This window comes from Bombus fervidus, chromosome 9 (assembly GCF_041682495.2).
Source record: "Bombus fervidus isolate BK054 chromosome 9, iyBomFerv1, whole genome shotgun sequence".
Classification (NCBI taxonomy): Eukaryota; Metazoa; Arthropoda; class Insecta; order Hymenoptera; family Apidae; genus Bombus; species Bombus fervidus.
This window is the reverse complement of record NC_091525.1, coordinates 5,817,239-5,961,417: the sequence shown is the minus strand read 5'-3', so window position 1 is coordinate 5,961,417 and position 144,179 is coordinate 5,817,239.

The window sequence follows — 144,179 nt, the reverse complement described above, 5'->3', positions numbered from 1 at the left end:
TACTATTACCTTATAACGTATAACGCTATGTAGCATTACGTTATAACGTATTTCGTTGTTTACTATTACGTTGTAACGTATAACGTTATGTAGCACTACGTTATAACGTATAACGTTATATATTATTACCTTATAACGTATAACGTTACGTAGCATTACGTTATAACGTATATCATTATATATTGTTACCTTATAACGTTATACGTTATATACTATTACGTTATAACGTATAACGTTATGTAGCACTACGTTATAACGTATAACGTTACGTAGCACTACGTTATAACGTATAACGTTATATACTACTACCTTATAACGTATAACGTTATGTAGCTTTACGTTATAACGTATAACGTTATATACTATTACGTTATAACGTATAACGTTATGTAGCACTACATTATAACGTATAACGTTATGTAGCAATACGGTATAACGTATAACGTTATATACTATTACCTTACAACGTATAACGTTATGTAGCACTACGTTATAACGTATAACGTTATGTAGCACTACGTTATAACGTATAACGTTATATACTATTACCTTATAATGTATAACGTTATGTAGCAGTACATTATAACGTATATCGTTATATATTGTTACCTTATAACGTTATACGATATATACTATTACCTTATAACGTATAACGTTATGTAGCAGTACGTTATAACGTATATCGTTATATATTGTTACCTTATAACGTCATACGTTATATACTATTACCTTATAACGTATAACGTTATGTAGCAATACGTTATAACGTATAACGTTGTATATTATTACCTTATAACGTATATCGCTATGTAGCATTTCGCTATAACGAATATCGTTGTATTCTGTTACGTTATAACGTATAACGTTATGTACCACTACGTTAAAACATATAACGTTATATGCTATTACCTTATAACGTATAACGTTATGTAGCACTACGTTATAATGTATAACGTTATGTAGCACTACGTTATAATGTATAACGTTATGTAGCACTACGTTATAACGTATAACGTTATGTAGCACTACGTTATAACGTATAACGTTATATACTACTACCTTATAACGTATAACGTTATGTGGCATTACGCTATATCGTATACCGTTATAAACTATTACCTTATAACGTATAACGTTAAGTAGCACTACGTTATAACGTATAACGTTATAAACTATTACCTTATAACGTATAACGTTATGTAGCACTACGTTATAACGTATATCGCTATATATTGTACCTTATAACGTTATACGTTATATACTATTACGATATAACGTATAACATTATGTAGCACAACGTTATAACGTATAACGTTATGTAGCACTACGTTATAACGTATAACGTTATATACTACTACCTTATAACGTATAACGTTATATGGCATTACGCTATATCGTATACCGTTATAAACTATTACCTTATAACGTATAACGTTAAGTAGCACTACGTTATAACGTATAACGTTATATACTATTACCTTATAACGTATAACGTTATGTAGCATTACGTTATATCGTATACCGTTATAAACTATTACCTTATAACGTATAACGTTATGTAGCACTACGTTATAACGTATATCGCTATATATTGTACCTTATAACGTTATACGTTATATAGTATTACCTTATAACGTATAACGTTATGTAGCATTACGTTATAACGTATATCGCTATATATTGTACCTTATAACGTTATACGTTATATAGTATTACCTTATAACGTATAACGTTATGTAGCATTACGTTGTAACGTATAACGTTATAAACTATTACCTTATAACGTATAACGTTACGTAGCATTACGTTATAACGTATATCATTATATATTGTTACCTTATAACGTTATTCGTTATATACTATTACGTTATAACGTATAACGTTATGTAGCACAACGTTATAACGTATAACGTTATGTAGCACTACGTTATAACGTATAACGTTATATACTACTACCGTATAACGTATAACGTTATGTAGCTTTACGTTATAAGGTATAACGTTATATACTATTACCTTATAACGTATAACGTTATGTAGCATTACGTTATAACGTATAACGTTATATACTATTACGTTATAACGTATAACGTTATGTAGCACTACGTTATAACGTATAACGTTATGTAGCAATACGGTATAACGTGTAACGTTATATACTATTACCTTACAACGTATAACGTTATGTAGCACTACGTTATAACGTATAACGTTATGTAGCACTACGTTATAACGTATAACGTTATATACTATTACCTTATAATGTATAACGTTATGTAGCAGTACATTATAACGTATATCGTTATATATTGTTACCTTATAACGTTATACGATATATACGATTACCTTATAACGTATAACGTTATGTAGCAGTACGTTATAACGTATATCGTTATATATTGTTACCTTATAACGTTATACGTTACATACTATTACCTTATAACGTATAACGTTATGTAGCATTACGTTATGACGTATAACGTTATAAACTATTACCTTATAACGTATAACGTTACGTAGCATTATGTTGTAAGGTATAACGATATATACTATTACCTTATAACGTATAATGTTGTGTACCATTACGTTATAACGTATAACGTTATATACTATTACGTTATAACGTATAACGTTATGTAGCACTACGTTATAACGTATAACGTTATGTAGAACTACGTTACAACGTATAACGTTATGTAGCACTACGTTATAACGTATAACGTTGTATAATGTTACCTTATAACGTACAACGTTATGTAGCTTTACTTTATAACGTATACCGTTATATACTATTACCTTATAACGTATAACGCTATGTAGCATTACGTTATAACGTATTTCGTTGTTTACTATTACGTTGTAACGTATAACGTTATGTAGCACTACGTTATAACGTATAACGTTATATATTATTACCTTATAACGTATAACGTTACGTAGCATTACGTTATAACGTATATCATTATATATTGTTACCTTATAACGTTATACGTTATATACTATTACGTTATAACGTATAACGTTATGTAGCACTACGTTATAACGTATAACGTTACGTAGCACTACGTTATAACGTATAACGTTATATACTACTACCTTATAACGTATAACGTTATGTAGCTTTACGTTATAACGTATAACGTTATATACTATTACGTTATAACGTATAACGTTATGTAGCACTACATTATAACGTATAACGTTATGTAGCAATACGGTATAACGTATAACGTTATATACTATTACCTTACAACGTATAACGTTATGTAGCACTACGTTATAACGTATAACGTTATGTAGCACTACGTTATAACGTATAACGTTATATACTATTACCTTATAATGTATAACGTTATGTAGCAGTACATTATAACGTATATCGTTATATATTGTTACCTTATAACGTTATACGATATATACTATTACCTTATAACGTATAACGTTATGTAGCAGTACGTTATAACGTATATCGTTATATATTGTTACCTTATAACGTCATACGTTATATACTATTACCTTATAACGTATAACGTTATGTAGCATTACGTTATAACGTATAACGTTGTATATTATTACCTTATAACGTATATCGCTATGTAGCATTTCGCTATAACGAATATCGTTGTATTCTGTTACGTTATAACGTATAACGTTATGTACCACTACGTTAAAACATATAACGTTATATGCTATTACCTTATAACGTATAACGTTATGTAGCACTACGTTATAATGTATAACGTTATGTAGCACTACGTTATAATGTATAACGTTATGTAGCACTACGTTATAACGTATAACGTTATATACAATTACCTTATAACGTATAACATTATTTAGCATTACGTTATAACGTATATCGTTGTATACTATTACGTTGTAACGTATAACGTTATGTAGCACTACGTTATAAGGTATAACGTTATATACTAACTCCTTATAACGTATAACGTTATGTAGCTCTACGTTACAATGTATAACGTTATGTAGCACTACGTTATAACGTGTAACGTTGTATAATGTTACCTTATAACGTACAACGTTATGTAGCATTACTTTATAACGTATACCGTTAGATACTATTACCTTATAACGTATAACGCTATGTAGCATTACGTTATAACGTATATCGTTGTATACTATTACGTTGTAACGTATAACGTTATGTAGCACTACGTTATAACGTATAACGTTATATACTATTACCTCATAACGTATAACGTTATGTAGCATTACGTTATAACGTATATCGTTATATATTGTTACCTTATAACGGTATACGTTATATACTATTACCTTATAACGTATAACATTATGTAGCACTACGTTATAACGTATAACGTTATATACTATTACCTTATAACGTATAACGTTACGTAGCATTACGTTCTATCGTATATCATTATATATTGTTACCTCATAACGATATACGTTATATACTATTACGTTATAACGTATAACGTTATGTAGCACTACGTTATAACGTATAACGTTATATACTACTACCGTATAACGTATAACGTTATGTAGCTTTACGTTATAAGGTATAACGTTATATACTATTACCTTACAACGTATAACGTTATGTAGCACTACGTTATAACGTATAACGTTATGTAGCACTACGTTATAACGTATAACGTTACGTAGCATTACGTTATAACGTATATCATTATATATTGTTACCTTATAACGTTATACGTTATATACTATTACGTTATAACGTATAACGTTATGTAGCACTACGTTATAACGTATAACGTTATATACTACTACCGTATAACGTATAACGTTATGTAGCTTTACGTTATAAGGTATAACGTTATATACTATTACCTTATAACGTATAACGTTATGTAGCATTACATTATAACGTACGACGTTGTATACTATTACCTTATAACGTATATCGCTATGTAGCATTTCGCTATAACGAATATCGTTGTATTCTGTTACGTTATAACGTATAACGTTATGTACCACTACGTTATAACGTATAACGTTATGTAGCATTACATTATAACGTATAACGTTGTATACTATCACCTTATAACGTATATAGCTATGTAGCATTTCGCTATAACGAATATCGTTGTATTCTGTTACGTTATAACGTATAACGTTATGTACCACTACGTTATAACGTATAACGTTATATAGTATTACCTTATAACGTATAACGTTATGTAGCATTACGTTATAACGTATAACGTTATATACCATTACCTTATAACGTATAATGTTACGTAGCATTATGTTATAACGTATATCGTTATATATTGTTACCTTATAACGTTATACGTTATATACTATTACGATATAACGTATAACATTATGTAGCACAACGTTATAACGTATAACGTTATGTAGCACTACGTTATAACGTATAACGTTATATACTACTACCTTATAACGTATAACGTTATGTGGCATTACGCTATATCGTATACCGTTATAAACTATTACCTTATAACGTATAACGTTAAGTAGCACTACGTTATAACGTATAACGTTATATACTATTACCTTATAACGTATAACGTTATGTAGCATTACGTTATATCGTATACCGTTATAAACTATTACCTTATAACGTATAACGTTATGTAGCACTACGTTATAACGTATATCGCTATATATTGTACCTTATAACGTTATACGTTATATAGTATTACCTTATAACGTATAACGTTATGTAGCATTACGTTATAACGTATATCGCTATATATTGTACCTTATAACGTTATACGTTATATAGTATTACCTTATAACGTATAACGTTATGTAGCATTACGTTGTAACGTATAACGTTATAAACTATTACCTTATAACGTATAACGTTACGTAGCATTACGTTATAACGTATATCATTATATATTGTTACCTTATAACGTTATTCGTTATATACTATTACGTTATAACGTATAACGTTATGTAGCACAACGTTATAACGTATAACGTTATGTAGCACTACGTTATAACGTATAACGTTATATACTACTACCGTATAACGTATAACGTTATGTAGCTTTACGTTATAAGGTATAACGTTATATACTATTACCTTATAACGTATAACGTTATGTAGCATTACGTTATAACGTATAACGTTATATACTATTACGTTATAACGTATAACGTTATGTAGCACTACGTTATAACGTATAACGTTATGTAGCAATACGGTATAACGTGTAACGTTATATACTATTACCTTACAACGTATAACGTTATGTAGCACTACGTTATAACGTATAACGTTATGTAGCACTACGTTATAACGTATAACGTTATATACTATTACCTTATAATGTATAACGTTATGTAGCAGTACATTATAACGTATATCGTTATATATTGTTACCTTATAACGTTATACGATATATACGATTACCTTATAACGTATAACGTTATGTAGCAGTACGTTATAACGTATATCGTTATATATTGTTACCTTATAACGTTATACGTTACATACTATTACCTTATAACGTATAACGTTATGTAGCATTACGTTATAACGTATAACGTTGTATATTATTACCTTATAACGTATATCGCTATGTAGCATTTCGCTATAACGAATATCGTTGTATTCTGTTACGTTATAACGTATAACGTTATGTACCACTACGTTATAACGTATAACGTTATATAATATTACCTTATAACGTATAACGTTATGTAGCATTACGTTATAACGCATAACGTTATGTAGCACTACGTTATAAAGTATAACGTTATGTAGCACTACGTTATAACGTATAACGTTATGTCGCATTACGTTATATCGTATAACGTTATATACTATTACCTTATAACGTATAACGTGATGTAGCACTACGCTATAACGTACAACGTTGTATACTATTACGTTATAGCTTATAACGTTGTGCAGAACTACGTTATAACGTGTAACATTGTATACTGTTACGTTATAGCGTACAACGTTATGTAGCACTACGTTATAACATATAACGTTATATGCTATTACCTTATAACGTATAACGTTATGTAGCACTACGTTATAACGTATAACGTTATATACTATTACCTTATAACGTATAACGTTATGTAGCATTACGTTATATCGTATACCGTTATAAACTATTACCTTATAACGTATAACGTTATGTAGCATTACGTTATAACGTATATCGCTATATATTGTACCTTATAACGTTATACGTTATATAGTATTACCTTATAACGTATAACGTTATGTAGCATTACGTTATAACGTATAACGTTATAAACTATTACCTTATAACGTATAACGTTACGTAGCATTACGTTATAACGTATATCGTTATATATTGTTACCTTATAACGTTATACGTTATATACTATTACGTTATAACGTATAACGTTATGTAGCACTACGTGATAACATATAACGTTATGTAGCACTACGTTATAACGTATAACGTTATATACTACTACCTTATATCGTATAACGTTATGTAGCACTACGTTATAACGTATAACGTTATATACTACTACCTTATAACGTATAACGTTATGTAGCTTTACGTTGTAAGGTATAACGATATATACTATTACCTTATAACGTATAATGTTGTGTACGATTACGTTATTACGTATAACGTTATATACTATTACGTTATAACGTATAACGTTATGTAACACTACGTTATAACGTATAGCGTTATGTAGAACTACGTTACAACGTATAACGTTATGTAGCACTACGTTATAACGTATAACGTTGTATAATGTTACCTTATAACGTACAACGTTATGTAGCTTTACTTTATAACGTATACCGTTATATACTATTACTTTATAACGTATAACGCTATGTAGCATTACGTTATAACGTATTTCGTTGTATACTATTACGTTGTAACGTATAACGTTATGTAGCACTACGTTATAACGTATAACGTTATATACTATTACCTTATAACGTATAACGTTACGTAGCATTACGTTATAACGTATATCATTATATATTGTTACCTTATAACGTTATACGTTATATACTATTACGTTATAACGTATAACGTTATGTAGCACTACGTTATAACGTATAACGTTACGTAGCACTACGTTATAACGTATAACGTTATATACTACTACCTTATAACGTATAACGTTATGTAGCTTTACGTTATAACGTATAACGTTATATACTATTACGTTATAACGTATAACGTTATGTAGCACTACATTATAACGTATAACGTTATGTAGCAATACGGTATAACGTATAACGTTATATACTATTACCTTACAACGTATAACGTTATGTACCACTACGTTATAACGTATAACGTTATATAATATTACCTTATAACGTATAACGTTATGTAGCATTACGTTATAACGTATAACGTTATGTAGCACTACGTTATAAAGTATAACGTTATGTAGCACTACGTTATAACGTATAACGTTATGTCGCATTACGTTATATCGTATAACGTTATATACTATTACCTTATAACGTATAACGTGATGTAGCACTACGCTATAACGTACAACGTTGTATACTATTACGTTATAGCTTATAACGTTGTGCAGAACTACGTTATAACATGTAACATTGTATACTGTTACGTTATAGCGTACAACGTTATGTAGCACTACGTTATAACATATAACGTTATATGCTATTACCTTATAACGTATAACGTTACGTAGCATTACGTTATAACGTATATCATTATATATTGTTACCTTATAACGTTATACGTTATATACTTTTACGTTATAACGTATAACGTTATGTAGCACTACGTTATAACGTATAACGTTATGTAGCACTACGTTATAACGTATAACGTTATATACTACTACCGTATAACGTATAACGTTATGTAGCACTACGTTATAACGTATAACGTTATGTATCACTACGTTATAACGTATAACGTTATATACTATTACCATATAATGTATAACGTTATGTAGCAGTACATTATAACGTATATCGTTATATATTGTTACCTTATAACGTTATACGATATATACTATTACCTTATAACGTATAACGTGATGTAGCAGTACGTTATAACGTATATCGTTATATATTGTTACCTTATAACGTTATACGTTATATACTATTACCTTATAACGTATAACGTTATGTAGCATTACGTTATAACGTCTAACGTTGTATATTATTACCTTATAACGTATATCGCTATGTAGCATTTCGCTATAACGAATATCGTTGTATTCTGTTACGTTATAACGTATAACGTTATGTACCACTACGTTATAATGTATAACGTTATATAATATTACCTTATAACGTATAACGTTATGTAGCATTACGTTATAACGTATAACGTTATGTAGCACTACGTTATAAAGTATAACGTTATGTAGCACTACGTTATAACGTATAACGTTATGTCGCATTACGTTATATCGTATAACGTTATATGCCATTACCTTATAACGTATAACGTGATGTAGCACTACGCTATAACGTACAACGTTGTATACTATTACGTTATAGCTTATAATGTTGTGCAGAACTACGTTATAACGTGTAACATTGTATACTGTTACGTTATAGCGTACAACGTTATGTAGCACTACGTTATAACATATAACGTTATATGCTATTACCTTATAACGTATAACGTTATGTAGCACTACGTTATAACGTATAACGTTATATACTATTACCTTATAACGTATAACGTTATGTAGCATTACGTTATATCGTATACCGTTATAAACTATTACCTTATAACGTATAACGTTATGTAGCATTACGTTATAACGTATATCGCTATATATTGTACCTTATAACGTTATACGTTATATAGTATTACCTTATAACGTATAACGTTATGTAGCATTACGTTATAACGTATAACGTTATAAACTATTACCTTATAACGTATAACGTTACGTAGCATTACGTTATAACGTATATCGTTATATATTGTTACCTTATAACGTTATACGTTATATACTATTACGTTATAACGTATAACGTTATGTAGCACTACGTGATAACATATAACGTTATGTAGCACTACGTTATAACGTATAACGTTATATACTACTACCTTATATCGTATAACGTTATGTAGCACTACGTTATAACGTATAACGTTATATACTACTACCTTATAACGTATAACGTTATGTAGCTTTACGTTGTAAGGTATAACGATATATACTATTACCTTATAACGTATAATGTTGTGTACCATTACGTTATAACGTATAACGTTATATACTATTACGTTATAACGTATAACGTTATGTAGCACTACGTTATAACGTATAACGTTATGTAGAACTACGTTACAACGTATAACGTTATGTAGCACTACGTTATAACGTATAACGTTGTATAATGTTACCTTATAACGTACAACGTTATGTAGCTTTACTTTATAACGTATACCGTTATATACTATTACCTTATAACGTATAACGCTATGTAGCATTACGTTATAACGTATTTCGTTGTATACTATTACGTTGTAACGTATAACGTTATGTAGCACTACGTTATAACGTATAACGTTATATACTATTACCTTATAACGTATAACGTTACGTAGCATTACGTTATAACGTATATCATTATATATTGTTACCTTATAACGTTATACGTTATATACTATTACGTTATAACGTATAACGTTATGTAGCACTACGTTATAACGTATAACGTTACGTAGCACTACGTTATAACGTATAACGTTATATACTACTACCTTATAACGTATAACGTTATGTAGCTTTACGTTATAACGTATAACGTTATATACTATTACGTTATAACGTATAACGTTATGTAGCACTACATAATAACGTATAACGTTATGTAGCAATACGGTATAACGTATAACGTTAGATACTATTACCTTACAACGTATAACGTTATGTAGCACTACGTTATAACGTATAACGTTATGTAGCACTACGTTATAACGTATAACGTTATATACTATTACCTTATAATGTATAACGTTATGTAGCAGTACATTATAACGTATATCGTTATATATTGTTATCTTATAACGTTATACGATATATACTATTACCTTATAACGTATAACGTTATGTAGCATTACGTTATAACGTATAACGTTGTATATTATTACCTTATAACGTATATCGCTATGTAGCATTTCGCTATAACGAATATCGTTGTATTCTGTTACGTTATAACGTATAACGTTATGTACCACTACGTTATAACGTATAACGTTATATAATATTCCCTTATAACGTATAACGTTATGTAGCATTACGTTATAAAGTATAACGTTATGTAGCACTACGTTATAAAGTATAACGTTATGTAGCACTACGTTATAACGTATAACGTTATGTCGCATTACGTTATATCGTATAACGTTATATACTATTACCTTATAACGTATAACGTGATGTAGCACTACGCTATAACGTACAGCGTTGTATACTATTACGTTATAACGTACAACGTTATGTAGCACTACGTTATAACATATAACGTTATATGCTATTACCTTATAACGTATAACGTTATGTAGCACTACGTTATAATGTATAACGTTATGTAGCACTACGTTATAATGTATAACGTTATGTAGCACTACGTTATGACGTATAACGTTATATACAATTACCTTATAAAGTATAACATTATTTAGCATTACGTTATAACGTATATCGTTGTATACTATTACGTTGTAACGTATAACGTTATGTAGCACTACGTTATAAGGTATAACGTTATATACTAACTCCTTATAACGTATAACGTTATGTAGCTCTACGTTACAATGTATAACGTTATGTAGCACTACGTTATAACGTATAACGTTGTATAATGTTACCTTATAACGTACAACGTTATGTAGCATTACTTTATAACGTATACCGTTAGATACTATTACCTTATAACGTATAACGCTATGTAGCATTACGTTATAACGTATATCGTTGTATACTATTACGTTGTAACGTATAACGTTATGTAGCACTACGTTATAACGTATAACGTTATATACTATTACCTCATAACGTATAACGTTATGTAGCATTACGTTATAACGTATATCGTTATATATTGTTACCTTATAACGTTATACGTTATATACTATTACCTTATAACGTATAACATTATGTAGCACTACGTTATAACGTATAACGTTATATACTATTACCTTATAACGTATAACGTTACGTAGCATTACGTTCTATCGTATATCATTATATATTGTTACCTCATAACGTTATACGTTATATACTATTACGTTATAACGTATAACGTTATGTAGCACTACGTTATAACGTATAACGTTATATACTACTACCGTATAACGTATAACGTTATGTAGCTTTACGTTATAAGGTATAACGTTATATACTATTACCTTACAACGTATAACGTTATGTAGCACTACGTTATAACGTATAACGTTATGTAGAACTACGTTATAACGTATAACGTTACGTAGCATTAAGTTATAACGTATATCATTATATATTGTTACCTTATAACGTTATACGTTATATACTATTACGTTATAACGTATAACGTTATGTAGCACTACGTTATAACGTATAACGTTATATACTATTACCTTATAACGTATAACGTTATGTAGCATTACGTTATAACGTATAACGTTGTATACTATTACCTTATAACGTATATCGCTATGTAGCATTTCGCTATAACGAATATCGTTGTATTCTGTTACGTTATAACGTATAACGTTATGTACCACTACGTTATAACGTATAACGTTATATAATATTACCTTATAACGTATAACGTTATGTAGCATTACGTTATAACGTATAACGTTATATACTATTACCTTATAACGTATAACGTTATGTGGCATTACGCTATAACGTATATCGTTATATATTGTTACCTTATAACGTTATACGTTATATAGTATTATCTTATAACGTATAACGTTATGTAGCATTACGTTATAACGTATAACGTTATATACCATTACCTTATAACGTATAACGTTACGTAGCATTACGTTATAACGTATATCGTTATATATTGTTACCTTATAACGTTATACGTTATATACTATTACGATATAACGTATAACATTATGTAGCACAACGTTATAACGTATAACGTTATGTAGCACTACGCTATAACGTATAACGTTATATACTACTACCTTATAACGTATAACGTTATGTGGCATTACGCTATAACGTATATCGTTATATATTGTTACCTTATAACGTTATACGTTATATAGTATTACCTTATAACGTATAACGTTATGTAGCACTACGTTATAACCTATAACGTTATATACTACTACCTTCTAACATATAACGTTATGTAGCACTACGTTATAACATATAACGTTATATGCTATTACCTTATAACGTATAACGTTATGTAGCACTATGTTATAACGTATAACGTTATGTAGCACTACGTTATAACGTATAACGTTATGTCGCATTACGTTATATCGTATAACGTTATATACTATTACCTTATAACGTATAACGTGATGTAGCACTACGCTATAACGCACAACGTTGTATACTATTACGTTATAACTTATAACGTTGTGCAGAACTACGTTATAACGTGTAACATTGTATACCGTTACGTTATAGCGTACAACGTTATGTAGCACTACGTTATAACATATAACGTTATATGCTATTACCTTAAAAACGTATAACGTTATGTAGCACTACGTTATAACGTATAACGTTATATACTATTACCTTATAACGTATAACGTTATGTCGCATTACGTTATATCGTATACCGTTATATACTATTACCTTATAACGTATAACGTTATGTAGCATTACGTTATAACGTATATCGCTATATATTGTACCTTATAACGTTATACGTTATATAGTATTACCTTATAACGTATAACGTTATGTAGCATTACGTTATAACGTATAACGTTATAAACTATTACCTTATAACGTATAACGTTACGTAGCATTACGTTATAACGTATATCGTTATATATTGTTACCTTATAACGTTATACGTTATATACTATTACGTTATAACGTATAACGTTATGTAGCACTACGTTATAACATATAACGTTATGTAGCACTACGTTATAACGTATAACGTTATATACTACTACCTTATAACGTATAACGTTATGTAGCACTACGTTATAACGTATAACGTTATATACTACTACCTTATAACGTATAACGTTATGTAGCAGTACGTTATAACGTATAACGTTTTGTAGCAATACGTTATATCGTATAACGTTATATACTATTACCTGACAACGTATAACGTTATGTAGCACTACGTTATAACGTATAACGTTATGTAGCACTACGTTATAACGTATAACGTTATGTAGCACTACGTTATAACGTATAACCTTATGTAGCACTACGTTATAACGTATAACGTTATATACTATTACCTCATAACGTATAACGTTATGTAGCAGTACGTTATAACGTATATCGTTATTTATTGTTACCTTATAACGTTATACGTTATATACTATTACCTTATAACATATAACGTTATGTAGCATTTCGTTATAACGTATAACGTTGTGTAATGTTACCTTATAACGTACAACGTTATGTAGCATTACTTTATAACGTATACCGTTATATACTATTACCTTATAACGTTATACGTTATATACTATTACCTTATAACGTATAACGTTATGTAGCACTACGTTATAACGTATAACGTTATGTAGCACTACGTAATAACGTATAACGTTGTGTAATGTTACCTTATAACGTACAACGTTATGTAGCATTACTTTATAACGTATACCGTTATATACTATTACCTTATAACGTTATACGTTATATACTATTACCTTATAACGTATAACGTTATGTAGCACTACGGTATAACGTATATCGTTATGTAGCACTACGTAATAACGTCTAACGTTATATACTATAACCTTACAACGTATAACGTTATGTAGCACTACGTTATAAAGTACAATGTTATGTAGCACTACGTTATAACGTATAACGTTATGTAGCACTACGTTATAAAGTATAACGTTATGTAGCACTACGTTATAACGTATAACGTTATGTCGCATTACGTTATATCGTATAACGTTATATACTATTACCTTATAACGTATAACGTGATGTAGCACTACGCTATAACGTACAGCGTTGTATACTATTACGTTATAACGTACAACGTTATGTAGCACTACGTTATAACATATAACGTTATATGCTATTACCTTATAACGTATAACGTTATGTAGCACTACGTTATAATGTATAACGTTATGTAGCACTACGTTATAATGTATAACGTTATGTAGCACTACGTTATGACGTATAACGTTATATACAATTACCTTATAAAGTATAACATTATTTAGCATTACGTTATAACGTATATCGTTGTATACTATTACGTTGTAACGTATAACGTTATGTAGCACTACGTTATAAGGTATAACGTTATATACTAACTCCTTATAACGTATAACGTTATGTAGCTCTACGTTACAATGTATAACGTTATGTAGCACTACGTTATAACGTATAACGTTGTATAATGTTACCTTATAACGTACAACGTTATGTAGCATTACTTTATAACGTATACCGTTAGATACTATTACCTTATAACGTATAACGCTATGTAGCATTACGTTATAACGTATATCGTTGTATACTATTACGTTGTAACGTATAACGTTATGTAGCACTACGTTATAACGTATAACGTTATATACTATTACCTCATAACGTATAACGTTATGTAGCACTACGTTATAACATATAACGTTATATGCTATTACCTTATAACGTATAACGTTATGTAGCACTATGTTATAACGTATAACGTTATGTAGCACTACGTTATAACGTATAACGTTATGTCGCATTACGTTATATCGTATAACGTTATATACTATTACCTTATAACGTATAACGTGATGTAGCACTACGCTATAACGCACAACGTTGTATACTATTACGTTATAACTTATAACGTTGTGCAGAACTACGTTATAACGTGTAACATTGTATACCGTTACGTTATAGCGTACAACGTTATGTAGCACTACGTTATAACATATAACGTTATATGCTATTACCTTAAAAACGTATAACGTTATGTAGCACTACGTTATAACGTATAACGTTATATACTATTACCTTATAACGTATAACGTTATGTCGCATTACGTTATATCGTATACCGTTATATACTATTACCTTATAACGTATAACGTTATGTAGCAATACGGTATAACGTATAACGTTAGATACTATTACCTTACAACGTATAACGTTATGTAGCACTACGTTATAACGTATAACGTTATGTAGCACTACGTTATAACGTATAACGTTATATACTATTACCTTATAATGTATAACGTTATGTAGCAGTACATTATAACGTATATCGTTATATATTGTTATCTTATAACGTTATACGATATATACTATTACCTTATAACGTATAACGTTATGTAGCATTACGTTATAACGTATAACGTTGTATATTATTACCTTATAACGTATATCGCTATGTAGCATTTCGCTATAACGAATATCGTTGTATTCTGTTACGTTATAACGTATAACGTTATGTACCACTACGTTATAACGTATAACGTTATATAATATTCCCTTATAACGTATAACGTTATGTAGCATTACGTTATAACGTATAACGTTATGTAGCACTACGTTATAAAGTATAACGTTATGTAGCACTACGTTATAACGTATAACGTTATGTCGCATTACGTTATATCGTATAACGTTATATACTATTACCTTATAACGTATAACGTGATGTAGCACTACGCTATAACGTACAGCGTTGTATACTATTACGTTATAACGTACAACGTTATGTAGCACTACGTTATAACATATAACGTTATATGCTATTACCTTATAACGTATAACGTTATGTAGCACTACGTTATAATGTATAACGTTATGTAGCACTACGTTATAATGTATAACGTTATGTAGCACTACGTTATGACGTATAACGTTATATACAATTACCTTATAAAGTATAACATTATTTAGCATTACGTTATAACGTATATCGTTGTATACTATTACGTTGTAACGTATAACGTTATGTAGCACTACGTTATAAGGTATAACGTTATATACTAACTCCTTATAACGTATAACGTTATGTAGCTCTACGTTACAATGTATAACGTTATGTAGCACTACGTTATAACGTATAACGTTGTATAATGTTACCTTATAACGTACAACGTTATGTAGCATTACTTTATAACGTATACCGTTAGATACGATTACCTTATAACGTATAACGCTATGTAGCATTACGTTATAACGTATATCGTTGTATACTATTACGTTGTAACGTATAACGTTATGTAGCACTACGTTATAACGTATAACGTTATATACTATTACCTCATAACGTATAACGTTATGTAGCATTACGTTATAACGTATATCGTTATATATTGTTACCTTATAACGTTATACGTTATATACTATTACCTTATAACGTATAACATTATGTAGCACTACGTTATAACGTATAACGTTATATACTATTACCTTATAACGTATAACGTTACGTAGCATTACGTTCTATCGTATATCATTATATATTGTTACCTCATAACGTTATACGTTATATACTATTACGTTATAACGTATAACGTTATGTAGCACTACGTTATAACGTATAACGTTATATACTACTACCGTATAACGTATAACGTTATGTAGCTTTACGTTATAAGGTATAACGTTATATACTATTACCTTACAACGTATAACGTTATGTAGCACTACGTTATAACGTATAACGTTATGTAGAACTACGTTATAACGTATAACGTTACGTAGCATTAAGTTATAACGTATATCATTATATATTGTTACCTTATAACGTTATACGTTATATACTATTACGTTATAACGTATAACGTTATGTAGCACTACGTTATAACGTATAACGTTATATACTATTACCTTATAACGTATAACGTTATGTAGCATTACGTTATAACGTATAACGTTGTATACTATTACCTTATAACGTATATCGCTATGTAGCATTTCGCTATAACGAATATCGTTGTATTCTGTTACGTTATAACGTATAACGTTATGTACCACTACGTTATAACGTATAACGTTATATAATATTACCTTATAACGTATAACGTTATGTAGCATTACGTTATAACGTATAACGTTATATACTATTACCTTATAACGTATAACGTTATGTGGCATTACGCTATAACGTATATCGTTATATATTGTTACCTTATAACGTTATACGTTATATAGTATTATCTTATAACGTATAACGTTATGTAGCATTACGTTATAACGTATAACGTTATATACCATTACCTTATAACGTATAACGTTACGTAGCATTACGTTATAACGTATATCGTTATATATTGTTACCTTATAACGTTATACGTTATATACTATTACGATATAACGTATAACATTATGTAGCACAACGTTATAACGTATAACGTTATGTAGCACTACGCTATAACGTATAACGTTATATACTACTACCTTATAACGTATAACGTTATGTGGCATTACGCTATAACGTATATCGTTATATATTGTTACCTTATAACGTTATACGTTATATAGTATTACCTTATAACGTATAACGTTATGTAGCACTACGTTATAACCTATAACGTTATATACTACTACCTTCTAACATATAACGTTATGTAGCACTACGTTATAACATATAACGTTATATGCTATTACCTTATAACGTATAACGTTATGTAGCACTATGTTATAACGTATAACGTTATGTAGCACTACGTTATAACGTATAACGTTATGTCGCATTACGTTATATCGTATAACGTTATATACTATTACCTTATAACGTATAACGTGATGTAGCACTACGCTATAACGCACAACGTTGTATACTATTACGTTATAACTTATAACGTTGTGCAGAACTACGTTATAACGTGTAACATTGTATACCGTTACGTTATAGCGTACAACGTTATGTAGCACTACGTTATAACATATAACGTTATATGCTATTACCTTAAAAACGTATAACGTTATGTAGCACTACGTTATAACGTATAACGTTATATACTATTACCTTATAACGTATAACGTTATGTCGCATTACGTTATATCGTATACCGTTATATACTATTACCTTATAACGTATAACGTTATGTAGCATTACGTTATAACGTATATCGCTATATATTGTACCTTATAACGTTATACGTTATATAGTATTACCTTATAACGTATAACGTTATGTAGCATTACGTTATAACGTATAACGTTATAAACTATTACCTTATAACGTATAACGTTACGTAGCATTACGTTATAACGTATATCGTTATATATTGTTACCTTATAACGTTATACGTTATATACTATTACGTTATAACGTATAACGTTATGTAGCACTACGTTATAACATATAACGTTATGCAGCACTACGTTATAACGTATAACGTTATATACTACTACCTTATAACGTATAACGTTATGTAGCACTACGTTATAACGTATAACGTTATATACTACTACCTTATAACGTATAACGTTATGTAGCAGTACGTTATAACGTATAACGTTTTGTAGCAATACGTTATATCGTATAACGTTATATACTATTACCTTACAACGTATAACGTTATGTAGCACTACGTTATAACGTATAACGTTATGTAGCACTACGTTATAACGTATAACGTTATGTAGCACTACGTTATAACGTATAACCTTATGTAGCACTACGTTATAACGTATAACGTTATATACTATTACCTCATAACGTATAACGTTATGTAGCAGTACGTTATAACGTATATCGTTATTTATTGTTACCTTATAACGTTATACGTTATATACTATTACCTTATAACATATAACGTTATGTAGCATTTCGTTATAACGTATAACGTTGTGTAATGTTACCTTATAACGTACAACGTTATGTAGCATTACTTTATAACGTATACCGTTATATACTATTACCTTATAACGTTATACGTTATATACTATTACCTTATAACGTATAACGTTATGTAGCACTACGTTATAACGTATAACGTTATGTAGCACTACGTAATAACGTATAACGTTGTGTAATGTTACCTTATAACGTACAACGTTATGTAGCATTACTTTATAACGTATACCGTTATATACTATTACCTTATAACGTTATACGTTATATACTATTACCTTATAACGTATAACGTTATGTAGCACTACGTTATAACGTATATCGTTATGTAGCACTACGTAATAACGTCTAACGTTATATACTATAACCTTACAACGTATAACGTTATGTAGCACTACGTTATAAAGTACAATGTTATGTAGCACTACGTTATAACGTATAACGTTATGTAGCACTACGTTATAAAGTATAACGTTATGTAGCACTACGTTATAACGTATAACGTTATGTCGCATTACGTTATATCGTATAACGTTATATACTATTACCTTATAACGTATAACGTGATGTAGCACTACGCTATAACGTACAGCGTTGTATACTATTACGTTATAACGTACAACGTTATGTAGCACTACGTTATAACATATAACGTTATATGCTATTACCTTATAACGTATAACGTTATGTAGCACTACGTTATAATGTATAACGTTATGTAGCACTACGTTATAATGTATAACGTTATGTAGCACTACGTTATGACGTATAACGTTATATACAATTACCTTATAAAGTATAACATTATTTAGCATTACGTTATAACGTATATCGTTGTATACTATTACGTTGTAACGTATAACGTTATGTAGCACTACGTTATAAGGTATAACGTTATATACTAACTCCTTATAACGTATAACGTTATGTAGCTCTACGTTACAATGTATAACGTTATGTAGCACTACGTTATAACGTATAACGTTGTATAATGTTACCTTATAACGTACAACGTTATGTAGCATTACTTTATAACGTATACCGTTAGATACTATTACCTTATAACGTATAACGCTATGTAGCATTACGTTATAACGTATATCGTTGTATACTATTACGTTGTAACGTATAACGTTATGTAGCACTACGTTATAACGTATAACGTTATATACTATTACCTCATAACGTATAACGTTATGTAGCACTACGTTATAACATATAACGTTATATGCTATTACCTTATAACGTATAACGTTATGTAGCACTATGTTATAACGTATAACGTTATGTAGCACTACGTTATAACGTATAACGTTATGTCGCATTACGTTATATCGTATAACGTTATATACTATTACCTTATAACGTATAACGTGATGTAGCACTACGCTATAACGCACAACGTTGTATACTATTACGTTATAACTTATAACGTTGTGCAGAACTACGTTATAACGTGTAACATTGTATACCGTTACGTTATAGCGTACAACGTTATGTAGCACTACGTTATAACATATAACGTTATATGCTATTACCTTAAAAACGTATAACGTTATGTAGCACTACGTTATAACGTATAACGATATATACTATTACCTTATAACGTATAACGTTATGTCGCATTACGTTATATCGTATACCGTTATATACTATTACCTTATAACGTATAACGTTATGTAGCATTACGTTATAACGTATATCGCTATATATTGTACCTTATAACGTTATACGTTATATAGTATTACCTTATAACGTATAACGTTATGTAGCATTACGTTATAACGTATAACGTTATAAACTATTACCTTATAACGTATAACGTTACGTAGCATTACGTTATAACGTATATCGTTATATATTGTTACCTTATAACGTTATACGTTATATACTATTACGTTATAACGTATAACGTTATGTAGCACTACGTTATAACATATAACGTTATGTAGCACTACGTTATAACGTATAACGTTATATACTACTACCTTATAACGTATAACGTTATGTAGCACTACGTTATAACGTATAACGTTATATACTACTACCTTATAACGTATAACGTTATGTAGCAGTACGTTATAACGTATAACGTTTTGTAGCAATACGTTATATCGTATAACGTTATATACTATTACCTTACAACGTATAACGTTATGTAGCACTACGTTATAACGTATAACGTTATGTAGCACTACGTTATAACGTATAACGTTATGTAGCACTACGTTATAACGTATAACCTTATGTAGCACTACGTTATAACGTATAACGTTATATACTATTACCTCATAACGTATAACGTTATGTAGCAGTACGTTATAACGTATATCGTTATTTATTGTTACCTTATAACGTTATACGTTATATACTATTACCTTATAACATATAACGTTATGTAGCATTTCGTTATAACGTATAACGTTGTGTAATGTTACCTTATAACGTACAACGTTATGTAGCATTACTTTATAACGTATACCGTTATATACTATTACCTTATAACGTTATACGTTATATACTATTACCTTATAACGTATAACGTTATGTAGCACTACGTTATAACGTATAACGTTATGTAGCACTACGTAATAACGTATAACGTTGTGTAATGTTACCTTATAACGTACAACGTTATGTAGCATTACTTTATAACGTATACCGTTATATACTATTACCTTATAACGTTATACGTTATATACTATTACCTTATAACGTATAACGTTATGTAGCACTACGTTATAACGTATATCGTTATGTAGCACTACGTAATAACGTCTAACGTTATATACTATAACCTTACAACGTATAACGTTATGTAGCACTACGTTATAAAGTACAATGTTATGTAGCACTACGTTATAACGTATAACGTTATGTAGCACTACGTTATAAAGTATAACGTTATGTAGCACTACGTTATAACGTATAACGTTATGTCGCATTACGTTATATCGTATAACGTTATATACTATTACCTTATAACGTATAACGTGATGTAGCACTACGCTATAACGTACAGCGTTGTATACTATTACGTTATAACGTACAACGTTATGTAGCACTACGTTATAACATATAACGTTATATGCTATTACCTTATAACGTATAACGTTATGTAGCACTACGTTATAATGTATAACGTTATGTAGCACTACGTTATAATGTATAACGTTATGTAGCACTACGTTATGACGTATAACGTTATATACAATTACCTTATAAAGTATAACATTATTTAGCATTACGTTATAACGTATATCGTTGTATACTATTACGTTGTAACGTATAACGTTATGTAGCACTACGTTATAAGGTATAACGTTATATACTAACTCCTTATAACGTATAACGTTATGTAGCTCTACGTTACAATGTATAACGTTATGTAGCACTACGTTATAACGTATAACGTTGTATAATGTTACCTTATAACGTACAACGTTATGTAGCATTACTTTATAACGTATACCGTTAGATACTATTACCTTATAACGTATAACGCTATGTAGCATTACGTTATAACGTATATCGTTGTATACTATTACGTTGTAACGTATAACGTTATGTAGCACTACGTTATAACGTATAACGTTATATACTATTACCTCATAACGTATAACGTTATGTAGCATTACGTTATAACGTATATCGTTATATATTGTTACCTTATAACGTTATACGTTATATACTATTACCTTATAACGTATAACATTATGTAGCACTACGTTATAACGTATAACGTTATATACTATTACCTTATAACGTATAACGTTACGTAGCATTACGTTCTATCGTATATCATTATATATTGTTACCTCATAACGTTATACGTTATATACTATTACGTTATAACGTATAACGTTATGTAGCACTACGTTATAACGTATAACGTTATATACTACTACCGTATAACGTATAACGTTATGTAGCTTTACGTTATAAGGTATAACGTTATATACTATTACCTTACAACGTATAACGTTATGTAGCACTACGTTATAACGTATAACGTTATGTAGAACTACGTTATAACGTATAACGTTACGTAGCATTAAGTTATAACGTATATCATTATATATTGTTACCTTATAACGTTATACGTTATATACTATTACGTTATAACGTATAACGTTATGTAGCACTACGTTATAACGTATAACGTTATATACTATTACCTTATAACGTATAACGTTATGTAGCATTACGTTATAACGTATAACGTTGTATACTATTACCTTATAACGTATATCGCTATGTAGCATTTCGCTATAACGAATATCGTTGTATTCTGTTACGTTATAACGTATAACGTTATGTACCACTACGTTATAACGTATAACGTTATATAATATTACCTTATAACGTATAACGTTATGTAGCATTACGTTATAACGTATAACGTTATATACTATTACCTTATAACGTATAACGTTATGTGGCATTACGCTATAACGTATATCGTTATATATTGTTACCTTATGACGTTATACGTTATATAGTATTATCTTATAACGTATAACGTTATGTAGCATTACGTTATAACGTATAACGTTATATACCATTACCTTATAACGTATAACGTTACGTAGCATTACGTTATAACGTATATCGTTATATATTGTTACCTTATAACGTTATACGTTATATACTATTACGATATAACGTATAACATTATGTAGCACAACGTTATAACGTATAACGTTATGTAGCACTACGCTATAACGTATAACGTTATATACTACTACCTTATAACGTATAACGTTATGTGGCATTACGCTATAACGTATATCGTTATATATTGTTACCTTATAACGTTATACGTTATATAGTATTACCTTATAACGTATAACGTTATGTAGCACTACGTTATAACCTATAACGTTATATACTACTACCTTCTAACATATAACGTTATGTAGCACTACGTTATAACATATAACGTTATATGCTATTACCTTATAACGTATAACGTTATGTAGCACTATGTTATAACGTATAACGTTATGTAGCACTACGTTATAACGTATAACGTTATGTCGCATTACGTTATATCGTATAACGTTATATACTATTACCTTATAACGTATAACGTGATGTAGCACTACGCTATAACGCACAACGTTGTATACTATTACGTTATAACTTATAACGTTGTGCAGAACTACGTTATAACGTGTAACATTGTATACCGTTACGTTATAGCGTACAACGTTATGTAGCACTACGTTATAACATATAACGTTATATGCTATTACCTTAAAAACGTATAACGTTATGTAGCACTACGTTATAACGTATAACGTTATATACTATTACCTTATAACGTATAACGTTATGTCGCATTACGTTATATCGTATACCGTTATATACTATTACCTTATAACGTATAACGTTATGTAGCATTACGTTATAACGTATATCGCTATATATTGTACCTTATAACGTTATACGTTATATAGTATTACCTTATAACGTATAACGTTATGTAGCATTACGTTATAACGTATAACGTTATAAACTATTACCTTATAACATATAACGTTACGTAGCATTACGTTATAACGTATATCGTTATATATTGTTACCTTATAACGTTATACGTTATATACTATTACGTTATAACGTATAACGTTATGTAGCACTACGTTATAACATATAACGTTATGTAGCACTACGTTATAACGTATAACGTTATATACTACTACCTTATAACGTATAACGTTATGTAGCACTACGTTATAACGTATAACGTTTTGTAGCAATACGTTATATCGTATAACGTTATATACTATTACCTTACAACGTATAACGTTATGTAGCACTACGTTATAACGTATAACGTTATGTAGCACTACGTTATAACGTATAACGTTATGTAGCACTACGTTATAACGTATAACCTTATGTAGCACTACGTTATAACGTATAACGTTATATACTATTACCTCATAACGTATAACGTTATGTAGCAGTACGTTATAACGTATATCGTTATTTATTGTTACCTTATAACGTTATACGTTATATACTATTACCTTATAACATATAACGTTATGTAGCATTTCGTTATAACGTATAACGTTGTGTAATGTTACCTTATAACGTACAACGTTATGTAGCATTACTTTATAACGTATACCGTTATATACTATTACCTTATAACGTTATACGTTATATACTATTACCTTATAACGTATAACGTTATGTAGCACTACGTTATAACGTATAACGTTATGTAGCACTACGTAATAACGTATAACGTTGTGTAATGTTACCTTATAACGTACAACGTTATGTAGCATTACTTTATTACGTATACCGTTATATACTATTACCTTATAACGTTATACGTTATATACTATTACCTTATAACGTATAACGTTATGTAGCACTACGTTATAACGTATATCGTTATGTAGCACTACGTAATAACGTCTAACGTTATATACTATAACCTTACAACGTATAACGTTATGTAGCACTACGTTATAAAGTACAATGTTATGTAGCACTACGTTATAACGTATAACGTTATGTAGCATATCGTTATAACGTATATCGTTATATATTGTTACCATATAATGTTATACGTTATATACTATTACCTTATAACGTATTACGTTATGCAGCACTACGTTATAACGGATAACGTTATATATTACTACCTTATAACGTATAACGTTATGTACCACTACCTTATAACGTATGACGTTATATACTATTACCTTATAACCTATAACGTTATGTCGCATTACGTTATAACGTATAACGTTATATACTACTACCTTATAACGTATAACGTTATGTAGCACTACGTTATGACATATAACGTTATATGCTATTACCTTATAACGTATAACGTTATGCAGCACTACGTTATAACGTATAACGTTATGTAGCACTACGTTATAACGTATAACGTTATGTCGCATTACGTTATATCGTATAACGTTATATACTATTACCTTATAACGTATAACGTGATGTAGCACTACGCTATAACGTACAACGTTGTATACTATTACGTTATAACGTACAACGTTATGTAGCACTACGTTATAACATATAACGTTATATGCTATTACCTTATAACGTATAACGTTATGTAGCACTACGTTATAACGTATAACATTATGTAGCACTACGTTATAACGTATAACGTTATATACAATTACCTTATAACGTATAACATTATGTCGCATTACGTTATATCGTATACCGTTATGTACTATTTCCTTATAACGTATAACGTTATGTAGCATTACGTTATAACGTATATCGCTATATATTGTTACCTTATTACGTTATACGTTATATACTATTACCTTATAACGTATAACATTATGTAGCACTACGTTATAACGTATAACGTATTATACTATTACCTTATAACGTATAACGTAACGTAGCACTACGTTATAACGTATATCATTATATATTGTTACCTTATAACGTTATACGTTGTATACTATTACGTTATAACGTGTAACGTTATGTAGCACTACGTTATAATGTTTAACGATATGTAGCACTACGTTATAACGTATAACGTTATATACTACTACCTTATAACGTATAACGTTATGTAGCTTTACGTTATAAGGTATAACGTTATATACTATTACCTTATAACGTATAACATTATGTAGCACTACGTTATAACGTATAACGTTATATACAATTACCTTATAACGTATAACATTATGTCGCACTACGTTATAACATATAACGTTATATGCTATTACCTTATGACGTGTTACGTTATGTAGCATTACGTTATAACGTATATCGCTATATATTGTTACCTTATAACGTTATACGTTATATACTATTACCTTATAACGTATAACGTGATGTAGCACTACGCTATAACGTACAACGTTGTATACTATTACGTTATAACGTACAACGTTATGTAGCACTACGTTACAACATATAACGTTATATGCTATTACCTTATACCGTATAACGTTATGTAGCACTACCTTATAACGTATAACGTTACGTATCATTACGTTATAACGTACATCGTTATATATTGTTACCTTATAACGTTATACGTTATATACTATTACGTTATAACGTATAACGTTATGTAGCACTACGTTATAACGTATAACGTTATGTAGCACTACATTATAACGTATAACTTTATATACTACTACCTTATAACGTATAACGTTATGTAGCATTACGTTATAACGTATATCGTTATATATTGTTACCTTATAACGTTATACGTTGTATACAATTACCTTATAACGTATAACGTTATGTAGCACTACGTTATAACGGATAACATTATATACTACTACCTTATAACGTATAACGTTATGTAGCATTACGTTATAAGGTATAACGTTATATACTATTACCTTATAACGTATAACGTTATGTAGCATTACGTTATAACGTATATCGTTATGTAGCACTACGTAATAGCGTTATACGTTATAGACTATTACCTTACAACGTATAACGTTATGTAGCACTACCTTATAACGTATGACGTTATATACTATTACCTTATAACCTATAACGTTATGTAGCATTACGTTATAACGTATATCGTTATATATTTTTACCTTATAACGTTATACGCTATATACTATTACCTTATAACGTATAACGTTATGTAGCACTACGTTATAACGTATAACGTTATATACTACTACCTTATAACGTATAACGTTATGTAGCATTACGTTATAAGGTATAACGTTATATACTATTACCTTATAACGTATAACGTTATGTAGCACTACGTTATAACGTATAACGTTATATACTATTACCTTATAATGTATAACGTTATGTAGCAGTACATTATAACGTATATCGTTATATATTGTTAGCTTATAACGTTATACTATATATACTATTACCTTATAATGTATAACGTTATGTAGCAGTACATTATAACGTATATCGTTATATATTGTTACCTTATAACGTTATACGTTATATACTATTACGTTATAACGTATAACGTTATGTAGCATTACGTTATAACGTATATCGTTATATATTGTTACCATATAACGTTATACGTTATATACTATTACCTTATAACGTATTACGTTATGTAGCACTACGTTATAACGGATAACGTTATATACTACTACCTTATAACGTATAACGTTATGTAGCATTACGTTATAACGTATATCGTTATATATTGTTACATTATAACGTTATACGATATATACTATTACCTTATAACGTATATCGCTATGTAGCATTTCGCTATAACGAATATCGTTGTATTCTGTTACGTTACAACGTATAACGTTATGTAGCATTACGTTATAACGTATAACGTTATATACTATTACCTTATAACGTATAACGTTACGTAGCATTACGTTATAACGTATATCGTTATATATTGTTACCTTATAACGTTATACGTTATATACTACTACGAATTAACGTATAACGTTATGTAGCACTACGTTATAACGTATAACGTTATGTAGCACTACATTATAACGTATAACGTTATATACTACTACCTTATAACGTATAAAGTTATGTGGCATTACGCTATAACGTATATCGTTATATATTGTTACCTTATAACGTTATACGTTATATAGTATTTCCATATAACGTATAACGTTATGTAGCACTACGTTATAACGTATAACGTTATATACTACTACCTTATATCGTATAACGTTATGTAGCACTACGTTTTAACATATAACGTTATATGCTATTACCTTATAACGTATAACGTTATGTAGCACTACGTTATAACGTATAACGTTATGTAGCACTACGATATAACGTATAACGTTGTGTAGCACTACGTTTTAACATATAACGTTATATACTATTACCTTATAACGTATAACGTGATGTAGCACTACGCTATAACGTACAACGTTGTATACTATTACGTTATAACGTATAACGTTGTGCAGAACTACGTTATAACGTGTAACATTGTATACTGTTACGTTATAGCGTACAACGTAATGTCGCATTACGTTATATCGTATACCGTTATACACTATTACCTTATAAAGTATAACGTTATGTAGCATTACGTTATAACGTATATCGCTATATATTGTACCTTATAACGTTATACGTTATATAGTATTACCTTATAACGTATAACGTTATGTAGCATTACGTTATAACGTATAACGTTTTAAACTATTACCTTATAACGTATAACGTTACGTAGCAATACGTTATAACGTATATCGTTATATATTGTTACCTTATAACGTTATACGTTATTTACTATTACGTTATAACGTATAACGTTATGTAGCACTACGTTATAACATATAACGTTATGTAGCACTACGTTATAACGTATAACGTTATATACTATTACCTTATAACGTATATCGTTATGTCGCATTACGTTATATCGTATACCGTTATATACTATTACCTTATAACGTATAACGTTATGTAGCATTACGTTATAACGTATATCGCTATATATTGTACCTTATAACGTTATACGTTATATAGTATTACCTTATAACGTATAACGTTATGTAGCATTACGTTATAACGTATAACGTTATAAACTATTACACTATAACGTATAACGTTACGTAGCAATACGTTATAACGTATATCGTTATATATTGTTACCTTATAACGTTATACGTTATATACTATTACCTTATAACGTATAACGTTACGTAGCATTACGTTATAACGTATAACGTTATGTAGCACTACGTTATAACGTATAACGTTATGTCGCATTACGTTACATCGTATAACGTTATATACTATTACCTTATAACGTATAACGTTATGTAGCATTACGTTATAACGTATATCGCTATATATTGTACCTTATAACGTTATACGTTATATAGTATTACCTTATAACGTATAACGTTATGTAGCATTACGTTATAACGTATAACGTTATAAACTATTACACTATAACGTATAACGTTACGTAGCAATACGTTATAACGTATGTCGTTATATATTGTTACCATATAACGTTATACGTTATATACTATTACCATATAACATATAACGTTATGTAGCATTACGTTATAACGTATAACGTTGTATAATGTTACCTTATAACGTACAACGTTATGTAGCATTACGTTATAACGTATATCGTTATATATTGTTACCTTATAACGTTATACGTTATATACTATTACCTTATAACGTATAACGTTATGTAGCACTACGTTATAACGTATAACGTTATGTAGCACTACGTAATAACGTATAACGTTATATACTATTACCTTACAACGTATAACGTTATGTAGCACTACGTTATAACGTATAACGTTATGTAGCACTACGTAATAACGTATAACGTTATATACTATTACCTTACAACGTATAACGTTATGTAGCACTACGTTATAACGTATAACGTTATGTAGCACTACGTTATAACGTATAACGTTATGTAGCACTACGTTATAACGTATAACGTTATGTAGCACTACGTTATAACGTATAACGTTATGTAGCACTTCGTTATAACGTATAACGTTATGTAGCACTACGTTATAACGTATAACGTTATATACTACTACCTTATAACGTATAACGTTATGTAGCACTACGTTATGACATATAACGTTATATACTATTACCTTATAACGTATAACGTTATGTAGCAATACGTTATAACGTATAACGTTATGTAGCACTACGTTATAACGTATAACGTTATGTCGCATTACGTTATATCGTATAACGATATATACTATTACCTTATAACGTATAACGTGATGTAGCACTACGCTATAACGTACAACGTTGTATACTATTACGTTATAACGTACAACGTTATGTAGCACTACGTTATAACATATAACGTTATATGCTATTACCTTATAACGTATAACGTTATGTAGCACTACGTTATAACGTATAACGTTATGTAGCACTACGTTATAACGTATAACGTTATGTAGCACTACGTTATAACGTATAACGTTATATACAATTACCTTATAACGTATAACATTATGACGCATTACGTTATATCGTTTACCGTTATATACTATTTCCTTATAACGTATAACGTTATGTAGCATTACGTTATAACGTATATCGCTATATATTGTTACCTTATAACGTTATACGTTATATAGTATTACCTTATAACGTATAACGTTATGTAGCATTACGTTATAACGTATAACGTTATATACTATTACCTTATAACGTATAACGTTACGTAGCATTACGTTATAACGTATATCGTTATATATTGTTACCTTATAACGTTATACGTTATATACTATTACGTTATAACGTATATCGTTATGTAGCACTAGGTTATAACGTATAACGTTATGTAGCACTACATTATAACGTATAACGTTATATACTACTACCTTATAACGTATAACGTTACGTAGCATTACGTTATAACGTATATCGTTATATATTGTTACCTTATAACGTTATACGTTATATACTATTACGTTATAACGTATAACGTTATGTAGCACTACGTTATAACGTATAACGTCATGTAGCACTACGTTATAACAAATAACGTTATATACTATTACCTTATAGCGTATAACGTTATGTAGGATTACGTTATAACGTATATCGTTATATATTGTTACCTTATAACGTTATACGTTATATACTATTACCTTATAACGTATAACGTTATGTAGCACTACGTTATAACGTATAACGTTATGTAGCACTACGTAATAACGTATAACGTTATATACTATTACCTTACAACGTATAACGTTATGTAGCACTACGTTAACGGATAACATTATATACTACTACCTTATAACGTATAACGTTATGTAGCATTACGTTATAAGGTATAACGTTATATACTATTACCTTCTAACGTATAACGTTATGTAGCATTACGTTATAACGTATATCGTTATATATTGTTACCTTATAACGTTATACGTTATATACTATTCCCTTATAACGTATAACGTTATGTAGCACTACGTTATAACGTATAACGTTATGTAGCACTACGTAATAACGTATAACGTTATATACTATTACCTTACAACGTATAACGTTATGTAGCACTACGTTATAACGTATAACGTTATGTAGCACTACGTTATAACGTATAACGTTATGTAGCACTACGTTATAACGTATAACGTTATATACTATTACCTTATAACGTATAACTTTATGTAGCAGTACGTTATAACGTATATCGTTATATATTGTTACCTTATAACGTTATACGCTATATACTATTACCTTATAACGTATATCGCTATGTAGCATTTCGCTATAACGAATATCGTTGTATTCTGTTACGTTACAACGTATGACGTTATGTAGCACTACGTTATAACGTATGACGTTATATACTATTACCTTATAACGTATAACGTTACGTAGCATTACGTTATAACGTATATCGTTATATATTGTTACCTTATAACGTTATACGTTATATACTACTACGAATTAACGTGTAACGTTATGTAGCACTACGTTATAACGTATAACGTTATGTAGCACTACATTATAACGTATAACGTTATTTACTACTACCTTATAACGTATAAAGTTATGTGGCATTACGCTATAACGTATATCGTTATATATTGTTACCTTATAACGTTATACGTTATATAGTATTTCCATATAACGTATAACGTTATGTAGCACTACGTTATAACGTATAACGTTATATACTACTACCTTATATCGTATTACGTTATGTAGCACTACGTTTTAACATATAACGTTATATGCTATTACCTTATAACGTATAACGTTATGTAGCACTACGTTATAACGTATAACGTTATGTAGCACTACGTTATAACGTATAACGTTGTGTAGCACTACGTTTTAACATATAACGTTATATACTATTACCTTATAACGTATAACGTGATGTAGCACTACGCTATAACGTACAACGTTGTATACTATTACGTTATAACGTATAACGTTGTGCAGAACTACGTTATAACGTGTAACATTGTATACTGTTACGTTATAGCGTACAACGTAATGAAGCACTACGTTATAACATATAACGTTATATGCTATTACCTTATAACGTATAACGTTATGTAGCACTACGTTATAACGTATAACGTTATATACTACTACCTTATAACGTGTAACGTTATGTAGCAGTACGTTATAACGTATAACGTTATGTAGCACTACGTTATAACGTATAACGTTATATACTATTACCTTATAACGTATAACGTTACGTAGCATTACGTTATAACGTATATCGTTATATATTGTTACCTTATAACGTTATACGTTATATACTATTACGTTATAACGTATATCGTTATGTAGCACTAGGTTATAACGTATAACGTTATGTAGCACTACATTATAACGTATAACGTTATATACTACTACCTTATAACGTATAACGTTATGTAGCATTACGTTATAACGTATATCGCTATATATTGTTACCTTATAACGTTATACGTTATATAGTATTACCTTATAACGTATAACGTTATGTAGCACTACGTTATAACGTATATCGTTATGTATTGTTACCTTATAACGTTATACGTTATATACTATTACGTTATAACGTATAACGTTATGTAGCATTACGTTATAACGTATATCGTTATATATTGTTACCATATAACGTTATACGTTATATACTATTACCTTATAACGTATTACGTTATGTAGCACTACGTTATAACGGATAACGTTATATGCTATTACCTTATAACGTATAACGTTATGTAGCACTACGTTATAACGTATAACGTTATGTAGCACTACGTTATAACGTATAACGTTGTGTAGCACTACGTTTTAACATATAACGTTATATACTATTACCTTATAACGTATAACGTGATGTAGCACTACGCTATAACGTACAACGTTGTATACTATTACGTTATAACGTATAACGTTGTGCAGAACTACGTTATAACGTGTAACATTGTATACTGTTACGTTATAGCGTACAACGTAATGAAGCACTACGTTATAACATATAACGTTATATGCTATTACCTCATAACGTATAACGTTACGTAGCATTACGTTATAACGTATATCGTTATATATTGTTACCTTATAACGTTATACGTTATATACTATTACGTTATAACGTATATCGTTATGTAGCACTAGGTTATAACGTATAACGTTATGTAGCACTACATTATAACGTATAACGTTATATACTACTACCTTATAACGTATAACGTTATGTAGCACTACGTTATAACGTATATCGCTATATATTGTTACCTTATAACGTTATACGTTATATAGTATTACCTTATAACGTATAACGTTATGTAGCACTACGTTATAACGTATATCGTTATGTATTGTTACCTTATAACGTTATACGTTATATACTATTACGTTATAACGTATAACGTTATGTAGCATTACGTTATAACGTATATCGTTATATATTGTTACCATATAACGTTATACGTTATATACTATTACCTTATAACGTATTACGTTATGTAGCACTACGTTATAACGGATAACGTTATATACTACTACCTTATAACGTATAACGTTATGTAGCATTTCGTTATAACGTATATCGTTATATATTGTTACATTATAACTTTATACGATATATACTATTACCTTATAACGTATATCGCTGTGTAGCATTTCGCTATAACGAATATCGTTGTATTCTGTTACGTTACAACGTATAACGTTATGTAGCACTACGTTATAACGTATAACGTTATATACTATTACCTTATAACGTATAACGTTATGTAGCACTACGTTATAACGTATATCGTTATGTATTGTTACCCTATAACGTTATACGTTATATACTATTACGTTATAACGTATAACGTTATGTAGCATTACGTTATAACGTATATCGTTATATATTGTTACCATATAACGTTATACGTTATATACTATTACCTTATAACGTATTACGTTATGTAGCACTACGTTATAACGGATAACGTTATATACTACTACCTTATAACGTATAACGTTATGTAGCATTACGTTATAAGGTATAACGTTATATACTATTACCTTATAACGTATAACGTTATGTAGCATTACGTTATAACGTATATCGTTATGTAGCACTACGTAATAGCGTTATACGTTATATACTATTACCTTACAACGTATAACGTTATGTAGCACTACGTTATAACGTATAACGTTATGTAGCACTACGTTATAACGTATAACGTTATATACTATTACCTTATAATGTATAACGTTATGTAGCAGTACATTATAACGTATATCGTTATATATTGTTAGCTTATAACGTTATACTATATATACTATTACCTTATAATGTATAACGTTATGTAGCAGTACATTATAACGTATATCGTTATATATTGTTACCTTATAACGTTATACGATATATACTATTACCTTATAACGTATATCGCTATGTAGCATTTCGCTATAACGAATATCGTTGTATTCTGTTACGTTACAACGTATAACGTTATGTAGCACTACGTTATAACGTATAACGTTATATACTATTACCTTATAACGTATAACGTTATGTAGCAGTACGTTATAACGTATATCGTTATATATTGTTACCTTATAACGTTATACGTTATATACTACTACGAATTAACGTATAACGTTATGTAGCACTACGTTATAAAGTATAACGTTATGTAGCACTACATTATAACGTATAACGTTATATACTACTACCTTATAACGTATAACGTTATGTAGCATTACGTTATAACGTATATCGTTATATATTGTTACATTATAACGTTATACGATATATACTATTACCTTATAACGTATATCGCTATGTAGCATTTCGCTATAACGAATATCGTTGTATTCTGTTACGTTACAACGTATAACGTTATGTAGCATTACGTTATAACGTATAACGTTATATACTATTACCTTATAACGTATAACGTTATGTAGCAGTACGTTATAACGTATATCGTTATATATTGTTACCTTATAACGTTATACGTTATATACTACTACGAATTAACGTATAACGTTATGTAGCACTACGTTATAAAGTATAACGTTATGTAGCACTACATTATAACGTATAACGTTATATACTACTACCTTATAACGTATAACGTTATGTAGCATTACGTTATAACGTATATCGTTATATATTGTTACATTATAACGTTATACGATATATACTATTACCTTATAACGTATATCGCTATGTAGCATTTCGCTATAACGAATATCGTTGTATTCTGTTACGTTACAACGTATAACGTTATGTAGCATTACGTTATAACGTATAACGTTATATACTATTACCTTATAACGTATAACGTTACGTAGCATTACGTTATAACGTATATCGTTATATATTGTTACCTTATAACGTTATACGTTATATACTACTACGAATTAACGTATAACGTTATGTAGCACTACGTTATAACGTATAACGTTGTGTAGCACTACGTTTTAACATATAACGTTATATACTATTACCTTATAACGTATAACGTGATGTAGCACTACGTTATAACGTACAACGTTGTATACTATTACGTTATAACGTATAACGTTGTGCAGAACTACGTTATAACGTGTAACATTGTATACTGTTACGTTATAGCGTACAACGTAATGAAGCACTACGTTATAACATATAACGTTATATGCTATTACCTTATAACGTATAACGTTATGTAGCACTACGTTATAACGTATAACGTTATATACTACTACCTTATAACGTGTAACGTTATGTAGCAGTACGTTATAACGTATAACGTTATGTAGCACTACGTTATAACGTATAACGTTATATACTATTACCTTATAACGTATAACGTTACGTAGCATTACGTTATAACGTATATCGTTATATATTGTTACCTTATAACGTTATACGTTATATACTATTACGTTATAACGTATATCGTTATGTAGCACTAGGTTATAACGTATAACGTTATGTAGCACTACATTATAACGTATAACGTTATATACTACTACCTTATAACGTATAACGTTATGTAGCATTACGTTATAACGTATATCGCTATATATTGTTACCTTATAACGTTATACGTTATATAGTATTACCTTATAACGTATAACGTTATGTAGCACTACGTTATAACGTATATCGTTATGTATTGTTACCTTATAACGTTATACGTTATATACTATTACGTTATAACGTATAACGTTATGTAGCATTACGTTATAACGTATATCGTTATATATTGTTACCATATAACGTTATACGTTATATACTATTACCTTATAACGTATTACATTATGTAGCACTACGTTATAACGGATAACGTTATATGCTATTACCTTATAACGTATAACGTTATGTAGCACTACGTTATAACGTATAACGTTATGTAGCACTACGTTATAACGTATAACGTTGTGTAGCACTACGTTTTAACATATAACGTTATATACTATTACCTTATAACGTATAACGTGATGTAGCACTACGCTATAACGTACAACGTTGTATACTATTACGTTATAACGTATAACGTTGTGCAGAACTACGTTATAACGTGTAACATTGTATACTGTTACGTTATAGCGTACAACGTAATGAAGCACTACGTTATAACATATAACGTTATATGCTATTACCTTATAACGTATAACGTTATGTAGCACTACGTTATAACGTATAACGTTATATACTACTACCTTATAACGTGTAACGTTATGTAGCAGTACGTTATAACGTATAACGTTATGTAGCACTACGTTATAACGTATAACGTTATATACTATTACCTTATAACGTATAACGTTACGTAGCATTACGTTATAACGTATATCGTTATATATTGTTACCTTATAACGTTATACGTTATATACTATTACGTTATAACGTATATCGTTATGTAGCACTAGGTTATAACGTATAACGTTATGTAGCACTACATTATAACGTATAACGTTATATACTACTACCTTATAACGTATAACGTTATGTAGCACTACGTTATAACGTATATCGCTATATATTGTTACCTTATAACGTTATACGTTATATAGTATTACCTTATAACGTATAACGTTATGTAGCACTACGTTATAACGTATATCGTTATGTATTGTTACCTTATAACGTTATACGTTATATACTATTACGTTATAACGTATAACGTTATGTAGCATTACGTTATAACGTATATCGTTATATATTGTTACCATATAACGTTATACGTTATATACTATTACCTTATAACGTATTACGTTATGTAGCACTACGTTATAACGGATAACGTTATATACTACTACCTTATAACGTATAACGTTATGTAGCATTTCGTTATAACGTATATCGTTATATATTGTTACATTATAACTTTATACGATATATACTATTACCTTATAACGTATATCGCTGTGTAGCATTTCGCTATAACGAATATCGTTGTATTCTGTTACGTTACAACGTATAACGTTATGTAGCACTACGTTATAACGTATAACGTTATATACTATTACCTTATAACGTATAACGTTATGTAGCACTACCTTATAACGTATATCGTTATGTATTGTTACCCTATAACGTTATACGTTATATACTATTACGTTATAACGTATAACGTTATGTAGCATTACGTTATAACGTATATCGTTATATATTGTTACCATATAACGTTATACGTTATATACTATTACCTTATAACGTATTACGTTATGTAGCACTACGTTATAACGGATAACGTTATATACTACTACCTTATAACGTATAACGTTATGTAGCATTACGTTATAAGGTATAACGTTATATACTATTACCTTATAACGTATAACGTTATGTAGCATTACGTTATAACTTATATCGTTATGTAGCACTACGTAATAGCGTTATACGTTATATACTATTACCTTACAACGTATAACGTTATGTAGCACTACGTTATAACGTATAACGTTATGTAGCACTACGTTATAACGTATAACGTTATATACTATTACCTTATAATGTATAACGTTATGTAGCAGTACATTATAACGTATATCGTTATATATTGTTAGCTTATAACGTTATACTATATATACTATTACCTTATAATGTATAACGTTATGTAGCAGTACATTATAACGTATATCGTTATATATTGTTACCTTATAACGTTATACGATATATACTATTACCTTATAACGTATATCGCTATGTAGCATTTCGCTATAACGAATATCGTTGTATTCTGTTACGTTACAACGTATAACGTTATGTAGCACTACGTTATAACGTATAACGTTATATACTATTACCTTATAACGTATAACGTTATGTAGCAGTACGTTATAACGTATAACGTTGTGTAGCACTACGTTTTAACATATAACGTTATATACTATTACCTTATAACGTATAACGTGATGTAGCACTACGCTATAACGTACAACGTTGTATACTATTACGTTATAACGTATAACGTTGTGCAGAACTACGTTATAACGTGTAACATTGTATACTGTTACGTTATAGCGTACAACGTAATGAAGCACTACGTTATAACATATAACGTTATATGCTATTACCTCATAACGTATAACGTTACGTAGCATTACGTTATAACGTATATCGTTATATATTGTTACCTTATAACGTTATACGTTATATACTATTACGTTATAACGTATATCGTTATGTAGCACTAGGTTATAACGTATAACGTTATGTAGCACTACATTATAACGTATAACGTTATATACTACTACCTTATAACGTATAACGTTATGTAGCACTACGTTATAACGTATATCGCTATATATTGTTACCTTATAACGTTATACGTTATATAGTATTACCTTATAACGTATAACGTTATGTAGCACTACGTTATAACGTATATCGTTATGTATTGTTACCTTATAACGTTATACGTTATATACTATTACGTTATAACGTATAACGTTATGTAGCATTACGTTATAACGTATATCGTTATATATTGTTACCATATAACGTTATACGTTATATACTATTACCTTATAACGTATTACGTTATGTAGCACTACGTTATAACGGATAACGTTATATACTACTACCTTATAACGTATAACGTTATGTAGCATTTCGTTATAACGTATATCGTTATATATTGTTACATTATAACTTTATACGATATATACTATTACCTTATAACGTATATCGCTGTGTAGCATTTCGCTATAACGAATATCGTTGTATTCTGTTACGTTACAACGTATAACGTTATGTAGCACTACGTTATAACGTATAACGTTATATACTATTACCTTATAACGTATAACGTTATGTAGCACTACGTTATAACGTATATCGTTATGTATTGTTACCCTATAACGTTATACGTTATATACTATTACGTTATAACGTATAACGTTATGTAGCATTACGTTATAACGTATATCGTTATATATTGTTACCATATAACGTTATACGTTATATACTATTACCTTATAACGTATTACGTTATGTAGCACTACGTTATAACGGATAACGTTATATACTACTACCTTATAACGTATAACGTTATGTAGCATTACGTTATAAGGTATAACGTTATATACTATTACCTTATAACGTATAACGTTATGTAGCATTACGTTATAACGTATATCGTTATGTAGCACTACGTAATAGCGTTATACGTTATATACTATTACCTTACAACGTATAACGTTATGTAGCACTACGTTATAACGTATAACGTTATGTAGCACTACGTTATAACGTATAACGTTATATACTATTACCTTATAATGTATAACGTTATGTAGCAGTACATTATAACGTATATCGTTATATATTGTTAGCTTATAACGTTATACTATATATACTATTACCTTATAATGTATAACGTTATGTAGCAGTACATTATAACGTATATCGTTATATATTGTTACCTTATAACGTTATACGATATATACTATTACCTTATAACGTATATCGCTATGTAGCATTTCGCTATAACGAATATCGTTGTATTCTGTTACGTTACAACGTATAACGTTATGTAGCACTACGTTATAACGTATAACGTTATATACTATTACCTTATAACGTATAACGTTATGTAGCAGTACGTTATAACGTATATCGTTATATATTGTTACCTTATAACGTTATACGTTATATACTACTACGAATTAACGTATAACGTTATGTAGCACTACGTTATAAAGTATAACGTTATGTAGCACTACATTATAACGTATAACGTTATATACTACTACCTTATAACGTATAACGTTATGTAGCATTACGTTATAACGTATATCGTTATATATTGTTACATTATAACGTTATACGATATATACTATTACCTTATAACGTATATCGCTATGTAGCATTTCGCTATAACGAATATCGTTGTATTCTGTTACGTTACAACGTATAACGTTATGTAGCATTACGTTATAACGTATAACGTTATATACTATTACCTTATAACGTATAACGTTATGTAGCAGTACGTTATAACGTATATCGTTATATATTGTTACCTTATAACGTTATACGTTATATACTACTACGAATTAACGTATAACGTTATGTAGCACTACGTTATAAAGTATAACGTTATGTAGCACTACATTATAACGTATAACGTTATATACTACTACCTTATAACGTATAACGTTATGTAGCATTACGTTATAACGTATATCGTTATATATTGTTACATTATAACGTTATACGATATATACTATTACCTTATAACGTATATCGCTATGTAGCATTTCGCTATAACGAATATCGTTGTATTCTGTTACGTTACAACGTATAACGTTATGTAGCATTACGTTATAACGTATAACGTTATATACTATTACCTTATAACGTATAACGTTACGTAGCATTACGTTATAACGTATATCGTTATATATTGTTACCTTATAACGTTATACGTTATATACTACTACGAATTAACGTATAACGTTATGTAGCACTACGTTATAACGTATAACGTTGTGTAGCACTACGTTTTAACATATAACGTTATATACTATTACCTTATAACGTATAACGTGATGTAGCACTACGTTATAACGTACAACGTTGTATACTATTACGTTATAACGTATAACGTTGTGCAGAACTACGTTATAACGTGTAACATTGTATACTGTTACGTTATAGCGTACAACGTAATGAAGCACTACGTTATAACATATAACGTTATATGCTATTACCTTATAACGTATAACGTTATGTAGCACTACGTTATAACGTATAACGTTATATACTACTACCTTATAACGTGTAACGTTATGTAGCAGTACGTTATAACGTATAACGTTATGTAGCACTACGTTATAACGTATAACGTTATATACTATTACCTTATAACGTATAACGTTACGTAGCATTACGTTATAACGTATATCGTTATATATTGTTACCTTATAACGTTATACGTTATATACTATTACGTTATAACGTATATCGTTATGTAGCACTAGGTTATAACGTATAACGTTATGTAGCACTACATTATAACGTATAACGTTATATACTACTACCTTATAACGTATAACGTTATGTAGCATTACGTTATAACGTATATCGCTATATATTGTTACCTTATAACGTTATACGTTATATAGTATTACCTTATAACGTATAACGTTATGTAGCACTACGTTATAACGTATATCGTTATGTATTGTTACCTTATAACGTTATACGTTATATACTATTACGTTATAACGTATAACGTTATGTAGCATTACGTTATAACGTATATCGTTATATATTGTTACCATATAACGTTATACGTTATATACTATTACCTTATAACGTATTACATTATGTAGCACTACGTTATAACGGATAACGTTATATGCTATTACCTTATAACGTATAACGTTATGTAGCACTACGTTATAACGTATAACGTTATGTAGCACTACGTTATAACGTATAACGTTGTGTAGCACTACGTTTTAACATATAACGTTATATACTATTACCTTATAACGTATAACGTGATGTAGCACTACGCTATAACGTACAACGTTGTATACTATTACGTTATAACGTATAACGTTGTGCAGAACTACGTTATAACGTGTAACATTGTATACTGTTACGTTATAGCGTACAACGTAATGAAGCACTACGTTATAACATATAACGTTATATGCTATTACCTTATAACGTATAACGTTATGTAGCACTACGTTATAACGTATAACGTTATATACTACTACCTTATAACGTGTAACGTTATGTAGCAGTACGTTATAACGTATAACGTTATGTAGCACTACGTTATAACGTATAACGTTATATACTATTACCTTATAACGTATAACGTTACGTAGCATTACGTTATAACGTATATCGTTATATATTGTTACCTTATAACGTTATACGTTATATACTATTACGTTATAACGTATATCGTTATGTAGCACTAGGTTATAACGTATAACGTTATGTAGCACTACATTATAACGTATAACGTTATATACTACTACCTTATAACGTATAACGTTATGTAGCACTACGTTATAACGTATATCGCTATATATTGTTACCTTATAACGTTATACGTTATATAGTATTACCTTATAACGTATAACGTTATGTAGCACTACGTTATAACGTATATCGTTATGTATTGTTACCTTATAACGTTATACGTTATATACTATTACGTTATAACGTATAACGTTATGTAGCATTACGTTATAACGTATATCGTTATATATTGTTACCATATAACGTTATACGTTATATACTATTACCTTATAACGTATTACGTTATGTAGCACTACGTTATAACGGATAACGTTATATACTACTACCTTATAACGTATAACGTTATGTAGCATTTCGTTATAACGTATATCGTTATATATTGTTACATTATAACTTTATACGATATATACTATTACCTTATAACGTATATCGCTGTGTAGCATTTCGCTATAACGAATATCGTTGTATTCTGTTACGTTACAACGTATAACGTTATGTAGCACTACGTTATAACGTATAACGTTATATACTATTACCTTATAACGTATAACGTTATGTAGCACTACCTTATAACGTATATCGTTATGTATTGTTACCCTATAACGTTATACGTTATATACTATTACGTTATAACGTATAACGTTATGTAGCATTACGTTATAACGTATATCGTTATATATTGTTACCATATAACGTTATACGTTATATACTATTACCTTATAACGTATTACGTTATGTAGCACTACGTTATAACGGATAACGTTATATACTACTACCTTATAACGTATAACGTTATGTAGCATTACGTTATAAGGTATAACGTTATATACTATTACCTTATAACGTATAACGTTATGTAGCATTACGTTATAACGTATATCGTTATGTAGCACTACGTAATAGCGTTATACGTTATATACTATTACCTTACAACGTATAACGTTATGTAGCACTACGTTATAACGTATAACGTTATGTAGCACTACGTTATAACGTATAACGTTATATACTATTACCTTATAATGTATAACGTTATGTAGCAGTACATTATAACGTATATCGTTATATATTGTTAGCTTATAACGTTATACTATATATACTATTACCTTATAATGTATAACGTTATGTAGCAGTACATTATAACGTATATCGTTATATATTGTTACCTTATAACGTTATACGATATATACTATTACCTTATAACGTATATCGCTATGTAGCATTTCGCTATAACGAATATCGTTGTATTCTGTTACGTTACAACGTATAACGTTATGTAGCACTACGTTATAACGTATAACGTTATATACTATTACCTTATAACGTATAACGTTATGTAGCAGTACGTTATAACGTATATCGTTATATATTGTTACCTTATAACGTTATACGTTATATACTACTACGAATTAACGTATAACGTTATGTAGCACTACGTTATAAAGTATAACGTTATGTAGCACTACATTATAACGTATAACGTTATATACTACTACCTTATAACGTATAACGTTATGTAGCATTACGTTATAACGTATATCGTTATATATTGTTACATTATAACGTTATACGATATATACTATTACCTTATAACGTATATCGCTATGTAGCATTTCGCTATAACGAATATCGTTGTATTCTGTTACGTTACAACGTATAACGTTATGTAGCATTACGTTATAACGTATAACGTTATATACTATTACCTTATAACGTATAACGTTATGTAGCAGTACGTTATAACGTATATCGTTATATATTGTTACCTTATAACGTTATACGTTATATACTACTACGAATTAACGTATAACGTTATGTAGCACTACGTTATAAAGTATAACGTTATGTAGCACTACATTATAACGTATAACGTTATATACTACTACCTTATAACGTATAACGTTATGTAGCATTACGTTATAACGTATATCGTTATATATTGTTACATTATAACGTTATACGATATATACTATTACCTTATAACGTATATCGCTATGTAGCATTTCGCTATAACGAATATCGTTGTATTCTGTTACGTTACAACGTATAACGTTATGTAGCATTACGTTATAACGTATAACGTTATATACTATTACCTTATAACGTATAACGTTACGTAGCATTACGTTATAACGTATATCGTTATATATTGTTACCTTATAACGTTATACGTTATATACTACTACGAATTAAAGTATAACGTTATGTAGCACTACGTTATAACGTATAACGTTATATACTATTACCTTATAATGTATAACGTTATGTAGCAGTACATTATAACGTATATCGTTATATATTGTTAGCTTATAACGTTATACTATATATACTATTACCTTATAATGTATAACGTTATGTAGCAGTACATTATAACGTATATCGTTATATATTGTTACCTTATAACGTTATACGATATATACTATTACCTTATAACGTATATCGCTATGTAGCATTTCGCTATAACGAATATCGTTGTATTCTGTTACGTTACAACGTATAACGTTATGTAGCACTACGTTATAACGTATAACGTTATATACTATTACCTTATAACGTATAACGTTATGTAGCAGTACGTTATAACGTATATCGTTATATATTGTTACCTTATAACGTTATACGTTATATACTACTACGAATTAACGTATAACGTTATGTAGCACTACGTTATAAAGTATAACGTTATGTAGCACTACATTATAACGTATAACGTTATATACTACTACCTTATAACGTATAACGTTATGTAGCATTACGTTATAACGTATATCGTTATATATTGTTACATTATAACGTTATACGATATATACTATTACCTTATAACGTATATCGCTATGTAGCATTTCGCTATAACGAATATCGTTGTATTCTGTTACGTTACAACGTATAACGTTATGTAGCATTACGTTATAACGTATAACGTTATATACTATTACCTTATAACGTATAACGTTACGTAGCATTACGTTATAACGTATATCGTTATATATTGTTACCTTATAACGTTATACGTTATATACTACTACGAATTAACGTATAACGTTATGTAGCACTACGTTATAACGTATAACGTTATGTAGCACTACATTATAACGTATAACGTTATATACTACTACCTTATAACGTATAAATTTATGTGGCATTACGCTATAACGTATATCGTTATATATTGTTACCTTATAACGTTATACGTTATATAGTATTTCCATATAACGTATAACGTTATGTAGCACTACGTTATAACGTATAACGTTATATACTACTACCTTATATCGTATAACGTTATGTAGCACTACGTTTTAACATATAACGTTATATGCTATTACCTTATAACGTATAACGTTATGTAGCACTACGTTATAACGTATAACGTTATGTAGCACTACGTTACATCGTATAACGTGATATACTATTACCTTATAACGTATAACGTGATGTAGCACTACGCTATAACGTACAACGTTGTATAGTATTACGTTATAACGTATAACGTTGTGCAGAACTACGTTATAACGTGTAACATTGTATACTGTTACGTTATAACGTACAACGTCATGTAGCACTACGTTATAACATATAACGTTATATGCTATTACCTTATAACGTATTACGTTATGTAGAATTACGTTATAACGTATATCGCTATATATTGTTACCTTATAACGTTATACGTTATATAGTATTACCTTATAACGTATAACGTTATGTAGCATTACGTTATAACGTATAACGTTATGTAGCATTACGTTATAACGTATAACGTTGTAAACTATTACCTTATAACGTACACCGTTATATGCTATTACCTTATAACGTATAACGTTATGTAGCACTACGTTATAACGTATAACGTTATGTAGCACTACGTTATAACGTATAACGTTATGTAGCACTACGTTATAACGTATAACGTTATATACTATTACCTTATAACGTATAACGTTATGTCGCATTACGTTATATCGTATACCGTTATATACTATTACCTTATAACGTATTACGTTATGTAGCATTACGTTATAACGTATATCGCTATATATTGTTACCTTATAACGTTATACGTTATATAGTATTACCTTATAACGTATAACGTTATGTAGCATTACGTTATAACGTATAACGTTATGTAGCACTACGTTATAACGTATAACGTTATGTAGCACTACGTTATAACGTATAACGTTATATACTATTACCTTATAACGTATAACGTTATGTCGCATTACGTTATATCGTATACCGTTATATACTATTACCTTATAACGTATAACGTTATGTAGCATTACGTTATAACGTATATCGCTATATATTGTACCTTATAACGTTATACGTTATATAGTTTTACCTTATAACGTATAACGTTATGTAGCATTACGTTATAACGTATAACGTTATGTAGCATTACGTTATAACGTATAACGTTATAAACTATTACCTTATAATGTATAACGTTACGTAGCCTTACGTTATAACGTATATCGCTATATATTGTACCTTATAACGTTATACGTTATATAGTATTACCTTATAACGTATAACGTTATGTAGCATTACGTTATAACGTATAACGTTATATACTATTACCTTACAACGTATAACGTTATGTAGCAATACGTTATAACGTATAACGTTATGTAGAACTACGTTATAACGTATAACGTTATATACTATTACCTTATAACATATAACGTTATGTAGCAATACGTTATAACGTATAACGTTATGTAGCACTACGTTATAACGTATAACGTTATATACTATTACCTTATAACGTATAACGTTATGTAGCATTACGTTATAACGTATATCGCTATATATTGTACCTTATAACGTTATACGTTATATAGTTTTACCTTATAACGTATAACGTTATGTAGCATTACGTTATAACGTATAACGTTATGTAGCATTACGTTATAACGTATAACGTTATAAACTATTACCTTATAACGTATAACGTTACGTAGCATTACGTTATAACGTATATCGTTATATATTGTTACCTTATAACGTTATACGTTATATACTATTACGTTATAACGTATAACGTTATGTAGCACTACGTTATAACGTATAACGTCATGTAGCACTACGTTATAACGAATAACGTTATATACTATTACCTTATAGCGTATAACGTTATGTAGGATTACGTTATAACGTATATCGTTATATATTGTTACCTTATAACGTTATACGTTATATACTATTACCTTATAACGTATAACGTTATGTAGCACTACGTTATAACGTATAACGTTATGTAGCACTACGTAATAACGTATAACGTTATATACTATTACCTTACAACGTATAACGTTATGTAGCACTACGTTATAACGGATAACGTTATATACTACCACCTTATAACGTATAACGTTATGTAGCATTACGTTATAAGGTATAACGTTATATACTATTACCTTATAACGTATAACGTTATGTAGCATTACGTTATAACGTATATCGTTATATATTGTTACCTTATAACGTTATACGTTATATACTATTACCTTATAACGTATAACGTTATGTAGCACTACGTTATAACGTATAACGTTATGTAGCACTACGTAATAACGTATAACGTTATATACTATTACCTTACAACGTATAACGTTATGTAGCACTACGTTATAACGGTTAACGTTATATACTACTACCTTATAACGTATAACGTTATGTAGCATTACGTTATAAGGTATAACGTTATATACTATTACCTTATAACGTATAACGATATGTAGCATTACGTTATAACGTATATCGTTATATATTGTTACCTTATAACGTTATACGTTATATACTATTACCTTATAACGTATAACGTTATGTAGCACTACGTTATAACGTATAACGTTATGTAGCACTACGTAATAACGTATAACGTTATATACTATTACCTTACAACGTATAACGTTATGTAGCACTACGTTATAACGTATAACGTTATGTAGCACTACGTTATAACGTATAACGTTATGTAGCACTACGTTATAACGTATAACGTTATATACTATTACCTTATAACGTATAACGTTATGTAGCAGTACGTTATAACGTATATCGTTATATATTGTTACCTTATAACGTTATACGCTATATACTATTACCTTATAACGTATAACGTTATGTAGCACTACGTTATAACGAATATCGTTATGTATTGTTACCTTATAACGTTATACGTTATATACTATTACGTTATAACGTATAACGTTATGTAGCACTACGTTATAACGTATAACGTTATATACTACTACCTTATAACGTATAACGATATGTAGCACTACGTTATGACATATAACGTTATATGCTATTACCTTATAACGTATAACGTTATGTAGCAATACGTTATAACGTATAACGTTATGTAGCACTACGCTATAACGTATAACGTTATGTCGCATTACGTTATATCGTATAACGTTATATACTATTACCTTATAACGTATAACGTGATGTAGCACTACGCTATAACGTACAACGTTGTATACTATTACGTTATAACGTACAACGTTATGTAGCACTACGTTATAACATATAACGTTATATGCTATTACCTTATAACGTATTACGTTATGTAGCATTACGTTATAACGTATATCGCTATATATTGTTACCTTATAACGTTATATACTATTACCTTATAACCTATAACGTTACGTAGCATTGCGTTATAACGTACATCGTTATATGCTATTACCTTATAACGTATAACGTTATGTAGCACTACGTTATAACGTATAACGTTATGTAGCACTACGTTATAACGTATAACGTTATGTCGCACTACGTTACATCGTATAACGTGATATACTATTACCTTATAACGTATAACGTGATGTAGCACTACGCTATAACGTACAACGTTGTATAGTATTACGTTATAACGTATAACGTTGTGCAGAACTACGTTATAACGTGTAACATTGTATACTGTTACGTTATAACGTACAACGTTATGTAGCACTACGTTATAACATTTAACGTTATATGCTATTACCTTATAACGTATTACGTTATGTAGCATTACGTTATAACGTATATCGCTATATATTGTTACCTTATAACGTTATACGTTATATAGTATTACCTTATAACGTATAACGTTATGTAGCATTACGTTATAACGTATAACGTTATGTAGCATTACGTTATAACGTATAACGTTATAAACTATTACCTTATAACGTACACCGTTATATGCTATTACCTTATAACGTATAACGTTATGTAGCACTACGTTATAACGTATAACGTTATGTAGCACTTCGTTATAACGTATAACGTTATGTCGCATTACGTTATATCGTATAACGTTATATACTATTACCTTATAAGGTATAACGTGATGTAGCACTACGCTATAACGTACAACGTTGTATACTATTACGTTATAACGTATAACGTTGTGCAGAACTACGTTATAACGTGTAACATTGTATACTGTTATGTTATAACGTACAACGTTATGTAGCACTACGTTATAACGTATAACGTTATGTAGCACTACGTTATCACGTATAACGTTATGTCGCATTACGTTACATCGTATAACGTTATATACTATTACCTTATAACGTATAACGTGATGTAGCACTACGCTATAACGTACAACGTTGTATAGTATTACGTTATAACGTATAACGTTGTGCAGAACTACGTTATAACGTGTAACATTGTATCCTGTTACGTTATAACGTACAACGTTATGTAGCACTACGTTATAACATATAACGTTATATGCTATTACCTTATAACGTATAACGTTATGTAGCACTACGTTATAACGTATAACGTTATGTAGCACTACGTTATAACGTATAACGTTATATACTATTACCTTATAACGTATAACGTTATGTCGCATTACGTTATATCGTATACCGTTATATACTAATACCTTATAACGTATAACGTTATGTAGCATTACGTTATAACGTATATCGCTATATATTGTACCTTATAACGTTATACGTTATATAGTTTTACCTTATAACGTATAACGTTATGTAGCATTACGTTATAACGTATAACGTTATGTAGCATTACGTTATAACGTATAACGTTATAAACTATTACCTTATAACGTATAACGTTACGTAGCATTACGTTATAACGTATATCGCTATATATTGTACCTTATAACGTTATACGTTATATAGTATTACCTTATAACGTATAACGTTATGTAGCATTACGTTATAACGTATAACGTTATATACTATTACCTTACAACGTATAACGTTATGTAGCAATACGTTATAACGTATAACGTTATGTAGCACTACGTTATAACGTATAACGTTATATACTATTACCTTATAACATATAACGTTATGTAGCATTACGTTATAACGTATAACGTTATATACAATTACCTTATAACGTATAACATTATGTCACATTACGTTATATCGTATACCGTTATATACTATTTCCTTATTACGTATAACGTTATGTAGCATTCCGTTATAACGTATAACGTTATATACTATTACCTTATAACCTATAACGTTACGTAGCATTACGTTATAACGTACAACGTTATATGCTATTACCTCATAACGTATAACGTTATGTAGCACTACGTTATAACGTATAACGTTATGTAGCACTACGTTATAACGTACAACGTTATATACTACTACCTTATAACGTATAACGTTACGTAGCATTACGTTATAACGTATATCGTTATATATTGTTACCTTATAACGTTATACGTTATATACTATTACATTATAACGTATAACGTTATGTAGCACTACGTTATAACGTATAACGTTATGTAGCACTACATTATAACGTATAACGTTATATACTACTACCATACAACGTATAACGTTATGTAGCACTACGTTATAACGTATAACGTTATGTAGCACTACGTTATAACGTATAACGTTATATACTATTACCTTATAACGTATAACGTTATGTAGCATTATGTTATAACGTATAACGTTATATACTACTACCTTATAACGTATAACGTTACGTAGCATTACGTTATAACGTATATCGTTATATATTGTTACCTTATAACGTTATACGTTATATACTATTACGTTATAACGTATAACGTTATGTAGCACTACGTTATAACGTATAACGTTATATAGCACTACATTATAACGTATAACGTTATATACTACTACCTTATAACGTATAACGTTATGTAGCACTACGTTATAACGTATAACGTTATATACTATTACCTTACAACGTATAACGTTATGTAGCACTACGTTATAACGTATAACGTTATGTAGCACTACGTTATAACGTATAACGTTATATACTATTACCTTATAACGTATAACGTTATGTAGCAGTACGTTATAACGCATATCGTTATATATTGTTACCTTATAACGTTATACGTTATATACTATTACCTTATAACATATAACGTTATGTAGCATTACGTTATAACGTATAACGTTGTATAATGTTACCTTATAATGTTATACGTTATATACTATTACCTTATAACGTATAACGTTATGTAGCATTACGTTATATCGTATAACGTTATATACTATTACCTTACAACGAATAACGTTATGTAGCATTACGTTATAACGTATAACGTTGTATAATGTTACCTTATAATGTTATACGTTATATACTATTACCTTACAACGTATAACGTTATGTAGCACTACGTTATAACGTATAACGTTATGTAGCACTACGTTATAACGTATAACGTTATATGCTATTACCTTATAACGTATAACGTTACGTAGCACTACATTATAACGTATAACGTTATATACTATTACCTTATAACGTATAACGTTACATAGCTTTACGTTATAACGTATATCGCTATATATTGTACCTTATAACGTTATACGTTATATAGTATTACCTTATAACGTATAACGTTATGTAGCATTACGTTATAACGTATAACGTTATGTAGCATTACGTTATAACGTATAACGTTATGTAGCATTACGTTATAACGTATAACGTTATAAACTATTACCTTATAACGTATAACGTTACGTAGCATTACGTTATAACGTATAACGTTATATACTATTACCTTATAACGTATAACGTTATGTCGCATTACGTTATATCGTATACTGTTATATACTATTACCTTATAACGTATAACGTTATGTAGCATTACGTTATAACGTATATCGCTATATATTGTACCTTATAACGTTATACGTTATATAGTATTACCTTATAACGTATAACGTTATGTAGCATTACGTTATAACGTATATCGCTATATATTGTACCTTATAACGTTATACGTTATATAGTATTACCTTATAACGTATAACGTTATGTAGCATTACGTTATAACGTATAACGTTATGTAGCATTACGTTATAACGTATAACGTTATGTAGCATTACGTTATAACGTATAACGTTATAAACTATTACCTTATAACGTATAACGTTACGTAGCATTACGTTATAACGTATAACGTTATATACTATTACCTTATAACGTATAACGTTATGTCGCATTACGTTATATCGTATACTGTTATATACTATTACCTTATAACGTATAACGTTATGTAGCATTACGTTATAACGTATATCGCTATATATTGTACCTTATAACGTTATACGTTATATAGTATTACCTTATAACGTATAACGTTACGTAGCACTACATTATAACGTATAACGTTATATACTATTACCTTATAACGTATAACGTTACGTAGCATTACGTTATAACGTATATCGCTATATATTGTACCTTATAACGTTATACGTTATATAGTATTACCGTATAACGTATAACGTTATGTAGCATTACGTTATAACGTATAACGTTATATACTATTACCTTACAACGTATAACGTTATGTAGCACTACGTTATAACGTATAACGTTATGTAGCACTACGTTATAACGTATACCGTTATATACTATTACCTTATAACGTATAACGTTATGTCGCATTACGTTATATCGTATACCGTTATATACTATTACCTTATAACGTATAACGTTATGTAGCATTACGTTATAACGTATATCGCTATATATTGTACCTTATAACGTTATACGTTATATAGTATTACCTTATAACGTATAACGTTATGTAGCATTACGTTATAACATATAACGTTATATGCTATTATCTTATAACGTATAACGTTACGTAGCACTACATTATATCGTATAACGTTATATACTATTACCTTATAACGTATAACGTTACGTAGCATTACGTTATAACGTATATCGCTATATATTGTACCTTATAACGTTATACGTTATATAGTATTACCGTATAACGTATAACGTTATGTAGCATTACGTTATAACGTATAACGTTATATACTATTACCTTACAACGTATAACGTTATGTAGCACTACGTTATAACGTATAACGTTATGTAGCACTACGTTATAACGTATAACGTTATATACTATTACCTTATAACGTATAACGTTATGTAGCAGTACGTTATAACGCATATCGTTATATATTGTTACCTTATAACGTTATACGTTATATACTATTACCTTATAACATATAACGTTATGTAGCATTACGTTATAACGTATAACGTTGTATAATGTTACCTTATAATGTTATACGTTATATACTATTACCTTATAACGTATAACGTTATGTAGCATTACGTTATATCGTATAACGTTATATACTATTACCTTACAACGTATAACGTTATGTAGCACTACGTTACAACGTATAACGTTATGTAGCACTACGTTATAACGTATAACGTTATATGCTATTACCTAATAACGTATAACGTTACGTAGCACTACATTATAACGTATAACGTTATATACTATTACCTTATAACGTATAACGTTACGTAGCATTACGTTATAACGTATATCGCTATATATTGTACATTATAACGTTATACGTTATATAGTATTACCGTATAACGTATAACGTTATGTAGCATTACGTTATAACGTATAACGTTATATACTATTACCTTACAACGTATAACGTTATGTAGCACTACGTTATAACGTATAACGTTATGTAGCACTACGTTATAACGTATAACGTTATATACTATTACCTTATAACGTATAACGTTATGTCGCATTACGTTATATCGTATACCGTTATATACTATTACCTTATAACGTATAACGTTATGTAGCATTACGTTATAACGTATATCGCTATATATTGTACCTTATAACGTTATACGTTATATAGTATTACCTTATAACGTATAACGTTATGTAGCATTACGTTATAACATATAACGTTATTAGCTATTACCTTATAACGTATAACGTTACGTAGCACTACATTATAACGTATAACGTTACGTAGCACTACATTATAACGTATAACGTTATATACTATTACCTTATAACGTATAACGTTACGTAGCATTACGTTATAACGTATATCGCTATATATTGTACCTTATAACGTTATACGTTATATAGTATTACCGTATAACGTATAACGTTATGTAGCATTACGTTATAACGTATAACGTTATACACTATTACCTTATAACGTATAACGTTACGTAGCATTACGTTATAACGTATATCATTATATATTGTTACCTTATAACGTTATTCGCTATATACTATTACGTTATAACGTATAACGTTATGTAGCACTACGTTATAACGTATAACGATATATAGCACTACGTTATAACGTATAACGTTATATACTACTACCTTATAACGTATAACGTTATGTAGCTTTACGTTATAAGGTATAACGTTATATACTATTACCTTATAACGTATAACGTTATGTAGCATTACCTTATAACGTATAACGTTATATACTTTTACCTTACAACGTATAACGTTATGTAGCACTACGTTATAACGTATAACGTTATGTAGCACTACGTTATAACGTATATCATTATATATTGTTACCTTATAACGTTATACGTTATATACTATTACGTTATAACGTATAACGTTATGTAGCACTACGTTATAACGTATAACGTTATGTAGCACTACGTTATAACGTATAACGTTATATACTATTACCTTATAACGTATAACGTTATGTAGCAGTACGTTATAACGCATATCGTTATATATTGTTACCTTATAACGTTATACGTTATATACTATTACCTTATAACATATAACGTTATGTAGCATTACGTTATAACGTATAACGTTGTATAATGTTACCTTATAATGTTATACGTTATATACTATTACCTTATAACGTATAACGTTATGTAGCATTACGTTATATCGTATAACGTTATATACTATTACCTTACAACGTATAACGTTATGTAGCACTACGTTACAACGTATAACGTTATGTAGCACTACGTTATAACGTATAACGTTATATGCTATTACCTAATAACGTATAACGTTACGTAGCACTACATTATAACGTATAACGTTATATACTATTACCTTATAACGTATAACGTTACGTAGCATTACGTTATAACGTATATCGCTATATATTGTACATTATAACGTTATACGTTATATAGTATTACCGTATAACGTATAACGTTATGTAGCATTACGTTATAACGTATAACGTTATATACTATTACCTTACAACGTATAACGTTATGTAGCACTACGTTATAACGTATAACGTTATGTAGCACTACGTTATAACGTATAACGTTATATACTATTACCTTATAACGTATAACGTTATGTCGCATTACGTTATATCGTATACCGTTATATACTATTACCTTATAACGTATAACGTTATGTAGCATTACGTTATAACGTATATCGCTATATATTGTACCTTATAACGTTATACGTTATATAGTATTACCTTATAACGTATAACGTTATGTAGCATTACGTTATAACATATAACGTTATATGCTATTACCTTATAACGTATAACGTTACGTAGCACTACATTATAACGTATAACGTTACGTAGCACTACATTATAACGTATAACGTTATATACTATTACCTTATAACGTATAACGTTACGTAGCATTACGTTATAACGTATATCGCTATATATTGTACCTTATAACGTTATACGTTATATAGTATTACCGTATAACGTATAACGTTATGTAGCATTACGTTATAACGTATAACGTTATATACTATTACCTTATAACGTATAACGTTACGTAGCATTACGTTATAACGTATATCATTATATATTGTTACCTTATAACGTTATACGTTATATACTATTACGTTATAACGTATAACGTTATGTAGCACTACGTTATAACGTATAACGATATATAGCACTACGTTATAACGTATAACGTTATATACTACTACCTTATAACGTATAACGTTATGTAGCTTTACGTTATAAGGTATAACGTTATATACTATTACCTTATAACGTATAACGTTATGTAGCATTACCTTATAACGTATAACGTTATATACTTTTACCTTACAACGTATAACGTTATGTAGCACTACGTTATAACGTATAACGTTATGTAGCACTACGTTATAACGTATAACGTTATGTCGCATTACGTTATATCGTATACCGTTATATACTATTACCTTATAACGTATAACGTTATGTAGCATTACGTTATAACGTATATCGCTATATATTGTACCTTATAACGTTATACGTTATATAGTATTACCTTATAACGTATAACGTTATGTAGCATTACGTTATAACATATAACGTTATATGCTATTACCTTGTAACGTATAACGTTACGTAGCACTACATTATAACGTATAACGTTATATACTATTACCTTATAACGTATAACGTTACGTAGCATTACGTTATAACGTATATCGCTATATATTGTACCTTATAACGTTATACGTTATATAGTATTACCGTATAACGTATAACGTTATGTAGCATTACGTTATAACGTATAACGTTATATACTATTACCTTACAACGTATAACGTTATGTAGCACTACGTTATAACGTATAACGTTATGTAGCACTACGTTATAACTTATAACGTTATATACTATTACCTTATAACGTATAACGTTATGTAGCAGTACGTTATAACGCATATCGTTATATATGGTTACCTTATAACGTTATACGTTATATACTATTACCTTATAACATATAACGTTATGTCGCATTACGTTATATCGTATACCGTTATATACTATTACCTTATAACGTATAACGTTATGTAGCATTACGTTATATCGTATATCGCTATATATTGTACCTTATAACATTATACGTTATATAGTATTACCTTATACCGTATAACGTTATGTAGCATTACGTTATAACGTATAACGTTATGTAGCATTACGTTATAACGTATAACGTTATAAACTATTACACTATAACGTATAACGTTACGTAGCAATACGTTATAACGTATGTCGTTATATATTGTTACCATATAACGTTATACGTTATATACTATTACCATATAACATATAACGTTATGTAGCATTACGTTATAACGTATAACGTTGTATAATGTTACCTTATAACGTACAACGTTATGTAGCATTACGTTATAACGTATATCGTTATATATTGTTACCTTATAACGTTATACGTTATATACTATTACCTTATAACGTATAACGTTATGTAGCACTACGTTATAACGTATAACGTTATGTAGCACTACGTAATAACGTATAACGTTATATACTATTACCTTACAACGTATAACGTTATGTAGCACTACGTTATAACGTATAACGTTATGTAGCACTACGTAATAACGTATAACGTTATATACTATTACCTTACAACGTATAACGTTATGTAGCACTACGTTATAACGTATAACGTTATGTAGCACTACGTTATAACGTATAACGTTATGTAGCACTACGTTATAACGTATAACGTTATGTAGCACTACGTTATAACGTATAACGTTATGTAGCACTTCGTTATAACGTATAACGTTATGTAGCACTACGTTATAACGTATAACGTTATATACTACTACCTTATAACGTATAACGTTATGTAGCACTACGTTATGACATATAACGTTATATACTATTACCTTATAACGTATAACGTTATGTAGCAATACGTTATAACGTATAACGTTATGTAGCACTACGTTATAACGTATAACGTTATGTCGCATTACGTTATATCGTATAACGATATATACTATTACCTTATAACGTATAACGTGATGTAGCACTACGCTATAACGTACAACGTTGTATACTATTACGTTATAACGTACAACGTTATGTAGCACTACGTTATAACATATAACGTTATATGCTATTACCTTATAACGTATATCGTTATGTAGCACTAGGTTATAACGTATAACGTTATGTAGCACTACATTATAACGTATAACGTTATATACTACTACCTTATAACGTATAACGTTACGTAGCATTACGTTATAACGTATATCGTTATATATTGTTACCTTATAACGTTATACGTTATATACTATTACGTTATAACGTATAACGTTATGTAGCACTACGTTATAACGTATAACGTCATGTAGCACTACGTTATAACAAATAACGTTATATACTATTACCTTATAGCGTATAACGTTATGTAGGATTACGTTATAACGTATATCGTTATATATTGTTACCTTATAACGTTATACGTTATATACTATTACCTTATAACGTATAACGTTATGTAGCACTACGTTATAACGTATAACGTTATGTAGCACTACGTAATAACGTATAACGTTATATACTATTACCTTACAACGTATAACGTTATGTAGCACTACGTTAACGGATAACATTATATACTACTACCTTATAACGTATAACGTTATGTAGCATTACGTTATAAGGTATAACGTTATATACTATTACCTTCTAACGTATAACGTTATGTAGCATTACGTTATAACGTATATCGTTATATATTGTTACCTTATAACGTTATACGTTATATACTATTACCTTATAACGTATAACGTTATGTAGCACTACGTTATAACGTATAACGTTATGTAGCACTACGTAATAACGTATAACGTTATATACTATTACCTTACAACGTATAACGTTATGTAGCACTACGTTATAACGTATAACGTTATGTAGCACTACGTTATAACGTATAACGTTATGTAGCACTACGTTATAACGTATAACGTTATATACTATTACCTTATAACGTATAACTTTATGTAGCAGTACGTTATAACGTATATCGTTATATATTGTTACCTTATAACGTTATACGCTATATACTATTACCTTATAACGTATAACGTTATGTAGCACTACGTTATAACGTATATCGTTATGTATTGTTACCTTATAACGTTATACGTTATATACTATTACGTTATAACGTATAACGTTATGTAGCACTACGTTATAACGTATAACGTTATATACTACTACCTTATAACGTATAACGATATGTAGCACTACGTTATGACATATAACGTTATATGCTATTACCTTATAACGTATAACGTTATGTAGCAATACGCTATAACGTACAACGTTGTATACTATTACGTTATAACGTACAACGTTATGTAGCACTACGTTATAACATATAACGTTATATGCTATTACCTTATAACGTATTACGTTATGTAGCATTACGTTATAACGTATATCGCTATATATTGTTACCTTATAACGTTATATACTATTACCTTATAACCTATAACGTTACGTAGCATTGCGTTATAACGTACATCGTTATATGCTATTACCTTATAACGTATAACGTTATGTAGCACTACGTTATAACGTATAACGTTATGTAGCACTACGTTATAACGTATAACGTTATGTCGCACTACGTTACATCGTATAACGTGATATACTATTACCTTATAACGTATAACGTGATGTAGCACTACGCTATAACGTACAACGTTGTATAGTATTACGTTATAACGTATAACGTTGTGCAGAACTACGTTATAACGTGTAACATTGTATACTGTTACGTTATAACGTACAACGTTATGTAGCACTACGTTATAACATATAACGTTATATGCTATTACCTTATAACGTATTACGTTATGTAGCATTACGTTATAACGTATATCGCTATATATTGTTACCTTATAACGTTATACGTTATATAGTATTACCTTATAACGTATAACGTTATGTAGCATTACGTTATAACGTATAACGTTATGTAGCATTACGTTATAACGTATAACGTTATAAACTATTACCTTATAACGTACACCGTTATATGCTATTACCTTATAACGTATAACGTTATGTAGCACTACGTTATAACGTATAACGTTATGTAGCACTACGTTATAACGTATAACGTTATGTCGCATTACGTTACATCGTATAACGTTATATACTATTACCTTCTAACGTATAACGTTATGTAGCATTACGTTATAACGTATATCGTTATGTAGCACTACGTAATAGCGTTATACGTTATATACTATTACCTTACAACGTATAACGTTATGTAGCACTACGTTATAACGTATAACGTTATGTAGCACTACGTTATAACGTATAACGTTATGTAGCACTACGTTATAACGTATAACGTTATATACTATTACCTTATAATGTATAACGTTATGTAGCAGTACATTATAACGTATATCGTTATATATTGTTAGCTTATAACCTTATACTATATATACTATTACCTTATAATGTATAACGCTATGTAGCAGTACATTATAACGTATATCGTTATATATTGTTACCTTATAACGTTATACGATATATACTATTACCTTATAACGTATATCGCTATGTAGCATTTCGCTATAACGAATATCGTTGTATTCTGTTACGTTACAACGTATAACGTTATGTAGCACTACGTTATAACGTATAACGTTATATACTATTACCTTATAACGTATAACGTTATGTAGCAGTACGTTATAACGTATATCGTTATATATTGTTACCTTATAACGTTATACGCTATAGACTATTACCTTATAACGTATAACGTTATGTAGCACTACGTTATAACGTATATCGTTATGTATTGTTACCTTATAACGTTATACGTTATATACAATTACGTAATAACGTATAACGTTATGTAGCATTACGTTATAACGTATATCGTTATATATTGTTACCATATAACGTTATACGTTATATACTATTACCTTATAACGTATTACGTTATGTAGCACTACGTTATAACGGATAACGTTATATACTACTACCTTATAACGTATAACGTTATGTAGCATTACGTTATAACGTATATCGTTATATATTGTTACATTATAACGTTATACGATATATACTATTACCTTATAACGTATATCGCTATGTAGCATTTCGCTATAACGAATATCGTTGTATTCTGTTACGTTACAACGTATGACGTTATGTAGCACTACGTTATAACGTATAACGTTATATACTATTACCTTATAACGTATAACGTTATGTAGCACTACGTTATAACGTATATCGTTATGTATTGTTACCGTATAACGTTATACGTTATATACTATTACGTTATAACGTATAACGTTATGTAGCATTACGTTATAACGTATATCGTTATATATTGTTACCATATAACGTTATACGTTATATACTATTACCGTATAACGTATTACGTTATGTAGCACTACGTTATAACGTATAACGTTATGTAGCACTACCTTATAACGTATAACGTTATGTAGCATTACGTTATAAGGTATAACGTTATATACTATTACCTTACAACGTATAACGTTATGTAGCATTACGTTATAACGTATATCGCTATGTAGCACTACGTAATAGCGTTATACGTTATATACTATTACCTTACAACGTATAACGTTATGTAGCACTACGTTATAACGTATAACGTTATGTAGCACTACGTTATAACGTATAACGTTATATACTATTACCTTATAATGTATAACGTTATGAAGCAGTACATTATAACGTATATCGTTATATATTGTTAGCTTATAACGTTATACTATATATACTATTACCTTATAATGTATAACGTTATGTAGCAGTACATTATAACGTATATCGTTATATATTGTTACCTTATAACGTTATACGATATATACTATTACCTTATAACGTATATCGCTATGTAGCATTTCGCTATAACGAATATCGTTGTATTCTGTTACGTTACAACGTATAACGTTATGTAGCACTACGTTATAACGTATAACGTTATATACTATTACCTTATAACGTATAACGTTATGTAGCAGTACGTTATAACGTATATCGTTATATATTGTTACCTTATAACGTTATAAGCTATATACTATTACCTTATAACGTATAACGTTATGTAGCACTACGTTATAACGTATATCGTTATGTATTGTTACCTTATAACGTTATACGTTATATACTATTACGTTATAACGTATAACGTTATGTAGCATTACGTTATAACGTATATCGTTATATATTGTTACCATATAACGTTATACGTTATATACTATTACCTTATAACGTATTACGTTATGTAGCACTACGTTATAACGGATAACGTTATATACTACTACCTTATAACGTATAACGTTATGTAGCATTACGTTATAACGTATATCGTTATATATTGTTACATTATAACGTTATACGATATATACTATTACCTTATAACGTATATCGCTATGTAGCATTTCGCTATAACGAATATCGTTGTATTCTGTTACGTTACAACGTATAACGTTATGTAGCATTACGTTATAACGTATGACGTTATATACTATTACCTTATAACGTATAACGTTACGTAGCATTACGTTATAACGTATATCGTTATATATTGTTACCTTATAACGTTATACGTTATATACTACTACGAATTAACGTGTAACGTTATGTAGCACTACGTTATAACGTATAACGTTATGTAGCACTACATTATAACGTATAACGTTATTTACTACTACCTTATAACGTATAAAGTTATGTGGCATTACGCTATAACGTATATCGTTATATATTGTTACCTTATAACGTTATACGTTATATAGTATTTCCATATAACGTATAACGTTATGTAGCACTACGTTATAACGTATAACGTTATATACTACTACCTTATATCGTATTACGTTATGTAGCACTACGTTTTAACATATAACGTTATATGCTATTACCTTATAACGTATAACGTTATGTAGCACTACGTTATAACGTATAACGTTATGTAGCACTACGTTATAACGTATAACGTTGTGTAGCACTACGTTTTAACATATAACGTTATATACTATTACCTTATAACGTATAACGTGATGTAGCACTACGCTATAACGTACAACGTTGTATACTATTACGTTATAACGTATAACGTTGTGCAGAACTACGTTATAACGTGTAACATTGTATACTGTTACGTTATAGCGTACAACGTAATGAAGCACTACGTTATAACATATAACGTTATATGCTATTACCTTATAACGTATAACGTTATGTAGCACTACGTTATAACGTATAACGTTATATACTACTACCTTATAACGTGTAACGTTATGTAGCAGTACGTTATAACGTATAACTTTATGTAGCACTACGTTATAACGTATAACGTTATATACTATTACCTTATAACGTATAACGTTACGTAGCATTACGTTATAACGTATATCGTTATATATTGTTACCTTATAACGTTATACGTTATATACTATTACGTTATAACGTATATCGTTATGTAGCACTAGGTTATAACGTATAACGTTATGTAGCACTACATTATAACGTATAACGTTATATACTACTACCTTATAACGTATAACGTTATGTAGCATTACGTTATAACGTATATCGCTATATATTGTTACCTTATAACGTTATACGTTATATAGTATTACCTTATAACGTATAACGTTATGTAGCACTACGTTATAACGTATATCGTTATGTATTGTTACCTTATAACGTTATACGTTATATACTATTACGTTATAACGTATAACGTTATGTAGCATTACGTTATAACGTATATCGTTATATATTGTTACCATATAACGTTATACGTTATATACTATTACCTTATAACGTATTACGTTATGTAGCACTACGTTATAACGGATAACGTTATATGCTATTACCTTATAACGTATAACGTTATGTAGCACTACGTTATAACGTATAACGTTATGTAGCACTACGTTATAACGTATAACGTTGTGTAGCACTACGTTTTAACATATAACGTTATATACTATTACCTTATAACGTATAACGTGATGTAGCACTACGCTATAACGTACAACGTTGTATACTATTACGTTATAACGTATAACGTTGTGCAGAACTACGTTATAACGTGTAACATTGTATACTGTTACGTTATAGCGTACAACGTAATGAAGCACTACGTTATAACATATAACGTTATATGCTATTACCTTATAACGTATAACGTTATGTAGCACTACGTTATAACGTATAACGTTATATACTACTACCTTATAACGTGTAACGTTATGTAGCAGTACGTTATAACGTATAACGTTATGTAGCACTACGTTATAACGTATAACGTTATATACTATTACCTTATAACGTATAACGTTACGTAGCATTACGTTATAACGTATATCGTTATATATTGTTACCTTATAACGTTATACGTTATATACTATTACGTTATAACGTATATCGTTATGTAGCACTAGGTTATAACGTATAACGTTATGTAGCACTACATTATAACGTATAACGTTATATACTACTACCTTATAACGTATAACGTTATGTAGCACTACGTTATAACGTATATCGCTATATATTGTTACCTTATAACGTTATACGTTATATAGTATTACCTTATAACGTATAACGTTATGTAGCACTACGTTATAACGTATATCGTTATGTATTGTTACCTTATAACGTTATACGTTATATACTATTACGTTATAACGTATAACGTTATGTAGCATTACGTTATAACGTATATCGTTATATATTGTTACCATATAACGTTATACGTTATATACTATTACCTTATAACGTATTACGTTATGTAGCACTACGTTATAACGGATAACGTTATATACTACTACCTTATAACGTATAACGTTATGTAGCATTTCGTTATAACGTATATCGTTATATATTGTTACATTATAACTTTATACGATATATACTATTACCTTATAACGTATATTGCTGTGTAGCATTTCGCTATAACGAATATCGTTGTATTCTGTTACGTTACAACGTATAACGTTATGTAGCACTACGTTATAACGTATAACGTTATATACTATTACCTTATAACGTATAACGTTATGTAGCACTACGTTATAACGTATATCGTTATGTATTGTTACCCTATAACGTTATACGTTATATACTATTACGTTATAACGTATAACGTTATGTAGCATTACGTTATAACGTATATCGTTATATATTGTTACCATATAACGTTATACGTTATATACTATTACCTTATAACGTATTACGTTATGTAGCACTACGTTATAACGGATTACGTTATATACTACTACCTTATAACGTATAACGTTATGTAGCATTACGTTATAAGGTATAACGTTATATACTATTACCTTATAACGTATAACGTTATGTAGCATTACGTTATAACGTATATCGTTATGTAGCACTACGTAATAGCGTTATACGTTATATAATATTACCTTACAACGTACAACGTTATGTAGCACTACGTTATAACGTATAACGTTATGTAGCACTACGTTATAACGTATAACGTTATATACTATTACCTTATAATGTATAACGTTATGTAGCAGTACATTATAACGTATATCGTTATATATTGTTAGCTTATAACGTTATACTATATATACTATTACCTTATAATGTATAACGTTATGTAGCAGTACATTATAACGTATATCGTTATATATTGTTACCTTATAACGTTATACGATATATACTATTACCTTATAACGTATATTGCTATGTAGCATTTCGCTATAACGAATATCGTTGTATTCTGTTACGTTACAACGTATAACGTTATGTAGCACTACGTTATAACGTATAACGTTATATACTATTACCTTATAACGTATAACGTTATGTAGCAGTACGTTATAACGTATATCGTTATATATTGTTACCTTATAACGTTATACGTTATATACTACTACGAATTAACGTATAACGTTATGTAGCACTACGTTATAAAGTATAACGTTATGTAGCACTACATTATAACGTATAACGTTATATACTACTACCTTATAACGTATAACGTTATGTAGCATTACGTTATAACGTATATCGTTATATATTGTTACATTATAACGTTATACGATATATACTATTACCTTATAACGTATATCGCTATGTAGCATTTCGCTATAACGAATATCGTTGTATTCTGTTACGTTACAACGTATAACGTTATGTAGCATTACGTTATAACGTATAACGTTATATACTATTACCTTATAACGTATAACGTTATGTAGCAGTACGTTATAACGTATATCGTTATATATTGTTACCTTATAACGTTATACGTTATATACTACTACGAATTAACGTATAACGTTATGTAGCACTACGTTATAAAGTATAACGTTATGTAGCACTACATTATAACGTATAACGTTATATACTACTACCTTATAACGTATAACGTTATGTAGCATTACGTTATAACGTATATCGTTATATATTGTTACATTATAACGTTATACGATATATACTATTACCTTATAACGTACATCGCTATGTAGCATTTCGCTATAACGAATATCGTTGTATTCTGTTACGTTACAACGTATAACGTTATGTAGCATTACGTTATAACGTATAACGTTATATACTATTACCTTATAACGTATAACGTTACGTAGCATTACGTTATAACGTATATCGTTATATATTGTTACCTTATAACGTTATACGTTATATACTACTACGAATTAACGTATAACGTTATGTAGCACTACGTTATAACGTATAACGTTGTGTAGCACTACGTTTTAACATATAACGTTATATACTATTACCTTATAACGTATAACGTGATGTAGCACTACGCTATAACGTACAACGTTGTATACTATTACGTTATAACGTATAACGTTGTGCAGAACTACATTATAACGTGTAACATTGTATACTGTTACGTTATAGCGTACAACGTAATGAAGCACTACGTTATAACATATAACGTTATATGCTATTACCTTATAACGTATAACGTTATGTAGCACTACGTTATAACGTATAACGTTATATACTACTACCTTATAACGTGTAACGTTATGTAGCAGTACGTTATAACGTATAACGTTATGTAGCACTACGTTATAACGTATAACGTTATCTACTATTACCTTATAACGTATAACGTTACGTAGCATTACGTTATAACGTATATCGTTATATATTGTTACCTTATAACGTTATACGTTATATACTATTACGTTATAACGTATATCGTTATGTAGCACTAGGTTATAACGTATAACGTTATGTAGCACTACATTATAACGTATAACGTTATATACTACTACCTTATAACGTATAACGTTATGTAGCATTACGTTATAACGTATATCGCTATATATTGTTACCTTATAACGTTATACGTTATATAGTATTACCTTATAACGTATAACGTTATGTAGCACTACGTTATAACGTATATCGTTATGTATTGTTACCTTATAACGTTATACGTTATATACTATTACGTTATAACGTATAACGTTATGTAGCATTACGTTATAACGTATATCGTTATATATTGTTACCATATAACGTTATACGTTATATACTATTACCTTATAACGTATTACGTTATGTAGCACTACGTTATAACGGATAACGTTATATGCTATTACCTTATAACGTATAACGTTATGTAGCACTACGTTATAACGTATAACGTTATGTAGCACTACGTTATAACGTATAACGTTGTGTAGCACTACGTTTTAACATATAACGTTATATACTATTACCTTATAACGTATAACGTGATGTAGCACTACGCTATAACGTACAACGTTGTATACTATTACGTTATAACGTATAACGTTGTGCAGAACTACGTTATAACGTGTAACATTGTATACTGTTACGTTATAGCGTACAACGTAATGAAGCACTACGTTATAACATATAACGTTATATGCTATTACCTTATAACGTATAACGTTATGTAGCACTACGTTATAACGTATAACGTTATATACTACTACCTTATAACGTGTAACGTTATGTAGCAGTACGTTATAACGTATAACGTTATGTAGCACTACGTTATAACGTATAACGTTATATACTATTACCTTATAACGTATAACGTTACGTAGCATTACGTTATAACGTATATCGTTATATATTGTTACCTTATAACGTTATACGTTATATACTATTACGTTATAACGTATATCGTTATGTAGCACTAGGTTATAACGTATAACGTTATGTAGCACTACATTATAACGTATAACGTTATATACTACTACCTTATAACGTATAACGTTATGTAGCACTACGTTATAACGTATATCGCTATATATTGTTACCTTATAACGTTATACGTTATATAGTATTACCTTATAACGTATAACGTTATGTAGCACTACGTTATAACGTATATCGTTATGTATTGTTACCTTATAACGTTATACGTTATATACTATTACGTTATAACGTATAACGTTATGTAGCATTACGTTATAACGTATATCGTTATATATTGTTACCATATAACGTTATACGTTATATACTATTACCTTATAACGTATTACGTTATGTAGCACTACGTTATAACGGATAACGTTATATACTACTACCTTATAACGTATAACGTTATGTAGCATTTCGTTATAACGTATATCGTTATATATTGTTACATTATAACTTTATACGATATATACTATTACCTTATAACGTATATCGCTGTGTAGCATTTCGCTATAACGAATATCGTTGTATTCTGTTACGTTACAACGTATAACGTTATGTAGCACTACGTTATAACGTATAACGTTATATACTATTACCTTATAACGTATAACGTTATGTAGCACTACGTTATAACGTATATCGTTATGTATTGTTACCCTATAACGTTATACGTTATATACTATTACGTTATAACGTATAACGTTATGTAGCATTACGTTATAACGTATATCGTTATATATTGTTACCATATAACGTTATACGTTATATACTATTACCTTATAACGTATTACGTTATGTAGCACTACGTTATAACGGATAACGTTATATACTACTACCTTATAACGTATAACGTTATGTAGCATTACGTTATAAGGTATAACGTTATATACTATTACCTTATAACGTATAACGTTATGTAGCATTACGTTATAACGTATATCGTTATGTAGCACTACGTAATAGCGTTATACGTTATATACTATTACCTTACAACGTATAACGTTATGTAGCACTACGTTATAACGTATAACGTTATGTAGCACTACGTTATAACGTATAACGTTATATACTATTACCTTATAATGTATAACGTTATGTAGCAGTACATTATAACGCATATCGTTATATATTGTTAGCTTATAACGTTATACTATATATACTATTACCTTATAATGTATAACGTTATGTAGCAGTACATTATAACGTATATCGTTATATATTGTTACCTTATAACGTTATACGATATATACTATTACCTTATAACGTATATCGCTATGTAGCATTTCGCTATAACGAATATCGTTGTATTCTGTTACGTTACAACGTATAACGTTATGTAGCACTACGTTATAACGTATAACGTTATATACTATTACCTTATAACGTATAACGTTATGTAGCAGTACGTTATAACGTATATCGTTATATATTGTTACCTTATAACGTTATACGTTATATACTACTACGAATTAACGTATAACGTTATGTAGCACTACGTTATAAAGTATAACGTTATGTAGCACTACATTATAACGTATAACGTTATATACTACTACCTTATAACGTATAACGTTATGTAGCATTACGTTATAACGTATATCGTTATATATTGTTACATTATAACGTTATACGATATATACTATTACCTTATAACGTATATCGCTATGTAGCATTTCGCTATAACGAATATCGTTGTATTCTGTTACGTTACAACGTATAACGTTATGTAGCATTACGTTATAACGTATAACGTTATATACTATTACCTTATAACGTATAACGTTATGTAGCAGTACGTTATAACGTATATCGTTATATATTGTTACCTTATAACGTTATACGTTATATACTACTACGAATTAACGTATAACGTTATGTAGCACTACGTTATAAAGTATAACGTTATGTAGCACTACATTATAACGTATAACGTTATATACTACTACCTTATAACGTATAACGTTATGTAGCATTACGTTATAACGTATATCGTTATATATTGTTACATTATAACGTTATACGATATATACTATTACCTTATAACGTATATCGCTATGTAGCATTTCGCTATAACGAATATCGTTGTATTCTGTTACGTTACAACGTATAACGTTATGTAGCATTACGTTATAACGTATAACGTTATATACTATTACCTTATAACGTATAACGTTACGTAGCATTACGTTATAACGTATATCGTTATATATTGTTACCTTATAACGTTATACGTTATATACTACTACGAATTAACGTATAACGTTATGTAGCACTACGTTATAACGTATAACGTTATATACTATTACCTTATAATGTATAACGTTATGTAGCAGTACATTATAACGTATATCGTTATATATTGTTAGCTTATAACGTTATACTATATATACTATTACCTTATAATGTATAACGTTATGTAGCAGTACATTATAACGTATATCGTTATATATTGTTACCTTATAACGTTATACGATATATACTATTACCTTATAACGTATATCGCTATGTAGCATTTCGCTATAACGAATATCGTTGTATTCTGTTACGTTACAACGTATAACGTTATGTAGCACTACGTTATAACGTATAACGTTATATACTATTACCTTATAACGTATAACGTTATGTAGCAGTACGTTATAACGTATATCGTTATATATTGTTACCTTATAACGTTATACGTTATATACTACTACGAATTAACGTATAACGTTATGTAGCACTACGTTATAAAGTATAACGTTATGTAGCACTACATTATAACGTATAACGTTATATACTACTACCTTATAACGTATAACGTTATGTAGCATTACGTTATAACGTATATCGTTATATATTGTTACATTATAACGTTATACGATATATACTATTACCTTATAACGTATATCGCTATGTAGCATTTCGCTATAACGAATATCGTTGTATTCTGTTACGTTACAACGTATAACGTTATGTAGCATTACGTTATAACGTATAACGTTATATACTATTACCTTATAACGTATAACGTTACGTAGCATTACGTTATAACGTATATCGTTATATATTGTTACCTTATAACGTTATACGTTATATACTACTACGAATTAACGTATAACGTTATGTAGCACTACGTTATAACGTATAACGTTATGTAGCACTACATTATAACGTATAACGTTATATACTACTACCTTATAACGTATAAAGTTATGTGGCATTACGCTATAACGTATATCGTTATATATTGTTACCTTATAACGTTATACGTTATATAGTATTTCCATATAACGTATAACGTTATGTAGCACTACGTTATAACGTATAACGTTATATACTACTACCTTATATCGTATAACGTTATGTAGCACTACGTTTTAACATATAACGTTATATGCTATTACCTTATAACGTATAACGTTATGTAGCACTACGTTATAACGTATAACGTTATGTAGCACTACGTTACATCGTATAACGTGATATACTATTACCTTATAACGTATAACGTGATGTAGCACTACGCTATAACGTACAACGTTGTATAGTATTACGTTATAACGTATAACGTTGTGCAGAACTACGTTATAACGTGTAACATTGTATACTGTTACGTTATAACGTACAACGTCATGTAGCACTACGTTATAACATATAACGTTATATGCTATTACCTTATGACGTATTACGTTATGTAGAATTACGTTATAACGTATATCGCTATATATTGTTACCTTATAACGTTATACGTTATATAGTATTACCTTATAACGTATAACGTTATGTAGCATTACGTTATAACGTATATCGCTATATATTGTTACCTTATAACGTTATACGTTATATAGTATTACCTTATAACGTATAACGTTATGTAGCATTACGTTATAACGTATAACGTTATGTAGCACTACGTTATAACGTATAACGTTATGTAGCACTACGTTATAACGTATAACGTTATATACTATTACCTTATAACGTATAACGTTATGTCGCATTACGTTATATCGTATACCGTTATATACTATTACCTTATAACGTATAACGTTATGTAGCATTACGTTATAACGTATATCGCTATATATTGTACCTTATAACGTTATACGTTATATAGTTTTACCTTATAACGTATAACGTTATGTAGCATTACGTTATAACGTATAACGTTATGTAGCATTACGTTATAACGTATAACGTTATAAACTATTACCTTATAACGTATAACGTTACGTAGCCTTACGTTATAACGTATATCGCTATATATTGTACCTTATAACGTTATACGTTATATAGTATTACCTTATAACGTATAACGTTATGTAGCATTACGTTATAACGTATAACGTTATAAACTATTACCTTATAACGTATAACGTTACGTAGCATTACGTTATAACGTATATCGTTATATATTGTTACCTTATAACGTTATACGTTATATACTATTACGTTATAACGTATAACGTTATGTAGCACTACGTTATAACGTATAACGTCATGTAGCACTACGTTATAACGAATAACGTTATATACTATTACCTTATAGCGTATAACGTTATGTAGGATTACGTTATAACGTATATCGTTATATATTGTTACCTTATAACGTTATACGTTATATACTATTACCTTATAACGTATAACGTTATGTAGCACTACGTTATAACGTATAACGTTATGTAGCACTACGTAATAACGTATAACGTTATATACTATTACCTTACAACGTATAACGTTATGTAGTACTACGTTATAACGGATAACGTTATATACTACCACCTTATAACGTATAACGTTATGTAGCATTACGTTATAAGGTATAACGTTATATACTATTACCTTATAACGTATAACGTTATGTAGCATTACGTTATAACGTATATCGTTATATATTGTTACCTTATAACGTTATACGTTATATACTATTACCTTATAACGTATAACGTTATGTAGCACTACGTTATAACGTATAACGTTATGTAGCACTACGTAATAACGTATAACGTTATATACTATTACCTTACAACGTATAACGTTATGTAGCACTACGTTATAACGGATAACGTTATATACTACTACCTTATAACGTATAACGTTATGTAGCATTACGTTATAAGGTATAACGTTATATACTATTACCTTATAACGTATAACGATATGTAGCATTACGTTATAACGTATATCGTTATATATTGTTACCTTATAACGTTATACGTTATATACTATTACCTTATAACGTATAACGTTATGTAGCACTACGTTATAACGTATAACGTTATGTAGCACTACGTAATAACGTATAACGTTATATACTATTACCTTACAACGTATAACGTTATGTAGCACTACGTTATAACGTATAACGTTATGTAGCACTACGTTATAACGTATAACGTTATGTAGCACTACGTTATAACGTATAACGTTATATACTATTACCTTATAACGTATAACGTTATGTAGCAGTACGTTATAACGTATATCGTTATATATTGTTACCTTATAACGTTATACGCTATATACTATTACCTTATAACGTATAACGTTATGTAGCACTACGTTATAACGAATATCGTTATGTATTGTTACCTTATAACGTTATACGTTATATACTATTACGTTATAACGTATAACGTTATGTAGCACTACGTTATAACGTATAACGTTATATACTACTACCTTATAACGTATAACGATATGTAGCACTACGTTATGACATATAACGTTATATGCTATTACCTTATAACGTATAACGTTATGTAGCAATACGTTATAACGTATAACGTTATGTAGCACTACGCTATAACGTATAACGTTATGTCGCATTACGTTATATCGTATAACGTTATATACTATTACCTTATAACGTATAACGTGATGTAGCACTACGCTATAACGTACAACGTTGTATACTATTACGTTATAACGTACAACGTTATGTAGCACTACGTTATAACATATAACGTTATATGCTATTACCTTATAACGTATTACGTTATGTAGCATTACGTTATAACGTATATCGCTATATATTGTTACCTTATAACGTTATATACTATTACCTTATAACCTATAACGTTACGTAGCATTGCGTTATAACGTACATCGTTATATGCTATTACCTTATAACGTATAACGTTATGTAGCACTACGTTATAACGTATAACGTTATGTAGCACTACGTTATAACGTATAACGTTATGTAGCATTACGTTATAACGTATATCGTTATATATTGTTACATTATAACGTTATACGATATATACTATTACCTTATAACGTATATCGCTATGTAGCATTTCGCTATAACGAATATCGTTGTATTCTGTTACGTTACAACGTATAACGTTATGTAGCATTACGTTATAACGTATAACGTTATATACTATTACCTTATAACGTATAACGTTACGTAGCATTACGTTATAACGTATATCGTTATATATTGTTACCTTATAACGTTATACGTTATATACTACTACGAATTAACGTATAACGTTATGTAGCACTACGTTATAACGTATAACGTTATGTAGCACTACATTATAACGTATAACGTTATATACTACTACCTTATAACGTATAAAGTTATGTGGCATTACGCTATAACGTATATCGTTATATATTGTTACCTTATAACGTTATACGTTATATAGTATTTCCATATAACGTATAACGTTATGTAGCACTACGTTATAACGTATAACGTTATATACTACTACCTTATATCGTATAACGTTATGTAGCACTACGTTTTAACATATAACGTTATATGCTATTACCTTATAACGTATAACGTTATGTAGCACTACGTTATAACGTATAACGTTATGTAGCACTACGTTACATCGTATAACGTGATATACTATTACCTTATAACGTATAACGTGATGTAGCACTACGCTATAACGTACAACGTTGTATAGTATTACGTTATAACGTATAACGTTGTGCAGAACTACGTTATAACGTGTAACATTGTATACTGTTACGTTATAACGTACAACGTCATGTAGCACTACGTTATAACATATAACGTTATATGCTATTACCTTATGACGTATTACGTTATGTAGAATTACGTTATAACGTATATCGCTATATATTGTTACCTTATAACGTTATACGTTATATAGTATTACCTTATAACGTATAACGTTATGTAGCATTACGTTATAACGTATATCGCTATATATTGTTACCTTATAACGTTATACGTTATATAGTATTACCTTATAACGTATAACGTTATGTAGCATTACGTTATAACGTATAACGTTATGTAGCACTACGTTATAACGTATAACGTTATGTAGCACTACGTTATAACGTATAACGTTATATACTATTACCTTATAACGTATAACGTTATGTCGCATTACGTTATATCGTATACCGTTATATACTATTACCTTATAACGTATAACGTTATGTAGCATTACGTTATAACGTATATCGCTATATATTGTACCTTATAACGTTATACGTTATATAGTTTTACCTTATAACGTATAACGTTATGTAGCATTACGTTATAACGTATAACGTTATGTAGCATTACGTTATAACGTATAACGTTATAAACTATTACCTTATAACGTATAACGTTACGTAGCCTTACGTTATAACGTATATCGCTATATATTGTACCTTATAACGTTATACGTTATATAGTATTACCTTATAACGTATAACGTTATGTAGCATTACGTTATAACGTATAACGTTATATACTATTACCTTACAACGTATAACGTTATGTAGCAATACGTTATAACGTATAACGTTATGTAGAACTACGTTATAACGTATAACGTTATATACTATTACCTTATAACATATAACGTTATGTAGCAATACGTTATAACGTATAACGTTATGTAGCACTACGTTATAACGTATAACGTTATATACTATTACCTTATAACGTATAACGTTATGTAGCATTACGTTATAACGTATATCGCTATATATTGTACCTTATAACGTTATACGTTATATAGTTTTACCTTATAACGTATAACGTTATGTAGCATTACGTTATAACGTATAACGTTATGTAGCATTACGTTATAACGTATAACGTTATAAACTATTACCTTATAACGTATAACGTTACGTAGCATTACGTTATAACGTATATCGTTATATATTGTTACCTTATAACGTTATACGTTATATACTATTACGTTATAACGTATAACGTTATGTAGCACTACGTTATAACGTATAACGTCATGTAGCACTACGTTATAACGAATAACGTTATATACTATTACCTTATAGCGTATAACGTTATGTAGGATTACGTTATAACGTATATCGTTATATATTGTTACCTTATAACGTTATACGTTATATACTATTACCTTATAACGTATAACGTTATGTAGCACTACGTTATAACGTATAACGTTATGTAGCACTACGTAATAACGTATAACGTTATATACTATTACCTTACAACGTATAACGTTATGTAGCACTACGTTATAACGGATAACGTTATATACTACCACCTTATAACGTATAACGTTATGTAGCATTACGTTATAAGGTATAACGTTATATACTATTACCTTATAACGTATAACGTTATGTAGCATTACGTTATAACGTATATCGTTATATATTGTTACCTTATAACGTTATACGTTATATACTATTACCTTATAACGTATAACGTTATGTAGCACTACGTTATAACGTATAACGTTATGTAGCACTACGTAATAACGTATAACGTTATATACTATTACCTTACAACGTATAACGTTATGTAGCACTACGTTATAACGGATAACGTTATATACTACTACCTTATAACGTATAACGTTATGTAGCATTACGTTATAAGGTATAACGTTATATACTATTACCTTATAACGTATAACGATATGTAGCATTACGTTATAACGTATATCGTTATATATTGTTACCTTATAACGTTATACGTTATATACTATTACCTTATAACGTATAACGTTATGTAGCACTACGTTATAACGTATAACGTTATGTAGCACTACGTAATAACGTATAACGTTATATACTATTACCTTACAACGTATAACGTTATGTAGCACTACGTTATAACGTATAACGTTATGTAGCACTACGTTATAACGTATAACGTTATGTAGCACTACGTTATAACGTATAACGTTATATACTATTACCTTATAACGTATAACGTTATGTAGCAGTACGTTATAACGTATATCGTTATATATTGTTACCTTATAACGTTATACGCTATATACTATTACCTTATAACGTATAACGTTATGTAGCACTACGTTATAACGAATATCGTTATGTATTGTTACCTTATAACGTTATACGTTATATACTATTACGTTATAACGTATAACGTTATGTAGCACTACGTTATAACGTATAACGTTATATACTACTACCTTATAACGTATAACGATATGTAGCACTACGTTATGACATATAACGTTATATGCTATTACCTTATAACGTATAACGTTATGTAGCAATACGTTATAACGTATAACGTTATGTAGCACTACGCTATAACGTATAACGTTATGTCGCATTACGTTATATCGTATAACGTTATATATTATTACCTTATAACGTATAACGTGATGTAGCACTACGCTATAACGTACAACGTTGTATACTATTACGTTATAACGTACAACGTTATGTAGCACTACGTTATAACATATAACGTTATATGCTATTACCTTATAACGTATTACGTTATGTAGCATTACGTTATAACGTATATCGCTATATATTGTTACCTTATAACGTTATATACTATTACCTTATAACCTATAACGTTACGTAGCATTGCGTTATAACGTACATCGTTATATGCTATTACCTTATAACGTATAACGTTATGTAGCACTACGTTATAACGTATAACGTTATGTAGCACTACGTTATAACGTATAACGTTATGTAGCATTACGTTATAACGTATATCGTTATATATTGTTACATTATAACGTTATACGATATATACTATTACCTTATAACGTATATCGCTATGTAGCATTTCGCTATAACGAATATCGTTGTATTCTGTTACGTTACAACGTATAACGTTATGTAGCATTACGTTATAACGTATAACGTTATATACTATTACCTTATAACGTATAACGTTACGTAGCATTACGTTATAACGTATATCGTTATATATTGTTACCTTATAACGTTATACGTTATATACTACTACGAATTAACGTATAACGTTATGTAGCACTACGTTATAACGTATAACGTTATGTAGCACTACATTATAACGTATAACGTTATATACTACTACCTTATAACGTATAAAGTTATGTGGCATTACGCTATAACGTATATCGTTATATATTGTTACCTTATAACGTTATACGTTATATAGTATTTCCATATAACGTATAACGTTATGTAGCACTACGTTATAACGTATAACGTTATATACTACTACCTTATATCGTATAACGTTATGTAGCACTACGTTTTAACATATAACGTTATATGCTATTACCTTATAACGTATAACGTTATGTAGCACTACGTTATAACGTATAACGTTATGTAGCACTACGTTACATCGTATAACGTGATATACTATTACCTTATAACGTATAACGTGATGTAGCACTACGCTATAACGTACAACGTTGTATAGTATTACGTTATAACGTATAACGTTGTGCAGAACTACGTTATAACGTGTAACATTGTATACTGTTACGTTATAACGTACAACGTCATGTAGCACTACGTTATAACATATAACGTTATATGCTATTACCTTATGACGTATTACGTTATGTAGAATTACGTTATAACGTATATCGCTATATATTGTTACCTTATAACGTTATACGTTATATAGTATTACCTTATAACGTATAACGTTATGTAGCATTACGTTATAACGTATATCGCTATATATTGTTACCTTATAACGTTATACGTTATATAGTATTACCTTATAACGTATAACGTTATGTAGCATTACGTTATAACGTATAACGTTATGTAGCACTACGTTATAACGTATAACGTTATGTAGCACTACGTTATAACGTATAACGTTATATACTATTACCTTATAACGTATAACGTTATGTCGCATTACGTTATATCGTATACCGTTATATACTATTACCTTATAACGTATAACGTTATGTAGCATTACGTTATAACGTATATCGCTATATATTGTACCTTATAACGTTATACGTTATATAGTTTTACCTTATAACGTATAACGTTATGTAGCATTACGTTATAACGTATAACGTTATGTAGCATTACGTTATAACGTATAACGTTATAAACTATTACCTTATAACGTATAACGTTACGTAGCCTTACGTTATAACGTATATCGCTATATATTGTACCTTATAACGTTATACGTTATATAGTATTACCTTATAACGTATAACGTTATGTAGCATTACGTTATAACGTATAACGTTATATACTATTACCTTACAACGTATAACGTTATGTAGCAATACGTTATAACGTATAACGTTATGTAGAACTACGTTATAACGTATAACGTTATATACTATTACCTTATAACATATAACGTTATGTAGCAATACGTTATAACGTATAACGTTATGTAGCACTACGTTATAACGTATAACGTTATATACTATTACCTTATAACGTATAACGTTATGTAGCATTACGTTATAACGTATATCGCTATATATTGTACCTTATAACGTTATACGTTATATAGTTTTACCTTATAACGTATAACGTTATGTAGCATTACGTTATAACGTATAACGTTATGTAGCATTACGTTATAACGTATAACGTTATAAACTATTACCTTATAACGTATAACGTTACGTAGCATTACGTTATAACGTATATCGTTATATATTGTTACCTTATAACGTTATACGTTATATACTATTACGTTATAACGTATAACGTTATGTAGCACTACGTTATAACGTATAACGTCATGTAGCACTACGTTATAACGAATAACGTTATATACTATTACCTTATAGCGTATAACGTTATGTAGGATTACGTTATAACGTATATCGTTATATATTGTTACCTTATAACGTTATACGTTATATACTATTACCTTATAACGTATAACGTTATGTAGCACTACGTTATAACGTATAACGTTATGTAGCACTACGTAATAACGTATAACGTTATATACTATTACCTTACAACGTATAACGTTATGTAGCACTACGTTATAACGGATAACGTTATATACTACCACCTTATAACGTATAACGTTATGTAGCATTACGTTATAAGGTATAACGTTATATACTATTACCTTATAACGTATAACGTTATGTAGCATTACGTTATAACGTATATCGTTATATATTGTTACCTTATAACGTTATACGTTATATACTATTACCTTATAACGTATAACGTTATGTAGCACTACGTTATAACGTATAACGTTATGTAGCACTACGTAATAACGTATAACGTTATATACTATTACCTTACAACGTATAACGTTATGTAGCACTACGTTATAACGGATAACGTTATATACTACTACCTTATAACGTATAACGTTATGTAGCATTACGTTATAAGGTATAACGTTATATACTATTACCTTATAACGTATAACGATATGTAGCATTACGTTATAACGTATATCGTTATATATTGTTACCTTATAACGTTATACGTTATATACTATTACCTTATAACGTATAACGTTATGTAGCACTACGTTATAACGTATAACGTTATGTAGCACTACGTAATAACGTATAACGTTATATACTATTACCTTACAACGTATAACGTTATGTAGCACTACGTTATAACGTATAACGTTATGTAGCACTACGTTATAACGTATAACGTTATGTAGCACTACGTTATAACGTATAACGTTATATACTATTACCTTATAACGTATAACGTTATGTAGCAGTACGTTATAACGTATATCGTTATATATTGTTACCTTATAACGTTATACGCTATATACTATTACCTTATAACGTATAACGTTATGTAGCACTACGTTATAACGAATATCGTTATGTATTGTTACCTTATAACGTTATACGTTATATACTATTACGTTATAACGTATAACGTTATGTAGCACTACGTTATAACGTATAACGTTATATACTACTACCTTATAACGTATAACGATATGTAGCACTACGTTATGACATATAACGTTATATGCTATTACCTTATAACGTATAACGTTATGTAGCAATACGTTATAACGTATAACGTTATGTAGCACTACGCTATAACGTATAACGTTATGTCGCATTACGTTATATCGTATAACGTTATATATTATTACCTTATAACGTATAACGTGATGTAGCACTACGCTATAACGTACAACGTTGTATACTATTACGTTATAACGTACAACGTTATGTAGCACTACGTTATAACATATAACGTTATATGCTATTACCTTATAACGTATTACGTTATGTAGCATTACGTTATAACGTATATCGCTATATATTGTTACCTTATAACGTTATATACTATTACCTTATAACCTATAACGTTACGTAGCATTGCGTTATAACGTACATCGTTATATGCTATTACCTTATAACGTATAACGTTATGTAGCACTACGTTATAACGTATAACGTTATGTAGCACTACGTTATAACGTATAACGTTATGTCGCACTACGTTACATCGTATAACGTGATATACTATTACCTTATAACGTATAACGTGATGTAGCACTACGCTATAACGTACAACGTTGTATAGTATTACGTTATAACGTATAACGTTGTGCAGAACTACGTTATAACGTGTAACATTGTATACTGTTACGTTATAACGTACAACGTTATGTAGCACTACGTTATAACATTTAACGTTATATGCTATTACCTTATAACGTATTACGTTATGTAGCATTACGTTATAACGTATATCGCTATATATTGTTACCTTATAACGTTATACGTTATATAGTATTACCTTATAACGTATAACGTTATGTAGCATTACGTTATAACGTATAACGTTATGTAGCATTACGTTATAACGTATAACGTTATAAACTATTACCTTATAACGTACACCGTTATATGCTATTACCTTATAACGTATAACGTTATGTAGCACTACGTTATAACGTATAACGTTATGTAGCACTTCGTTATAACGTATAACGTTATGTCGCATTACGTTATATCGTATAACGTTATATACTATTACCTTATAAGGTATAACGTGATGTAGCACTACGCTATAACGTACAACGTTGTATACTATTACGTTATAACGTATAACGTTGTGCAGAACTACGTTATAACGTGTAACATTGTATACTGTTATGTTATAACGTACAACGTTATGTAGCACTACGTTATAACGTATAACGTTATGTAGCACTACGTTATAACGTATAACGTTATGTCGCATTACGTTACATCGTATAACGTTATATACTATTACCTTATAACGTATAACGTGATGTAGCACTACGCTATAACGTACAACGTTGTATAGTATTACGTTATAACGTATAACGTTGTGCAGAACTACGTTATAACGTGTAACATTGTATCCTGTTACGTTATAACGTACAACGTTATGTAGCACTACGTTATAACATATAACGTTATATGCTATTACCTTATAACGTATAACGTTATGTAGCACTACGTTATAACGTATAACGTTATGTAGCACTACGTTATAACGTATAACGTTATATACTATTACCTTATAACGTATAACGTTATGTCGCATTACGTTATATCGTATACCGTTATATACTAATACCTTATAACGTATAACGTTATGTAGCATTACGTTATAACGTATATCGCTATATATTGTACCTTATAACGTTATACGTTATATAGTTTTACCTTATAACGTATAACGTTATGTAGCATTACGTTATAACGTATAACGTTATGTAGCATTACGTTATAACGTATAACGTTATAAACTATTACCTTATAACGTATAACGTTACGTAGCATTACGTTATAACGTATATCGCTATATATTGTACCTTATAACGTTATACGTTATATAGTATTACCTTATAACGTATAACGTTATGTAGCATTACGTTATAACGTATAACGTTATATACTATTACCTTACAACGTATAACGTTATGTAGCAATACGTTATAACGTATAACGTTATGTAGCACTACGTTATAACGTATAACGTTATATACTATTACCTTATAACATATAACGTTATGTAGCATTACGTTATAACGTATAACGTTATATACAATTACCTTATAACGTATAACATTATGTCGCATTACGTTATATCGTATACCGTTATATACTATTTCCTTATAACGTATAACGTTATGTAGCATTCCGTTATAACGTATAACGTTATATACTATTACCTTATAACCTATAACGTTACGTAGCATTACGTTATAACGTACAACGTTATATGCTATTACCTCATAACGTATAACGTTATGTAGCACTACGTTATAACGTATAACGTTATGTAGCACTACGTTATAACGTACAACGTTATATACTACTACCTTATAACGTATAACGTTACGTAGCATTACGTTATAACGTATATCGTTATATATTGTTACCTTATAACGTTATACGTTATATACTATTACATTATAACGTATAACGTTATGTAGCACTACGTTATAACGTATAACGTTATGTAGCACTACATTATAACGTATAACGTTATATACTACTACCATACAACGTATAACGTTATGTAGCACTACGTTATAACGTATAACGTTATGTAGCACTACGTTATAACGTATAACGTTATATACTATTACCTTATAACGTATAACGTTATGTAGCATTATGTTATAACGTATAACGTTATATACTACTACCTTATAACGTATAACGTTACGTAGCATTACGTTATAACGTATATCGTTATATATTGTTACCTTATAACGTTATACGTTATATACTATTACGTTATAACGTATAACGTTATGTAGCACTACGTTATAACGTATAACGTTATATAGCACTACATTATAACGTATAACGTTATATACTACTACCTTATAACGTATAACGTTATGTAGCACTACGTTATAACGTATAACGTTATATACTATTACCTTACAACGTATAACGTTATGTAGCACTACGTTATAACGTATAACGTTATGTAGTACTACGTTATAACGTATAACGTTATATACTATTACCTTATAACGTATAACGTTATGTAGCAGTACGTTATAACGCATATCGTTATATATTGTTACCTTATAACGTTATACGTTATATACTATTACCTTATAACATATAACGTTATGTAGCATTACGTTATAACGTATAACGTTGTATAATGTTACCTTATAATGTTATACGTTATATACTATTACCTTATAACGTATAACGTTATGTAGCATTACGTTATATCGTATAACGTTATATACTATTACCTTACAACGAATAACGTTATGTAGCACTACGTTACAACGTATAACGTTATGTAGCACTACGTTATAACGTATAACGTTATATGCTATTACCTTATAACGTATAACGTTACGTAGCACTACATTATAACGTATAACGTTATATACTATTACCTTATAACGTATAACGTTACGTAGCTTTACGTTATAACGTATATCGCTATATATTGTACCTTATAACGTTATACGTTATATAGTATTACCTTATAACGTATAACGTTATGTAGCATTACGTTATAACGTATAACGTTATGTAGCATTATGTTATAACGTATAACGTTATGTAGCATTACGTTATAACGTATAACGTTATGTAGCATTACGTTATAACGTATAACGTTATGTAGCATTACGTTATAACGTATAACGTTATAAACTATTACCTTATAACGTATAACGTTACGTAGCACTACGTTATAACGTATAACGTTATATACTATTACCTTATAACGTATAACGTTATGTCGCATTACGTTATATCGTATACTGTTATATACTATTACCTTATAACGTATAACGTTATGTAGCATTACGTTATAACGTATATCGCTATATATTGTACCTTATAACGTTATACGTTATATAGTATTACCTTATAACGTATAACGTTATGTAGCATTACGTTATAACGTATATCGCTATATATTGTACCTTATAACGTTATACGTTATATAGTATTACCTTATAACGTATAACGTTATGTAGCATTACGTTATAACGTATAACGTTATGTAGCATTACGTTATAACGTATAACGTTATGTAGCATTACGTTATAACGTATAACGTTATGTAGCATTACGTTATAACGTATAACGTTATGTCGCATTACGTTATAACGTATAACGTTATAAACTATTACCTTATAACGTATAACGTTATGTAGCATTACGTTATAACGTATATCGCTATATATTGTACCTTATAACGTTATACGTTATATAGTATTACCTTATAACGTATAACGTTACGTAGCACTACATTATAACGTATAACGTTATATACTATTACCTTATAACGTATAACGTTACGTAGCATTACGTTATAACGTATATCGCTATATATTGTACCTTATAACGTTATACGTTATATAGTATTACCGTATAACGTATAACGTTATGTAGCATTACGTTATAACGTATAACGTTATATACTATTACCTTACAACGTATAACGTTATGTAGCACTACGTTATAACGTATAACGTTATGTAGCACTACGTTATAACGTATACCGTTATATACTATTACCTTATAACGTATAACGTTATGTCGCATTACGTTATATCGTATACCGTTATATACTATTACCTTAAAACGTATAACGTTATGTAGCATTACGTTATAACGTATATCGCTATATATTGTACCTTATAACGTTATACGTTATATAGTATTACCTTATAACGTATAACGTTATGTAGCATTACGTTATAACATATAACGTTATATGCTATTATCTTATAACGTATAACGTTACGTAGCACTACATTATATCGTATAACGTTATATACTATTACCTTATAACGTATAACGTTACGTAGCATTACGTTATAACGTATATCGCTATATATTGTACCTTATAACGTTATACGTTATATAGTATTACCGTATAACGTATAACGTTATGTAGCATTACGTTATAACGTATAACGTTATATACTATTACCTTACAACGTATAACGTTATGTAGCACTACGTTATAACGTATAACGTTATGTAGCACTACGTTATAACGTATAACGTTATATACTATTACCTTATAACGTATAACGTTATGTAGCAGTACGTTATAACGCATATCGTTATATATTGTTACCTTATAACGTTATACGTTATATACTATTACCTTATAACATATAACGTTATGTAGCATTACGTTATAACGTATAACGTTGTATAATGTTACCTTATAATGTTATACGTTATATACTATTACCTTATAACGTATAACGTTATGTAGCATTACGTTATATCGTATAACGTTATATACTATTACCTTACAACGTATAACGTTATGTAGCACTACGTTACAACGTATAACGTTATGTAGCACTACGTTATAACGTATAACGTTATATGCTATTACCTAATAACGTATAACGTTACGTAGCACTACATTATAACGTATAACGTTATATACTATTACCTTATAACGTATAACGTTACGTAGCATTACGTTATAACGTATATCGCTATATATTGTACATTATAATGTTATACGTTATATAGTATTACCGTATAACGTATAACGTTATGTAGCATTACGTTATAACGTATAACGTTATATACTATTACCTTACAACGTATAACGTTATGTAGCACTACGTTATAACGTATAACGTTATGTAGCACTACGTTATAACGTATAACGTTATATACTATTACCTTATAACGTATAACGTTATGTCGCATTACGTTATATCGTATACCGTTATATACTATTACCTTATAACGTATAACGTTATGTAGCATTACGTTATAACGTATATCGCTATATATTGTACCTTATAACGTTATACGTTATATAGTATTACCTTATAACGTATAACGTTATGTAGCATTACGTTATAACATATAACGTTATATGCTATTACCTTATAACGTATAACGTTACGTAGCACTACATTATAACGTATAACGTTACGTAGCACTACATTATAACGTATAACGTTATATACTATTACCTTATAACGTATAACGTTACGTAGCATTACGTTATAACGTATATCGCTATATATTGTACCTTATAACGTTATACGTTATATAGTATTACCGTATAACGTATAACGTTATGTAGCATTACGTTATAACGTATAACGTTATATACTATTACCTTATAACGTATAACGTTACGTAGCATTACGTTATAACGTATATCATTATATATTGTTACCTTATAACGTTATACGTTATATACTATTACGTTATAACGTATAACGTTATGTAGCACTACGTTATAACGTATAACGATATATAGCACTACGTTATAACGTATAACGTTATATACTACTACCTTATAACGTATAACGTTATGTAGCTTTACGTTATAAGGTATAACGTTATATACTATTACCTTATAACGTATAACGTTATGTAGCATTACCTTATAACGTATAACGTTATATACTTTTACCTTACAACGTATAACGTTATGTAGCACTACGTTATAACGTATAACGTTATGTAGCACTACGTTATAACGTATAACGTTATGTCGCATTACGTTATATCGTATACCGTTATATACTATTACCTTATAACGTATAACGTTATGTAGCATTACGTTATAACGTATATCGCTATATATTGTACCTTATAACGTTATACGTTATATAGTATTGCCTTATAACGTATAACGTTATGTAGCATTACGTTATAACATATAACGTTATATGCTATTACCTTATAACGTATAACGTTACGTAGCACTACATTATAACGTATAACGTTATATACTATTACCTTATAACGTATAACGTTACGTAGCATTACGTTATAACGTATATCGCTATATATTGTACCTTATAACGTTATACGTTATATAGTATTACCGTATAACGTATAACGTTATGTAGCATTACGTTATAACGTATAACGTTATATACTATTACCTTACAACGTATAACGTTATGTAGCACTACGTTATAACGTATAACGTTATGTAGCACTACGTTATAACGTATAACGTTATATACTATTACCTTATAACGTATAACGTTATGTAGCAGTACGTTATAACGCATATCGTTATATATGGTTACCTTATAACGTTATACGTTATATACTATTACCTTATAACATATAACGTTATGTCGCATTACGTTATATCGTATACCGTTATATACTATTACCTTATAACGTATAACGTTATGTAGCATTACGTTATATCGTATATCGCTATATATTGTACCTTATAACATTATACGTTATATAGTATTACCTTATACCGTATAACGTTATGTAGCATTACGTTATAACGTATAACGTTATGTAGCATTACGTTATAACGTATAACGTTATAAACTATTACCTTATAACGTATAACGTTACGTAGCATTACGTTATAACGTATATCGCTGTATATTGTACCTTATAACGTTATACGTTATATAGTATTACCGTATAACGTATAACGTTATGTAGCATTACGTTATAACGTATAACGTTATATACTATTACCTTACAACGTATAACGTTATGTAGCACTACGTTATAACGTATAACGTTATGTAGCACTACGTTATAACGTATAACGTTATATACTATTACCTTATAACGTATAACGTTATGTAGCAGTACGTTATAACGCATATCGTTATATATTGTTACCTTATAACGTTATACGTTATATACTATTACCTTATAACATATAACGTTATGTAGCATTACGTTATAACGTATAACGTTGTATAATGTTACCTTATAATGTTATACGTTATATACTATTACCTTGTAACGTATAACGTTATGTTGCATTACGTTATATCGTATAACGTTGTATACTATTACCTTATAACGTATATCGCTATGTAGCATTACGCTATAACGAATATCGTTGTATTCTATTACGTTATAACGTATAACGTTACGTAGCACTACATTATAACGTATAACGTTATATACTATTACCTTATAACGTATAACGTTATGTGGCATTACGCTATAACGTATATAGTTATATATTGTTACCTTATAACGTTATACGTTATATAGTTTTACCTTATAACGTATAACGTTATGTAGCATTCCGTTATAACGTATAACGTTATATACTATTACCTTATAACGTATAACGTTACGTAGCACTACGTTATAACGTATAACGTTATGTCGCATTACGTTATATCGTATAACGTTATATACTATTACCTTATAAGGTATAACGTGATGTAGCACTACGCTATAACGTACAACGGTGTATACTATTACGTTATAACGTATAACGTTGTGCAGAACTACGTTATAACGTGTAACATTGTATACTGTTACGTTATAACGTACAACGTTATGTAGCACTACGTTATAACATATAACGCTATATGCTATTACCTTATAACGTATAACGTTATGTAGCACTACGTTATAACGTATAACGTTATGTAGCTCTACGTTATGACATATAACGTTATATGCTATTACCTTATAACGTATAACATTATGTCGCATTACGTTATATCGTATACCGTTATATACTATTTCCTTATAACGTATAACGTTATGTAGCATTACGTTATAACGTATATCGCTATATATTGTTACCTTATACCGTTATACGATATATAGTATTACCTTATAACGTATAACGGTATGTAGCAGTACGTTATAACGTATAACGTTATATACTACTACCTTATAACGTATAACGTTATGTAGCTTTACGTTATAAGGTATAACGTTATATACTATTGCCTTATAACGTATAACGTTATGTAGCACTACGTTATAACGTATAACGTTATGTAGCACTACGTTATAACGTATAACGTTATGTAGCACTACGTTATAACGTATAACGTTATATACTATTACCTTATAACGTATAACGTTATGTAGCAGTACGTTATAACGTATATCGTTATATATTGTTACCTGATAACGTTATACGATATATACTATTACCTTATAACGTATAACGTTATGTAGCAGTTCGTTATAACGTATATCGTTATATATTGTTACCTTATAATGTAATACGTTGTATACTATTACCTTCTAACGTATAACGTTATGTAGCATTACGTTATAACGTATAACGTTGTATACTATTACCTTATAACGTATATCGCTATGTAGCATTACGCTATAACGAATATCGCTGTATTCTATTACGTTATAACGTATAACGTTACGTAGCACTACGTTATAACGTATAACGTTATATACTATTACCTTATAACCTATAACGTTACGTAGCATTACGTTATAACGTACATCGTTATATGCTATTACCTTATAACGTATAACGTTATGTAGCACTACGTTATAACGTATAACGTTATGTAGCACTACGTTATATCGTATAACGTTATGTCGCATTACGTTACATCGTATAACGTTATATACTATTACCTTATAACGTATAACGTGATGTAGCACTACGCTATAACGTACAACGTTGTATAGTATTACGTTATAACGTATAACGTTATATACTATTACCTTATAACGTATAACGTTATGTCGCATTACGTTATATCGTATACCGTTATATACTATTACCTTATAACGTATAACGTTGTGTAGCATTACGTTATAACGTATATCGCTATATATTGTACCTTATAACGTTATACGTTATATAGTATTACCTTATAACGTATAACGTTATGTAGCATTACGTTATAACGTATAACGTTATGTAGCATTACGTTATAACGTATAACGTTATAAACTATTACCTTATAACGTATAACGTTATGTAGCATTACGTTATAACGTATAACGTTATATACTATTACCTTATAACGTATAACGTTATGTCGCATTACGTTATATCGTATACCGTTATATACTATTACCTTATAACGTATAACGTTATGTAGCATTACGTTATAACGTATATCGCTATATATTGTACCTTATAACGTTATACGTTATATAGTATTACCTTATAACGTATAACGTTATGTAGCATTACGTTATAACATATAACGTTATATGCTATTACCTTATAACGTATAACGTTACGTAGCACTACATTATAACGTATAACGTTATATACTATTACCTTATAACGTATAACGTTACGTAGCATTACGTTATAACGTATATCGCTATATATTGTACCTTATAACGTTATACGTTATATAGTATTACCGTATAACGTATAACGTTATGTAGCATTACGTTATAACGTATAACGTTATATACTATTACCTTACAACGTATAACGTTATGTAGCACTACGTTATAACGTATAACGTTATGTAGCACTACGTTATAACGTATAACGTTATATACTATTACCTTATAACGTATAACGTTATGTAGCAGTACGTTATAACGCATATCGTTATATATGGTTACCTTATAACGTTATACGTTATATGCTATTACCTTATAACATATAACGTTATGTCGCATTACGTTATATCGTATACCGTTATATACTATTACCTTATAACGTATAACGTTATGTAGCATTACGTTATATCGTATATCGCTATATATTGTACCTTATAACATTATACGTTATATAGTATTACCTTATACCGTATAACGTTATGTAGCATTACGTTATAACGTATAACGTTATGTAGCATTACGTTATAACGTATAACGTTATAAACTATTACCTTATAACGTATAACGTTACGTAGCATTACGTTATAACGTATATCGCTGTATATTGTACCTTATAACGTTATACGTTATATAGTATTACCGTATAACGTATAACGTTATGTAGCATTACGTTATAACGTATAACGTTATATACTATTACCTTACAACGTATAACGTTATGTAGCACTACGTTATAACGTATAACGTTATGTAGCACTACGTTATAACGTATAACGTTATATACTATTACCTTATAACGTATAACGTTATGTAGCAGTACGTTATAACGCATATCGTTATATATTGTTACCTTATAACGTTATACGTTATATACTATTACCTTATAACATATAACGTTATGTAGCATTACGTTATAACGTATAACGTTGTATAATGTTACCTTATAATGTTATACGTTATATACTATTACCTTGTAACGTATAACGTTATGTTGCATTACGTTATATCGTATAACGTTGTATACTATTACCTTATAACGTATATCGCTATGTAGCATTACGCTATAACGAATATCGTTGTATTCTATTACGTTATAACGTATAACGTTACGTAGCACTACATTATAACGTATAACGTTATATACTATTACCTTATAACGTATAACGTTATGTGGCATTACGCTATAACGTATATAGTTATATATTGTTACCTTATAACGTTATACGTTATATAGTTTTACCTTATAACGTATAACGTTATGTAGCATTCCGTTATAACGTATAACGTTATATACTGTTACCTTATAACGTATAACGTTACGTAGCACTACGTTATAACGTATAACGTTATGTCGCATTACGTTATATCGTATAACGTTATATACTATTACCTTATAAGGTATAACGTGATGTAGCACTACGCTATAACGTACAACGGTGTATACTATTACGTTATAACGTATAACGTTGTGCAGAACTACGTTATAACGTGTAACATTGTATACTGTTACGTTATAACGTACAACGTTATGTAGCACTACGTTATAACATATAACGCTATATGCTATTACCTTATAACGTATAACGTTATGTAGCACTACGTTATAACGTATAACGTTATGTAGCTCTACGTTATGACATATAACGTTATATGCTATTACCTTATAACGTATAACATTATGTCGCATTACGTTATATCGTATACCGTTATATACTATTTCCTTATAACGTATAACGTTATGTAGCATTACGTTATAACGTATATCGCTATATATTGTTACCTTATACCGTTATACGATATATAGTATTACCTTATAACGTATAACGGTATGTAGCAGTACGTTATAACGTATAACGTTATATACTACTACCTTATAACGTATAACGTTATGTAGCTTTACGTTATAAGGTATAACGTTATATACTATTGCCTTATAACGTATAACGTTATGTAGCACTACGTTATAACGTATAACGTTATGTAGCACTACGTTATAACGTATAACGTTATGTAGCACTACGTTATAACGTATAACGTTATATACTATTACCTTATAACGTATAACGTTATGTAGCAGTACGTTATAACGTATATCGTTATATATTGTTACCTGATAACGTTATACGATATATACTATTACCTTATAACGTATAACGTTATGTAGCAGTTCGTTATAACGTATATCGTTATATATTGTTACCTTATAATGTAATACGTTGTATACTATTACCTTCTAACGTATAACGTTATGTAGCATTACGTTATAACGTATAACGTTGTATACTATTACCTTATAACGTATATCGCTATGTAGCATTACGCTATAACGAATATCGCTGTATTCTATTACGTTATAACGTATAACGTTACGTAGCACTACGTTATAACGTATAACGTTATATACTATTACCTTATAACCTATAACGTTACGTAGCATTACGTTATAACGTACATCGTTATATGCTATTACCTTATAACGTATAACGTTATGTAGCACTACGTTATAACGTATAACGTTATGTAGCACTACGTTATATCGTATAACGTTATGTCGCATTACGTTACATCGTATAACGTTATATACTATTACCTTATAACGTATAACGTGATGTAGCACTACGCTATAACGTACAACGTTGTATAGTATTACGTTATAACGTATAACGTTATATACTATTACCTTATAACGTATAACGTTATGTCGCATTACGTTATATCGTATACCGTTATATACTATTACCTTATAACGTATAACGTTGTGTAGCATTACGTTATAACGTATATCGCTATATATTGTACCTTATAACGTTATACGTTATATAGTATTACCTTATAACGTATAACGTTATGTAGCATTACGTTATAACGTATAACGTTATGTAGCATTACGTTATAACGTATAACGTTATAAACTATTACCTTATAACGTATAACGTTATGTAGCATTACGTTATAACGTATAACGTTATATACTATTACCTTATAACGTATAACGTTATGTCGCATTACGTTATATCGTATACCGTTATATACTATTACCTTATAACGTATAACGTTATGTAGCATTACGTTATAACGTATATCGCTATATATTGTACCTTATAACGTTATACGTTATATAGTATTACCTTATAACGTATAACGTTATGTAGCATTACGTTATAACATATAACGTTATATGCTATTACCTTATAACGTATAACGTTACGTAGCACTACATTATAACGTATAACGTTATATACTATTACCTTATAACGTATAACGTTACGTAGCATTACGTTATAACGTATATCGCTATATATTGTACCTTATAACGTTATACGTTATATAGTATTACCGTATAACGTATAACGTTATGTAGCATTACGTTATAACGTATAACGTTATATACTATTACCTTACAACGTATAACGTTATGTAGCACTACGTTATAACGTATAACGTTATGTAGCACTACGTTATAACGTATAACGTTATATACTATTACCTTATAACGTATAACGTTATGTAGCAGTACGTTATAACGCATATCGTTATATATGGTTACCTTATAACGTTATACGTTATATACTATTACCTTATAACATATAACGTTATGTCGCATTACGTTATATCGTATACCGTTATATACTATTACCTTATAACGTATAACGTTATGTAGCATTACGTTATATCGTATATCGCTATATATTGTACCTTATAACGTTATACGTTATATAGTATTACCGTATAACGTATAACGTTATGTAGCATTACGTTATAACGTTATACGTTATATAGTATTATCTTATACCGTATAACGTTATGTAGCATTACGTTATAACGTATAACGTTATGTAGCATTACGTTATAACGTATAACGTTATAAACTATTACCTTATAACGTATAACGTTACGTAGCATTACGTTATAACGTATATCGCTGTATATTGTACCTTATAACGTTATACGTTATATAGTATTACCGTATAACGTATAACGTTATGTAGCATTACGTTATAACGTATAACGTTATATACTATTACCTTACAACGTATAACGTTATGTAGCACTACGTTATAACGTATAACGTTATGTAGCACTACGTTATAACGTATAACGTTATATACTATTACCTTATAACGTATAACGTTATGTAGCAGTATGTTATAACGCATATCGTTATATATTGTTACCTTATAACGTTATACGTTATATACTATTACCTTATAACATATAACGTTATGTAGCATTACGTTATAACGTATAACGTTGTATAATGTTACCTTATAATGTTATACGTTATATACTATTACCTTATAACGTATAACGTTATGTTGCATTACGTTATATCGTATAACGTTGTATACTATTACCTTATAACGTATATCGCTATGTAGCATTACGCTATAACGAATATCGTTGTATTCTATTACGTTATAACGTATAACGTTACGTAGCACTACGTTATAACGTATAACGTTATATACTATTACCTTATAACGTATAACGTTATGTAGCATTACGTTATAACGTATAACGTTATATACTATTACCTTCTAACGTATAACGTTATGTGGCATTACGCTATAACGTATATAGTTATATATTGTTACCTTATAACGTTATACGCTATATAGTTTTACCTTATAACGTATAACGTTATGTAGCATTCCGTTATAACGTATAACGTTATATACTATTACCTTATAACGTATAACGTTACGTAGCACTACGTTATAACGTATAACGTTATGTCGCATTACGTTATATCGTATAACGTTATATACTATTACCTTATAAGGTATAACGTGATGTAGCACTACGCTATAACGTACAACGGTGTATACTATTACGTTATAACGTATAACGTTGTGCAGAACTACGTTATAACGTGTAACATTGTATACTGTTACGTTATAACGTACAACGTTATGTAGCACTACGTTATAACATATAACGCTATATGCTATTACCTTATAACGTATAACGTTATGTAGCACTACGTTATAACGTATAATGTTATGTAGCTCTACGTTATGACATATAACGTTATATGCTATTACCTTATAACGTATAACATTATGTCGCATTACGTTATATCGTATACCGTTATATACTATTTCCTTATAACGTATAACGTTATGTAGCATTACGTTATAACGTATATCGCTATATATTGTTACCTTATACCGTTATACGATATATAGTATTACCTTATAACGTATAACGGTATGTAGCAGTACGTTATAACGTATAACGTTATATACTACTACCTTATAACGTATAACGTTATGTAGCTTTACGTTATAACGTATATCGTTATATATTGTTACCTTATAACGTTATACGTTATATACTATTACGTTATAACGTATAACGTTATGTAGCACTACGTTATAACGTATAACGTTATGTAGCACTACGTTATAACGTATAACGTTATATACTATTACCTTATAACGTATAACGTTATGTAGCATTATGTTATAACGTATAACGTTATATACTACTACCTTATAACGTATAACGTTACGTAGCATTACGTTATAACGTATATCGCTATATATTGTACCTTATAACGTTATACGTTATATAGTATTACCTTATAACGTATAACGTTATGTAGCATTACGTTATAACGTATAACGTTATATACTACTACCTTATAACGTATAACGTTATAAACTATTACCTTATAACGTATAACGTTATGTAGCATTACGTTATAACGTATAACGTTATATACTACTACCTTATAACGTATAACGTTACGTAGCATTACGTTATAACGTATATCGTTATATATTGTTACCTTATAACGTTATACGTTATATACTATTACGTTATAACGTATAACGTTATGTAGCACTACGTTATAACGTATAACGTTATGTAGCACTACATTATAACGTATAACGTTATATACTACTTCCACACAACGTATAACGTTATGTAGCACTACGTTATAACGTATAACGTTATATAGCACTACGTTATAACGTATAACGTTATATACTACTACCTTATAACGTATAACGTTATGTAGCTTTACGTTATAAGGTATAACGTTATATACTATTGCCTTATAACGTATAACGTTATGTAGCACTACGTTATGACGTATAACGTTCTGTAGCACTACATTATAACGTATAACGTTATATACTACTTCCACACAACGTATAACGTTATGTAGCACTACGTTATAACGTATAACGTTATGTAGCACTACGTTATAACGTATAACGTTATATAGCACTACATTATAACGTATAACGTTATATACTACTACCTTATAACGTATAACGTTATGTAGCACTACGTTATAACGGATAACGTTATATACTACTACCTTATAACGTATAACGTTATGTAGCATTACGTTATAAGGTATAACGTTATATACTATTACCTTATAACGTATAACGTTATGTAGCATTACGTTATAACGTATATCGTTATGTAGCACTACGTAATAGCGTTATACGTTATATACTATTACCTTACAACGTATAACGTTATGTAGCACTACCTTATAACGTATGACGTTATATACTATTACCTTATAACCTATAACGTTATGTCGCATTACGTTATAACGTATAACGTTATATACTACTACCTTATAACGTATAACGTTATGTAGCACTACGTTATAACGTATAACGTTATGTAGCACTACGTTATAACGTATAACGTTATGTCGCATTACGTTATATCGTATAACGTTATATACTATTACCTTATAACGTATAACGTGATGTAGCACTACGCTATAACGTACAACGTTGTATTCTATTACGTTATAACGTACAACGTTATGTAGCACTACGTTATAACATATAACGTTATATGCTATTACCTTATAACGTATAACGTTATGTAGCACTACGTTATAACGTATAACATTATGTAGCACTACGTTATAACGTATAACGTTATATGCAATTACCTTATAACGTATAACATTATGTCGCATTACGTTATATCGTATACCGTTATATACTATTTCCTTATAACGTATAACGTTATGTAGCATTACGTTATAACGTATATCGCTATATATTGTTACCTTATAACGTTATACGATATATAGTATTACCTTATAACGTATAACGTTATGTAGCACTACGTTATAACGTATAACGTTATGTAGCACTACGTTATAACGTATAACGTTATGTAGCACTACGTTATAACGTATAACGTATTATACTATTACCTTATAACGTATAACGTTACGTAGCATTACGTTATAACGTATATCATTATATATTGTTACCTTATAACGTTATACGTTATATACTATTACGTTATAACGTATAACGTTATGTAGCACTACGTTATAACGTATAACGATATATAGCACTACGTTATAACGTATAACGTTATATACTATTACCTTCTAACGTATAACGTTATGTGGCATTACGCTATAACGTATATAGTTATATATTGTTACCTTATAACGTTATACGCTATATAGTTTTACCTTATAACGTATAACGTTATGTAGCATTCCGTTATAACGTATAACGTTATATACTATTACCTTATAACGTATAACGTTACGTAGCACTACGTTATAACGTATAACGTTATGTCGCATTACGTTATATCGTATAACGTTATATACTATTACCTTATAAGGTATAACGTGATGTAGCACTACGCTATAACGTACAACGGTGTATACTATTACGTTATAACGTATAACGTTGTGCAGAACTACGTTATAACGTGTAACATTGTATACTGTTACGTTATAACGTACAACGTTATGTAGCACTACGTTATAACATATAACGCTATATGCTATTACCTTATAACGTATAACGTTATGTAGCACTACGTTATAACGTATAATGTTATGTAGCTCTACGTTATGACATATAACGTTATATGCTATTACCTTATAACGTATAACATTATGTCGCATTACGTTATATCGTATACCGTTATATACTATTTCCTTATAACGTATAACGTTATGTAGCATTACGTTATAACGTATATCGCTATATATTGTTACCTTATACCGTTATACGATATATAGTATTACCTTATAACGTATAACGGTATGTAGCAGTACGTTATAACGTATAACGTTATATACTACTACCTTATAACGTATAACGTTATGTAGCTTTACGTTATAACGTATATCGTTATATATTGTTACCTTATAACGTTATACGTTATATACTATTACGTTATAACGTATAACGTTATGTAGCACTACGTTATAACGTATAACGTTATGTAGCACTACGTTATAACGTATAACGTTATATACTATTACCTTATAACGTATAACGTTATGTAGCATTATGTTATAACGTATAACGTTATATACTACTACCTTATAACGTATAACGTTACGTAGCATTACGTTATAACGTATATCGCTATATATTGTACCTTATAACGTTATACGTTATATAGTATTACCTTATAACGTATAACGTTATGTAGCATTACGTTATAACGTATAACGTTATATACTACTACCTTATAACGTATAACGTTATAAACTATTACCTTATAACGTATAACGTTATGTAGCATTACGTTATAACGTATAACGTTATATACTACTACCTTATAACGTATAACGTTACGTAGCATTACGTTATAACGTATATCGTTATATATTGTTACCTTATAACGTTATACGTTATATACTATTACGTTATAACGTATAACGTTATGTAGCACTACGTTATAACGTATAACGTTATGTAGCACTACATTATAACGTATAACGTTATATACTACTTCCACACAACGTATAACGTTATGTAGCACTACGTTATAACGTATAACGTTATATAGCACTACGTTATAACGTATAACGTTATATACTACTACCTTATAACGTATAACGTTATGTAGCTTTACGTTATAAGGTATAACGTTATATACTATTGCCTTATAACGTATAACGTTATGTAGCACTACGTTATGACGTATAACGTTCTGTAGCACTACATTATAACGTATAACGTTATATACTACTTCCACACAACGTATAACGTTATGTAGCACTACGTTATAACGTATAACGTTATGTAGCACTACGTTATAACGTATAACGTTATATAGCACTACATTATAACGTATAACGTTATATACTACTACCTTATAACGTATAACGTTATGTAGCACTACGTTATAACGGATAACGTTATATACTACTACCTTATAACGTATAACGTTATGTAGCATTACGTTATAAGGTATAACGTTATATACTATTACCTTATAACGTATAACGTTATGTAGCATTACGTTATAACGTATATCGTTATGTAGCACTACGTAATAGCGTTATACGTTATATACTATTACCTTACAACGTATAACGTTATGTAGCACTACCTTATAACGTATGACGTTATATACTATTACCTTATAACCTATAACGTTATGTCGCATTACGTTATAACGTATAACGTTATATACTACTACCTTATAACGTATAACGTTATGTAGCACTACGTTATAACGTATAACGTTATGTAGCACTACGTTATAACGTATAACGTTATGTCGCATTACGTTATATCGTATAACGTTATATACTATTACCTTATAACGTATAACGTGATGTAGCACTACGCTATAACGTACAACGTTGTATTCTATTACGTTATAACGTACAACGTTATGTAGCACTACGTTATAACATATAACGTTATATGCTATTACCTTATAACGTATAACGTTATGTAGCACTACGTTATAACGTATAACATTATGTAGCACTACGTTATAACGTATAACGTTATATGCAATTACCTTATAACGTATAACATTATGTCGCATTACGTTATATCGTATACCGTTATATACTATTTCCTTATAACGTATAACGTTATGTAGCATTACGTTATAACGTATATCGCTATATATTGTTACCTTATAACGTTATACGATATATAGTATTACCTTATAACGTATAACGTTATGTAGCACTACGTTATAACGTATAACGTTATGTAGCACTACGTTATAACGTATAACGTTATGTAGCACTACGTTATAACGTATAACGTATTATACTATTACCTTATAACGTATAACGTTACGTAGCATTACGTTATAACGTATATCATTATATATTGTTACCTTATAACGTTATACGTTATATACTATTACGTTATAACGTATAACGTTATGTAGCACTACGTTATAACGTATAACGATATATAGCACTACGTTATAACGTATAACGTTATATACTACTACCTTATAACGTATAACGTTATGTAGCTTTACGTTATAAAGTATAACGTTATATACTATTACCTTATAACGTATAACGTTATGTAGCATTACCTTATAACGTATAACGTTATATACTTTTACCTTACAACGTATAACGTTATGTAGCACTACGTTATAACGTATAACGTTATGTAGCACTACGTTATAACGTATAACGTTATGTCGCATTACGTTATATCGTATACCGTTATATACTATTACCTTATAACGTATAACGTTATGTAGCATTACGTTATAACGTATATCGCTATATATTGTACCTTATAACGTTATACGTTATATAGTATTACCTTATAACGTATAACGTTATGTAGCATTACGTTATAACATATAACGTTATATGCTATTACCTTATAACGTATAACGTTACGTAGCACTACATTATAACGTATAACGTTATATACTATTACCTTATAACGTATAACGTTTCGTAGCATTACGTTATAACGTATATCGCTATATATTGTACCTTATAACGTTATACGTTATATAGTATTACCGTATAACGTATAACGTTATGTAGCATTACGTTATAACGTATAACGTTATATACTATTACCTTACAACGTATAACGTTATGTAGCACTACGTTATAACGTATAACGTTATGTAGCACTACGTTATAACGTATAACGTTATATACTATTACCTTATAACGTATAACGTTATGTAGCAGTACGTTATAACGCATATCGTTATATATGGTTACCTTATAACGTTATACGTTATATACTATTACCTTATAACATATAACGTTATGTCGCATTACGTTATATCGTATACCGTTATATACTATTACCTTATAACGTATAACGTTATGTAGCATTACGTTATATCGTATATCGCTATATATTGTACCTTATAACATTATACGTTATATAGTATTACCTTATACCGTATAACGTTATGTAGCATTACGTTATAACGTATAACGTTATGTAGCATTACGTTATAACGTATAACGTTATAAACTATTACCTTATAACGTATAACGTTACGTAGCATTACGTTATAACGTATATCGCTGTATATTGTACCTTATAACGTTATACGTTATATAGTATTACCGTATAACGTATAACGTTATGTAGCATTACGTTATAACGTATAACGTTATATACTATTACCTTATAACGTATAACGTTATGTAGCATTACGTTATATCGTATATCGCTATATATTGTACCTTATAACATTATACGTTATATAGTATTACCTTATACCGTATAACGTGATGTAGCACTACGTTATAACGTATAACGTTATGTAGCACTACGTTATAACGTATAACGTTATATACTATTACCTTATAACGTATAACGTTATGTAGCAGTACGTTATAACGTATATCGTTATATATTGTTACCTTATAACGTTATACGATATATACTATTACCTAATAACGTATAACGTTATGTAGCAGTTCGTTATAACGTACATCGTTATATATTGTTACCTTATAATGTTATACGTTATATACTATTACCTTAGAACGTATAACAGTATGTAGCACTACGTTATAACGTATAACGTATTATACTATTACCTTATAACGTATAACGTTACGTAGCATTACGTTATAACGTATATCATTATATATTGTTACCTTATAACGTTATACGTTATATACTATTACGTTATAACGTATAACGTTATGTAGCACTACGTTATAACGTAAAACGATATATAGCACTACGTTATAACGTATAACGTTATATACTACTACCTTATAACGTATAACGTTATGTAGCTTTACGTTATAAGGTATAACGTTATATACTATTACCTTATAACGTATAACGTTATGTAGCATTACCTTATAACGTATAACGTTATATACTTTTACCTTACAACGTATAACGTTATGTAGCACTACGTTATAACGTATAACGTTATGTAGCACTACGTTATAACGTATAACGTTATGTCGCATTACGTTATATCGTATACCGTTATATACTATTACATTATAACGTATAACGTTATGTAGCATTACGTTATAACGTATATCGCTATATATTGTACCTTATAACGTTATACGTTATATAGTATTACCTTATAACGTATAACGTTATGTAGCATTACTTTATAACATATAACGTTATATGCTATTACCTTATAACGTATAACGTTACGTAGCACTACATTATAACGTATAACGTTATATACTATTACCTTATAACGTATAACGTTACGTAGCATTACGTTATAACGTATATCGCTATATATTGTACCTTATAACGTTATACGTTATATAGTATTACCGTATAACGTATAACGTTATGTAGCATTACGTTATAACGTATAACGTTATATACTATTACCTTACAACGTATAACGTTATGTAGCACTACGTTATAACGTATAACGTTATGTAGCACTACGTTATAACGTATAACGTTATATACTATTACCTTATAACGTATAACGTTATGTAGCAGTACGTTATAACGCATATCGTTATATATGGTTACCTTATAACGTTATACGTTATATACTATTACCTTATAACATATAACGTTATGTCGCATTACGTTATATCGTATACCGTTATATACTATTACCTTATAACGTATAACGTTATGTAGCATTACGTTATATCGTATATCGCTATATATTGTACCTTATAACATTATACGTTATATAGTATTACCTTATACCGTATAACGTTATGTAGCATTACGTTATAACGTATAACGTTATGTAGCATTACGTTATAACGTATAACGTTATAAACTATTACCTTATAACGTATAACGTTATGTAGCATTACGTTATAACGTATATCGCTGTATATTGTACCTTATAACGTTATACGTTATATAGTATTACCGTATAACGTATAACGTTATGTAGCATTACGTTATAACGTATAACGTTATATACTATTACCTTACAACGTATAACGTTATGTAGCACTACGTTATAACGTATAACGTTATGTAGCACTACGTTATAACGTATAACGTTATATACTATTACCTTATAACGTATAACGTTATGTAGCAGTACGTTATAACGCATATCGTTATATATTGTTACCTTATAACGTTATACGTTATATACTATTACCTTATAACATATAACGTTATGTAGCATTACGTTATAACGTATAACGTTGTATAATGTTACCTTATAATGTTATACGTTATATACTATTACCTTATAACGTATAACGTTATGTTGCATTACGTTATATCGTATAACGTTGTATACTATTACCTTATAACGTATATCGCTATGTAGCATTACGCTATAACGAATATCGTTGTATTCTATTACGTTATAACGTATAACGTTACGTAGCACTACGTTATAACGTATAACGTTATATACTATTACCTTACAACGTATAACGTTATGTAGCATTACGTTATAACGTATAACGTTATATACTATTACCTTCTAACGTATAACGTTATGTGGCATTACGCTATAACGTATATAGTTATATATTGTTACCTTATAACGTTATACGTTATATAGTTTTACCTTATAACGTACAACGTTATGTAGCATTCCGTTATAACGTATAACGTTATATACTATTACCTTATAACGTATAACGTTACGTAGCACTACGTTATAACGTATAACGTTATGTCGCATTACGTTATATCGTATAACGTTATATACTATTACCTTATAAGGTATAACGTGATGTAGCACTACGCTATAACGTACAACGGTGTATACTATTACGTTATAACGTATAACGTTGTGCAGAACTACGTTATAACGTGTAACATTGTATACTGTTACGTTATAACGTACAACGTTACGTAGCACCACGTTATAACATATAACGCTATATGCTATTACCTTATAACGTATAACGTTATGTAGCACTACGTTATAACGTATAACGTTATGTAGCTCTACGTTATGACATATAACGTTATATGCTATTACCTTATAACGTATAACATTATGTCGCATTACGTTATATCGTATACCGTTATATACTATTTCCTTATAACGTATAACGTTATGTAGCATTACGTTATAACGTATATCGCTATATATTGTTACCTTATACCGTTATACGATATATAGTATTACCTTATAACCTATAACGTTACGTAGCAGTACGTTATAACGTATAACGTTATATACTACTACCTTATAACGTATAACGTTATGTAGCTTTACGTTATAAGGTATAACGTTATATACTATTGCCTTATAACGTATAACGTTATGTAGCACTACGTTATAACGTATAACGTTATGTAGCACTACGTTATAACGTATAACGTTATGTAGCACTACGTTATAACGTATAACGTTATATACTATTACCTTATAACGTATAACGTTATATACTATTACCTTATAACGTATAACGTTATGTCGCATTACGTTATATCGTATACCGTTATATACTATTACCTTATAACGTATAACGTTGTGTAGCATTACGTTATAACGTATATCGCTATATATTGTACCTTATAACGTTATACGTTATATAGTATTACCTTATAACGTATAACGTTATGTAGCATTACGTTATAACGTATAACGTTATGTAGCATTACGTTATAACGTATAACGTTATAAACTATTACCTTATAACGTATAACGTTATGTAGCATTACGTTATAACGTATAACGTTATATACTACTACCTTATAACGTATAACGTTACGTAGCATTACGTTATAACGTATATCGTTATATATTGTTACCTTATAACGTTATACGTTATATACTATTACGTTATAACGTATAACGTTATGTAGCACTACGTTATAACGTATAACGTTATATACTATTACCTTATAACGTATAACGTTATGTCGCATTACGTTATATCGTATACCGTTATATACTATTACCTTATAACGTATAACGTTATGTAGCATTACGTTATAACGTATATCGCTATATATTGTACCTTATAACGTTATACGTTATATAGTATTACCTTATAACGTATAACGTTATGTAGCATTACGTTATAACATATAACGTTATATGCTATTACCTTATAACGTATAACGTTACGTAGCACTACATTATAACGTATAACGTTATATACTATTACCTTATAACGTATAACGTTACGTAGCATTACGTTATAACGTATATCGCTATATATTGTACCTTATAACGTTATACGTTTTATAGTATTACCGTATGACGTATAACGTTATGTAGCATTACGTTATAACGTATAACGTTATATACTATTACCTTACAACGTATAACGTTATGTAGCACTACGTTATAACGTATAACGTTATGTAGCACTACGTTATAACGTATAACGTTATATACTATTACCTTACAACGTATAACGTTATGTAGCACTACGTTATAACATATAACGTTATATGCTATTACCTTATAACGTATAACGTTACGTAGCACTACATTATAACGTATAACGTTATGTAGCATTACGTTATAACGTATAACGTTATGTAGCATTACGTTATAACGTATAACGTTATAAACTATTACCTTATAACGTATAACGTTACGTAGCATTACGTTATAACGTATATCGCTGTATATTGTACCTTATAACGTTATACGTTTTATAGTATTACCGTATGACGTATAACGTTATGTAGCATTACGTTATAACGTATAACGTTATATACTATTACCTTACAACGTATAACGTTATGTAGCACTACGTTATAACGTATAACGTTATGTAGCACTACGTTATAACGTATAACGTTATATACTATTACCTTATAACGTATAACGTTATGTAGCAGTACGTTATAACGCATATCGTTATATATTGTTACCTTATAACGTTATACGTTATATACTATTACCTTATAACATATAACGTTATGTAGCATTACGTTATAACGTATAACGTTGTATAATGTTACCTTATAATGTTATACGTTATATACTATTACCTTATAACGTATAACGTTATGTTGCATTACGTTATATCGTATAACGTTGTATACTATTACCTTATAACGTATATCGCTATGTAGCATTACGCTATAACGAATATCGTTGTATTCTATTACGTTATAACGTATAACGTTACGTAGCACTACGTTATAACGTATAACGTTATATACTATTACCTTATAACGTATAACGTTATGTAGCATTACGTTATAACGTATAACGTTATATACTATTACCTTCTAACGTATAACGTTATGTGGCATTACGCTATAACGTATATAGTTATATATTGTTACCTTATAACGTTATACGTTATATAGTTTTACCTTATAACGTATAACGTTATGCAGCATTCCGTTATAACGTATAACGTTATATACTATTACCTTATAACGTATAACGTTACGTAGCAGTACGTTATAACGTATAACGTTATGTCGCATTACGTTATATCGTATAACGTTATATACTATTACCTTATAAGGTATAACGTGATGTAGCACTACGCTATAACGTACAACGGTGTATACTATTACGTTATAACGTATAACGTTGTGCAGAACTACGTTATAACGTGTAACATTGTATACTGTTACGTTATAACGTACAACGTTATGTAGCACTACGTTATAACATATAACGCTATATGCTATTACCTTATAACGTATAACGTTATGTAGCACTGCGTTATAACGTATATCGTTATGTAGCTCTACGTTATGACATATAACGTTATATACTATTACCTTATAACGTATAACATTATGTCGCATTACGTTATATCGTATACCGTTATATACTATTTCCTTATAACGTATAACGTTATGTAGCATTACGTTATAACGTATATCGCTATATATTGTTACCTTATACCGTTATACGATATATAGTATTACCTTATAACGTATAACGGTATGTAGCAGTACGTTATAACGTATAACGTTATATACTACTACCTTATAACGTATAACGTTATGTAGCTTTACGTTATAAGGTATAACGTTATATACTATTGCCTTATAACGTATAACGTTATGTAGCACTACGTTATAACGTATAACGTTATGTAGCACTACGTTATAACGTATAACGTTATGTAGCACTACGTTATAACGTATAACGTTATATACTATTACCTTATAACGTATAACGTTATGTAGCAGTACGTTATAACGTATATCGTTATATATTGTTACCTGATAACGTTATACGATATATACTATTACCTTATAACGTATAACGTTATGTAGCAGTTCGTTATAACGTATATCGTTATATGTTGTTACCTTATAATGTTATACGTTGTATACTATTACCTTATAACGTATAACGTTATGTAGCATTACGTTATAACGTATAACGTTGTATACTATTACCTTATAACGTATATCGCTATGTAGCATTACGCTATAACGAATATCGTTGTATTCTATTACGTTATAACGTATAACGTTACGTAGCACTACGTTATAACGTATAACGTTATATACTATTACCTTATAACCTATAACGTTACGTAGCATTACGTTATAACGTACATCGTTATATGCTATTACCTTATAACGTATAACGTTATGTAGCACTACGTTATAACGTATAACGTTATGTAGCACTACGTTATAACGTATAACGTTATGTCGCATTACGTTACATCGTATAACGTTATATACTATTACCTTATAACGTATAACGTGATGTAGCACTACGCTATAACGTACAACGTTGTATAGTATTACGTTATAACGTATAACGTTATATACTATTTCCTTATAACGTATAACGTTATGTCGCATTACGTTATATCGTATACCGTTATATACTATTACCTTATAACGTATAACGTTGTGTAGCATTACGTTATAACGTATATCGCTATATATTGTACCTTATAACGTTATACGTTATATAGTATTACCTTATAACGTATAACGTTATGTAGCATTACGTTATAACGTATAACGTTATGTAGCATTACGTTATAACGTATAACGTTATAAACTATTACCTTATAACGTATAACGTTATGTAGCATTACGTTATAACGTATAACGTTATATACTACTACCTTATAACGTATAACGTTACGTAGCATTACGTTATAACGTATATCGTTATATATTGTTACCTTATAACGTTATACGTTATATACTATTACGTTATAACGTATAACGTTATGTAGCACTACGTTATAACGTATAACGTTATGTAGCACTACGTTATAACGTATAACGTTATATACTATTACCTTATAACGTATAACGTTATGTAGCATTATGTTATAACGTATAACGTTATATACTACTACCTTATAACGTATAACGTTACGTAGCATTACGTTATTACGTATATCGCTATATATTGTACCTTATAACGTTATACGTTATATAGTATTACCTTATAACGTATAACGTTATGTAGCATTACGTTATAACGTATAACGTTATGTAGCATTACGTTATAACGTATAACGTTATGTAGCATTACGTTATAACGTATAACGTTATAAACTATTACCTTATAACGTATAACGTTATGTAGCATTACGTTATAACGTATAACGTTATATACTACTACCTTATAACGTATAACGTTACGTAGCATTACGTTATAACGTATATCGTTATATATTGTTACCTTATAACGTTATACGTTATATACTATTACGTTATAACGTATAACGTTATGTAGCACTACGTTATAACGTATAACGTTATGTAGCACTACATTATAACGTATAACGTTGTATACTACTTCCACACAACGTATAACGTTATGTAGCACTACGTTATAACGTATAACGTTATGTAGCACTACGTTATAACGTATAACGTTATATACTACTACCTTATAACGTATAACGTTATGTAGCGTTACGTTATAAGGTATAACGTTATATACTATTGCCTTATAACGTATAACGTTATGTAGCACTACGTTATGACGTATAACGTTATGTAGCACTACATTATAACGTATAACGTTATATACTACTTCCACACAACGTATAACGTTATGTAGCACTACGTTATAACGTATAACGTTATGTAGCACTACGTTATAACGTATAACGTTATATAGCACTACATTATAACGTATAACGTTATATACTACTACCTTATAACGTATAACGTTATGTAGCACTACGTTATAACGGATAACGTTATATACTACTACCTTATAACGTATAACGTTATGTAGCATTACGTTATAAGGTATAACGTTATATACTATTACCTTATAACGTATAACGTTATGTAGCATTACGTTATAACGTATATCGTTATGTAGCACTACGTAATAGCGTTATACGTTATATACTATTACCTTACAACGTATAACGTTATGTAGCACTACCTTATAACGTATGACGTTATATACTATTACCTTATAACCTATAACGTTATGTCGCATTACGTTATAACGTATAACGTTATATACTACTACCTTATAACGTATAACGTTATGTAGCAGTACGTTATAACGTATAACGTTATGTAGCAATACGTTATAACGTATAACGTTATATACTATTACCTTACAACGTATAACGTTATGTAGCACTACGTTATAACGTATAACGTTATATACTATTACCTCATAACGTATAACGTTATGTAGCAGTACGTTATAACGTATATCGTTATATATTGTTACCTTATAACGTTATACGTTCTATACTATTACCTTATAACATATAACGTTATGTAGCATTTCGTTATAACGTATAACGTTGTGTAATGTTACCTTATAACGTACAACGTTATGTAGCATTACTTTATAACGTATACCGTTATATACTATTACCTTATAACGTATAACGCTATGTAGCAATACGTTATAACGTATATCGTTGTATACTATTACGTTGTAACGTATAACGTTATGTAGCACTACGTTATAACGTATAACGTTATGTAGCACTACGTTATAACGTATAACGTTATATACTATTACCTTATAGCGTATAACGTTATGTAGCATTACGTTATAACGTATATCGTTATATATTGTTACCATATAACGTTATACGTTATATACTATTACCTTATAACGTATTACGTTATGTAGCACTACGTTATAACGGATAACGTTATATAGTACTACCTTATAACGTATAACGTTATGTAGCATTACGGTATAAGGTATAACGTTATATACTATTACCTTGTAACGTATAACGTTATGTAGCATTACGTTATAACGTATATCGTTATATACTGTTACCTTATAACGTTATACGTTATATACTATTACCTTATAACGTATAACGTTATGTAGCACTACGTTATAACGTATAACGTTATGTAGCACTACGTAATAACGTATAACGTTATATACTATTACCTTACAACGTATAACGTTATGTAGCACTACGTTATAACGTACAACGTTATGTAGCACTACGTTATAACGTATAACGTTATGTAGCACTACGTTATAACGTATAACGTTATATACTATTACCTTATAACGTATAACGTTATGTAGCAGTACGTTATAACGTATATCGTTATATATTGTTACCTTATAACGTTATACGCTATATACTATTACCTTATAACGTATAACGTTATGTAGCACTACGTTATAACGTATATCGTTATGTATTGTTACCTTATAACGTTATACGTTATATACTATTACGTTATACCGTATAACGTTATGTAGCATTACGTTATAACGTATATCGTTATATATTGTTACCATATAACGTTATACGTTATATACTATTACCTTATAACGTATTACGTTATGTAGCACTACGTTATAACGGATAACGTTATATACTACTTCCTTATAACGTATAACGTTATGTAGCATTACGTTATAAGTTATAACGTTATATACTATTACCTTATAACGTATAACGTTATGTAGCATTACGTTATAACGTATATCGTTATATACTATTACCTCATAACGTATAACGTTATGTAGCAGTACGTTATAACGTATATCGTTATATATTGTGACCTTATAACGTTATACGTTATATACTATTACCTTATAACATATAACGTTATGTAGCATTTCGTTATAACGTATAACGTTGTGTAATGTTACCTTATAACGGACAACGTTATGTAGCATTACTTTATAACGTATACCGTTATATACTATTACCTTATAACGTATAACGCTATGTTGCAATACGTTATAACGTATATCGTTGTATACTATTACGTTGTAACGTATAACGTTATGTAGCACTACGTTATAACTTATAACGTTATGTAGCACTACGTTATAACGTATAACGTTATATACTATTACCTTATAGCGTATAACGTTATGTAGCATTACGTTATAACGTATATCGTTATATATTGTTACCATATAACGTTATACGTTATATACTATCACCTTATAACGTATTACGTTATGTAGCACTACGTTATAACGGATAACGTTATATACTACTACCTTATAACGTATAACGTTATGTAGCATTACGTTATAAGGTATAACGTTATATACTATTACCTTATAACGTATAACGTTATGTAGCATTACGTTATAACGTATATCGTTATATATTGTTACCTTATAAAGTTATACGTTATATACTATTACCTTATAACGTATAACGTTATGTAGCAGTACGTTATAACGTATAGCGTTATATATTGTTACCTTATAACGTTATACGCTATATACTATTACCTTATAACGTATAACGTTATGTAGCACTACGTTATAACGTATATCGTTATGTATTGTTACCTTATAACGTTATACGTTATATACTATTACGTTATACCGTATAACGTTATGTAGCATTACGTTATAACGTATATCGTTATATATTGTTACCATATAACGTTATACGTTATATACTATTACCTTATAACGTATTACGTTATGTAGCACTACGTTATAACGGATAACGTTATATACTACTACCTTATAACGTATAACGTTATGTAGCATTACGTTATAAGGTATAACGTTATATACTATTACCTTATAACGTATAACGTTATGTAGCATTACGTTATAACGTATATCGTTATATACTATTACCTCATAACGTATAACGTTATGTAGCAGTACGTTATAACGTATATCGTTATATAATGTGACCTTATAACGTTATACGTTATATACTATTACCTTATAACATATAACGTTATATAGCATTTCGTTATAACGTATAACGTTGTGTAATGTTACCTTATAACGTACAACGTTATGTAGCATTACTTTATAACGTATACCGTTATATACTATTACCTTATAACGTATAACGCTATGTAGCAATACGTTATAACGTATATCGTTGTATACTATTACGTTGTAACGTATAACGTTATGTAGCACTACGTTATAACGTATAACGTTATGTAGCACTACGTTATAACGTATAACGTTATATACTATTACCTTATAGCGTATAACGTTATGTAGCATTACGTTATAACGTATATCGTTATATATTGTTACCATATAACGTTATACGTTATATACTATCACCTTATAACGTATTACGTTATGTAGCACTACGTTATAACGGATAACGTTATATACTACTACCTTATAACGTATAACGTTATGTAGCATTACGTTATAAGGTATAACGTTATATACTATTACCTTACAACGTATAACGTTATGTAGCATTACGTTATAACGTATATCGTTATATATTGTTACCTTATAACGTTATACGTTATATACTATTACCTTATAACGTATAACGTTATGTAGCAGTACGTTATAACGTATAGCGTTATATATTGTTACCTTATAACGTTATACGCTATATACTATTACCTTATAACGTATAACGTTATGTAGCACTACGTTATAACGTATATCGTTATGTATTGTTACCTTATAACGTTATACGTTATATAGTATTACCTTATAACGTATAACGTTATGTAGCACTACGCTATAACGTATAACGTTATATACTACTACCTTATAACGTATAACGTTATGTAGCACTACGTTTTAACATATAACGTTATATGCTATTACCTTATAACGTATAACGTTATGTCGCATTACGTTACATCGTATAACGTTATATACTATTACCTTATAACGTATAACGTGATGTAGCACTACGCTATAACGTACAACGTTGTATAGTATTACGTTATAACGTATAACGTTATATACTATTTCCTTATAACGTATAACGTTATGTCGCATTACGTTATATCGTATACCGTTATATACTATTACCTTATAACGTATAACGTTGTGTAGCATTACGTTATAACGTATATCGCTATATATTGTACCTTATAACGTTATACGTTATATAGTATTACCTTATAACGTATAACGTTATGTAGCATTACGTTATAACGTATAACGTTATGTAGCATTACGTTATAACGTATAACGTTATAAACTATTACCTTATAACGTATAACGTTATGTAGCATTACGTTATAACGTATAACGTTATATACTACTACCTTATAACGTATAACGTTACGTAGCATTACGTTATAACGTATATCGTTATATATTGTTACCTTATAACGTTATACGTTATATACTATTACGTTATAACGTATAACGTTATGTAGCACTACGTTATAACGTATAACGTTATGTAGCACTACGTTATAACGTATAACGTTATATACTATTACCTTATAACGTATAACGTTATGTAGCATTATGTTATAACGTATAACGTTATATACTACTACCTTATAACGTATAACGTTACGTAGCATTACGTTATTACGTATATCGCTATATATTGTACCTTATAACGTTATACGTTATATAGTATTACCTTATAACGTATAACGTTATGTAGCATTACGTTATAACGTATAACGTTATGTAGCATTACGTTATAACGTATAACGTTATAAACTATTACCTTATAACGTATAACGTTATGTAGCATTACGTTATAACGTATAACGTTATATACTACTACCTTATAACGTATAACGTTACGTAGCATTACGTTATAACGTATATCGTTATATATTGTTACCTTATAACGTTATACGTTATATACTATTACGTTATAACGTATAACGTTATGTAGCACTACGTTATAACGTATAACGTTATGTAGCACTACATTATAACGTATAACGTTGTATACTACTTCCACACAACGTATAACGTTATGTAGCACTACGTTATAACGTATAACGTTATGTAGCACTACGTTATAACGTATAACGTTATATACTACTACCTTATAACGTATAACGTTATGTAGCTTTACGTTATAAGGTATAACGTTATATACTACTACCTTATAACGTATAACGTTACGTAGCATTACGTTATAACGTATATCGTTATATATTGTTACCTTATAACGTTATACGTTATATACTATTACGTTATAACGTATAACGTTATGTAGCACTACGTTATAACGTATAACGTTATGTAGCACTACATTATAACGTATAACGTTGTATACTACTTCCACACAACGTATAACGTTATGTAGCACTACGTTATAACGTATAACGTTATGTAGCACTACGTTATAACGTATAACGTTATATACTACTTCCACACAACGTATAACGTTATGTAGCACTACGTTATAACGTATAACGTTATGTAGCACTACGTTATAACGTATAACGTTATATAGCACTACATTATAACGTATAACGTTATATACTACTACCTTATAACGTATAACGTTATGTAGCACTACGTTATAACGGATAACGTTATATACTACTACCTTATAACGTATAACGTTATGTAGCATTACGTTATAAGGTATAACGTTATATACTATTACCTTATAACGTATAACGTTATGTAGCATTACGTTATAACGTATATCGTTATGTAGCACTACGTAATAGCGTTATACGTTATATACTATTACCTTACAACGTATAACGTTATGTAGCACTACCTTATAACGTATGACGTTATATACTATTACCTTATAACCTATAACGTTATGTCGCATTACGTTATAACGTATAACGTTATATACTACTACCTTATAACGTATAACGTTATGTAGCAGTACGTTATAACGTATAACGTTATGTAGCAATACGTTATAACGTATAACGTTATATACTATTACCTTACAACGTATAACGTTATGTAGCACTACGTTATAACGTATAACGTTATATACTATTACCTCATAACGTATAACGTTATGTAGCAGTACGTTATAACGTATATCGTTATATATTGTTACCTTATAACGTTATACGTTCTATACTATTACCTTATAACATATAACGTTATGTAGCATTTCGTTATAACGTATAACGTTGTGTAATGTTACCTTATAACGTACAACGTTATGTAGCATTACTTTATAACGTATACCGTTATATACTATTACCTTATAACGTATAACGCTATGTAGCAATACGTTATAACGTATATCGTTGTATACTATTACGTTGTAACGTATAACGTTATGTAGCACTACGTTATAACGTATAACGTTATGTAGCACTACGTTATAACGTATAACGTTATATACTATTACCTTATAGCGTATAACGTTATGTAGCATTACGTTATAACGTATATCGTTATATATTGTTACCATATAACGTTATACGTTATATACTATTACCTTATAACGTATTACGTTATGTAGCACTACGTTATAACGGATAACGTTATATAGTACTACCTTATAACGTATAACGTTATGTAGCATTACGGTATAAGGTATAACGTTATATACTATTACCTTGTAACGTATAACGTTATGTAGCATTACGTTATAACGTATATCGTTATATACTGTTACCTTATAACGTTATACGTTATATACTATTACCTTATAACGTATAACGTTATGTAGCACTACGTTATAACGTATAACGTTATGTAGCACTACGTAATAACGTATAACGTTATATACTATTACCTTACAACGTATAACGTTATGTAGCACTACGTTATAACGTACAACGTTATGTAGCACTACGTTATAACGTATAACGTTATGTAGCACTACGTTATAACGTATAACGTTATATACTATTACCTTATAACGTATAACGTTATGTAGCAGTACGTTATAACGTATATCGTTATATATTGTTACCTTATAACGTTATACGCTATATACTATTACCTTATAACGTATAACGTTATGTAGCACTACGTTATAACGTATATCGTTATGTATTGTTACCTTATAACGTTATACGTTATATACTATTACGTTATACCGTATAACGTTATGTAGCATTACGTTATAACGTATATCGTTATATATTGTTACCATATAACGTTATACGTTATATACTATTACCTTATAACGTATTACGTTATGTAGCACTACGTTATAACGGATAACGTTATATACTACTTCCTTATAACGTATAACGTTATGTAGCATTACGTTATAAGGTATAACGTTATATACTATTACCTTATAACGTATAACGTTATGTAGCATTACGTTATAACGTATATCGTTATATACTATTACCTCATAACGTATAACGTTATGTAGCAGTACGTTATAACGTATATCGTTATATATTGTTACCATATAACGTTATACGTTATATACTATCACCTTATAACGTATTACGTTATGTAGCACTACGTTATAACGGATAACGTTATATACTACTACCTTATAACGTATAACGTTATGTAGCATTACGTTATAAGGTATAACGTTATATACTATTACCTTATAACGTATAACGTTATGTAGCATTACGTTATAACGTATATCGTTATATATTGTTACCTTATAACGTTATACGTTATATACTATTACCTTATAACGTATAACGTTATGTAGCAGTACGTTATAACGTATAGCGTTATATATTGTTACCTTATAACGTTATACGCTATATACTATTACCTTATAACGTATAACGTTATGTAGCACTACGTTATAACGTATATCGTTATGTATTGTTACCTTATAACGTTATACGTTATATACTATTACGTTATACCGTATAACGTTATGTAGCATTACGTTATAACGTATATCGTTATATATTGTTACCATATAACGTTATACGTTATATACTATTACCTTATAACGTATTACGTTATGTAGCACTACGTTATAACGGATAACGTTATATACTACTACCTTATAACGTATAACGTTATGTAGCATTACGTTATAAGGTATAACGTTATATACTATTACCTTATAACGTATAACGTTATGTAGCATTACGTTATAACGTATATCGTTATATACTATTACCTCATAACGTATAACGTTATGTAGCAGTACGTTATAACGTATATCGTTATATAATGTGACCTTATAACGTTATACGTTATATACTATTACCTTATAACATATAACGTTATATAGCATTTCGTTATAACGTATAACGTTGTGTAATGTTACCTTATAACGTACAACGTTATGTAGCATTACTTTATAACGTATACCGTTATATACTATTACCTTATAACGTATAACGCTATGTAGCAATACGTTATAACGTATATCGTTGTATACTATTACGTTGTAACGTATAACGTTATGTAGCACTACGTTATAACGTATAACGTTATGTAGCACTACGTTATAACGTATAACGTTATATACTATTACCTTATAGCGTATAACGTTATGTAGCATTACGTTATAACGTATATCGTTATATATTGTTACCATATAACGTTATACGTTATATACTATCACCTTATAACGTATTACGTTATGTAGCACTACGTTATAACGGATAACGTTATATACTACTACCTTATAACGTATAACGTTATGTAGCATTACGTTATAAGGTATAACGTTATATACTATTACCTTACAACGTATAACGTTATGTAGCATTACGTTATAACGTATATCGTTATATATTGTTACCTTATAACGTTATACGTTATATACTATTACCTTATAACGTATAACGTTATGTAGCAGTACGTTATAACGTATAGCGTTATATATTGTTACCTTATAACGTTATACGCTATATACTATTACCTTATAACGTATAACGTTATGTAGCACTACGTTATAACGTATATCGTTATGTATTGTTACCTTATAACGTTATACGTTATATAGTATTACCTTATAACGTATAACGTTATGTAGCACTACGCTATAACGTATAACGTTATATACTACTACCTTATAACGTATAACGTTATGTAGCACTACGTTTTAACATATAACGTTATATGCTATTACCTTATAACGTATAACGTTATGTAGCACTACGTTATAACGTATAACGTTATGTAGCACTACGGTTTAACATATAACGTTATATACTATTACCTTATAACGTATAACGTGATGTAGCACTACGCTATAACGTATACCGTTATATACTATTACCTTATAACGTATAACGCTATGTAGCAATACGTTATAACGTATATCGTTGTATACTATTACGTTGTAACGTATAACGTTATGTAGCACTACGTTATAACGTATAACGTTATGTAGCATTACGTTATAACGTATAACGTTATATACTATTACCTTATAACGTATAACGTTACGTAGCATTACGTTATAACGTATATCGTTATATATTGTTACCTTATAACGTTATACGTTATATACTACTACGATATAACGTATAACGTTATGTAGCATTACGTTATAACGTATAACGTTATATACTATTACCTTATAACGTATAACGTTACGTAGCATTACGTTATAACGTATATCGTTATATATTGTTACCTTATAACGTTATACGTTATATACTACTACGATATAACGTATAACGTTATGTAGCACTACATTATAACGTATAACGTTATATACTACTACCTTATAACGTATAACGTTATGTGGCATTACGCTATAACGTATATCGTTATATATTGTTACCTAATAACGTTACACGTTATATAGTATTACCTTATAACGTATAACGTTATGTAGCACTACGTTATAACGTATAACGTTATATACTACTACCTTATAACGTATAACGTTATGTAGCACTACGTTTTAACATATAACGTTATATGCTATTACCTTATAACGTATAACGTTATGTAGCACTACGTTATAACGTATAACGTTATGTAGCACTACGTTTTAACATATAACGTTATATACTATTACCTTATAACGTATAACGTGATGTAGCACTACGCTATAACGTACAACGTTGTATACTATTACGTTATAACGTATAACGTTGTGCAGAACTACGTTATAACGTGTAACATTGTATACTGTTACGTTATAGCGTACAACGTTATGTAGCACTACGTTATAACATATAACGTTATATGCTATTACCTTATAACGTATAACGTTATGTAGCACTACGTTATAACGTATAACGTTATGTAGCACTACGTTATAACGTATAACGTTATGTAGCACTACGTTATAACGTATAACGTTATATACTATTACCTTATAACGTATAACGTTATGTCGCATTACGTTATATCGTAAACCGTTATATACTACTACCTTATAACGTATAACGCTATGTAGCATTACGTTATAACGTATATCGCTATATATTGTACCTTATAACGTTATACGTTATATAGTATTACCTTATAACGTATAACGTTATGTAGCATTACGTTATAACGTATAACGTAATGTAGCATTACGTTATAACGTATAACGTTATAAACTATTACCTTATAACGTGTAACGTTACGTAGCATTACGTTATAACGTATATCGCTATATATTGTACCTTATAACGTTATACGTTATATAGTATTACCTTATAACGTATAACGTTATGTAGCATTACGTTAGAACGTATAACGTTATATACTATTACCTTACAACGTATAACGTTATGTAGCACTACGTTATAACGTATAACGTTATGTAGCACTACGTTATAACGTATAACGTTATATACTATTACCTTATAACATATAACGTTATGTAGCAGTACGTTATAACGTATATCGTTATATATTGTTACCTTATAACGTTATACGTTATATACTATTACCTTACAACGTATTACGTTATGTAGCACTACAATATAACGTATAACGTTATATACTACTACCTTATAACGTATAACGTTATGTAGCTTTACGTTATAAGGTATAACGTTATATACTATTACCTTATAACGTATAACGTTATGTAGCACTTCGTTATAACGTATAACGTTATGTAGCACTACGTTATAACGTATAACGTTATGTAGCACTACGTTATAACGTATAACGTTATATACTATTACCTTATAGCGTATAACGTTATGTCGCATTACGTTATATCGTAAACCGTTATATACTATTACCTTATAACGTATAACGCTATGTAGCATTACGTTATAACGTATATCGCTATATATTGTACCTTATAACGTTATACGTTATATAGTATTACCTTATAACGTATAACGTTATGTAGCATTACGTTATAACGTATAACGTTATGTAGCATTACGTTATAACGTATAACGTTATAAACTATTACCTTATAACGTATAACGTTACGTAGCATTACGTTATAACGTATATCGCTATATATTGTACCTTATAACGTTATACGTTATATAGTATTACCTTATAACGTATAACGTTATGTAGCATTACGTTATAACGTATAACGTTATATACTATTACCTTACAACGTATAACGTTATGTAGCACTACGTTATAACGTATAACGTTATGTAGCACTACGTTATAACGTATAACGTTATATACTATTACCTTATAACATATAACGTTATGTAGCAGTACGTTATAACGTATATCGTTATATATTGTTGCCTTATAACGTTATACGTTATATACTATTACCTTATAACATATAACGTTATGTAAAATTACGTTATAACGTATAACGTTATATACAATTACCTTATAACGTATAACATTATGTCGCATTACGTTATATCGTATACCGTTATATACTATTTCCTTATAACGTATAACGTTATGTAGCATTACGTTATAACGTATATCGCTATATATTGTTACCTTATACCGTTATACGATATATAGTATTACCTTATAACGTATAACGGTATGTAGCAGTACGATATAACGTATAACGTTATATACAATTACCTTACAACGTATAATGTTATGTAGCTCTACATTACAACGTATAACGTTATATACTACTACCTTATAACGTATAACGTTATGTAGCTTTACGTTATAAGGTATAACGTTATATACTATTACCTTATAACGTATAACGTTATGTAGCACTACGTTATAACGTATAACGTTATGTAGCACTACGTTAAAACGTATAACGTTATGTAGCAGTACGTTATAACGTATAACGTTATATACTATTACCTTATAACGTATAACGTGATGTAGCAGTACGTTATAACGTATATCGTTATATATTGTTACCTGATAACGTTATACGATGTATACTATTACCTTATAACGTATAACGTTATGTAGCAGTTCGTCATAACGTATATCGTTATATATTGTTACCTTATAATGTTATACGTTATATACTATTACCTTATAACGTATAACGTTATGTAGCATTACGTTATAACGTATAGCGTTGTATACTATTACCTTATAACGTATATCGCTATGTAGCATTACGCTATAACGAATATCGTTGTATTCTATTACGTTATAACGTATAACGTTACGGAGCACTACGTTATAACGTATAACGTTATATACTATTACCTTATAACGTATAACGTTATGTGGCATTACGCTATAACGTATATCGTTATATGTTGTTACCTTATAACGTTATACGTTATATAGTTTTACCTTATAACGTATAACGTTATGTAGCATTCCGTCATAACGTATAACGTTATATACAATTACCTTATAACCTATAACGTTACGTAGCATTACGTTATAACGTACATCGTTATATGCTATTACCTTATAACGTATAACGTTATGTAGCACTACGTTATAACGTATATCGTTATGTATTGTTACCTTATAACGTTATACGTTATATAGTATTACCTTATAACGTATAACGTTATGTAGCACTACGCTATAACGTATAACGTTATATACTACTACCTTATAACGTATAACGTTATGTAGCACTACGTTTTAACATATAACGTTATATGCTATTACCTTATAACGTATAACGTTATGTAGCACTACGTTATAACGTATAACGTTATGTAGCACTACGGTTTAACATATAACGTTATATACTATTACCTTATAACGTATAACGTGATGTAGCACTACGCTATAACGTATACCGTTATATACTATTACCTTATAACGTATAACGCTATGTAGCAATACGTTATAACGTATATCGTTGTATACTATTACGTTGTAACGTATAACGTTATGTAGCACTACGTTATAACGTATAACGTTATGTAGCATTACGTTATAACGTATAACGTTATATACTATTACCTTATAACGTATAACGTTACGTAGCATTACGTTATAACGTATATCGTTATATATTGTTACCTTATAACGTTATACGTTATATACTACTACGATATAACGTATAACGTTATGTAGCATTACGTTATAACGTATAACGTTATATACTATTACCTTATAACGTATAACGTTACGTAGCATTACGTTATAACGTATATCGTTATATATTGTTACCTTATAACGTTATACGTTATATACTACTACGATATAACGTATAACGTTATGTAGCACTACATTATAACGTATAACGTTATATACTACTACCTTATAACGTATAACGTTATGTGGCATTACGCTATAACGTATATCGTTATATATTGTTACCTAATAACGTTACACGTTATATAGTATTACCTTATAACGTATAACGTTATGTAGCACTACGTTATAACGTATAACGTTATATACTACTACCTTATAACGTATAACGTTATGTAGCACTACGTTTTAACATATAACGTTATATGCTATTACCTTATAACGTATAACGTTATGTAGCACTACGTTATAACGTATAACGTTATGTAGCACTACGTTTTAACATATAACGTTATATACTATTACCTTATAACGTATAACGTGATGTAGCACTACGCTATAACGTACAACGTTGTATACTATTACGTTATAACGTATAACGTTGTGCAGAACTACGTTATAACGTGTAACATTGTATACTGTTACGTTATAGCGTACAACGTTATGTAGCACTACGTTATAACATATAACGTTATATGCTATTACCTTATAACGTATAACGTTATGTAGCACTACGTTATAACGTATAACGTTATGTAGCACTACGTTATAACGTATAACGTTATGTAGCACTACGTTATAACGTATAACGTTATATACTATTACCTTATAACGTATAACGTTATGTCGCATTACGTTATATCGTAAACCGTTATATACTACTACCTTATAACGTATAACGCTATGTAGCATTACGTTATAACGTATATCGCTATATATTGTACCTTATAACGTTATACGTTATATAGTATTACCTTATAACGTATAACGTTATGTAGCATTACGTTATAACGTATAACGTAATGTAGCATTACGTTATAACGTATAACGTTATAAACTATTACCTTATAACGTGTAACGTTACGTAGCATTACGTTATAACGTATATCGCTATATATTGTACCTTATAACGTTATACGTTATATAGTATTACCTTATAACGTATAACGTTATGTAGCATTACGTTAGAACGTATAACGTTATATACTATTACCTTACAACGTATAACGTTATGTAGCACTACGTTATAACGTATAACGTTATGTAGCACTACGTTATAACGTATAACGTTATATACTATTACCTTATAACATATAACGTTATGTAGCAGTACGTTATAACGTATATCGTTATATATTGTTACCTTATAACGTTATACGTTATATACTATTACCTTACAACGTATTACGTTATGTAGCACTACAATATAACGTATAACGTTATATACTACTACCTTATAACGTATAACGTTATGTAGCTTTACGTTATAAGGTATAACGTTATATACTATTACCTTATAACGTATAACGTTATGTAGCACTTCGTTATAACGTATAACGTTATGTAGCACTACGTTATAACGTATAACGTTATGTAGCACTACGTTATAACGTATAACGTTATATACTATTACCTTATAGCGTATAACGTTATGTCGCATTACGTTATATCGTAAACCGTTATATACTATTACCTTATAACGTATAACGCTATGTAGCATTACGTTATAACGTATATCGCTATATATTGTACCTTATAACGTTATACGTTATATAGTATTACCTTATAACGTATAACGTTATGTAGCATTACGTTATAACGTATAACGTTATGTAGCATTACGTTATAACGTATAACGTTATAAACTATTACCTTATAACGTATAACGTTACGTAGCATTACGTTATAACGTATATCGCTATATATTGTACCTTATAACGTTATACGTTATATAGTATTACCTTATAACGTATAACGTTATGTAGCATTACGTTATAACGTATAACGTTATATACTATTACCTTACAACGTATAACGTTATGTAGCACTACGTTATAACGTATAACGTTATGTAGCACTACGTTATAACGTATAACGTTATATACTATTACCTTATAACATATAACGTTATGTAGCAGTACGTTATAACGTATATCGTTATATATTGTTGCCTTATAACGTTATACGTTATATACTATTACCTTATAACATATAACGTTATGTAAAATTACGTTATAACGTATAACGTTATATACAATTACCTTATAACGTATAACATTATGTCGCATTACGTTATATCGTATACCGTTATATACTATTTCCTTATAACGTATAACGTTATGTAGCATTACGTTATAACGTATATCGCTATATATTGTTACCTTATACCGTTATACGATATATAGTATTACCTTATAACGTATAACGGTATGTAGCAGTACGATATAACGTATAACGTTATATACAATTACCTTACAACGTATAATGTTATGTAGCTCTACATTACAACGTATAACGTTATATACTACTACCTTATAACGTATAACGTTATGTAGCTTTACGTTATAAGGTATAACGTTATATACTATTACCTTATAACGTATAACGTTATGTAGCACTACGTTATAACGTATAACGTTATGTAGCACTACGTTAAAACGTATAACGTTATGTAGCAGTACGTTATAACGTATAACGTTATATACTATTACCTTATAACGTATAACGTGATGTAGCAGTACGTTATAACGTATATCGTTATATATTGTTACCTGATAACGTTATACGATGTATACTATTACCTTATAACGTATAACGTTATGTAGCAGTTCGTCATAACGTATATCGTTATATATTGTTACCTTATAATGTTATACGTTATATACTATTACCTTATAACGTATAACGTTATGTAGCATTACGTTATAACGTATAGCGTTGTATACTATTACCTTATAACGTATATCGCTATGTAGCATTACGCTATAACGAATATCGTTGTATTCTATTACGTTATAACGTATAACGTTACGGAGCACTACGTTATAACGTATAACGTTATATACTATTACCTTATAACGTATAACGTTATGTGGCATTACGCTATAACGTATATCGTTATATGTTGTTACCTTATAACGTTATACGTTATATAGTTTTACCTTATAACGTATAACGTTATGTAGCATTCCGTCATAACGTATAACGTTATATACAATTACCTTATAACCTATAACGTTACGTAGCATTACGTTATAACGTACATCGTTATATGCTATTACCTTATAACGTATAACGTTATGTAGCACTACGTTATAACGTATAGCGTTATGTAGCACTACGTTATATCGTATAACGTTATGTCGCATTACGTTACATCGTATAACGTTACATACTATTACCTTATAACGTATAACGTGATGTAGCACTACGCTATAACGTACAACGTTGTATAGTATTACGTTATAACGTATAACGTTGTGCAGAACTACGTTGTAACGTGAAACATTGTATACTGTTACGTTAGAACGTACAACGTTATGTAGCACTATGTTATAACATATAACGTTATATGCTATTACCTTATAACGTATAACGTTATGTGGCATTACGCTATAACGTATATCGTTATATGTTGTTACCTTATAACGTTATACGTTATATAGTTTTACCTTATAACGTATAACGTTATGTAGCATTCCGTAATAACGTATAACGTTATATACAATTACCTTATAACCTATAACGTTACGTAGCATTACGTTATAACGTACATCGTTATATGCTATTACCTTATAACGTATAACGTTATGTAGCACTACGTTATAACGTATAACGTTATGTAGCACTACGTTATAACGTATAACGTTATGCAGCACTACGTTATAACGTATAACGTTATATACTATTACCTTATAACGTATAACGTTATGTCGCATTACGTTATATCGTATACCGCTATATACTATTACCTTATAACGTATAACGTTATGTAGCATTACGTTATAACGTATATCGCCATATATTGTACCTTATAACGTTATACGTTATATAGTATTACCTTATAACGTATAACGTTATGTAGCATTACGTTATAACGTATAACGTTATGTAGCATTACGTTATAACGTATAACGTTATAAACTATTACCTTATAACGTATAACGTTACGTAGCATTACGTTATAACGTATATCGCTATATATTGTACCTTATAACGTTATACGTTATATAGTATTACCTTATAACGTATAACGTTATGTAGCAATACGGTATAACGTATAACGTTATATACTATTACCTTACAACGTATAACGTTATGTAGCACTACGTTATAACGTATAACGTTATGTAGCACTACGTTATAACGTATAACGTTATATACTATTACCTTATAATGTATAACGTTATGTAGCAGTACATTATAACGTATATCGTTATATGTTGTTACCTTATAACGTTATACGATATATACTATTACCTTATAACGTATATCGCTATGTAGCATTTCGCTATAACGAATATCGTTGTATTCTGTTACGTTACAACCTATAACGTTATGTAGCACTACGTTATGACGTATAACGTTATATACTATTACCTCATAACGTATAACGTTATGTAGCATTACGTTATAACGTATAACGTTATATACTATTACCTTATAACGTATAACGTTATGTGGCATTACGTTATAACGTATAACGTTATATACATTTACCTTATAACGTATAACGTTACGTAGCATTACGTTATAACGTAAATCGTTAAATATTGTTACCTTATAACGTTATACGTTATATACTATTACGTTATAACGTATAACGTTATGTAGCACTACGTTATAACGTATAACGATATATAGCACTACGTTATAACGTATAACGTTATATACTACTACCTTATAACGTATAACGTTATGTAGCTTTACGTTATAAGGTATAACGTTATATACTATTACCTTACAACGTATAACGTTATGTAGCACTACGTTATAACGTATAACGTTATGTAGCACTACGTTATAACGTATAACGTTATGTCGCATTACGTTATATCGTATAACGTTATATACTATTACCTTATAACGTATAACGTGATGTAGCACTACACTATAACGTACAACGTTGTATACTATTACGTTATAACGTATAACGTTGTGCAGAACTACGTTATAACGTGTAACATTGTATACTGTTACGTTATAGCGTACAACGTTATGTAGCACTACGTTATAACATATAACGTTATATGCTATTACCTTATAACGTATAACGTTATGTAGCACTACGTTATAACGTATAACGTTATGTAGCACTACGTTATAACGTATAACGTTATGTAGCACTACGTTATAACGTATAACGTTATATACTATGACCTTATAACGTAGAACGTTATGTCGCATTACGTTATATCGTATACCGTTATATACTATTACCTTATAACGTATAACGTTATGTAGCATTACGTTATAACGTATATCGCTATATATTGTACCTTATAACGTTATACGTTATATAGTATTACCTTATAACGTATAACGTTATGTAACATTACGTTATAACGTATAACGTTATAAACTATTACCTTATAACGTATAACGTTACGTAGCAATACGTTATAACGTATATCGTTATATATTGTTACCTTATAACGTTATACGTTATATACTATTACGTTACAACGTATAACGCTATGTAGCAATACGTTATAACGTATATCGTTGTATACTATTACGTTGTAACGTATAACGTTATGGAGCACTACGTTATAACGTATAACGTTATGTAGCACTACGTTATAACGTATAACGTTATAAACTATTACCTTATAACGTATAACGTTACGTAGCATTACGTTATAACGTATATCGTTATATATTGTTACCTTATAACGTTATACGTTATATACTATTACGTTATAACGTATAACGTTATGTAGCACTACGTTATAACATATAACGTTATGTAGCACTACGTCATAACGTATAACGTTATATACTACTACCTTATAACGTATAACGTTATGTAGCAGTACGTTATAACGTATAACGTTATGTAGCAATACGTTATAACGTATGACGTTATATACTATTACCTTACAACGTATAACGTTATGTAGCACTACGTTATAACGTATAACGTTATATACTATTACCTCATAACGAATAACGTTATGTAGCAGTACGTTATAACGTATATCGTTATATATTGTTACCTTATAACGTATAACGCTATGTAGCAATACGTCATAACGTATATCGTTGTATACTATTACGTTGTAACGTATAACGTTATGTAGCACTACGTTATAACGTATAACGTTATGTAGCACTACGTTATAACGTATAACGTTATATACTATTACCTTATAGCGTATAACGTTATGTAGCAGTACGTTATAACGTATAACGTTATGTAGCAATACGTTATAACGTATGACGTTATATACTATTACCTTACAACGTATAACGTTATGTAGCACTACGTTATAACGTATAACGTTATATACTATTACCTCATAACGAATAACGTTATGTAGCAGTACGTTATAACGTATATCGTTATATATTGTTACCTTATAACGTATAACGCTATGTAGCAATACGTCATAACGTATATCGTTGTATACTATTACGTTGTAACGTATAACGTTATGTAGCACTACGTTATAACGTATAACGTTATGTAGCACTACGTTATAACGTATAACGTTATATACTATTACCTTATAACGTAGAACGTTATGTCGCATTACGTTATATCGTATACCGTTATATACTATTACCTTATAACGTATAACGTTATGTAGCATTACGTTATAACGTATATCGCTATATATTGTATCTTATAACGCTATACGTTATATAGTATTACCTTATAACGTATAACGTTATGTAACATTACGTTATAACGTATAACGTTATAAACTATTACCTTATAACGTATAACGTTACGTAGCAATACGTTATAACGTATATCGTTATATATTGTTACCTTACAACGTATAACGTTATGTAGCACTACGTTATAACGTATAACGATATATACTATTACCTCATAACGTATAACGTTATGTAGCAGTACGTTATAACGTATATCGTTATATATTGTTACCTTATAACGTATAACGCTATGTAGCAATACGTCATAACGTATATCGTTGTATACTATTACGTTGTAACGTATAACGTTATGTAGCACTACGTTATAACGTATAACGTTATGTAGCACTACGTTATAACGTATAACGTTATAAACTATTACCTTATAACGTATAACGTTACGTAGCATTACGTTATAACGTATATCGTTATATATTGTTACCTTATAACGTTATACGTTATATACTATTACGTTATAACGTATAACGTTATGTAGCACTACGTTATAACATATAACGTTATGTAGCACTACGTTATAACGTATAACGTTATATACTACTACCTTATAACGTATAACGTTATGTAGCAGTACGTTATAACGTATAACGTTATGTAGCAATACGTTATAACGTATGACGTTATATACTATTACCTTACAACGTATAACGTTATGTAGCACTACGTTATAACGTATAACGTTATATACTATTACCTCATAACGTATAACGTTATGTAGCACTACGTTATAACGTATAACGTTATATACTATTACCTTATAGCGTATAACGTTATGTAGCATTACGTTATAACGTATATCGTTATATATTGTTACCTTATAACGTATAACGCTATGTAGCAATACGTCATAACGTATATCGTTGTATACTATTACGTTATAACGTATAACGTTATGTAGCACTACGTTATAACGGATAACATTATGTAGTACTACCTTATAACGTATAACGTTATGTAGCATTACGTTATAAGGTATAACGTTATATACTATTACCTTATAACGTATAACGTTATGTAGCATTACGTTATAACGTATATCGTTATATATTGTTACCTTATAACGTTATAGGTTATATACTATTACCTTATAACGTATAACGTTATGTAGCACTACGTTATAACGTATAACGTTATGTAGCACTACGTAATAACGTATAACGTTATATACTATTACCTTACAACGTATAACGTTATGTAGCACTACGTTATAACGTACAACGTTATGTAGCACTACGTTATAACGTATAACGTTATGTAGCACTACGTTATAACGTATAACGTTATATACTATTACCTTATAACGTATAACGTTATGTAGCAGTACGTTATAACGTATATCGTTATATATTGTTACCTTATAACGTTATACGCTATATACTATTACCTTATAACGTATAACGTTATGTAGCACTACGTTATAACGTATATCGTTATGTATTGTTACCTTATAACGTTATACGTTATATACTATTACGTTATAACGTATAACGTTATGTAGCATTACGTTATAACGTATATCGTTATATATTGTTACCTTATAACGTTATACGTTATATACTATTACCTTATAACGTATAACGTGATGTAGCACTACGCTATAACGTACAACGTTGTATACTATTACGTTTTAACGTATAACGTTGTGCAGAACTACGTTATAACGGGTAACATTGTATACTGTTACGTTATAGCGTACAACGTTATGTAGCACTACGTTATAACATATAACGTTATATGCTATTACCTTATAATGTATAACGTTATGTAGCACTACGTTATAACGTATAACGTTATGTAGCACTACGTTATAACGTATAACGTTATGTAGCACTACGTTATAACGTATAACGTTATATACTATTACCTTATAACGTATAACGTTATGTCGCATTACGTTATATCGTAAAGCGTTATATACTATTACCTTATAACGTATAACGTTATGTAGCAGTTCGTCATAACGTATATCGTTATATATTGTTACCTTGTAATGTTATACGTTATATACTATTACCTTATAACGTATAACGTTATGTAGCATTACGTTATAACGTATAGCGTTGTATACTATTACCTTATAACGTATATCGCTATGTAGCATTACGCTATAACGAATATCGTTGTATTCTATTACGTTATAACGTATAACGTTACGTAGCACTACGTTATAACGTATAACGTTATATACTATTACCTTATAACGTATAACGTTATGTGGCATTACGCTATAACGTATATCGTTATATGTTGTTACCTTATAACGTTATACGTTATATAGTTTTACCTTATAACGTATAACGTTATGTAGCATTCCGTCATAACGTATAACGTTATATACAATTACCTTATAACCTATAACGTTACGTAGCATTACGTTATAACGTACATCGTTATATGCTATTACCTTATAACGTATAACGTTATGTAGCACTACGTTATAACGTATAACGTTATGTAGCACTACGTTATATCGTATAACGTTATGTCGCATTACGTTACATCGTATAACGTTACATACTATTACCTTATAACGTATAACGTGATGTAGCACTACGCTATAACGTACAACGTTGTATAGTATTACGTTATAACGTATAACGTTGTGCAGAACTACGTTGTAACGTGAAACATTGTATACTGTTACGTTAGAACGTACAACGTTATGTAGCACTATGTTATAACATATAACGTTATATGCTATTACCTTATAACGTATAACGTTATGTGGCATTACGCTATAACGTATATCGTTATATGTTGTTACCTTATAACGTTATACGTTATATAGTTTTACCTTATAACGTATAACGTTATGTAGCATTCCGTAATAACGTATAACGTTATATACAATTACCTTATAACCTATAACGTTACGTAGCATTACGTTATAACGTACATCGTTATATGCTATTACCTTATAACGTATAACGTTATGTAGCACTACGTTATAACGTATAACGTTATGTAGCACTACGTTATATCGTATAACGTTATGTCGCATTACGTTACATCGTATAACGTTACATACTATTACCTTATAACGTATAACGTGATGTAGCACTACGCTATAACGTACAACGTTGTATAGTATTACGTTATAACGTATAACGTTGTGCAGAACTACGTTGTAACGTGTAACATTGTATACTGTTACGTTAGAACGTACAACGTTATGTAGCACTACGTTATAACATATAACGTTATATGCTATTACCTTATAACGTATAACGTTATGTAGCACTACGTTATAACGTATAACGTTATGCAGCACTACGTTATAACGTATAACGTTATATACTATTACCCTATAACGTATAACGTTATGTCGCATTACGTTATATCGTATACCGCTATATACTATTACCTTATAACGTATAACGTTACGTAGCATTACGTTATAACGTATATCGCTATATATTGTACCTTATAACGTTATACGTTATATAGTATTACCTTATAACGTATAACGTTATGTAGCAGTACGGTATAACGTATAACGTTATATACTATTACCTTACAACGTATAACGTTATGTAGCACTACGTTATAACGTATAACGTTATGTAGCACTACGTTATAACGTATAACGTTATATACTATTACCTTATAATGTATAACGTTATGTAGCAGTACATTATAACGTATATCGTTATATGTTGTTGCCTGATAACGTTATACGATATATACTATTACCTTATAACGTATATCGCTATGTAGCATTTCGCTATAACGAATATCGTTGTATTCTGTTACGTTACAACGTATAACGTTATGTAGCACTACGTTATAAGGTATAACGTTATATACTATTACCTTATAACGTATAACGTTATGTGGCATTACGTTATAACGTATAACGTTATATACTATTACCTTATAACGTATAACGTTACGTAGCATTACGTTATAACGTAAATCGTTAAATATTGTTACCTTATAACGTTATACGTCATATACTACTACGATATAACGTATATCGTTATGTAGCACTGCGTTATAACGTATAACGTTATGTAGCACTACGTTATAAGGTATAACGTTATATATTGTTACCTTATAACGTTATACGTTATATACTATTACGTTATAACGTATAACGTTATGTAGCTCTACGTTACAACGTATAACGTTATGTAGCACTACGTTATAACGTATAACGTTGTATAATGTTACCTTATAACGTACAACGTTATGTAGCATTACTTTATAACGTATACCGTTATATACTATTACCTTATAACGTATAACGCTATGTAGCATTATGTTATAATGTATATCGTTGTATACTATTACGTTGTAACGTATAACGTTATGTAGCACTACGTTATAACGTATAACTTTATGTAGCACTACGTTATAACGTATAACGTTATATACTATTACCTCATAACGTATAACGTTATGTAGCATTACGTTATAAGGTATATCGTTATATATTGTTACCTTATAACGTTATACGTTACATACTATTACCTTATAACGTATAACAGTATGTAGCACTACGTTATAACGTATAACGTATTATACTATTACCTTATAACGTATAACGTTACGTAGCATTACGTTATAACGTATATCATTATATATTGTTACCTTATAACGTTATACGTTATATACTATTACGTTATAACGTATAACGTTATGTAGCACTACGTTATAACGTATAACGATATATAGCACTACGTTATAACGTATAACGTTATATACTACTACCTTATAACGTATAACGTTATGTAGCTTTACGTTATAAGGTATAACGTTATATACTATTACCTTACAACGTATAACGTTATGTAGCACTACTTTATAACGTATAACGTTATGTAGCAATACGGTATAACGTATAACGTTATATACTATTACCTTACAACGTATAACGTTATGTAGCACTACGTTATAACGTATAACGTTATGTAGCACTACGTTATAACGTATAACGTTATGTCGCATTACGTTATAACGTATAACGTTATATACTATTACCTTATAACGTATAACGTTATGTGGCATTACGTTATAACGTATACCGTTATATACAATTACCTTATAACGTATAACGTTACGTAGCATTACGTTATAACGTATATCGTTATATATTGTTACCTTATAACGTTATACGTTATATACTACTACGATATAACGTATATCGTTATGTAGCACTGCGTTATAACGTATAACGTTATGTAGCACTACATTATAACGTATAACGTTATATACTACTACCTTATAACGTATAACGTTATGTGGCATTACGCAATAACGTATATCGTTATATATTGTTACCTTATAACGTTATACGTTATATAGTATTACCTTATAACGTATAACGTTATGTAGCACTACGTTATAACGTATAACGTTATATACTACTACCTTATAACGTATAACGTTATGTAGCACTACGTTTTAACATATAACGTTATATGCTATTACCTTATAACGTATAACGTTATGTAGCACAACGTTATAACGTATAACGTTATGTAGCACTACGTTATAACGTATAACGTTATATACATTTACCTTATAACGTATAACATTATGTAGCATTACGTTATAACGTATATCGTTGTATACTATTACGTTGTAACGTATAACGTTATGTAGCACTACGTTATAAGGTATAACGTTATATACTAACTCCTTATAACGTATAACGTTATGTAGCTCTACGTTACAACGTATAACGTTATGTAGCACTACGTTATAACGTATAACGTTGTATAATGTTACCTTATAACGTACAACGTTATGTAGCATTACTTTATAACGTATACCGTTATATACTATTACCTTATAACGTATAACGCTATGTAGCATTATGTTATAACGTATATCGTTGTATACTATTACGTTGTAACGTATAACGTTATGTAGCACTACGTTATAACGTATAACTTTATGTAGCACTACGTTATAACGTATAACGTTATATACTATTACCTCATAACGTATAACGTTATGTAGCATTACGTTATAATGTATGTCGTTATATATTGTTACCTTATAACGTTATACGTTATATACTATTACCTTATAACGTATAACGTTATGTAGCACTACGTTATAACGTATAACGATATATAGCACTACGTTATAACGTATAACGTTATATACATTTACCTTATAACGTATAACATTATGTAGCATTCCGTTATAACGTATATCGTTGTATACTATTACGTTGTAACGTATAACGTTATGTAGCACTACGTTATAAGGTATAACGTTATATACTAACTCCTTATAACGTATAACGTTATGTAGCTCTACGTTACAACGTATAACGTTATGTAGCACTACGTTATAACGTATAACGTTGTATAATGTTACCTTATAACGTACAACGTTATGTAGCATTACTTTATAACGTATACCGTTATATACTACTACCTTATAACGTATAACGTTATGTAGCTTTACGTTATAAGGTATAACGTTATATACTATTACCTTATAACGTATAACGTTATGTAGCATTACCTTATAACGTATAACGTTATGTACTATTACGTTATAACGTATAACGTTATGTAGCACTACTTTATAACGTATAACGTTATGTAGCAATACGGTATAACGTATAACGTTATATACTATTACCTTACAACGTATAACGTTATGTAGCACTACGTTATAACGTATAACGTTATGTAGCACTACGATATAACGTATAACGTTATGTCGCATTACGTTATATCGTATAACGTTATATACTATTACCTTATAACGTATAACGTGATGTAGCACTACACTATAACGTACAACGTTGTATACTATTACGTTATAACGTATAACGTTGTGCAGAACTACGTTCTAACGTGTAACATTGTATACTGTTACGTTATAGCGTACAACGTTATGTAGCACTACGTTATAACATATAACGTTATATGCTATTACCTTATAACGTATAACGTTATGTAGCACTACGTTATAACGTATAACGTTATGTAGCACTACGTTATAACGTATAACGTTATATACTATTACCTTATAACGTATAACGTTATGTCGCATTACGTTATATCGTATACCGCTACATACTATTACCTTATAACGTATAACGTTATGTAGCATTACGTTATAACGTATATCGCTATATATTGTACCTTATAACGTTATACGTTATATAGTATTACCTTATAACGTATAACGTTATGTAACATTACGTTATAACGTATAACGTTATAAACTATTACCTTATAACGTATAACGTTACGTAGCAATACGTTATAACGTATATCGTTATATATTGTTACCTTATAACGTTATACGTTATATACTATTACGTTATAACGTATAACGCTATGTAGCAATACGTTATAACGTATATCGTGGTATACTATTACGTTGTAACGTATAACGTTATGGAGCACTACGTTATAACGTATAACGTTATGTAGCACTACGTTATAACGTATAACGTTATAAACTATTACCTTATAACGTATAACGTTACGTATCATTACGTTATAACGTATATCGTTATATATTGTTACCTTATAACGTTATACGTTATATACTATTACGTTATAACGTATAACGTTATGTAGCACTACGTTATAACATATAACGTTATATATTGTTACCTTATAACGTATAACGCTATGTAGCAATACGTTATAACGTATATCGTTGTATACTATTACGTTGTAACGTATAACGTTATGTAGCACTACGTTATAACGTATAACGTTATGTAGCACTACGTTATAACGTATAACGTTATATACTACTACCTTATAACGTATAACGTTATGTAGCTTTACGTTATAAGGTATAACGTTATATACTATTACCTTATAACGTATAACGTTATGTAGCATTACGTTATAACGTATATCGTTATATATTGTTACCTTATAACGTTATACGTTATATACTATTACCTTATAACGTATAACGTTATGTAGCACTACGTTATAACGTATAACGTTATGTAGCACTACGTAATAACGTATAACGTTATATACTATTACCTTACAACGTATAACGTTATGTAGCACAACGTTATAACGTATAACGTTATGTAGCACTACGTTATAACGTATAACGTTATATACTACTACCTTATAACGTATAACGTTATGTAGCTTTACGTTATAAGGTATAACGTTATATACTATTACCTTATAACGTATACCGTTATGTAGCATTACCTTATAACGTATAACGTTATATACTATTACGTTATAACGTATAACGTTATGTAGCACTACTTTATAACGTATAACGCTATGTAGCAATACGGTATAACGTATAACGTTATATACTATTACCTTACAACGTATAACGTTATGTAGCACTACGTTATAACGTATAACGTTATGTAGCACTACGTTATAACGTATAACGTTATATACTATTACCTTATAGCGTATAACGTTATGTCGCATTACGTTATATCGTATAACGTTATATACTATTACCTTATAACGTATAACGTGATGTAGCACTACACTATAACGTACAACGTTGTATACTATTACGTTATAACGTATAACGTTGTGCAGAACTACGGTATAACGTGTAACATTGTATACTGTTACGTTATAGCGTACAACGTTATGTAGCACTACGTTATAACATATAACGTTATATGCTATTACCTTATAACGTATAACGTTATGTAGCACTACGTTATAACGTATAACGTTATGTAGCACTACGTTATAACGTATAACGTTATATACTATTACCTTATAACGTATAACGTTATGTCGCATTACGTTATATCGTATACCGCTATATACTATTACCTTATAACGTATAACGTTATGTAGCATTACGTTATAACGTATATCGCTATATATTGTACCTTATAACGTTATACGTTATATAGTATTACCTTATAACGTATAACGTTATGTAACATTACGTTATAACGTATAACGTTATAAACTATTACCTTATAACGTATAACGTTATGTAGCACTACGTTATAACGTATAACGTTATGTAGCACTACGTTATAACGTATAACGTTATATACTATTACCTTATAGCGTATAACGTTATGTAGCATTACGTTATAACGTATATCGTTATATATTGTTACCATATAACGTTATACGTTATATACTATTACCTTATAACGTATTACGTTATGTAGCACTACGTTATAACGGATAACGTTATGTAGTACTACCTTATAACGTATAACGTTATGTAGCATTACGTTATAAGGTATAACGTTATATACTATTACCTTATAACGTATAACGTTATGTAGCATTACGTTATAACGTATATCGTTATATATTGTTACCTTATAACGTTATACGTTATATACTATTACCTTATAACGTATAACGTTATGTAGCACTACGTTATAACGTATAACGTTATGTAGCACTACGTAATAACGTATAACGTTATATACTATTACCTTACAACGTATAACGTTATGTAGCACTACGTTATAACGTACAACGTTATGTAGCACTACGTTATAACGTATAACGTTATGTAGCACTACGTTATAACGTATAACGTTATATACTATTACCTTATAACGTATAACGTTATGTAGCAGTACGTTATAACGTATATCGTTATATATTGTTACCTTATAACGTTATACGTTATATAGTATTACCTTATAACGTATAACGTTATGTAGCACTACGTTATAACGTATAACGTTATATACTACTACCTTATAACGTATAACGTTATGTAGCACTACGTTTTAACATATAACGTTATATGCTATTACCTTATAACGTATAACGTTATGTAGCACAACGTTATAACGTATAACGTTATGTAGCACTACGTTATAACGTATAACGTTATATACATTTACCTTATAACGTATAACATTATGTAGCATTACGTTATAACGTATATCGATGTATACTATTACGTTGTAACGTATAACGTTATGTAGCACTACGTTATAAGGTATAACGTTATATACTAACACCTTATAACGTATAACGTTATGTAGCTCTAAGTTACAACGTATAACGTTATGTAGCACTACGTTATAACGTATAACGTTGTATAATGTTACCTTATAACGTATAACGTTATGTAGCACTACGTTATAACGTATAACGATATATAGCACTACGTTATAACGTATAACGTTATATACTACTACCTTATAACGTATAACGTTATGTAGCTTTACGTTATAAGGTATAACGTTATATACTATTACCTTATAACGTATAACGTTATGTAGCATTACCTTATAACGTATAACGTTATATACTATTACGTTATAACGTATAACGTTATGTAGCACTACTTTATAACGTATAACGTTATGTAGCAATACGGTATAACGTATAACGTTATATACTATTACCTTACAACGTATAACGTTATGTAGCACTACGTTATAACGTATAACGTTATGTAGCACTACGTTATAACGTATAACGTTATGTCGCATTACGTTATATCGTATAACGTTATATACTATTACCTTATAACGTATAACGTGATGTAGCACTACACTATAACGTACAACGTTGTACACTATTACGTTATAACGTATAACGTTGTGCAGAACTACGTTATAACGTGTAACATTGTATACTGTTACGTTATAGCGTACAACGTTATGTAGCACTACGTTATAACGTATAACGTTATATACTATTACCTTATAACGTATAACGTTATGTCGCATTACGTTATATCGTATACCGCTATATACTATTACCTTATAACGTATAACGTTATGTAGCATTACGTTATAACGTATATCGCTATATATTGTACCTTATAACGTTATACGTTATATAGTATTACGTTATAAC